General features: G+C 39.2%; 7 protein-coding genes, 1 long non-coding RNA gene and 1 pseudogene across 15 annotated transcripts; 4 read left to right on the top strand and 5 right to left on the bottom strand.

Annotated features, from left to right (window-relative positions):
• Positions 1–3: 3 nt before the first annotated feature.
• On the bottom strand, positions 4–10,966 carry LOC144656000 (uncharacterized). The gene is made up of 4 exons (XM_078516211.1): positions 10,522–10,966; positions 2,302–3,812; positions 1,606–1,708; positions 4–1,012 (listed from the first exon to the last, which is right to left on the bottom strand). The coding sequence occupies exons 1-4, from the start codon at positions 10,844–10,846 to the stop codon at positions 585–587; spliced, it is 2,367 nt and encodes a 788-aa protein (XP_078372337.1). The 5' UTR covers positions 10,847–10,966; the 3' UTR covers positions 4–584.
• A 3,290-nt stretch (positions 10,967–14,256) lies between these two features.
• Positions 14,257–32,175, bottom strand: LOC144655634 (uncharacterized). Of its 2 annotated transcripts, none has more exons than XM_078515931.1 (12): positions 31,804–32,175; positions 28,932–30,460; positions 28,568–28,670; positions 25,490–25,949; positions 24,705–24,739; positions 22,777–23,214; positions 21,949–21,983; positions 18,521–20,007; positions 17,532–17,781; positions 17,126–17,159; positions 15,239–15,913; positions 14,257–14,531 (listed from the first exon to the last, which is right to left on the bottom strand). In XM_078515931.1, the coding sequence occupies exons 1-12, from the start codon at positions 32,126–32,128 to the stop codon at positions 14,338–14,340; spliced, it is 5,565 nt and encodes a 1,854-aa protein (XP_078372057.1). In that variant the 5' UTR covers positions 32,129–32,175; the 3' UTR covers positions 14,257–14,337. The 2 variants fall into 2 exon arrangements, with proteins under 2 accessions (XP_078372057.1, XP_078372048.1); XM_078515922.1 differs by having other exon boundaries at positions 18,521–20,040.
• Positions 32,176–34,507: 2,332 nt separating this feature from the next.
• LOC144636491 (uncharacterized) lies at positions 34,508–42,416 on the top strand. Its single transcript, XM_078495714.1, is given in 5 exon segments — positions 34,508–36,472; positions 37,074–37,275; positions 37,278–39,692; positions 39,812–41,154; positions 42,219–42,416. Coding segments are annotated over 5 exon segments (5,982 nt in total). The 5' UTR covers positions 34,508–34,648.
• Positions 42,417–43,204: 788 nt separating this feature from the next.
• Positions 43,205–43,776, bottom strand: LOC144656695 (uncharacterized). The gene is made up of 2 exons (XR_013571359.1): positions 43,365–43,776; positions 43,205–43,334 (listed from the first exon to the last, which is right to left on the bottom strand). It is a non-coding gene; the product is annotated as an uncharacterized LOC144656695 (long non-coding RNA).
• A 12-nt stretch (positions 43,777–43,788) lies between these two features.
• Positions 43,789–52,111, bottom strand: LOC144656009 (uncharacterized). Its single transcript, XM_078516220.1, has 4 exons — positions 51,785–52,111; positions 48,136–49,749; positions 47,133–47,383; positions 43,789–46,008 (listed from the first exon to the last, which is right to left on the bottom strand). The coding sequence occupies exons 1-4, from the start codon at positions 52,044–52,046 to the stop codon at positions 45,787–45,789; spliced, it is 2,349 nt and encodes a 782-aa protein (XP_078372346.1). The 5' UTR covers positions 52,047–52,111; the 3' UTR covers positions 43,789–45,786.
• An 85-nt stretch (positions 52,112–52,196) lies between these two features.
• Positions 52,197–65,619, top strand: LOC144656644 (uncharacterized; annotated as a pseudogene). Its single transcript, XR_013571342.1, has 8 exons — positions 52,197–52,923; positions 54,665–54,912; positions 55,531–55,765; positions 58,655–58,839; positions 59,401–59,524; positions 60,407–60,528; positions 61,029–62,279; positions 63,293–65,619. The product of XR_013571342.1 is annotated as an uncharacterized LOC144656644 (transcript).
• A 152-nt stretch (positions 65,620–65,771) lies between these two features.
• On the bottom strand, positions 65,772–73,152 carry LOC144656275 (dapdiamide synthesis protein DdaC-like). Its single transcript, XM_078516511.1, has 5 exons — positions 73,023–73,152; positions 71,660–71,710; positions 70,328–70,891; positions 69,223–69,429; positions 65,772–68,268 (listed from the first exon to the last, which is right to left on the bottom strand). Exons 3-5 carry the CDS (start codon positions 70,886–70,888, stop codon positions 67,864–67,866), a joined length of 1,173 nt encoding a protein of 390 aa, XP_078372637.1. The 5' UTR covers positions 70,889–70,891; positions 71,660–71,710; positions 73,023–73,152; the 3' UTR covers positions 65,772–67,863.
• A 13,044-nt stretch (positions 73,153–86,196) lies between these two features.
• LOC144655309 (sodium/potassium/calcium exchanger 4-like) lies at positions 86,197–104,891 on the top strand. 4 transcript variants are annotated; one of them, XM_078515556.1, is made up of 8 exons: positions 86,197–86,284; positions 96,628–96,774; positions 97,999–98,304; positions 99,430–99,533; positions 100,271–100,371; positions 100,797–101,152; positions 101,667–102,044; positions 102,883–104,891. In XM_078515556.1, exons 2-8 carry the CDS (start codon positions 96,630–96,632, stop codon positions 103,212–103,214), a joined length of 1,722 nt encoding a protein of 573 aa, XP_078371682.1. In that variant the 5' UTR covers positions 86,197–86,284; positions 96,628–96,629; the 3' UTR covers positions 103,215–104,891. The 4 variants fall into 4 exon arrangements, with proteins under 4 accessions (XP_078371682.1, XP_078371667.1, XP_078371676.1 ...); XM_078515541.1 differs by lacking the exon at positions 86,197–86,284 and adding an exon at positions 90,078–90,340; XM_078515550.1 differs by lacking the exon at positions 86,197–86,284 and adding an exon at positions 93,641–93,737.
• A 1,643-nt stretch (positions 104,892–106,534) lies between these two features.
• Positions 106,535–111,317, top strand: LOC144655334 (uncharacterized). 3 transcript variants are annotated; one of them, XM_078515577.1, is made up of 3 exons: positions 106,535–106,609; positions 108,725–109,369; positions 110,521–111,317. In XM_078515577.1, the coding sequence occupies exons 2-3, from the start codon at positions 108,932–108,934 to the stop codon at positions 110,665–110,667; spliced, it is 585 nt and encodes a 194-aa protein (XP_078371703.1). In that variant the 5' UTR covers positions 106,535–106,609; positions 108,725–108,931; the 3' UTR covers positions 110,668–111,317. The 3 variants fall into 3 exon arrangements, with proteins under 3 accessions (XP_078371703.1, XP_078371693.1, XP_078371711.1); XM_078515567.1 differs by lacking the exon at positions 106,535–106,609 and adding an exon at positions 107,917–108,037; XM_078515585.1 differs by lacking the exon at positions 106,535–106,609 and adding an exon at positions 108,015–108,041.
• The last annotated feature ends 14,007 nt before the right edge of the window (positions 111,318–125,324 follow it).

Below are 125,324 nucleotides of genomic sequence, written 5' to 3' on the forward strand. Positions count from 1 at the left end.
TGCTGTCATTAATTCATTTTATTATTTCTCTCCGAAATTATTATAATAAGAATCGTTAATATGTTTTTGTCCTTCTCAGAGCTCATTTTAGCCCTCCAGTCGCTTGCGTCTCGGACCTAAATGAGCCTGAGTCGGGCCAAAAACATTTTCACGTCTAAGAACATCAACTCTATTGTTATAATATACGAGCACCGAAATAAAGTGATCAATTCTTGTCGCTAGTGATCGTTTTTTTTTTTTCACTTTCCAAATGATGAGGCAATCGCTACCTTCTTAAAGCTATCTTTGTCATTCTCGTCCCTCTTAGCCTGCAGAGCCTGGGGCACGACGAACGAGTGGCTCTGGGGACACATGATTTGATCAGTTGGCTACGGCTTCAACAAAGAAAATTTAATTTAACAAATTAAAATCATTTTGCTGTAAGGGATTTTAATACGGTTAATATGATTGGCGAGATTTAAATTCTCTTTGTTAAAAATTTAGTTAATGAAATCATGTGTCTCCAGAGCCACTTGTTTATCGTGCCCCAGGTTCTGCCGGCTAAGAGAGACAAGCGCCTCTTGGGACAAGTATGCTATCTTTGTCTAATCTTTGTAACTCAGTCTCGCAACCACATCTGTTATTTTGTTCAGTGTGTCGGTGGTGATCTTATGCTGAGGGCCTAAAAGATCTTTCTGGATCTCCAGCGCTCTTTCAAGCTGCTCCAAAGCCGATTGGAATTCTCCACGAATGACTAAAACGTCGCCAAGAAAGACGTGCGAGCGAGCAGTATCCTGATGGAATCCTAACAGTCTCTTTCTTAACTCAAGAGCTTCTCGGAAATACATTTCAGCCTGGTCAGCGTACCCTTGTTCTGAGCTTCCAGTCGCGAGGGCCTTGTACGAGTCAGCGATGTAGTGCACGATGGACGCAGTCCAGGGGTGGTCGCCAAGCTCCTCTTTGTAAACTGGCAGAGTGTTCATTTTCCAGATTTCGATTGCTGTCTTATGGTCGCCACAAAGCCGATAGCTGTCTGATGGAATTGTAAAGAAGTTAGTTATAAAATAGTAGTACGCAACGTAACAAAGCCCACACAAAGAAGAAGGGAGTTTTTAGTCATATTTTTTATGAAAATTTAGTGAGACCCTGGCGGAATTATTAAAATTGTAGGCAAAATCTTTGATCAACCTTTTTTGACTTCACACTATCTGCAGTTCACGAACACATGAATTTCTCGTCAAGTGCATGACTCGACAATGATTTTTCGAAGATAATCTAATTTCCCGCAAAGATTTTTGAAAATTGTGAACGTTTCCAATCAGGCTTTTCTGAAAAATTCTAAAGATCATCGAGAAATTGCAGAAGATTGCCAAAAGAGATACGAACATGTTTCAATTTTATACCAACAACGTTTTTTTAGTTTCAGCCAGTGAGCAATAGTGACCTTGCCGATAACTTCACAAGTAAAAATATGGTCATTTTTTTTAAATTTTATTAATACCTTATTTCTCAGTGGTGAAAACCCTTCAAAGGCTATGCATGCCAGGTACAGGTTTAAATTTATACCGTGCACCTCTTTAAAAACTATCCGACAAAAATCAGTTACCAAGTGATATCTACACTTACTTCCAAGATCACAGTAACCAGCGGCGACATACAATGGAACTCTCAGATCTTCTCTCATAGCGATCCCCTGTTTGATAAACGCACGTCCCTTCTCTTCTTTTCCCTACAAAACAAAGAATTATTAAGTATTAGATTCTCAACAATGATCCATTTTCCGAATAGTTGATGGCATGTGTTTGTTTCCTTTTACTGTTGACGAAAGAAGCATAGCAAAAGCGCCCATTTGTAGGCAGACCAAGTGTGGATTAATGATGTATTTAAAATGTTTATTTTTTTGAAACCAGAGTGAAGCTTTACACAGAAACAACAAGGTGATGCTCTCTCTACCGTTTTAAGAATAGACTACATTCAGTACGAGATGCAACTATTCTCGCCACAAATAAAATAAATCTGTATAAGTAGCAGGCCCTGACAAAAGCAACTTTCTTTGAATTACCCCCTCCCCCCCCCCCCCCCTCCCCGGTACTGCACCCAGTTCTCGGTCTTAGATGTGCAAATTCGCTGGTCTCCGCTCTATTGTTTCCCCTAGCCCCTGTCATATGCAACGCCCCCCACCCCCTCCCGAACGTTCCAATTGCCAGCTCTTGTACTAATCTGATGGAAGAAATGCTTACCAAGATTTTGGGTTTTAAAATTTTCGTTCTCAATAGTCTACTTTATTTCCTAACACACAAAAGAAAAAAATACAATGGTTACCTGAAGGACGTAACACAAGCCAAGTTTGCTGATGGTGTGCGCATGCGTCTGACACTTTTGCTCCTCCTCTGGTAATGTCTTGCGGATATCATGAGCTTCCTGAAACACCTCCAGCGTTACCCGGCTGCCCTCTGGGTCGTCCTTGCTGTGAGACACGTCACAGAGCCGACGGAACCCAAGAGAGTTTAAACTCTCCGCATGTCTCTTCTTATCACCGGAAGTCATCGCAATGTCACAGCACTTCTGGTACAGTTTAGCACACTCTTCGGGTGGCGTTAAAACTTTCGCCAAGAAATCCAGCACTTCAGTGCTGTTAGCAACATCTATGGCTAATTCTTTCTGGTCTACATCGCTTGCGTCTTTCAAGCAGCACTTTAGTGCTTCCATTATATTCGGTTTTTGTTCTCGAAATGTTTGGATGGCACTCAAAGCTGAATTCTTGCTGATGAACTTTTTGCTTAGACTCTTTACCAGCTCCAGGTAATGGCCGTTGAACTTGCGCTGAGCGTCGCGTCCTACATCAACCATGTTTAAAAAGTCTCTTTCTGCTCTGCAGTAGGCTTGGACCAAGGGATGTATGTTGAACTTCTGATCGTTCGCCATTTGGAGAAGACCGCACTTGATCAGTTTTGTCTTTACCGTCTCAAGTTGGTGCTGGTCTTCAAAAAGAAATTCAATGTCCTTGGGAGAGAAAAACGCTGGGAAAACAGAGAGAACGACGAGATGTCTTATCAAGTCTTCTGAAAACTTTCTGATGAACCTTCCCAGTGCATTGTAAACCTCTGTTGCATTGGACTTGAGGAGTCTTATGGGGTTCTCTCTGAGTTCTTGGATTAAAACTTCGGGGTTAAAATAATTATTAATCAGACAAGCACAGTTGATGAGAAGCAGGGGTATACCACCACAAAGCTCACCAAGTTCTTTAACATGCTCGTCGCTGCAACTTGCAACCAATTGCCAAAGTAATTTAGTAGATGAGTCCACGCGTAAAGGCTTTAGATGAACTTTGTGTATGTCTGGTGAATCAAAGCCTACATCTTCCCGAGTAGTGATTATTAACTGAACTTTTGGTGCGTACTTCACCAGCCATTCAGCAAAGTCATCAAAGTTCTTTCCTTGTACGTCTTCTGTGTTGTCGAGTACAATAACAGTGTCTTCTTGGAGTTCCGATAGTTTGCGCTTCGCCTGCGATACCAGATCGACGCTTACGGACCAGCGCCGACTACTTAAATGATCTAAGATTTCACCACAGATATCGATCAGCCTGTCCTGCCTTTCGACGTATATAACGTTCAGGCAATCTTCTCTCTGCAACAACTGGCTTGCACGAATTGTAACTTGCGTCTTGCCCATTCCCGGCGGAGAAACGACGACCACCATGCGAGATGAATCTGTCCGCAGTTTCTTTATGACGTCATCCACGTCTGCATCCCTTCCTATGAAGTGTTTTGTTAGACAGGGAAGTATTCCAAGTTTACCCACTCCGGGTGAACATGGTGAGCCTGGCAGGACTGAAATGAAAACACGAGCAAAACGCAGATTTATTAAAGGGCTGAATGTTGAAGGACCTGGTAGTAAGTAGGCCCCTATAGCGTAAAAAATGAGTTTGTTATAACCCGGGCAGAACTGTAGGTCGAATAGATGAGTGGGTGAAGGGGTGGTAAAGGATTGGGCGTTGGAATATTTTATAAAACTTCGTAGTCCCGGCATATTTTGGTGATTTTTGAAATATTACTCCCGGCGTTTATCCCAAATACCCCCTGCACCTAACTTTTCTGTCTTTTTCTGTACACAGGCTACAGTTAACCCCTCTCCCCTACTTCTGGTGAAAAGTCAACCCATCTCCCTCTACCTCCCATTCTTTCACTCCCTCCCTGCCAAATTAAAAAAAATGCAACTGGCCCAGTTGTGGGATACGACTGGCTCGAGCTGCGACGCTGAAGATATTAGATATTAGATATTAGTAATCAGAGATTAGGGGAAGTGCGTTCGACCTACAGATAAAATAGACCCAAGGTAGGCAGGCTATGGCAAAAAAAAAAGAGATGGTCGGCCTACTAGTAGTATGCCTTATACCAAAGTTAGTTACTATGCTTAAGAGTGTGCCCGTGAGAGAACAGGGCAGAACCAGGTAACAGGTGATACAGCTCATATCACCGATTTCGCCCAAACTTAGCATAAATGTTGGGTATGGTGAGCTATTTACTGTGACAAAACATCAGCTCAAAATATTTTATTCCCTTCAAGATATGGCACCTTTTGCAAAAATGGCCATTTTTCACTAATTTATGCATATTTAATTAGATGACTTTGATTGACCAGTTCCACAAGAAAAAAAGACTTCTGAAAATAAAATTCACTGCACTATATTCTGTGGTTATTAGGCTTTAAGTACAATAATTCACTTCAACCGTCTGATTTGATTTCTTCTCCTCAAACGGTCTTTTGGAAGGTACAAATTTCGTACTATTGGAAATAGCCTTTAACTAGTGCCCAATATCTCCCATGAGCAACAACTTATATACATTATTCTTACATGGGTAATGAAATCCATCTCTAAACTTCACAAAAATGCCACAAAATGTCTGGGGACTTCAATATTTTATTAGTATTGAGGAACTAAACACACGTAACTTAACGATTTCTTGCTATTTCATCAAAATTCACCGAAACACAGAAGCCATTTATTTGCCTCAATTTGACATAAAATCGGTACAAAATAGCTAATCAAGCATAAATCTATAGATAACAATCAAAATATTGGCGAAGAAAAGGCAGTTAGGACATTTTTCGGAGTGTTTTCAGAGCCGATATAATTCAGCAATGTTGTGATAGCAAATGTAAAAATAGCAGCGAAAGATTTTCTTCAAAAGCTCGCTCAATTCAACATTTAGGCACATCAAAGTTAAGAAACAAGAAAGTAATACTACATACATGCCACTTATCGACACACAGATGCTTTCTTTTGAAGAATTTGTTCTTCCTCGCTGCACTTCGATCCTTCGATCGATCTCAATTGACATGTACTGTTGCTTTGAGGCGCTATGAACTTAGCCAATACATCGTGGTTCATTCTTCGTGAAAGGTGTGAACAGGTTGTCAATAAAGTCATTCAAAGAGCTGTTCAAAGTTCACGGAAGGACACTTTTCTCAGCCAGTTCGCATGAAATAAATTTAACTGGAAAATAAACAGCCGCCATGTTGAATTTCTACCTTTGAGCCTGCGGTTTCAGTCAGCGGTACGGTCGTTCACTGGGCATCACGCGTCCATCACGCGTGACCACAGGCGCGATCATTTGCTTTTCCTCTGCGAGTGTTCGTTGGATGCGTTTGTGATGAAAATGAGAATATTTTCAAATTGTCGTAGGGAAAACTATTTCCTCCGCTACAGCTTGACGTGTTTACCGCAATGTGACGCTGAACAAACTCTAGGGTGCTTACCATTTGTTGGAGAGAACCGGTTGGAATTGAAAGGCTTCTTTCCAAAATTAGCAAACTAACCGAAATAGATGTCGCTTACCATTTGTAGCTCAGTTTCCTGTTATTTCTTTCCGAAGGATGGGAGACTAGAACTGGGAAACCTTACAAGTGGTAAGAAAATTTCTGACGTTCCGTCAATTTCCGAAGAGATTTTCCAGAAAAAATGCTGTTCCATTTGACTTTCACCGAAACAGAGTTCTTGATTTTTATGTTCAACGGTCGGCATGCACGGCAAACAAATCAAAATAATTGTTAATGTTCCAAAATGACGCTAAATGGCGGTATAAAACTGCTCCGACGTCTCGGCAATACTGCCTTTTTTGGGGTGGCACCCTGAAGAAGGCAGTATTGCCGAAACGTCGGAGCAGTTTTATACCGCCATTTAGCGTCATTTTGGAACATAAACAATTATTTTTAGCATAAAAGACGCTACACAGTTAAACAAATCAAAATGTCAACGTCTCCCAGTTACTTTCCAGACATTTGTATTTTTTATTGCTTGCTCAAATTCCCCTCCCCTGGCGGAAATAGTGATTAATACCGCGCATAACGATTACATTTTTTGACCAAATTCCCCTACCCCCGGGGCATAAATGGGAAAAAATGAATAACTCAGCAAAATTGGAGAATAACGTTTACCACGGGATAAATCACTATCCGGTGGATAGCGAGGTAGGTTTTGTAATCGTAGCAGGTGGTCTTTCTTGCGCAAGTGCTTTAGTTGGGGGAGCGTCTGTGCTGAACTGAACAAAGTATTCACGTACGAAATGCCTTTAGCGACGCAGTCTATATGGCGCAGCAAATATATACATATATCTATAAAGGTGTGAATGTAGAGAGAGAAAACAACAAAAAATAAAACGGGTTTCCCTCGCGTTGACCTCGAATAAGACAGAAGACTACCTGTGCTGGTTGAAACATTAGCTAAAATTTAAGTTTTGCCGTCTTGCGTAGTCCTAGTCTTGCAATAAATTTGTTTAGTGTTAATGCGGGGTTTAAGCTCTTTACAAAAGTCTGCATTCGCGTCTTTGTAACTCACATAGCCACTTAAATTGAGTCGGTGATGAAGAAAATTATCATTTGAAGCCGCAATTCGTCACTTGCAATGTGCGCATTCAGGAGGAAAAATTTGTCCCCATAAAAGCCCTTTTCTAAAACAAAACTGCAGTAATGACGTTTATCGGTAAATGGACAGATGGAGAACTTTGTGGGATCCCGAAAAAGAGAGTGGGTACAAATTCAGTCTCCTAGCTGCCAAAGTGTAATATAATATAGACGATTTGAACAGAAGGAATAGATGTCGTACACAGGCCAGGCTGACAACCCGACCGCCATTTCTTCGAATTTCCATATTCACCCCCTCCCCCACCTCCCAAAAAGACAGAAACAACAAAAAAACAATAAACATACTAGTTTTAACCTGATATAAGATGGAAAAAACTTTCTCTGATTATTTAATGGTTTCCGACATTTCAGAGCTCAATTTCAGAGCATCAAAACCGATTGCATCGCATACATTACACTGCATCCAGTGTATTTCTCATCAACTATTTATCAAAAAAATTCAATGGAGAAGTTGAAAAAAATTCTCACTTTTACAAGAAACGCAGACTACTTATAAGGCTAAGATCAAGCCCCGGTTGTTCAGAAGGTAGAAACGCATCCGCTACTTATTCCAACGAAAACAAACATTTGCGGAGGAAAAGCAAATGAACACGCGTGTGTATAGCTATGTATAGCTGTGTTAAGCTATGTATAGGTGTGTATAGCTGTGTAGGGCTAGGCTATGTATCCCCTCTATGAATATCCCTATATAGGATTTAGTCAAACAACTATATGATGACTACACTACGTACTTGCCCCAGTGAACGGCCGTACCGCTGACTGAAACGGAAATGCAACATGGCGGCTGTTTATTTTCCAGTTAAATTTATTTCATTCAAACTGGCTGAGAGAAGTGTCCTTCCGTGAACTTTGAACAGCTCTTTGAATGACTTTATTGACAACCCGTTTACACCTTTCACGAAGAATGAACCACGATGTATTGGCTAAGTTCATAGCGCCTCAAAGCAACAGTACATGTCAATTGAGATCGATCGAAGGATCGAAGTGCAGCGAGGAAGAACAAATTCTTCAAAAGAAAGCATCTGTGTGTCGATAAGTGGCATGTATGTAGTATTACTTTCTTGTTTCTTAACTTTGATGTGCCTAAATGTTGAATTGAGCGAGCTTTTGAAGAAAATCTTTCGCTGCTATTTTTACATTTGCTATCACAACATTGCTGAATTATATCGGCTCTGAAAACGCTCCGAAAAATGTCCTAACTGCCTTTTCTTCGCCAATATTTTGATTGTTATCTATAGATTTATGCTTGATTAGCTATTTTGTACCGATTTTATGCCAAATTGAGGCAAATAAATGGCTTCTGTGTTTCGGTGAATTTTGATGCAATAGCAAGAAATCGTTAAGTCACGTGTGTTTAGTTCCTCAATACTAATAAAATATTGAAGTCCCCAGACATTTTGTGGCATTTTTGTGAAGTTTAGAGATGGATTTCATTACCCATGTAAGAATAATGTATATAAGTTGTTGCTCATGGGAGATATTGGCCACTAGTTAAAGGCTATTTCCAACAGTACGAAATTTGTACCTTCCAAAAGACCGTTTGAGGAGAAGAAATCAAATCAGACTGTTGAAGTGAATTATTGTACTTAAAGCCTAATAACCACAGAATATAATGCAGTGAATTTTATTTTCAGAAAACTTTTTTTCTTGTGGAACTGGTCAATCAAAGTCAGCTAATTAAATATGCATAAATTAGTGAAAAATGGCCATTTTTGCAAAAGGTGCCATAACTTGAAGGGAATAAAATATTTTAAGCTGATGTTTTGTCACAGTAAATAGCTCACCATACCCAGCATTTATGCTAAGTCTGGGCGAAATCGGTGATATGAGCTGTATCACGTGTTGCCTGGTCCTCGTATGGACACACTCTTAAACCTCACTAAACGCGAGGAGGATACGTGTGAGAAAGTTTGTGTGACGAGCCAAAAAAAAAAAACATAGAATGATTGAAATATTATGTACACAAAACTAATTATTTATTTCACTTGACTTGTTATCGTTTGGCACTAAACGAGATTAAAACTTCCACAAACTTCTGGAAACAGTTTCATTTCGATTTGAAATTCCACAAAGTACTTAAAAATACAGACATAATCCATACAGTGATCCATTACACGCATGCTGAACATTCAATATACAACGATTTTCTCGTCAAAACGTCTCAGTGTTTCTAGGAATGACGATTTATCACAAATTAAATTCAAAGAAATGATAAAACAATTTTGATCCGCATTTTACCCACTCTCGATGCATGTAATTCTAACAATTTGTTGTTTTGGGCAAGATATAATTGCAGGAAAACCTACGAACGAACTCTGTACGAAACTACGCATCGACTTACTCGATTTCCACTCTTTTTATGACGTTCGGTGACTGAAGACAACCCTGCTACCTTGGATGATAACCTTATAATGTTTCAATGACATTTTCGGCAAAACTACAATTTTGGCCACACGTTTTTAGCCCTTTTTTCAAGCAAAATAATGTTTTTAAGCTCAGTTTGGGGCGCCATCTTGTTCCCGGCCGAGATTTGCCCCTGCAAAATTCAAATGGGGGGCCCAATCTGGTGTCCTTACATCTGCGAGCGCAAGCGGCTCGATCCATTAACAGTACACAGGCATACCAACTCAAAAGACAGGACGCAAAAACAAAATTAGGCTTGCGCTCTCCTTCGTCGAATGCACTTAGTCAATAATTACAAAAATAAAATAGTGACACCTAAAAAGCTCGTGTTCGGTGTTCTTGATGTGATCATTTTTTTATTAACATGAGATAAAAAAACAAAATATTTACAGTGTGTCTTACAGTGAGCATTATTTAAAATAATCAACCCTTGAATTTATCGCCTTTTTGATGTAAAAAATAAAATAATCGATAATATAGTGATTTTATTTTGTTTTTGTTTTTGTTTGTTTTTGTTTTGTTTTTTATGTGGATTTTATAGTGGGAAACTAAATTGGTTCACCAGATTATAAGTCTCTTACAACCCTAAAGTCTGTCGAATCTACATCAGAACTTCATTCTCCCATTTTGCATGACACATAAATGATGGGAAAATAAATGGCGTGACTTAGCGTGACATCACAGACTGGATACAGACACACGCTAGACGGCAATTAATTATTTTAATGCACACAAACATGCACTACTGAATCAAACAATGCGAATTGAAGCCAATTTTTAAGCTTCTTCGCTCTGATTATTTTAGCCTTTGCGTTGGATGTAACTTTCTCTGTTTAAATACGTTCTAAAGTGTCTTAAATTCTAGGAAAAACCACACGAAGCGCTTTCGATTTTCGATTGAGCCTGGCACAAACATCGTGGCGTTTAGTACCGCGAAATCTACTATTGCAATAAATTTATTTCACTGGCAGTATTTACCTCGAAAAGCCGGGTTTTTTTACCAGTTCGACTTTACATAACAGATGTAAAATGTGAAATAAAACTGACTGGTGACTGTGGGTTGTAAATAACACAGGACAGTCGGGGTCTTCTGATCGCGCGCCCGATCAATGACAAACTGAGTTCACGATTACGCGAGTAACAGTATTCACAATAATTTGGTCACCTAAAAGGTTGTATTCACAATAGATATCAAACATGGTAAATTCTTACCTCTGTCCCTGATCATATCGGCCAGTTGTTTTTTCCCGACAGTGTCCAAAAGCCATACCAAGTACGAGACATCTTCCGGCCAAATTTTTCCACTTTCTCGGAGGAAATGTACAAACCGCCGTGGTTCGCTGATTCGATCAAGCCGTCCTCTCGGTAAATTGTTGTTTGGTTCCAAGCACAGAAATTTCATGTCTTTAAGTTCTTCTTCCGTTATTTCGTCAGCAATGGTGACCAAGAAAGCGTTGAATTCTTCGTAAGTTGAAACAGTTTGTAATCGATTCAACGCCATGCTTGCCGATCGATCAACCAGAACGCGTTTTCGCATCCTTTATGTATGTTTTCGGGAACAATGGGTACTCAATATTCATAAGTATCTCTCAGAATTGAATTCGAAGCAATGCACGCTTTGCATTGTATCTCGCGTCGTTGTCAATAAAACTACACGTAGTCTGTCTATTGCTCAGCGTATTAAATTGCAAGTTGGCATTATTAGGAGTGCCAATTAATAACATGTATGATATTTCATTCAGTCACGCAAAGTGCTAATACTTTCGTTTCCAGATCCCTTTTTTCGAGAAGCCCGCGTGTTGCCGAAACCAATCCCCTCCCGAGCGGAAGAGAACAGGAGACGAGAACACTCTCGTTTTTACCTCATGGTGTGCTATGAGGTATACGGATGGAAGTCAATTGCGCTCACTCACTCCATTTTAAGTAATTTATGCATTAAATGTAAATGCAACACGTTTTCCCCTACCACCCGTACTGCGTTGTTTCGCGTCACGTAATCTCATGTATATTCGCATCCCGGGGGGGGGGGGGGTACTTGACCTAAGTTTAGGTATAGGGGTGCCGCTGGAGGTTTGAAACCCTGACCCTGTTTAGGACAATAAAAACTTAAAATGCCTACCCTGTGTAGGACAACACCCCCTATTCTAAGACCCTATTTAGGACAAAGGACAACATCAACAATCATTTACGCTTTATGGTGATTGCGTCCCATACGCGATGTTTGAAGCATTGAAATGCAAAAACGCCTATCCGGCCGAATAAAATAATGCTTTTTATTGAAGCGAAAGCGAAAACAATGTAAATACATGGACGACAGTCTTGCAGCCATACCCTGTCTAGGACAGCTTCAGGCCCTGTTTAGGACAGAGGAGCTTGAAATTATATACCCTGTTCAGGACCGGAGGAGTCAAAAACCATACCCTATCCAGCGGCACGTCCCCGTATAGGCCATATAGGGGAGTGCCCCCCCGGGATTCGCATTTCATCTTTTTCAGGCGAGTATAAACACAAAGTGGTCGGACGCATCTTTCTCTCAATTTTTTTTTTCTGCTGCTCAAAATTAACGCTTGTTGTTGCCACAGGGCGCAGAGGATGTCAAGTTTGTCCGCACTTCAAAATTTTACCGTGCAAAGCGATCTTCTTAGCGATCTTGTAAGCGTACGTGATCTAGCGCCGTCATGCGATCTTCACAAATCTTACCCGCATGACCTCCTCTGACAGCTTTTTCACCAGACACCACAGGCAGACCACCCTATGTGTTCGTGGTTAATAATTGTTGACATAAGGTCATGTTGAAATCAATGGCGCATATAGAAGATATATAGAGAAACATTACGTCGGCTTCGATTTACTACAAAATATAAAATTTACTCTAAATGATTCAATAAAAGTTAAGATGAAATGCTGAATGTGTCTTGTGTCGTGTTTTTTTGCCGCCCCGAGCCCTTTAAGACGTTTATTTTGCAAGATCATTTAGCGACCGTTAGAAGAGAGAGAGTGTGTAACCGGAAGTTATTTCACACGGAGTAGAGAGCCAATTTGGAGCTTTGAGCTTTAAAATGTTTAATCTATACACATGGGACAAAGGGAGAAAGAAGAGCCAAATTTGAACTTTGTGTATATTGAAATATTTGATTGAAATCGTGGCGCTTGTCAAACGTTATCCGATCTTTTTGTTCAGGCGACGGTCAGAGTGCTGGTATCCTGTTGCGCTTGGCCTTGCCGCAGGCAAAAAGACACAGCTTTGCATGAATTCGAATGAACCTTCTTTGCTAAACTCGGTTCTGTCGGAAAGCTTCGCTCTCCGTCCGTTGCCCTTCGGGCAACAAACGAACGGAAACCCGCTGCGATTACGAAACAGACTATTAAATGAGTTTCCCGCTCGCTTAACCGTCGCGTAAACAAAAAGATCGGATAACGTATGACAAGCACTACAAAATAGATCAAACATTTTAATATTTACAATGGTGGAATTTGGCTCCTCTGCTCCCTGTGTCCGGCATAGTCAATCGAACACGGTAAAAAATTTTGAAGTGCGGACAAATTTTTCTCCTCTGAGCCACTCAGAAGCATATTAACTATGCTTCTGCGCAACTCCAATGAAAAAAAAAATTCAAAGGCGAATGAAGTGAGATTGTTATATTATTGAATGTTTATTTGGGAAAAATTTACTAAGGTCAGCGGTACTTCATCGAATTACCATGAGGTTGCTCGAAGAGATTTAATTTCTCGGGGTAGGTACTCCCCGCTATAAGCTATATGATAAGAAATTTGAATTAGAAGCGCTGAAACTCTAAGTTTTTTTTTTTTTTTAGAAAAAATCAGTCTTATTCAACTGGGGAATAAATATTTTCCCAACAAAGAATATTTAGTTTTTAATTTTGGGTAACACGAATAGACGAGGCAAGTGCCTCATGTTGGCTCTTGCTAGTTGCGGCCTGGGTATTAATAGTTTTTGTTGTAGTTGTTTCACGATGTTTTTACAGTTTCAAAACGACCGAGGCTCCACCCGCAGGGCAAGTCAGGCTGGAGACAGAGGTATACAGATTTCACGAGCTGGAGTAAAGAAAAGAGAACGTAGGAAAACTGTCATTTAGTTATTTTTAAAGGCCTTTCAGACTATCTTAAACAGACGCACCTAATGGTTGATTGATGTGGCTATGGAAGGGTTACCGTGAAGGGGGTAACTATATCTTTCTTTTTCTGGCGTCTTTTTTTAACCTTTTCCCCGGTTTTCTTGCGGAGCCGGTGTAAAGGATTGTTGTGGACCCTGACAAAAAGCCCCCTCCCCCCTCCCATTATTCTCGCCGTTTTTCATCAGGGACATTTATCTCCAAACAAGTACAAGGCCAGGTCATATGGAGGGAAGAGAATTGAGAGGTATTTTGGAGCACCCACCGAGTGGGATGGGGGAGCGGGGGACAATATATCACTTCCCTTTACTAGTTCCTAAACTAAGTAAAGTCTGTGTCCGAGCCATGAGACTCATACAGCCGGAGCTTATCCCGGTTTCCGTAGCATTAAGCGACTAGGAGTATTGTTACTCCCCCCTGGATGGGATGCTAGTCCATCGCAGGGTTACCCCCCAGCAGTAAATTCGCCGGTACCCATTTATACACCTGGGTGGAGAGAGGCACTGTGAGAGTAAAGTGTCTTGCCCAAAAACACAACGCACCGCCCCGGCCAGGCCTCGAACCCGGGCCGTTCGCCTCGGAGTCGAGCGCGCTAACCATTAGGCCACCTCGCCTCTCAGTTCCTATACTAGGCCTCTATTTTGGCCACGGTCAACTTGTTTCGGGTCACATGGTCCGAGCAAAAAACCGGATACGTCACCGAAGCGGGTAGTGACGTCAGTAATACCGTGAAGGTCTCTAGGATAAAACAGGCGTACAGGAACTAGGCAATTACTTCCCCAAAGTTTACGAACATAACTTTTTCTAACACCTCAACGTTTCGATACAACTTTATTGCTGAAACGAAATTACAATGAATGTGTTCTACTTGCTTGAAAAATGCATTATTTTTTTTTTAAATTTGATTGCAATGGGACCATTCTGCAAATACGATAGGATCACTCAAAATATTGGCCACAACTGACGCCGCCATGACACTAGCAAAAACTCTCCACTCTTCACTGGCAGGTTGACTGCCATCTGCAAAGTCTTTGATGCCCTTTATAAGAACCCATTCTGTCTTCAGGTCATGGGCTGCTGCAAAAATCCCTGAAATAGAAAAACAATGTGCTTACGTTGGTAAACGATTAGTATCTAATAGCTTGTCTATTTGGATTTTAAACGTGAACTAATGTAACCCTTAACTTTTTGGCAGGGCTCAAGAAGGGTGCATCTTGCCTAACAAAAGAAGTTTTGTGGATTCTAACCACACGTTTCTTCCTCTTTGAATTTAGCGAAATAAACTAATGCGTAAAATACATTCTGTGGAATTTGCTCCAATCTATCATTATTGAGTGTCAAAAAGCGCGGAGGCGTGAACATCGGGGAGCGTGGCTTCAGAGCCGAAAGTACTTATGGTTTTTTAAAGATCTTCAAATGTAATTTGTGGTTTTGTTTCCTGGTTGGTTGATAAAGAGCGCTTAACATGGCAAGATGTATGTCTTGAACGTAAGTTATCTTTTGCTTTTGCTTCTTAAACAAAAACTAAGTGTTACGCCCAAGTAAAACACTATCCATGATCGAGAAATTCAACAAAACATAGCCAATTGTTCTTTTCAGTCAATGCTTCTTTCAATACAGAATATCTCGGACATTGTTTACAATCAGAGGACTCGGTAGTATTATTGTTTAACAACTATAGCTAATGCAAAGAGAACAAAACGAAAAACCATTTGCCTAATCTTTGTAACGAGCGAATTTTTATCTGGTCACAAATCACTTACAGCAAACGTCTAACACATTATTTACACTCTAACCTTCGCCTTCCCTCTCAATTGCAATTGCATCAGGATATTGTTGGATCGTGTCTTCACTGATCACCTCTGGACTACTCAGAAATTCACCGTCACAGTGTACTCTCACTTCTAGAGCATCCGGTTTTGCTAAAGGTGCTTTCCAGCCATCAGCTGCATGTCTGATGAGGGTGCCAATATCTCTGCTTGCAGGGGTTTTGTGGGTTGGTGTCATTAACCTTGAAGACACGACTACATCTCCTAGTTTGACTTTTCCACGATTCAATCCACTGCAGGCACCAACAGAAAAGACAGACTTAGGTCTCAGTATCCTAACTGCATTTTTGACAACAGTTAAAGAACCACCAGGAACTGCAGAACCTTTGCAGCACTTCATTAATGCAATCTTCATCTTCCTCGTACTACCAATGGTGCTGCCCATGGAGCCGAACAACACATAACCAATGTCTTTGCGGTAACTCTTAACGGGTTCTTCCAGGTAGCGAAAAAATCCTAAGAACTCACAATCTTCCACTGTCAACAACAGAAAGTCAACTGGAAGTTCAACATCATTCCAACTTTTATTGCATGCCTTTGGAAGTTCGCTTAACTTTGGGACCTCAAAATTCAGACGGGGTGGGTTGCCATTGTAGTCCTGTGAGCCATCGATATCTCCCTTGCTGGTTTCATTTTTTGTGGCTAAAAGGAAGACAAACATGGTTTTAAAAAGCCTACAGATCATTTAACCATAATCAAACGACAACAATTTGCCTGAAAAAGCAAGAAAAGTACTTTGAAGATAGTACAGCAATTGTGAATTTGGCTGGGGAATAAAAAAAAATTACCTCTTCTTGCCGTTTTTTCCGGTTAGGTACTTGTGTGTATTATAGTACGTTACTCATTAATATAGTAGTGTGTGTATACTGAGGGAGTTAAACTCCACCCTAACCTTACAAACCCTACCCTACCCTAGGGTATATTAACGTATAACTGCACGGTAACTTTTTATCTTTGATTGCTGTCAGAAGTTTTTAGCTCACAACTCTTTTTTTAACGCTTGCCATTTCGTCTACTAGCATGTTGTGGAAGTAGAAGGCTCTTTCCCCCAAAACGTAAGAGGCTGTGTCTGTAAAACCGGTCTGGTCGATCTGGCTTTAAAAATCGATTTCGCTTATTTCTTGTGTGTTGCAAGACGTCTTTCATGAACTTTTACTAAAATCACAATTCGCTTGTTCGGATCATTCATGTTTTTGGAGGGGATTTTTAAGTGTTTTTATTATTATTTTTTTTATTTTTTTTTATTTTTATTATAATTTTTCTTTTTATTTGTAATATATTTACTCAATGATTTTGTAAATTATTATTTTTAGAAGTAGGGCCAGTGAGCAGCACATGTAAGGGAAGTACTTATTCTCTCCTACGCGTTTCGTATGGCTGGCGCAAACTATATTAGGTAGCCTTATTACGCAACCAAGTATGTCTGCACATATACCTTAAAACAAACTGATTTCTATTTCGTAAAAACATCAAATGGGACTAGCGATGTGCGTTTAAAAACCACGTGGATATGTGTTTAGGAAACAGACGGGCCTACAATTTTCAATGAAACAGGCTGTGGGCGTTTTAAAAACCATTTTTGAAAAATAAAAATGTTTTTTTTTTCATCGTTAAAAGTTTTTTGTGCGATAAAGACTGCTAACTGCCACTTGTCTACCACTGAAATGGGCAATCTTCAAATCTTTCCAGGCTTTACATGTTTAACCATCATAACCCAAACAGGCTTGGACATACATAGTGGATAGAACATTTTCTGTTTATCAACTCCTTACCCAAAGCCCGCGAACTCCATTTCCCTTTATAAGGTTATGAACGTACAAAACGTACATGTATAGAAAACTACAGAAAACTCACCAGGCTGTTCTTGAGAGGTTTTGTACTTCAAGACCTGAAAAAGAACTAGGTATTTAACCTTCCCAGTATAAAATAAGTCTGACAACAGTATTACATTAAGACTGCCAACAGACCATTTCGGCACGGCGAATAAAAGATCTGAAATTACAAAAAGTGCGAGTGCGAGAGAGACGAAAAACTCTTTTCCTGCCCAAGGGGTCCCTGGGAACTGGTCAGCGATCCCCTGTATTTCTGTCTGCTAACATTGTGCTTGGTAGGTGTCTGCGGTACACATGGTGCAACAAAGGAGGTTAAAGCCCAACTAGTACATTTATAAAGGGCAAGTTGCAAGTTGCTCTGTAAGACAATTGGCGTTTAAACCACATGCCATCATCAAAGCTTGATTTACTGGATTTATTGCACTGACCTGAATCCACGTCAGAGGTAGGCGCAGGTCAGGGCCTTTGGCATCTGTACAGCAGAAGGGTGAGTCACCCACTGAAACGTAGTGAGCGCAGTCGTCATCGTTACAATCACGTTTCTGATGCCGAAAACACTTTTTAGTTTTGGGGCCCACTTTACCAAGGCATAATCTGCATTGGCCACAGAACTTCCAAGACACCAAACGCAGCCAGTGACACTCTCTTTTCAGTCTACTTAGGCTCTCCTCGAGAAATCTATAGAAGTCGGTGAAACAACCAATTACAAACACTATTATATAAGCGAGAAGGTGTGACCAGCGACGTGAACCACTCAGTAAGATTTATCATGATCGGGATTAACCAATATTTCAATTGGTTTTTTTTTAAATTTTACTACAAGAATAAATGAGGCTCCTTCGGGAGATGATGAAGACTTCCTAATAATTATAATCGAAACAGATGCGGAGACCACTTAATGCTTGTGACTTCAAGGTCGGTGGTTTTTCACGTAATTTAAGGAACATATTCAAGAAAATAAATTTCTTGAGGTGATAGCAGAGGGGGTACTACCTGGTTCACGACCAATGCTCAAGCTAAGGTATGGTGAGATTATAAATTTTCAGGGCTGACATCAACGGAAGATCATGTATCGCAGGGCCAAACATAGGTAGCAGTGGGATGCATTTACTTCTAAATAGAACCATAAAACGTGATCTCCCCATTTGGAATGAGAAGCTTTGATAGTTTTAGATTATAAACTTAGTTACTAAGCAATCAGATTATTTTTCTTATGCAATTGAGAATAAATAATACACATTTTGTGTTTTTTTTTTTCAAAGCTACAAATTGTACTCGTTGCGCTCGTGGTATTTTGCCAGCCTGTTAAAACTTTACTCGTGCTATTTATTTTAAATAATTTTGCACTTGAAATGTTGTCAGTGATGCACATACAACTTTGTCAATATCTTAAAAAATCAACCTCAATCATATTCACCTGAACACTTCAGCGCAAATCGTTGGCGTCGTATGTACTGGGTCTGAGTCTTGGTCCATCGCCCAAATGTGAACCTTGATGACACTTTTGTAGCAGACGAGACCCAGACACGTCGATTCTCCAACAACAAACCGAGCTGCATTAGCAAAAAGTCGTTGCTGTTTACAGCTGGTTCTTGATGCAGCCCACTCACCAAAAAGAACAAGTAGTCTGGAAAACAGCCCTGATGGAACGTAGTTGGAGTCGAATGTGATGTACACAGGTTGGGAACTGTTAATTGCTGGGAGGGGTATCAGATTTTCTTCTGGCTCTGCTGTCAGCATGCAAGGGACCAAGTAAACAGTCTCGTCGTCCTCTCCCTTACATTGACAAAGAAGATTAAATTTCTTCATAATGAAGAGAAGAGAATCTTTGATGTTACAAAGCTTCAGGTTACTGCATGCATAATCAAGAAGCTCAGGATCAAGAATGCCTTTCTCTCCAAGGTCTTTGCGAAGCAAACAAATGGCCAGTCCCTCGTCTTTTTTCTTTTTGACTGACACGATCGTACAGAGTACACTGATAAGCCATTGTGGGTCCAGTACAACCAGTCCATCCAGATTATCAGCACGGTCATGGTTGACTATTGTTCCACGATCTTGTAAAAAATCTAAAAGGTGTCCAAAGTCATCTTCCTCTTTCAGTTGGCAGATTTTATCAACGATTTCCAGCTTGAATCGTCTTCTTGTCATATACTTTGCTCCTTTCTTGGCTTGTTGGTAGACCTCGTTTTCAACCTGAAGCCATTTTAAAGGAAATTTGACTTTCGTTTGGGGCATGGCGTCTGCCACTTCTATTATCTTCTTACGCAAGCTAATGATACGTGGATCTTCTTGGCCATGGGGTTGACCAGCTTTGGTGTTATCTACATTTGAGGTTGCGACAACGCATCGGCTTAAAAGTCTTGCATTGTGGCAAAGGGTGTCTTTGAAAATTTGAATCGTTTCATCGGGATCGTTATCTACACAGTCAGAATGTGTTCCAACGAGGATCACAGGGGGTAATTCTTCACTCCCAGAAAGCCTCAAGGAGTTTACCAAGTCCAGCCACCTCATAATGTGATCTAAGTTGGTGTCATTACGGTCTGGAGCTTGAATCACAACCTCTTCCTGACAATCCTCTTTAACCTGACACGGGGCTATGGCAGATAGATTTTTTGTAAGGTCGACAACCAAGAGATGAACTGATTCAGGCGACATGAAGATAGGATGAATGGCACGATAAACAGCTTGACCAGCAAAATCCCAAATAACTGGCCAAATTCCTTCTTGGTTAGTAGTGTCTTTTTTATCGAGATTTTCTGCCACAATACCGGATATTTCATCTGGGACCTTCTCTTCCTGTGCTGCTTTTTCATCCTTTTCCTTTTCTTCGAGTTTTTCTGCCACGATACCGGAAATTTCATCTGAGGGAAGGACGATTTTGTCACCTAGAATGTTGCCGTTCTTCTGCACAGGGAAAGCGTTGTGGTGTGTTGAAATTTAAAGAAAACAGATATACATTTACATTAGAGGCGACGGAAAACATTCAATCTAGTTTCATTCACATTAAGTATATTTCCTTTCATTACGGTATATCCATTTCCCTAAGGCAAAGCTCAAATTTACGGACTTAGATTTGCACAAGTAAGGCAGTTTTCGTTACGGTACGTTTATGTCATTTATAAAAAGCAGGCGATGGGTGCAGAAGCAATGGTGGAATGTTTGGATTGTTTTCACATGACGTCATCAAGCACAAAAAGTCCAAAACTAAAGAGACCCTTAAGCTTTTATCCATATCAGGGATAAGATGCACAAAACTTTCAGCTCAAAAGCGGCCTTAGATCGGAAACCAGCGCATTTTGAATTTCAGGATAATGACAGTGCGTGACATGAGGTTACGATTGTGTTTGTCAAAAATATGTTTAAATCTTGTGAATTTTAGCCATTCGAGAAGTAAAAGTAGCATTAAAATGTTCATGTAAGTGTTTGTTAGTCAAGAACAGATAACTAGTGGTCAGGATAGCCAATTTGAGCCTCTCTATGGGTACCCACGGTTTTCGTTTTCTTCGCAATTGTTTTTGCAAATCTTCGTTTTTAGGACTGAATTTTGAATTCAGGAAGTTTAGTAGCCAGCCCAGCTTCTCTCACACGGTTGGTTGGTTGGTTGGTTAGTCCATCAGCTGTAAACTTTTTGATTTTGATAATAGAAGTAAAAGTGTAGCAAGGCGGCCTTTTAAGGATTTACAAGGAAGACAAAAAACAAAGAAACAAAATGCAGCTGACAACTATGTGTGGAAAGTACTCGACCGCCGAAAAAGTGGAAGTGGACACTGAGAGCCACAAAAGTGATGTACCGATCGATCTCTTTCGTTTATATATGTTATTATCATTATTAGGCTAGCGTCGTACATGGAGGATCGCGGAGCATTCGAAAAATAAATCTGGTTTTACACAAGCTTTATCAAAAGATCTATCTAGAAACCAGAGCGATGGCTTAAATCGAGTACGTCGCTGCTTGTTCGCAAGAAAATAAAAAGGTTTCAGATGTAAAAGCACAAGTACATTTTTACCTGAATCAGTCTATATATATGTTCTGATATATTTATTTATAGCGTTATTACTTTACGGCTTACATGTAAATGCTTTTATTCTGCAATACATACCTACGGAGCGATGTAATAAACAAACCGTTTTAGTGCTACGGGTAAAAAAAAAAAAAAAGAAAACATCCTAACACCTCTAAGATTTGAACTCACAACATTTGGCTCCCAATCCTGATACCTACACGAGTGTGCTAATCAGACATGCTAAGTCAGATGAGACGAATATATTTTCTATCTTCTATCTTATATCAATATATTTTATATAAATGTAATCGGCGGAATGCAATGGACGTACATTCCGCCGATTATCTCTTATCATCTTTCCTTATTTCTTCTTTTTTAATTGCATCAAAAATATTGGTGTACCGCCGAAGTACACCAATATGGCGATTCCACACTAGGCTCTGTAAATTTGTGCAAAACGTTTGACGAATATCTGAAGTTTGGAATAACACACAAACCTGAAAGTTAGAGAATATGACGTTTTCTTGAGTTCACTCACTAAATAGTTTTCTAATTTGTACTTTTGTTGCGTGACAGTGAAAACGATCTATTGGGGGCACAACTGCATTTTTAAATTTTCGTAATATTTGAGACAATATCTGTGGTCACACTACGCACTTTAACCATAGAAAACAAAAATTTTGAAGTGTGACCGATTTTGCCCGAGTTACATTACCTAACGAAAATTTTATCTTACGGAGCGGTATGTCAAGAGGACAATAGCCAGCTAAGGGACGCTTGACAGTGTCTTTCTTTATCTTATACAGCTATTATGACTAGTCCGATGCAGTTATGTGCTTACCTCCGTCTCCTGGTTTATATCCAGTGCTGAGTGTTCTAAAAAAAAACAAATATAAATTTCATTATGTACTGCACGTCTTACAATAAAATGTACTGTACATGTCCAAACCACGGTCACGGTTCTTATTTCTGTTAAAAGAATGCGAGCGAAATTGACGAAGTGGAATCCCCTTTTTTCGAAATTCTTGTAACTTGAGCCAAAAACACTTTCCTTTAGATTTGCTTCACTCAGTCGAACACTGCAGTTTAACATTCTGTTTTTATCGAACTCATGGTTTCTCATATCAGTTTTTGTTTCCTTATCAGATACAATGTAAAACGCGCGCGCATGCTCATCTCACAACGATTAATCCGGAAGCTGAAAAAAACTCGAAAGGAACAAGAGGAGAACCCAGACACGAAGCAAAAAGCTTTCAATATCCTTGAGTGTACTTCCCAGTGACTTCCTCAATGTTTTAGTTCTTTCCACTACCGCCTCGAGGCCATGATTGAATGATTGAATTGTTAAAATTCTAAATTAAAACGAATATATATAAAAGTTAAAGAAACTCGTTATAGATGTTCGTTAGATAGTTCATACCAGGAAGTCAATCATAAAAAGTTGATGTCATCAGTGTCGAAATGCTGTACAGTCGGGAGAGAGAGAGACCCTGGGAACGAGGTTGCAGTCGTTTCACAAATGAAACGTCGAAAGAGGCATTTAGCAATAATGAATGGCGCTGTATAAATACGATGGGAAATACGGTAAGCTGCGTCGCATACGTTACACTGCAAAGGTAGAACAAACAAGTAATTTACTTTAAGTAGTTTTATAGGAATTATTGCAAACCTGTTTCAGTGGCCGTTGTGATGTCAGGTTCACCATTTATTGGCCGAGCGGATGGTCCGTTTTCAGGTTTGTTAATTGAATCCTGTGGCTCATGTGTTTGTTGCAGTCGCATTGATTCTGTAATCAACTCCCGGCTAATGTACTCAGCACATTTGTGATGGTATGTAGTCGTTTCTTCTTGCATGATGGAATTCTTCCACGGCTGAAGACCAGCATATTTCAGGGGCTTGTGCATCTGTACGCCATCTGTACTTTCCTCATTGGCACTGAACTGCTCACCTCTTAGAGCTTTTCCGAGACTTGTCTTTCCAACGCGGTCCCGACCGATCAATGAAACTTTCACGCGCTTGTCAAATGTCTCGCCAGTTTCTAGAGCTCTTTGAAAAGCTGCCACGGCATTTTTTCCTCTAGCTATGACATAACTAGGGTGAATTGATTCTGATAAAAGAGAACGCAGTTGGAGTGAGTAACGTCTTTAAAATAACATTTGCTAGAAAAGTCGCATGCTATATAAATTAATATATACTGAGAATGTCGTCATCAAACTTGGGAAGCGAACAAAAAACAAAACACAAACAAAAGACAAAAATCCAACCTTGACGGGAAATAACAAAATTATTATGACGTCACCGTCGATGACGCCATGCCAAACCCGTAATATTTGTAGTTAATGAGACGTTAAGAGTAGTTAGAAGTTAGAAGTTTAAAACGGTCTGTCTGTCAAATATTTAAATATATGGCATTTTAAAATTTAAAGAATGCTTACCACAGAAATACACGTATTAACCCCCACGCCAACCCCCCAGATAAATATTTCCAAATTAATTTTTTTTTTATGTAAGCAATTTTACTTATGTTGCAGATTTGTTGCCCTACATCATAACAACAAGATAATAAAAAAAAATCCGAGTCCAGGTTTGTCCTGCACTTTTGGCACAAGGAAATGGATTTTGTGACGTCATAACAAGTGACGTCTGCGATATTATAATCGCTAAAATAATCGTTTTATAAGGAGACACCCAACATAGAATACATTTTTAGCGACGCCAAGCAATTTATTTTACCAAATTCTAAGTACTATTCTAAGTTCTTTAAATTGTTATAACTCTAGAACAATTTGTCATCGTGGGAAACGCATTTCGGTATAGTAACCTCTTACCCTTGCTCTTAGCCATATTTGGTGGTATGAAATGTATATGTGTGTATTATTCGTTTTGTGACGTCATTGATTGCCATTGATTGATTAACCTCTTACCCTTGCTCTTAGCCATATTTGGTGGTATGAAATGTATATGTGTGTATTATTCGTTTTGTGACGTCATTGATTGCCATTGATTGATTAACCTCTTACCCTTGCTCTTAGCCATATTTGGTGGTATGAAATGTATATGTGTGTATTATTCGTTTTGTGACGTCATTGATTGCCATTGATTGATTGTGACGTAATATTTGGACGTCATGAAACGGAATGCATTTTTGCAAAATAAAGAATTATAATTAAATATTTTATATTTTTTAATATTCTACAGCTTTACCCGTATCAACTGAGTGCACTAAACGAAACACTATGACGGGCATTTTGACCAATCTCGCCATTTTGGACTACAGAGCGAAAACATCTATTTTGTAGGCATGTTTTATGAATACAAGTCGAAATGTCAACATTGCTCTGGTACATCGTTTATATATAATACATAAAGCTTATAACTAAAATCATACCCAGAGGTGGCATTGACAAATTTTCAATCCATTACTATTAATTTCTATTGTTGCTCTTGGTATCTCTATCTCCGAGAATCGGACTAAACAGCCCTTCGCCTCAGGGACAGTAAACATTAGTGAATATTTACTTTATCCACCAAACGAAAACTGACCAAAGTGAAAAAAGAGCTCTTATCAAAAACTCAGTTTTTTTATAGAATACTCACCAGAATGTGGTTCTTCACAGGCACCATCCAAAGGTCTAAAAAAGAGAAAGGACCCCAGCAGAAACAAATCTTTTATGTTATAATAAGGTCATTTAACTGTTGATTTACGAACAACATAGCGTAAGTGATACGTTAATATTCACAATGTAGAGGCCACATGCACAATATTGGATAGCGGATCGGGATGCGCTGACGACTTCTTGTAACATGTCAACAGGCAGCCACCCTCCATTCGTTTCACCATGGAGACCAATAATGGCAGCACGATCGCTTTCCTGGACACTACCGTCGTAGGAAAGTCAGGCGCCTTGTCGCAAACGTTTACCGCAAGCACACAAACGAGAGTTAGCGTATGATTTATCAAAGTAGGTATAAACTCGAAAAGTTGATAAGAAAACAAGAACCAAAAACCGCAAACTTTGACAAATAGAGATTTGCTAGAACAAATCATATTAATTAAACTTTTCACAACTCAGCACTTCACCCAGTTCAATACGAGCCTGCAAACACAGCCGCCTCTCCGCGCTCCGATAGCGAATCTCTCTTCTCAAAAAAGCTCTGTACCGGGACGCTCCGACCCAACCCCTAACCCTTTTATATTCCATCCTGACAGAAAAGGCATCCCTTTTAGCCCTTGCCTGAGGCTCGGATTAAAATGAGTCTGAGTCGGGCCAAAAACGTTTTTACCCCCGCGAACATCAACTCTCTGTGTTATATTATCAGAATATTATTTTCGCGGTCAAACCAATTTATAGTTTTTAACAATATCAGTATGATCAACTTACTGTTGATTGGTCATTCCTTTCTTTTTTGGTTTTGCCTCTTTGCAACTCAGTCTCTCAAGCACTTCTGTTATTTTGTTCTGTGTGTCGGTGGTGATCTTATGCTGAGGGCCTAAAAGATCTGTTTGTATCTCCAGCGCTCTTTCAAGCTGCTCCAAAGCCGATGGGTATTCTCCTCGAATGACTAAAACATCGCTAAGAGAGACATGTGAGCGAGCAGTATCCTGATGGAATCCTAACAGCCTCTGTCTCAACTCAAGAGCTTCGCGGAAATACATTTCAGCCTGTTCAGCGTAGCCATCTTCCAGGTTTTCAGTCGCGAGGGTCTTGTACGAGTCAGCGATGTAGTGCACGATGGACGCAGTCCAGGGGTGGTCGCCAAGCTCTTTTTTGTACACTGGCAGAGTGTTCATTTTCCACAGTTCGATCGCTGTTTGTTGGTCACCACAAAGTTGATAGACATCTACGAGAATGGTTAACATGTTTATTATCAAAACAACCTGTAACACAAACGGCCAGAACACGAAGAGACTGAGTTTCAAGTCACATGATAAGATGAACCAGGCTTTTTTTGTTGTTGTTTTTAGTGAAATTTAACCAAAGTATTCTCGAGCGTTTTTCATTTGATAACAGGGCCGGGTTGTTCAAAGCACGATTAAGCTAATCCTCGATTAGCGTGATTTTTGATTTCAGTTTTTTAGCTTTTCAGTGAAGTTTTCTGTTTATATTTTCTGTCCTCCAGTTTTGACGTGAACTGAACTCAAACTCCACGAAACATAAGCAATAGAAACAATTGTGTACTAGAGGAATTCAATCCTCGGTCGACGTTTAATCCTGGGTTAGTGGTAATCGGCTTTTGAACAACCCGCCCCAGGTCGAAAACGTAAAGTACATCAGATTGGGTTTTGTTAAAGGTGACCGCCAAATACCGTTTTGGCAGTTTAATAACGAGTAAGGAAAAATGCTCTGCCATCTGCGATCGGGTGGATTATATGAAAACCAACCTTTAGTGAACATTGGTGTAACGTTTATTTCTTTAGTCGAGGAAAGCACTCAACTATATGCTTTTTCACTTCTTCGAGATGGCTCATTCTGCAATTCTCATCATAGTAAATTATTTAACCTTATCAGTCACTTTCCCACCAACAATATGCATTAATGCGGTGTTACACAGGACAATTTGCAACAACGATTTTTTGCGCATCCATTTGCGCAACGCAAGATGAAGAATATTTAGAAAGTTGGCTCGTGTAATAGGGTGTTCGATTTTTTCGCGCAACATTCTTTGGGTAGCAAGTGAGAAGACTGTAATCCATGGTTACGCTCCGACAAATGATGCTGATCCTTAGCAAAAAGACATCTTCTATGAAACTCTTCAAGCTGAATGGAAATACTCCATCACAAGACCTCCTGATTGTTATGGGTGATTTAAACGCTATGGTTGGAACAGTCAACACAGGCAATGAGAGAGTCATGGGAAGGCATGGCTATGGTAATTTGTGAAAGGTTGGTGGAGCTGTGCGGTATAAATAATCCTAAAATTGGAGACACCTTTTGTCCGTACAAGGACATACACAAGATCTCTTGGAACTCTCCAAACAGGCGCGACAAGTCCCAAATTGACCATCTTCTCATCAATGGAAAATGGAGACGATCTCTGCAAGATGTACGTGTGAGAAGGGGCGCTGACGTTGGGAGTTATCATCATCTTGTTACTGCTATGGTTCAATTGAAGCTACTGCGCTCTAGAAAACCACATGTCACCAGAGGCGCTTTGATGTATCCAAGCTCAAGAATTATGACACAAGGAACCAGTTCTGTATAGAATTACGTAACAGGTTTGAGACTCCTGAAGAAAAAAACGCCGGTACAGCTAATGAAGGCTCACTCACACCAGAATGGGACAAGATCGTCAAGATTTATCATACTGCTGACACGTCTACCCTTGGTTATAAGCAGAAATCCAACAAAGAATGGTTGAGTACGGAAACCTGGGATTCTTTTGCAGAGAGGAATAGAGCAAAGCGCAAAATTATGGGGGCCAGGTCTACTCGCCTAAAAGAGAACTTACAAGCTCAGTACAGTAAACTCAATGCCAAAGTGAAGCCATCAGCTAGAGGAGACAAAAGAGGATTTGTTGAGAACCTCGAAACAGAAGCAGAGGCTGCTGCTCAGAATCAGGAGCAAGGCACAGTTTACAGAATCACCAAGCAAATCTGTGGAGGTCAACGGACAGGGAAGGCACCGATCTGCAGCAAGCAAGGGGCATTACTAACAACTGAGAAGGAACAGGAGGAACGATGGGCGGAACACTTTCAGGAAGTACTTAACAAGGAGGTCCTAGAGAAGCCAGCTACTGCTCAGGATGCTGAGGAAGTATTGAAGCACCCACTAAAGAAGAGATCGTGGAATCCATTAGAAATCTTAAGAATGGTAAAGCACCTGGTAAGGACCAGCTTAATGCTGAGCTCTTTAAATGTCATCCAGAGCTTGCAGATATTACTCCCAGTCTTTGCTAAGGTGTGGAATGGTGAGGGGATACAAAGTGACTGGAGCAAAGGGGACATCATGCCAATTCCTAATATAGGCACACTGTCTGACTGTAATAATTGGCGGGGTATCACTCTTTTATCCTTACCAAGTAAAATCTTCTGTTAAGGTTATTGTGAAACGTCGAACAAGTCCGGCATTAAAAAAGACCGAGGCTGTTCAGAACACATTTTCTATTTGAGAAATATCATTGAACAGTGTCATGAAATTCTATCGATTTCCAGAATGCTTTTGATAGCGTCATTATTTGTTAGGTGGCATTTTTATTTTGCCAGTATGAATGTTAGTGCCAATAGGAAACGGAATTGTCTAAATTAACGTGACTTATATTGGCTCGAACCTTCAAACTCGCACAGAATAACAGTCTTTTACTGAGAAAATCAATGCCACATAACAAATAAGAATGTTTTCACTCAGTGCATTGATTTTCCTAGTAAAAGACTGTTATTCTGCCAGTTGCAAGGTTAAAGCCAACAGGAAACGGAATTCTAAATTACAGTGGCCTTGCCCTAGTAGACGCCATTTACTCACTTCCAAGATCACAGTAACCAGCAGCGACATACAGTGGAACTCCTAGATCTTTCCTCATTGCGATACCATGTTTGACTAACGAACGGCCCTTTTCTTCTTCTCCCTACAAAAGAACGACCTCTCGCTAGTTAGCATCTCAGTGTTTCTACAAAAACCTCCCTTACTACTCTTCAAAAGTATTCAAAACCAACAAAAAAAAGGAAACCGAAAAGATCCTGCAAGGGGCACGGGTTACGGCTAACCGCCGTTATTTCCCGCAGAGAACTGTTAGTGGTACTGCACTTCAAGCTAGTTCTAGTTGAGCTGCAAATATAGTAAAAATCAACCATTCTAGTTGCGCTGTTAATAAAACAAATCGTCTTACCCGCAACAAATAACACAAGCCGAGTTTGCTGATTGTGTGCGCATTCGTCTCACACTTCTGTTCTTCCTCTGGTAATGTCTTGCGGATATCATGCGCCTCCTGAAACACCTCAAGCGTTTCCCGGTTGCCCTCTGGGTCGTCCTTGATTTGGCCCAGGTTACAGAGACGAAGAAAACCAAGAGAATTTAAACTGTCCGCTTGTCTCTTCTTATCGCCAAAAAACATGGCAATGCTGCAACACTTTCGATACAGTGTAGTACACTGATTTGGCGGCGATAAAACGTTAGCCAAAAAACTCAGTACTTCAGGACTGTTAGCGGTGTCTAAGGCTAATGAGGTTATTCCTTTTTGATATGCATCACTAGTGTCCTTTAAACAGTTTTTCAATGCTTCCATAATATTCACTTTTTGTTCCCTAAATATTTTGACGGCAGCAAATGCTGAATTCTTGCTGATGAAGTTTTTACTTAATCTTTTCAACAGCTCTAGGTAATGGCAGTTGAACTTGTGCTGAGCAGCGCAACCTACATCCGCCATGTTTAATGATTCTCTCTCCGCTCTGCAGAAAGCATGAACTGGAGGAAAAAGGCTGATCTTCCCATCGTTTTCTCCTACAAGAAGACCTTTTGTGACCAACTGAATTTTCATAGCGCTTAGTCTCTGCTGGTTTTCAACATTTTCAAAAAGAAACTGAATGTCTGCGGCGGAGAAAGATGATGGAAAAACAGAAAGAAAGACGATGTACTTTTTTAAGTCCGCAGTCAATTTTTTAATAAACCTGCCTAGTTCATGGTAAACGTCTTTTGCATAGAACTTGAGGAATTCTATGGGGTTGTCTCTTAGGTCTCTGATTAAGATTTCGGAATTGAAACCTTCGGTTAGTAAGACAGCACAGTTGATGAGAAGCAACGGTACGCCACCGCAAAGCTCGCAAATTTCTTTAACATGCCCTTCAGGGCAACTTGCAACCAACTTTTGAAGTAATTTAGTGGATGAGTCGACGTCCAAAGGCTTAAGATGAACTTTGTGTATGTCTGCTGAAACAAATCCTACATCTTCTCGAGTAGTGATCATTAGCTGAACTTTTGGTGCGTACTTCACCAGCCATTCAGCAAAGTCATCAAAGTTCTTTCCTTGTATATCTTCTGTGTTGTCGAGTACAATAACAGTGTCTTCTTGGAGCTCCGATAGTTTGCGCTTCGCCTGCGATACCAGATCGACGCTTACGGACCAGCGCCAACTACTTAAACGATCTAAGATTACACCACAGATATCAATCAGCCTGTCCTGCCTTTCGACGTATATAACGTTCAGGCAATCTTCTCTCTGCAACAACTGGCTTGCACGAATCGCAACTTGCGTCTTGCCCATTCCCGGCGGAGAAACTACGACCACCATGCGAGATGAATCTGTCCGCAGCTTCTTTATGATGTTTTCTACGTCTGCATCCCTCCCTATAAAGTGTTTTGTTAGACAGGGAAGAATTCCAGGTCTACCCACTCCGGGTGAAGATGGTGACCCTGGGAGAACTGAAATGAAAACATGAGCGAAATGCGGATATATTAAAGAGCTGAATGTTGAGGGACCTGTAAGTAGGCCGCTATAGCGAAAGTAATAAGATTGTTATGACCCGGGCAGAACTGTAGGTCGGATAGTGAGGGGGTGAGGGGGTGGTAAGGGTTTGGGCCTTGGAATATTTTATAAAACTTCGTAGTCCCGGCATATTTTGGTGAATTTTAAAATATCACTCCCGGCATTTAACCCAAATACCCGTTGACACCTAACTTTTCTGTATTTTTCTGTACACAGGCTACAGTTAACCCCGGCCCTCTTTCCTATTTCTGCTGAAAAGTTAACCCATCTCCCTCTACCTCCCTTTCTTTCACTCCCTTCCTGTCAAGTTAAAAATTTGCAACTGGCCTAGTTGTTGGATACGACTGGCTCGAGCTCCGACACAACGAAGTTATTAGTAAATTAATCAATAACTACAAAACTAAAATAGGGACACCTAGAAAGCTCGTGTTCGGTGTTCTTGATGTGATTATGTTTTTGTTTAATATGAGATAATAAAACGTAAAAAGGTGTAAAAAATAAAATATTCGCCCAAAATACTATTCAAGAAAATATGGTGATTTGATTTTTTTGTGTGTGTGTTATTTAATTAATTTGGTTTTTATAGTGGGAAACTATAAGAAAAGTACCAAATTGGTTCACAGATTATACGTCTCTTACAACCCTAAAGTCTGTCGGATCTACATCAGAACTTCATTCCCCTCATCTCCCATTTTGCATGACACATAAATGATGGGAAAATAAATGGCGTGACTTTAACAGCGTGACAATCACAAACTGGATACAGACACACGCCAGACGACAATTAATTATTATGCACATAAACATGAAGTAAATCAAACAATAATGCGAACTGAAGCCATTTTTTAAAACTTCTCCACTCTGATCATTTTGGCTTTTGTGTTGGTGATTTTTAGAGTATTCAGCGATTCACAAAGGCAAGAGGATGTAACTTTCTCTGTTTAAACAAGTTCTAAAGTTTCTTAAATTCTCGCAAAACCCGAAAGACTGCTTTCGAGAATTGAGCCTAGTACCGAAAAATCTACTGTTGTAATAAATTTATGTCACTAACAGTATTTACTTCGAAAAGCCGGGATATATGCCAGTTTGACATACATTACTGAGTCATTAATGATGTAAAATGCAAAATACAACAACAAAGGACATGGCACGGTGTCTTTTGATCGCGCGCGCGATCAATAACAAACAGCTCACGGTCATGTGAGCAACAGCATTCAGGATAATTTGGTCACCTAAAAGGTCTTATTCACAACAGATAACAAACTTATTACATTCTTACCTCTGTCCCTGATCATATCGGCCAGCCTGATATTCCCAATATTGTCCAGAAGCCATACCAAGTACGAGACATTTTCCGGCCATATTTTACCCTTTTCTCGGAGGAAGTTAACAAAGTGCAGTGGTTCCTTGATTCGATCAAGCCGTCCTCTCGGTAAATTGTTGTTTGGTTCCTGGCACAGAAATTTCATTTCTTTAAGTTCTTCTTCCGTTATTTCGTCAGCAATGGTGACCAAGAAAGCGTTGAATTCTTCGTAATTTGAAACAGTTCGTAATGAATTCAACGCCATGCTTGCCGATCGATCAACCAGAACGCGTTTTTGCATCCTTGATGTATGTTTTCAGGAACAATGGGTACTCAATATCCATAGGTATCACTATGCCTCAGCGTATTAAATTGCAAGTTTTCTTTTGGAGTGCCAATTGATAACATTTCATATTTCATTCAGTCACGCAAAGTGCTTATAGTCTCGCTTCCAGATCTCTTTTTTCGTGAGAGGCCAGCTTAAACTGAAGCCTGCGTGTTGCCGAAACCAATCCCCTCCCGAGCGGAAGAGAAATAGGACACGAGAACACTTCCGTTTTTTCTCGGGGTAAGTACGACCCGGGACAAACCGGGACGGTACTCCCCGATATAAGCTAAACAGGTTTGTGGCAAATAGTATTAATAGTTTTTTGGTGCCGCTTTTGTCGTAGCTAGATTTTGTCACGAAGATGTATTTACAGTTTCAAAACGACCGAGGCTCCGCCCTAAACGGGTACCTTTTTCAGGTTGGAAGTGTTAAAAGGGATAGGGGTTTATCGAGCTGAAGTATAGAAAAGAGTTGGGAGAACTGTCATTCTAAATATCTCAAGTAGACGCACCTAATAGTTGATTGAAGTACTTTTATAGATGTCATTGTAGTGTAAATTATATATGTGGAAGGGGTACCGTTACCAGTTGAAGGTATTTGAGGGGGTAACTTAATCTTTCTTTTTTCTAGACTGTTCACAGCCCTCTATTTTTTGTATTTTTCGATCGATGAGCGCGGGGAAAGAACGGTGAAAGAACTGGACGACAGCGCTAAACGTAACTTGAGGCGTTGAAAAATTGAGAGGCTGTGAACAGTCTATTTTTCTGGCGTCTTTCTTGTTTTAACATTTGCCCCGGCTTTCTTGCGGAGGGTGTAAAAGGGTTGTTATGGACCCTGATGCGGATCGTACCCGAATGACATTTTGTTGACTCCCCCACCCTTCCCCCAATTCTCTGGGACATAAATTAGTTTACCGTTTTTTATCGGACCATTTATCTCCAAACAGGAACAAGGCCAGATCATATAGAGGGAAGATAGGGGAGGATAGGGGAGTGGGGTGCAACATACTACTTCCTCAAAGTTTACAAACAGCACTTTTTTAGGCGAGGACGTTAGTCTCGAGCCTTATGTTATGAAGCGATAAATCGGTTGGGTTTACAACGGGCGATGGGCAATGGGCGATGGGCGATGGGCGATGGGCGATGGGCGATGGGCGATGGGCGATGGGCGATGTGATGAATCGAACCGAAGGGGATTGGTAACTAAGGACACTTGAGATTTGTTCGCCGTCCGCCATCTTGGATGTTGTTGGTTGTTCGGTCGTGCATCTGAGGATTTTCCGCAGGCAGAAACCGTGACTTATAGTAAGATTTGTAAAGGATATTTTTGCGCTCACTTACAAACACATTTAGATATCATCGTACACACATACCTAATCGACACACTCGCAAACACGATAGGTCGAGGGTCTACACTAAATTGTTGTTTACGCGTTGGTGAGTGCTGTTTTTCGGCTGGACCCTTGCCTGTCCGGAGTATAACTGAAGGATAACTGAAGGATAACTGAAGCATAACTGAATATAACATTGAAACCACAAAAGCATAACCAGAATTGAAATATTTGTGATCTCAACTGCTGGAGACATTTTGACTTGAGCTTTGACTGAAGAACTGCTGACATTGCAAAAGTTTAAAAGGTGAGCTATCTAAGTTTATATTTGCTTGTACTTCATTGAATACCGTAGATTATGGTGTCTTTAATGCAATATAGAGCGGCAGTCGGGCTACATAATGTTCATTTGAAGGCCAAAGAATACTGGGATCGTATGAGAGGGAAATTCTGGTCTATGCTGTTATTCATGTTTTACATGGAAGCGATATATCTGCCAACATTAAAAAGAGTAATCCGCTCATGGCAAATGGCTTATTACGCGAGGCTTTGGTTTACACAAATGTGTCTTTATCGTTTCTATGTTCCCCTGTTGATTCGACTAGCCAATGATGTGGAGGTGAATCCTGACCCTTTCTTCATTTTGAATTCGTCAAAAACTGTCATGGCTGATTATCATCAAGGGAAATGTTGCACTATTCGGAAAGAATGCAGGAAACCAATGCGTAGCGATGTGCCTAACTGCAGTTGTTTACAATTGTAAAAGTAATGCATCGTGGTCAAAAGATCAGCTGAATGAAGTATTGATTCAAGGCAATGTGCTTTATTCTCATATTAGTAGGTCAGTAGGGAAAGACAGACTGTTGCTATCTGAAATTCCTTCGGCATTGTCCATAAATGATGAAAACTTTTCTATTAATTTTAGTGGCAGTTTTGCTGGTGACTTGCACATGTCTAGTGTAAGAGACTGTTATTTACCATTGCAATGTGTACTCCAAATGTTAATAAAAGACTATGATGCCTTTCTGTTGACTGTTGAAATCAATACCGTTGCTATTATTATTGACAACAAAGGTCATTATAGAATTTTTGATTCTCATTCAAGAGATATCCATGGTAATGTTGCTGCAAATGGAACAGCAGTACTCTTAGAATTTTCTAGTATGGAAGAAATGGTTCAGTATCTACAAAACTTTTACAGAGAAATGAATGTAGTCCCTTTTGAAGTGTTGGGTATCAAAGTTGAAAATTTAAGGTGTACAAGTTCTAATACACTTCATGTGCCATTTACTACAGCAGACAATAGATATACTGTAGGTTGCAAGGAGTTGTGCAGTCAAAGTCAATGTCACTTAGAAAAATTGGACATAGAAAATTGCTCAGAGGAAAATGTAGTTAACAACAGCAGGAAAAGAAAACAAGCCCAATCAAAAGAACACAAGAAAAGCTTGTTCATATTGAGTGAAAAGAAAATTGCAGGAAAAGGAGCTGAAACAGAAGGTGAAAGGGTCAGTTTGTCACAGAAGCACTGTGAAAAAAATGAAAAAAGAATAGCAATTGAAACGAAGGCAGAGGAAGAAAATATGTTAAAAAAGAGCAAGGAACAAAAAATTACAAAAAAGGAAATTGAGAGCAGGGAACAAAGAGAGAATAGATTAAAGAAGCATCGGGACCTAATGAGAAAAAGACGAAAAGCTGAAACTGATCAGCAGAGAGAAAACAGGGTAAGAAAGTGTAGGGAACAAAGGATGAATAAAAAAGAAATTGAGAGCAAAGAACAGAGAGAGAATAGATTAAAGAAGCCTCGAGAACAAAGACAGGAAAAGGAAACTAAGCAGCAGAGAGAAACCAGGATAAGGAAGTGTAGGGAACAAAGGATAAATAAAAAGAAAATCGAGAGCAAAGAACAGAGAGAGAATAGATTAAAGAAGCGTCGAGAAGTAATGAGAAAAAGACAAGGAACCGAAACTGAACAGAAAAAAGAAAACAGGATAAGAAAGTGTAGGGAACAAAGGATAAATAAAGAAATTGAGAGCAAAGAACAGAGGGAGAATAGATTAAGGAAGTATCGAGAACTAATGAGAAAGAGACAAGAAACTGAAACTGAACAGCAGAGAGAAAATAGGTTGAAAGAGAGAAGAGAACGATACAGGAAAAACAAGGAAACTGAAAGCAAAGAGAAACGTGAAGAAAGATTGAAGAAGCAGAGGGAATCGAGGCAAAGAGTAAAAGAAACTAAAAATAAACAACAGAAAAAGGAGCAGTTGAATCAGGAAGGTCACCTAAAGCAAACATCTTGTGATGAATTGGTTGTTAGTTTTCGTGAACTGGTTGCTACAGGGCCAACATTTGTTTGCGCGTGCTGTGATCAATTATGGTACAAACATAGTCTTGTCAGAACTGAAACTGTACATAAACTAAATAATGAATCTGTGCAAAGGTGCATAAGAACAAATGAGCAGTGTTGTACAGCTCAGTGGGTTTGTCGTACATGTTATAACCACCTGAAGCAGAATAAAGTTCCTCCATGTGCAGTTCAAAATAAAATGAGTTTTCCACATAAACCTGACCATTTAGACTTAACAGAGCTAGAATGGAGACTTGTATCACCACGATTGATCTTTCAAAAGATACATGAAGCAGCTAGAGGGAAGCAGTTTAAAATTCGTGGCAACATAGTGAATGTTCCTGCTGATGTCATTAATACCGTGAATTTTTTACCAAGACTGTCGACTGAAACAGACACCATCAAAGTCCAGCTTAAGAGAAAACTAAAATACAAAAACTATGTCCTATCACAAAACATAAGACCATTGAAAGTTTTTGAAGCAGCGAAGTGGCTGACTGAAAATGGCACACTATACAAAAAAGAGAGCATCAAATTGAACCCAGATTGGAATGGATTGCTTACAGGGTTTGATGAAAGTGACAAGTCTAATGATAGTGGTTGCAGCAGTTCAAGCAACATTACAGATATCAACACACCTGTAGCTTCAATAAAGTCACTCAATACTACGGTACAATCTTTGTCAGAACATGGTCGATTGTTTTCATTTCAATTTGATAAAAGTTTTTGTTTGCCTTGGTTGTGAACAAGTTTTAATAGACTTGGTGAATTTAGAAAACCATCTTTTGTATAATCATGGAGTAGAAACTGATAGTGAATGTTGTGAGGAGAGTAATTACATGCCAATGTTTCATCAAAATGACTGTAATAGTAATGAAGTGGTATATTTTTGTTCTTAGTGTAGTGCCTGGGAAAAAGAGCAATCACTTTTTAGTGAGCACATGGCCATTGTACATGATCTACCACCAATGGAAGATGACTCCTCCCAATTTAGTGAAGTTGCAGGTAATGTAAGTTCTTCTTCTGTGGTCAGACTGTTCAGATATAAAATTCTTGATCCAGAAAATGTTGTTCTTGTGGAAATGTGTTCAAAAGGGTATGGATTAGCAAACACCATTTCTCTTAAAGCATTAGTAGGTGTTCCAGTAACTTTGAATGAATCAAGATGCCCATCTAGTGGAACAGATGTGCATTTTTCTAGTGGAGATCTTTCAAAGGATTACTGTCCAACTGAAAGAGAGATAGAAGATCCTTGGAATGAAATTGATGAATCTGAAATATATACTGGTACTTTGGACACAATGTTAACATCTCCAGACTTTGTAGAAGATTGTGAACGTGAAAAGGTTTTGAACTTTGCTCCAGGTGAAAGCAATCATCCAATTAGTATTTTCAAAGACCAATATTGTGAAGAGCTAGCATATCCTGGCATATTCTGTGGTCAAGCGCAGATAATAAGGAAAGGAATGTACCTGTGTATTATAGTGACATTTGCAAATCAGAGTTAAGGCGTTCTGATCGTCGAGTTGCTCAGTGTATCGAAAATATCTTTTTTAAACTGAAAAAGCTGCAAATGAAAATTATCTTGGGCAACTGCCAGATTGCATTGCAAAAGCATAAAACAAACGGAAAGAGACTAACAGCAGGCGAGTTAAAAAAAGAAGGTGCTTTAGACAAATTAGTTCATTTAGATGAAGGGTATCGATTTCTAAGAGCTCTTCGTGGTTCCCCACCATACTTTGAGAAGTCAAAGAAAGATCTATTCGCCATGATAAGGCAACTTGGATCTGCGACCCTTTTTTGTAGCTTTTCTGCAGCTGAAACAAAGTGGAATCATCTGTTAAGGATGTTAGGTGAATTAATTGATCACCAAATATACAGTGATGATGAATTAAATGCCTTGTCATGGGAGGAAAAATCAAGGTTAATTCAAAGTGATCCCGTCACATGTGCAAGACATTTTGATTTCCAAGTTCAGCAATTGATTGGAAAATTTTTGCAAAGTGATTGTGCACCACTGGGAAAAATAGAAGATTGGTTTTATCGAGTTGAATTTCAACAACGTGGCTCACCACATATTCATATGCTGTTATGGATTGAAGGTGCACCAAAGTTTGGTGAAGACTCTGATGAAAAAGTTTGTAATTTTGTCGATAAAATCATTTCTTGTTCAAAACCTGCTAGTGGCTGTGAGTTATATGAATTAGTTTCTCGTCAAGAACACAAACATTCATTCACCTGTAAAAAGAAGTTTCAAAAACAGTGCAGATTTAATTTCCCTCAGCCACCAATGAAAAGCACTCAAATATTGTATCCTTTACATGTAAGCGATATTAAGGAAACTGGTCATTTGAACCAGCACAAAGCTACTTGGAAAGAAATCAATGAGAAACTTAATACTATGAGGGAAGGAGAGAACATTTCATTTGAAGAACTTCTTAATAAGCTTGGTGTGACTGAAGAGGAATATGTTCTTGCTATTCGCTCTTCCTTAAGTAGGGCAACAATTTTTTTGAAACGAAAGCCAAACGAACTTCGAATAAATAATTATAACAAGCACTGCTTGCTTGCATGGAGAGCAAACATGGATGTTCAGTTTATCCTAGATATCTACTCTTGTGCAACATATGTTGTTTCTTACATATCAAAGGCACAGAGAGGTATGAGTGAACTTTTGAGAAAAGCATGTCAGGAAGCAAGAGAAGGAAATTTGGGTATTAAACAGCAAGTGCGTGACATTGGTAACAAGTTCTTGAACAATGTCGAAATAAGTGCACAAGAAGCGGTATATATTGTACTTCAGTTACCAATGCGACGTTCCTCCCGTGAAGTGGTGTTTATTAATACAGCTTTACCGGATGAAAGAGTTCGTCTTCTGAAATCAATTGATGACATTCAGCAGCTAGAAGATGAGTCTGAAGATATTGAATCAGGTGGCTTGATAAAAAGGTACACTAAAAGGCCATCTTGTCTAGAGAACGTAACATTAGCTGATTGGGCCGCTTGGTATGACAATAGGAAATCAAACCTTAAATATTTACAAAAATCCAAAAATACTGATGTCGATGGTTTGCCATTAGAAATATTTGATGATGACAACAATGAAGATGATGTTGGTTTAGATATTACTGGTACATGTGACAATGACCTGACTTTAAAGGAGAGAAAAAAAGAAATTCAGAAGCGGTCAAAGGCTAGGGTAATAAGAAGTGTCTGGTTTAATAGAGAAAGTCATCCTGAAAAGCACCATCGAGAGCTGCTAATGTTATTTACTGCTTGGAGAGATGAGAGTACGGATTTGCTTGGAGACTGTGAGAGTTACATGGAGAGGTGTCAGATATTAAAAGAACAGATAAATGACCAAATGGCTCAGTATGCACCGTGTAGTAGACAACTAGACAAAGCATTAGATGATGTACAAACTATAGAAAGCAGTGATGATATGTGGGATTGTGTAGCTCCAAATACTCAACATGTAGAACTGAGTCACCTTGCTGAAACTAAATGTGAACTTTTGTGCAACACAGAAAGAGTGAGCAACTATGATCTTTCTCAAGACCTGGGGATCCCTGCCAGTACAAATAGTAATTACGAGCATAATATCTCATTTGATGAATTGCCAGATGAAGAGTATAGGGAAGCTGTTCGTTCTCTAAATGTTGAGCAGTTAAATTTTTTCTACCATGTTTTACACCTTATGAAGACAACTTGTGAACCCTTCTATTTGTTTCTTTCTGGTGGTGCTGGAGTTGGAAAATCTCACTTAACTAAAGTACTATTTCAAGCAGTTTACAAATATTTGAACACAAGAGCTGGTGATGATTTTCATCAAACTAAGGCTATTCTTCTTGCTCCAACTGGTACAATTCCATGTTTAATATTCAAATTAATAAAAGACTCCAAGATATCATAGGTACAACTCATGATTTTGGAGGAGTGAGTATTATAGCAATTGGAGATTTGTTTCAACTTCAACCAGTATTTGATGGGTATGTTTTTGAAGATTTGGATAATGATTATGCTCCTTTAGCAGCTAATCTGTGGCAGAAACATTTTCAAATGTTTGAATTGCATGAAATCATGCGTCAAAGAGAAAGTCGCCAGTTTGCAGAAATTCTCAATCGGCTACGTGAGGGTATTCACACTGAGAATGACTTAAATATACTGAGAGCAAGAGTCATTGAAGATCGTGATCTGAACTATCCCAGACATGTTCCACACCTATTCATTCAAAATGACAGAGTTGATGAGTTTAACACAGCAATTTATAATTCTGCAACTGGCAGAAAATTTGTCGTGAAGGCAGTCGATAACGTCATTGGTGCTCACTCTGAGGAATTTAAGGCGCGACTATTGAAACAGGTTCCAGATGATCCACGAAAAACTATGCAATTAGCAGCTTGTCTTGCAATTGCAGAAAATGAAAGGATTGAGGTCTGTCAAAACATCAGATTAGATGATGGGCTTACAAATGGTAGTGCAGGGTTAGTGAGATTTATTAGTCTGCTAAGTTCTGAACGTCCTGATGGAATTGTTTGGGTTGAATTTGATCATGCTAAAGTTGGACAGAAAACTCGGAATGAAAATAGAAACCTTTACAGCGATAATATCCAGCAGAGTTGGACACCAATAAAACCTGTCTGTGTAACATTTTTTGTAGGGAGAGGTAAAGCTGCTCAGATCGTTCGAAAACAATTTCCTTTACGGCCCTCTGCAGGAAAAACTATTCATCGTTCTCAGGGTGACACTGAAACCGAGGTTGTAGTTGATCTTAATTCAAGAAGAGCTATTCCCCACATTCACTATGTTGCATTGAGCAGGGTCACTACAATTGATGGACTGCATATAAAGAATCTCAATGAAAAAAAGATAACTGTGAGTAACAAAGTTAAGCATGAGATGCAGAGATTGCGAACAGTAGCTTATCTTCAGCCATCTTTGATATCCCTCACAGACATTGGTGAGAATTTTGTCAAGATAGTCTTTCTCAATGCACGTTCACTACACAAGCATATTTCAGATGTGAAAAATGATTTTAATGTCAAGGCAGCAGATGTAAATATCTTTGTTGAAACTAGATTGTGGGTGTTCGACCAAAATGAAGAATTTGAAATTAATGACTTCTCCTTGTTTAGAAATGATGCTTGGTTTGATAGACAGTTGCATACACAAAGACCATTCTATGGAACTGCAGTTTATACAAGAGCTCAATGTAATGATGAATATCCTCAATGTCAAAATATGCATGGAGTTGAAATAACAATTATTAGAGTTAAATGTCTGCCAGATGTTGTTATTGCTGGAATTTATAGATCACCAAAAGTGTCAATGAGGCATTTGCTTCAAGCATTGAGAGAACTTCATTCCATTATGTCAACAGAACGTTTTCATATAATACTTGGTGATTTTAACATTGATTTTAATGATGGTGTACAAAACAGCAGTATACATAATCAAATGATTGTAACATATGGATATAAACAACTTATTTCAAGCTTTACCACTGATAACAGAACTACAATTGATCACATTTATACAAATCTAAATGAATCAAGAGTCCAAACTGGTGTTCTCGAGACATACTTTAGTGACCATAAAGCTGTGTGGATAGCAACCAAAAAAGAGTAGAAACATGTACATTTTTGTAGGCTACAATGACTAGTAAATGATTAACCTTTTATGCCCCATCATCCACATACAAATTCTCCTGACTGATCTCCATACATTTTCTTATAGCGTTGTTTGGAGAATTTGTTAAAAGTTCAAAGCAATTTCCCTTTGGTGACCATTTTATTACAGTGTAATTCTCCTAACCTCTTCTCTTAATTTAGTATTGACATTGTGAGGAGAAATTTGTAATGATCACTATAAGATCTTAAGGAAGCATAAATTACGTGTAAGGTATGTGTTTCAGAAAGAAAGAAAATTGAAATGAATTTAGTATCTACTTGTGTTACATTTTAAAGTGTTGTAGTTCATCAGCCTTGGCTTCTAAACAAATTTGTGTAACGGCTTCTTTGAGTCCCTTGTGACCATTTGGGTCACAAACCCCTCCTTGTGACCCTTTGGGTCACAAACCCACCATATTGCAACTGTACATATTAGGTAAGTATACGAACAGTACACAATGTAGTTATTTGTTGTCCTGGTCCATGTAATTACACATGTATGTTAATAATGATTGATGTGACATCTAACAGGGATGTTGCTAAGAAAACACTAAGCTGGCAGTTAGCGACATCCCTGCATCTACATGTACATGTAGTCGTGATATGTAAGTTATAAATATGTTACCTCACAATATTTACATGTGCATGTGTATTAGTTATTGTTAAAAAAATATTAATATTTTTAATTATTGTTTTTTTCTTTTTTTATGTTTACAGAACAGAAATGTAAAACAACAAGACAGTGCACAAGATACAGTCTTCAGAGAATCCACTGACTGCCGTGTTATGTCCAACACTTTCAATCTACATTTTGTCAAGAGACACTATGTATGTGTGATAGTGTCCATTGCATTGGAACTGGCTAGAACTTATTGGTCTCTGTACAATAGTAAAAAGGCCCAATCCTCACTATGAGTGACTGCTATATTCAAACAACACACAGCAAAAACCATGTAGCAGTAACATTCAAGTCGAAAAGAAACTGTGTTAAACATCTCCAGATTCACCAATGAAAAGACCCTTCAATCAGAGGTCTCCACTGGCTCACCACTGTATCAACTTTACTTCCTGGACTCCACTTGTACTGTATGTGTGTATCACCTCCAAATGATAACATATCTTATTGGACATATCTTGCATCACGGATTGTACAGTCAGTGTAGACAACTACATTGTATCAGCCGCATTTAAACAAGAGTACATCAAGATACTGTATCAACCTTACTTGCTGGACTTCACTTGTAGTGTGGTATTACCTCTAAAATGTAATAACAATATTTTGGACTTATTGGGGGAATGGTCTTATCCTGCATCACAGATTGTATAGTCAGTGAAGACAACTATCAGCTGCATTTACACAAGAGTTACATGTAATCAAGATACATTATTTCAAGACAGTATTTTTCTGCCAAACTTGTAACAGCTTCCTGGCTTTCCTGGCTTTAAAGTTGCTTTCCACTTTATAAAGTGACAACAAAAGACATTTAGTTAGCATGGTACAATTTTGTGATTAAAGCAGTTCAATGTTGCATTCCATTGTCAAAAGTTGTGATAAAAGACATCTTATTAGAATTGTACAAATTAAATTGCCAATTTTGTGATCAAAGCAGCTTATAATTTGCCTTTTATTAATTAAAAAAACATTGGTTAGAAACTAACCTTACCTTGAAATCCACAACTAAAAACACCACCAGAAAACCATGTACTGTATTTTAGAATTTTATTTACCTAACAAACCCATTTTTTCCCCTGAATAGCAAATGACTCAGTGTCTCAAATTTCGACTTACATTGAGGAGCCCCAAAGGGTTACCACTTTAAATGTATTTGCATTCTTCTTTGCAGATTTTATCCAATCAGAAACTTTTCACAGCTTTTGATTTGAAAACGACTGCATGAAAGAATGTGAATTAATTAAAAGTGGTTTCACATTTGGGCTCCTTGGTGTAAATTACACTGAAATCGACGATATCAATTTTGGTGTTCAATTACTTGGGTATCATTTTCACTCAATTGACATTTTTGGCTTTGTCAGTGAAAATTTCCCATTTCAAAATCACATGATGCTCCCCAGAGAACTTGTTTTTAACTATCTGAATACCAAGAGAATTTTTCTGAATTTGAAAGAAGTGATTCTCAAGAGTGATGTCACAGTCTGAAATAGGAAAACAAACAAACAAAGCCCCATAGGTCTATTCTCAGTTCTTTGTATGGAATTTTTAACATACTGACTTGCTTTACTGGAACGTCCTCGCCTTAGTATGCATTGCATACCGGTTATTCTAACACCTCAGCGTTTCGAGACAACTTTATTGCTGAAACGAAATTACAGTGAATGTATTCTGCTCGCTTGCAAAATGCTTTAATTTCCAGTCATGACAATAGGCCTTATTCGTATCCTCGGTATTGGACTGGAACTATGTTGCAATGGAGGCTAATGCGGGTAATCTTTTCGAATACAAATGACATGAAGCTGTTTTTAATGCTATTCCCCCGCATGAGCCTCCATTGCAAGCTAGTTCCAGTCCAATACCTAGAATACGAATATGGTCTATTGTTATGCAATTCTGGTTGGCCCAGCACGTAATCATCTGCATCTGCCATTACATTGTACGTTATTTTAATCCACTACAAAACTTCACTGTCGTTACACGATTGAATAAACTACTTACTAAATTTAAGGTCCACTGGTATGCAAGGATGATGTATTTCATGCAATTTTTTTTATTAATTTATTTATTTTCATTGTTTTCCTAGAAACAAAATAATTAAGTGGTACATTTTAACTACACTGACCAGTTTAAAACTGTTTTGTGCAGTGAACATAACTTGTTTATTGGCTAAAGGTTATTGACTTCCAAAAAGAAGCCATGGCTTTTTTTTTGTTTTGTTTTTTCTTAGAACTACAGTTTAAATGGTTTGGTTATTAAAAGATCCGGGTATTATTTTAGGTGGTACTTTGGATATGTATATAGTTTTTCAATTTTAAGGGTTTTTTTTTTTTCAATCAAAAAAGGGTTTACTTTAAAACTTTTTCTGCGCTCTTTTACTAGAAAGATGTGATTGCTATAAGGAGTCTATCAGCTTATAATAAATTAAATTCATGTTAAAAGTATAAATACCTTGTACAAATAATAAATTAATGGAAAGAAAAATTAAAAATACCTATAATACTTTTAAAGAGGATTCCTTTGCTAGCTGCGAATTAACAAAATACAATTTCGCCCTGAAGATTTTGGGAGTGTTAATAACTAATGAGGGCATAATGATTTTGTTTCCAGTTAAAAACCTAACATAGACAACTACTTTATTCTGCGTTTCAGAAAAAATATTTTTCAACACTGCTCTATCTAATGATATTAATGTACATAACGATATGTTACTAAATTGAATTGTTTTAGTAAACATGTGACTTTTGGTGCCTTGTACCAGCAAATAAATTCTTGCCTTTTCACACTCCCAAGAAACTTCTCTATCTATGTCAAAATTTAAGTAAATTTTTTCATTGGTAATTATTTAACTTTATATTATGATATCATTTCAACGTACACATGGAATGTCTGGATTGAAGGCTACAGCTCTATACACCATTGGACTTGTTGTAGTCCAGCGGTACTCTGCTATAGCTGGGTCAGGGTGGAAGGGGAACCTGACTATCACAATAAAAAAGAACTACATGTACTCAAGGTTGTTATATTCTAGGATTAGTATCCTAGGCTAATTGAAACTTTGTTTCTCAGGAAGTTATTTGTATTTTGTACACTGGCCATGACAAAGCCTGGGGTACCATGCAACATATTTTTACCAATGACAATCATGTCTGCACAGGGACCGTGGAGACCATTTCAATGTGTTAGGGCTAGACATGTTTTGTTCCTTTTAAGAGGTAAAACTCATATATTACTCATGTATTCTGGAGCCCTAAAAAGCAACCCAAACCCAAAAGTGGTAGGGCTTTAGCCCTACCGGACCTTCCCCCTCCGCAGTCCCCGCTGTAATAAATTATTTTTAAATTAAAATATGCTGCATTTAAATTAAGGATAATTTTTTACCGACATGATTATCATTGATCAAGATAAGTAGCATGGTAGAGCATAATTATCAGTATTTACCAGTAATAAAATAATTATTAATTGCCTAAAATCAAACAAAAAAAAAACACACTACACTATACATGAAGGTCTAAAAGCTTGACACTAAGGTATAGTTGTAAGTCGAGAGGTTACAAGTCACCTCAGACTAAGCCATGCTTTTGTTGGGACTAAGTTAAATGCAAACAGATTTATTTATTTCTCTGGCTGTGGCTCATCAATGGATAAGGACCTTTTATTGGCTAATAGTTCCTCTTGCTTTGCTTCATCATCTCGTCCAAGCTTTTCAAGGACATGGACTATCTCAAGGTGGGAACGAACAGTCTCCTGGTGATTTCCTAGAACCTTGTCCTGAATGGTAAGCGCACTCTTCAGGGCGTCCAGAGCATCATTCAATTGCCCTTGGATGGCTAAAGCCTGTCGAAAGGAGAGAGAGAAAATGTTTATGTTATAGCAGTTCTTTGCAAGGAGGCCTGAGGGTACTGTACATGTAAAATGCAGGGATCTTTTGCAATGTACATGTAACTTGAATCAATCTCAAGGGGGGTACTCACTGTAGGTGCAACTAAAGCTTAGATGTAAATGCACCGCAGCAAAAATACAATTTGCACATGATAAGGGTACAGTGAATAACTTCGCAAAAATACTTTTTAAAAAATATTCCACTGACCACATAAAAGATCATGGAACCTGGAGTAACTCGCCTCCCACCCCACTCAGTGAAGGGGGACAGGGGGCGGGACCCCAGGAGAAAAGCCTGGGCGGGAAGCCGGAGGAGAGAGGGCGGGAAGCGGGATTCTTAAGGTGGCCAACTGGGAGAAAATGAGTGAAATTTCATAACATTTCATTATATTTCGCAATAGACATGAAACAAACAGGAGAGAACAGCTACGGAAAGGGGCGGGAGGCCGGAGTAAAAGGTACGGGTGGTGGGAGGTTCAGACCCCACTGTCCAACCCCCACCACTCATACTTCATTCCCACGTCCACTAAAAAGTGACAAATAAAAAAATCTTAATGGCAAAAATTAATACACATGTTGTTTCAGAAAACTAATATCTATACATGTACCTTGAACTCCTCCCCCCACCAACCCTTTGGAATCTCCAATGACCTACCATGGGGTACATGTAGGTATGGATATTTTCTGGAACCACACCATATAATCTCATCATGGCTGCCACAGACATCAGTTTTCAAAATTCCCCAGACTTTTCCCTGATTAAAATAAAATTTCCCTGACCAATAAAAAGTCAGATGTAGCAACAGCCTCCAGCCTCCACTTCCAACTAAAAAGGAAACATCACTGAGATCACGTTGACCTGAAACATTTCTTCCAGCCTCCATTGTATGAAATCAGTTGCATTATTTCCCAATTTTCCCTGATTTTTCTTCAAAATGTCAATCTAAAGTTCCTGACTCAAAATAAAACTCCTTGACTTTTCCTCGACCTTGAAGAATTTTATTTTTTCCTGACCATTTCGTGTCCTGTGGCAACCCTGACTTATGTCATCCAAAAAAATAATAAATTCATACATATACCTTTCCAAGGCCGTGGAAAGAGCGTGCTGTTTCTTGGTGATCACCCAGTGAATGTTTTCTCATGCGCAATGCTTCACGTAAAAACTTAATTGCATTTTTATAGTCTCCAAGAGCCTGGTACGACATTCCCATGTCATCCATCAGAGTGGCAGTAAAAGGATGGTCTCCTAGCAACTCGAGATACACTGGAAGTGAACACTCTTCTCTGACTCTATTGGCTTCGTGGTGTGCTTCATTGAATGCATAGGCAGCTGTGTACGAGAAGAACATCACATGTACAATTTTTACAACTTAGCTATAGTTACGTGTCAGTGTACTAACAAACTGTGAAGTGTACTACAGCTGTAAGTACACTTCACAAATCTTTTGTTTGACTTGACTTTAGTATTGGATTTCAGTAAGTTACTATTTCCATCCAAATTCTGCTTTCAGACATACAGTCTGTACAGTCACAAATGTTTCACTTACAGTAGAGCAGTTTGTAAGGTATCGGAATATTACAGTAACATGTACATTAATGTTACAGCCCTTTCTGAAGGTCACATTTCACTTCTACATACATGTACTTTTTTATGGTCATGGAATCCAATCTTTGAGATTTTAAACCAGACAGCAGGGTAAATTTGGGGAGGGGGAAGGGTATGGGTTTTATGGCACCCAGGGATAATGCTTAGGTACATGCACATGTAAAGTCTGTGTCCAAGCCTAGTGGCCCACATGGTGGCATGAAGAGACTCGAAGTATTTCTACTCCCCCCTGGATGGGATGCTAGTCCATTGCAGGGTTACCCACAGCATTTTTTTCGATTGTACTCATTTATAAACCTGGGTGGAGAGAGGCACTAATACGGTAGTATAAGAGTAAAGCATCTTGCCCAAGAACACAACACAGTGCCCTGGCCCCGGCTCGAACCCGGACCGCTTGATCTGGAGTCCAGCACACCAACCATTAGGCCGCTGCGCACACATACATGTAAATCAGGGCAACACAGACAAAGACTTACCTCCAAGATCTTTATAAGCAACTGCAGTAAAAATCTTATCCTCGTAAATCCTTTTTCTGATGTCAATGGCCTTTTCAATAAGTGGAATGGCTTTTTCCAACTCTTTCGACTGTCCAAAGCAACGGCCAAGTTTACTCAAACAAAATGCACGAACAAGAGATGAGTCGTCACCAAGCTCTCTTTGTATGATGTCCGCCTCTTTGAACTTGGCGACGGCAGATGGACAGGGAAGATGGCATGCACAGTGGGAAAGGATGCAGTATGCCTCTGACGTCAAGCAGTCGCTGTATCTTTTCTTGTTCCCACTTCTTTTGCAGGCAGCTGTGAATTCGCCAAAAACTGAAAGAAACTTTTCTTTCCTGAACACTTTAGCCAAGAAAGGAGTAACCTCAACTGCCGTGTCGATGCACATTTCGTCTAAGTCGGGGTCATTTAACGAGTCTTGCAAGGCCTGCCTTATGTTGCGCCTATTGATCAGGAACTTGGACGTCGCAACACAGCATTCTTTGGACAGGAAGGTTGCATACAGTTCTTTTAACATGTCTAAATAGTGCATGTTGAACAATTTCTTGGCTGACTGGTAGGTTGGGTACAAGTCTGACTCCTGATGTGCTTGATCAATGCAAAATGACTGGATAATATTATGGACGTAATACTGTTTCAACAAATAATCAAACTGAAGCATGGAGTTATCCACCAGGTTTTGAAGCAACATTCCCAGTTTATATTCAGACAGGTCTTTAAGTAAAAACTGGGCGTCGGCAACAGTAAAAGACATAGGGAACACCGCTAAGGATATAAGCGCAACTTGCTGGTCTGGTTCAAGGCGGCTGAAACAGATTCCAAGACAGTTGAAGAGCTGATGGTTGTGGGACAGTGAATTAAGACTGAATGACTTAAGGGTTGAAACGGGGCTATTCTGAAACTCATTTATCAGAGCACCAGCGTCAACTCCCTTTGCCAGGAGAGCTGCAGTTGTGCGAAGAACCAGTGGGACCCCACCACAGTGATGTGCCAACTGTTCTGCATTTTCCTCAGACACTCTAGATTCCAGTGTCAGAAGCAACTCCTTCGCATGATCAGGACAGAGAGAATCCAGCCGAAGCTCAAACATTTCCACAGAAAAAAATGTGATGGATTGACGTGATGTGATCAGGATTTTCACACGAAGAGCAGTTTCTGCGACAGCTTCAATGAAATGGCAAAATTCATCTTTTACTTGGGGAAGTAACATGTCTTCTGCATTGTCTAGAATAATGACAGAATGTTTTGTTAATGTGCGCAGACAGTGCTTGGCCTGCTGTATGGGCTCTCTGCCAGCGACAATTTGAAGAGCGCCAAGGAGGGAGTTCACCATGCCATTCAGTGACGTCAAACTCCTCAGTGAGATGTAGTAAACATTTGTTTTTCCTTGTGCTATCAGTTCATGTCCCACTTGGATGGCCACTGCAGATTTGCCAAAACCTGGAGGACCAGTGATGGAAACTATCTGACAGGAATCATTTGCAGCAAGCTTCTCCATTATTGTAGCACATTGTCCTTTGCGCCCCACAAAATTTGGCACTTTGCATGGTATTCCACCCAAGTACTTAAAAGCTTTTGTAACAGCACCTCCTAATAAATGCAGGGCAAAAGAAAAATAGCATTAAACAAAAAGTTCACCAAGAGATGTGGAGGGATAAAGGGGGGTAAGAGGCTGGAAGAAAGTGGTGGGAAGTGGGAGAAGGGAAGGTGGGAAGGTGGGAAGCGAGATTCCTTAGGTGGCGGAAACCGGGAGAAAATGAATAAAATTTTGCAACATTTTGCTATATTTTTAAATAGATATGAAACAAATAGGAGGGAACCACTAGGGAAAGGGGCGGGAAATGAGAGTAAAAGGTATGGAAAGTGGGAGAAAAAGGTACGGGAGGTGGGAGGTTCAGACCCCCCTGTCCACACCCACACAGATTAACACACCAATCGGCCACCTCAGTCAGTGAAAGTTTGATACATGTGTTATTATAACTTTATTTGACAAATAGAAAAAAAAAACCTGTATTATTTATTTTATAATATATCAAGTTATAAAAATTTGGATGTTTGGGAGAATGAGAAGTGTCGTGAGAACATGAACCATAGGCAAGCGTTTGAACCAAAAAATAATAAATAATAGAAAACACTTACCAGGTGTATGTGAAGTTTAGGGGAACTCAAAAATGTAATTATAAAAATATACAATGTATATACATGTACTACAGTGGAATCTGATTTCGAAATCTCTAAGGGAACAAAAATTGATTCGGAAAATCAGGTTGGTTCTAGCTGAGTTTTCTAGCTGAGTTTTCCTTGAGAAAAAGGCCAAAAAGGTTCAGCAGAGTTGTCAATCACTCAGAAAATTTGTGTGAGTGGTCTAATTGTTTTAGCATTGGATTGCAGTCCAAACCTACTTATTTTGCATACCAAAAATCAAGAATAATTTACATTTCTCTAAGAGCAATGCATATATGTGATTGCGTTTTATTAGAAAGTAAAAAAAAAAAAATGGGAGAACCAATTTTCACTAAAACACAGTTGAGAACATGTTTTATATTCCATTTAGAAAATACTGCAGGAAGTAGAACAAAAAGGCACTCGTTTATTGTGATTATCAAAATAAAAATTTTCTTTGCTCACAGCAATCAATACATGTACCTTAACAGCAAGCATCTCATACTTAATTGCTGTCACTTTGCTGAATTTAAAGAAAGTGAAACTTACATGAATGTTAACAGACCTGTCAAGTCTCATAATTTTGCCGTGAGTCTCACAGTTTTCACTTCAATCTCACTACATGTAGTATAAATCACTATCCTTCACAGAAGCCACTTTGTCTTTTACTTTAATGCATGTTTTAGAAAAGGACAACAATCATAAAAAGATTCCAGGAAATTTCCAGTACAGCTAAACCCCCACTCCCCCGCCCCCCAACTAACCTACGTGTAGCCATACCCACCCCCACCAAGGAAAATCATTTTTCCTCAGGCCGGGGTGGGTACAGCTACACGTAGGCTTCCCCACCAACCAACTCCCTGGTATTCTTAGGACATTAATTTTTGTTGTTTAATGTTTTAATTGAGATCTCAGTTTATTGAAATATCAAGTTTGTACAGGACGGTCTTTAGTAGGGTTTAATCGACCGCACATACAATGTACATGTATATCGCATGAGATAACATCGGTATCATGCATGAGCAGATTATAACGGTAGATCAGGTCATTGAAGAGTTCATTAGCAAAGACTCACATTAATTTGAAAACGTTTTACAGAAAAGGTCACTGATCACGAGGATAAACATCTCAGGTCCAGCGCACCAGAAACCTTTTTACAGAGCTAGTACAGGAATCGAAAAGAAAAGAAAAACAAAAAATGTTTTCTCTTGCACAATTCGTCTCCACCCCTATGCAAGGTTGTACAGCCTGAACACCTTAAACAATACTAAAATTATCGAAACTATAAGTAAAGATTACTATTGCAAATGATGGTGCAATTAATTTCCCAGGCGGGGGTAGTGATCGATAAAAATATCCGCTGATTGTTTGTCAAAATCAAAATATTTTGAGCGAGCAGCATTCGAATTCATCGCATCGATCAGTTTCGTAATATTTACAAGGTGCTTCTGGGGTACCTTACCTTCTACTCCAAGAAGGCGATTTTTGAGATCGTGTCGCCCAATGTGAAACAGTAAAGAAGACAGTGGATCCTTATTCTCATCGCTCAGATCGCAGCAGTGAATTAGTTCGAGGAAAAGCTCTCGCGGTCTTTTGACGTCTTCTAGATGACTGGCTGGAACCGTCCCCTCGCATAAAAACTTCAAGTTCTCGAAGTCTTCGTCTGTTAGATCCCGGCCAATCGAGAGCAGCAAAGAGAGGAAAGCTGGGTCTCCTGAATCCATGGGGAATTAAAACGATAAAGATGAGAATAAAATGAGGTGAACACCTTAAAATGCTCACATATTAGAGTTGAAAAATATGGCGAAATATTTTTCCACCTGGAAATTAGTTACCAGTCTTCAGCATCGAGGAGATGATTGACATTTGATGCAAAATGGCGGACGGCTTGAACTGAATCTGTTTTGTGTTGAGGAAATGTTTTGCTCGTAAAATCTTCGTTTTTGTTTCATTTCTGTCTGTTTGGCTTTTCTGTGTACACCAATTATCGATCAAGGAAGAATAGAAGCCAATTGACTTCAAACAAGAGCGGACGGACCGGAGCTGAATTAAGATGGCATCTTCGTGTAGTTCCGCATCGATGCTCAAACTGGAGTCTTCAAATCGCAAATCACTTTGAAAATAACGCATTATGCTACCCTCTACGAGTCTACCAGATGATGGAACTATTAGTTCTCAAAAGACCGTGTTCAAACCCTGCAAGCTTAAACTTGTTTATGTTTTTGTTGTTGATAAGCTTAGATTGTAATCTTTGACAACCTAATCGGCCAACGACAGGGAGAGAAATGCTTCAGAATAATTCAGTTCTGGAGAATGAAAGTCAGCGCCCAGAAGAAACACAGACTGATGACTTAATTAGTAACAATGAAGAACTTCCAGATGAAACAATAATTATTGAGCAACCCCTTGATCTAGAGTCAAAGAGGACCTTTGATGGAGGGCCTCTGATAGTGTGGGGCTGTGGAGAATTTGGTCAGCATGGTCATGGACATTCTGAAGATGTACCCTGTGGTGATGCTGTAGGAAGTCCCCTGTGGCTGGGTCAAGACAGGATGGTCGTCGATGTAGCTTGTGGATCAAGTCACACCCTGGTCCTTACAGGTTTGAAATCACAGCATCTAGTGGAGGGACTCCTCATTACTGAAAAAAGTAGTGTTAAACCAAAGGTCTTAAATCCGGCCCTCTCCCCTACTTGATGGCAAGGAACTAAGAGAGAAAGGTCTTAAAATCAATCTCATACCTCAAGCCTTCATTCCTTACTGTGCAGTCACTTGTTTCTCAACCATTGGTCAAAGGGAACGAAAACTCCATGTTCAAGGTTGTCTGAAAATTTTTCAGACTCCCTTCCTCGTCCCCCCCCCCCCCCAGTGTATCTGCCACTGCTTCTTTCCAATTATAGTAAACAATGACAATGTATACATAATATACAAATTGAAACTTTGCATCCCTGCATGACTTTTTTCAGCCTCCACAGAATACTTGAAATATGTTCACGTACCTTAGGCTTGTTTCAGTGTGGCAAAAAGAGCAAGGAGAAAATGCTGCAATTGACCATTTAAACAAAAATAATTGATTGTGCAAATTAATTTTCTTTCAACTTTTCAAATTATCAGAAAAATTTTCATCACACCTTCTACAAACTATAAACCCTGACTTATTAATTCAGTTAAACTTTGAATTTTGGATAGAGTGTTATAATAACACTAATGATTTTAAATAAGAACTTTTTTTTGCAAAATGGGATGAATGGCGCTCTAGTGGGGTGGTGGACAAAACACTGACCCCCAGTCCATGGACTACCCCCATGGACTACTCAAATGGACTACCTAAAATGGACTACCCCTAAAAAATGGGCTACCCCTTAAAGTACTATTCCGAGTGTGTACTACTTACTGAGTTGTTGTTATACGCACATAATTTGCACTTACTTCGGTTACTTTCGACAACTCTAGCCGCCATTTTGAATGAATTACACTATACATCTGCTGACCTCAAAAAGCGAAGACTCATGCCCAGACTCAGCACTATTTTTTCCTTAGGATCTGTCTGCCTACCGGTTCTGTTCTCCTCGCTGCGCTGCCAAAGTTATTCATTCAAAAATTTTCTCTGGCCACCAAATGTTTAAGATGCGTCTCAAGCAACTATCTGATACTATTTATAAAAGTTTGGATCTTCTGTAGTGCAGTGCAGTGCCTGTTTTGTCTGTCTCTAAGAGTCCAAAGATTGATTGCTTGATTTGAGTCTACACTTTCGTGATCAGCGGATGTTCATTTAGTATAATATATTCAAAATGGCGGCGAGAGGGATACGTACGGCTTGAAAATAAACAAGGTAAGACGTAAGTGCAAATTATGTGCGTATAACAACAGCTCAGTAAGTGGTACACACTCGGAATAGTACTTTAAGGGTAGTCCATTTTTTAGGGGTAGTCCATTTTAGGTAGTCCATTTGGGTAGTCCATGGGGGTAGTCCATGGACTGGGGGTCAGTGTTTTGTCCACCACCCTCTAGTGGCTAGCATGCTGGACTCTGGATTGCACAGTCTGGGTCAGATCAGCCCTGGTTGTCACTACATTGTGTTCTTGGGCAAGACACTTCACTCTCATAGTGCCTCTCTCCACCCAGGTGTATAAATGAGTACCAGCAAAATAATGCTGGGGGATAACCCTGTGATGGACTCGCATCTCATCCAGGGGGGGAGTACAATACTACACAAACTATAACTTACAAACAGGGCTAAGCTCGGGCAGTATGGGCTACTTGCCTCAATGTAGACTTAACCTTACCTGACACCTTTGCACAAGGTTTGCCAACAAGCCATTATATTTGTTTGTAACACTCAGATGATAACAAGGTTTACAGCTGGGGAAACAGTAACAGTGGCCAGTTAGGAGTGGGTACCACAGAAACCAGCCCTCATCCCCGCCTGCTACACCTGGGAGTGTCGTCAGGTACTAAGCTGAGAGGGATCACCTGCGGAACAAGACACAGCTTGGTATGGACACAAGATGGAGACTGCTTCAGTTTTGGGAATAACTACAGTGCTCAGTTAGGTTATGATTTCAGGAAACCTGATTTCAAGGAAAACCAGGTAGGCATTTATATTTTAATTTCTTTAATTTTGTACCTTTTTTAGATAGGTTGTTTCAGTTGCCCTTTTTTATTGGTCTGAAAGTCACATGCAAGTTTAGTGTTATTATAGTACAGTGCAGCTGCCTGGGTGCTGAATGCCTGCAAGGCAACAGTATCTTGAATATTTGAGGGGTGTTCTGGGCTTTGCTTTGCACATTAGTGCTGTTTAAGCACTGTTGTTGAGCAAAGTCAGATTGATCCAGGTGAAAAACACTTCCAATTCCCGCAAAATCAGCCATTTTTACTGATCGTTTTTCAGCGAAATTTTGCCAAAAAAATTCCCACAAAATTTGACTTTTTCCTGCGACCTACATGTACTGTATATGTATCAAATGCCCTGTAGTATTTTCTCTGCAAGTGTCTCAGTAGGTGTAACTACTGCATAGGTGTAAACATGTACATGTATGTGTGGACCTGGATAGCTATGAATAATTGAAAATGAGGGATGAATGTCAATATTTTAGGGTTACACTATATACTCACTATACACCTGAAAATCAACATTATTTAATTTAAAGTTGTAGTTCTTCATGACATTGTAATTTTGTACTATTAATTGTACTATCTGTATATTTAGTCACAGCCAATATTTGTGGACACTCTTTTACATCGCTCAGTTTCTCAAGTGGCCTGTGGAGCGCGTCATTCTGTATTTTTGTTTACAAATGGGCAAGTCGCTGTTGTTGGTGTGAACAACAGAGGTCAGATTGGATGTGGTGATACAGTAGATGTTATCTGTCCTAAGACCATCCCCGATTTACCTGCAATCTCAATTATTGCATGTGGCAATAGTCACAGCATAGCTGCTGATGGTATGTACTGTGATTGTATTTATTTAATTCATAACAACATGAACAATGTAGATATAAAAAAAAACCTGTTAGTTATTAGTTTTATTAATACACTGCATGCATGTACACTAGAATTGTAGACTGGTATTTTCTGAATCATATTGTATGTACGCAGGTATATCAGGGCTATGAAAACGGTGGTGGCTTATTTATACGTTGCAATTTTTTTGGTGATTTTGTACCAAGAGAGCTCCCATAAAACTGATTCAATCATAGCATGTTCCGGGCATTCAGTTAGTTGGGGAACAGTGTGAAAAACAGGATAAGAGTAAAAAAACGGTGGTTGGAAAATTGGTGAGGGGCTTGGGGCAAGGCACCCCTCCCCTTATTTTTTGTTTACCATTTTGCATACTGGTAAGGGTCCAAAATTAGAAATAAGGGAACCAGGCAGTTAATCTAGTAAATGTAATTTACAATTGAAGGGGCAAGAGCAAGAAACGCACATCGAGTTTTGGCCAAATTGAAAATTGTCAAAAACAACTCCAAATTTCACACGCAAGTTCGTTTACGTGTGCTCAACACTGCCCTGTATTTAATTTTGCTGGTCTTTCCTTCGTTTTCGAAAAATAACACATGCAAAAAGACAAGGTTTTTGCTGGCGGCATATTAAGGAATTTTCTTTGACAAACGTTAAACAAAGGAACCCTTTTGTTCCTTAAAACAATGAAACCAGCAAACGTTTTAAGGATCAAACTATAACTCAAACAACTCTAACCCTAAGGTTAGGGTTAACGTTCCAAATTAGGGTTTAAGCGCTTAACCCTAAGGCAAAAGCGAACCCCGAGGCTCAGGGTTGGGGTTAGCGTTTTAAGTTAGGGTTTCAAAATCAAGTTAAGGTTAGCGTTTCAAGTTAGGGTTAAGATCCGAGTCGGCCTTAACCCTAAGATCGCGCTTTTCTTGCCGTAAGCTTTCACTCCAGTTTGCTTGCGGTTAGCTTTCACTGCAGCCTGCTTGCGGTTAGCTGTTTTTTGTTGTTTGGGGCAACACTATTTTGATAATTTTTCTCGATAAAGCGCCTGCACAACAGTCAACTTCTGTGACACGCGCGCCGTTGATCCGATTTAAGGAAGGCCAAGTAAATGGCATGGCGAGCGTGCTCAGCAAAATCACATTCTGCTGGTTTTCCAATTACATCTTGCTTTTGCTTTCAGTAAAGCACTGTTTGCTCTCCCATCTCCTATCCTTACATTATTACATCACACAATCTAGATCTACAAGACCCTGCGCGCGTAATCAAGACAAGATCGCACGCACTTTTTGACCGATCCATACGTGCATATTTAATGAGGTAGCGAAAACAAATTTGCGACGGGAGGTAGCGCTCCGGGCACACACAAATATCTTATAAGTCTAAAACCAGGTCACTTCTCGGCAACTTTGTCGCGCAGCATCCAAGCGGACACTGCAAAACTCGCCTTGACAAAGTTCCCGGCAAGCAACTCTCGTTTTAGGCTTTTATTCTGCCAGGCTCAAAACTACCTTGGTTTGTGCAACGTTGTTCTGGAGCGCTAAACAGCGCTGTTGTACACAACAAAGGCAGGAACATCCCTCAGTTCTTCGAGCGATGCTTTTAACTTACGTATTTAATGATGTCTTTCAACCACCTGGCAGCCGCACTTACGCTAAAACTAACCAAAGGCTTTGATTTTCAGGAACAAACGGCCATTTTTTTCTCTTTCCTCTCACATGACACCTATCAGGTGACATCGCGTCACAATGTGTTATCCAGTCCTTTTCTTAAAGCGAATCCTCAATCTGGCGGCTAGAAACTAAAAGCATGGCTCTGACACGTTTTTCAACCTCCCCGGACAGTTAAATAACGCTAGAAGGAAAGATTTACACGCGATGTGTCGAAAAACTCATACTGCTAGCTGACTGTGGAGAACGTAAGCTTTGCAAAACGCCTTTGTTCTTTGCATACGTAATTTCTGAATAACGAAGCTAGATCCAGCCAATTTGAATGCAGATCAATGTTTAGCACACTAAAATGAACTTGGGTGCGAAATTTGGAGTTGTTTGTGACAATTTTCAATTTGGCCAAAACTCGATGTGCGTTTCTTGCCCTTGCTCCTTCAATTTATCTCTCTTCACATACTCTACTTGTTTGCCACTAAAGAGATGGCTGAGTTTTAATGTGGAGCGAGATCTTCACTGATGACTTACAGACAGCGTTTAGTATTGCTGTTGGTTATCTCTGATTAGTTGTTGCTCAGTTAACTTTTTAATTTTTGCACAAAGGTTATAAACCAATCCTGACCAAGTTATTAATTCAAGACAGAACATTGTAGACAACTGGTAGTGTTTTTGGGCTAAATCTCAAAAATTTGCTGAACAAGGATAGAATCTAAAGCTATGTTTACATGGGACTGAACCAGAACCATTCTGAACCAAACCGGACCAGATTATCTTTTGATTACCTGCAATCGTTTGGAGCCAATCCAGAGCTGTTCCAAACAGTTCCATCTAAACATGGTCTGGTACTTTGTTGGTTGTTTCCGGAACTGTTATGGTATGGATCCAAAACTGACCTGCATTTTACACCAGTTTTGAATCCATTTGGCAACCTTGTTCCCAGGTTCTCTCTCTCCCCGCGTCCATTTGGATCTTTTCCAAACCAGCTTCTGAATGGCCCCTTGTAAACAGAAGGCCTATTTCAGAACGCTTCCATTGGGATCCATTTGGAACTGGTCCTGTGTAAACATAGCCTAGAGCACTGAGCGACATGTCTGACTGTTTACCCACACTGAATTTACAGGAAATTATAAAATAGCCATACAATTAAACATGTACATGTATTGGTAGCAGAAGATTAGTGTGACATAATGTCTTTGTGTGTGTTAATATATGTAGTTCATGGCAGTGTGTATGTCTGGGGATACAGCAAAGCCTGTGGCTTCAAAACAGATGTTTTGTCGCCCTCCTGTGTCTACTCATGCAGTGAAGAAAACAGCATAGTGGATATGGCTGGTGGTGACTCACACTCCATGATTCTTACATCAAGTGGCAATGTATATTCATGGGGTAACAATTTTGAGGTAAGAAAAAATGTAATCAAGGTTGTGATATTTTATCTGTTTTATTTTTTTTTTCTGTAATAGCACATCATCCTTATCGTGTCTCCAAAGTTATTCCACATACACTGTAAACAAACTCTGCACAAAGGAATTAACAAAATAATTATTATAATTTTTGTCATAATAAAATTATTGGACGTTATTAATTAATTAGGGAGTTACTGTATTATTCAGCCATTTTTAATTTATTCGGGCATTATTATTATTGCTATAAGTTATCGCAGGAATAACAGATAATCAGTTTAGATTTAGAGATAAGAAAACAATATTCAGTAAGGGTCACAATCTTGGTAATTTTAGAGATTAGCGATAAGGGATGCTGTCATCAAACTACATTGTAATAATAGGGATAAGGCAACACCCCCTCCCCTCCCTCCACAAGCGTAAGAAAATCTCCTACAGTGTAAACAGGCACTTTTGTGTTGCAAAGCCAGGGTGTCAAATTTACTGGAGGTCCCACTGTATTTGCATTTAGCGTATAAATGCCACAGTTCTGTGTAATATATGTATGATAAATTTTAGGGTCAACTGGGGCATGGAAAATCTGTGAAGTTTCTCAGCAAACCAAAAGAATTGAATTCAAGTCTTCTTCCAGGAAAAGTGCTCAATGTGTCTGTTGGTGAAAACACTTCTGCTGCAGTTACTGGTATGTTACAGTGGCGAACATGTTGACTTGAGATAATGTCTGATAATTGACCTCTTTTATTCTTTATGGCAGTTAGTCATACAGCAAGTTGATACGGCAGACTGTGGTCAACTGTGATAAATAGTACCATGCACAGTCATGTACTTTAACTTAGACACAACTTAGTCAACTTACTGCGGCAAGTGTATGCAGTTCGGGCTCGCGCGCATCATGCATCACGTGTTCATGAGCTTTTAAACAGCTTGCGAGGAGATAAAGTCCCTTCAGTCAAGTCGTTGTGTTTCTTGATGATATCCCACTAGCCTGTTCAGGCGTTCGATTAGTTGCTCCCTAACTAACCGAACGCCTGAACAGGCTAATATTCCACGTCAGAAACAAGATTGGTCATCGCAGGCTACTCAAGCGAGTAATGAAACGTTTCACGAGAATCGTATCGAGACAAAACGAGACATTTCCAAAGAAACAAAGCGCGTCTCGAGTGAAAATAGACTTGTCTCGAGAGAAGCACCTCTCGAGACATTGTCTCGAGGGAAACGAGACGCGGCTCAGAGAGAAACCAGACGCGTCTCGTTTTCAAGAAGCGTCTCGAGAGAAACGAGACGCGTCTCGAGCGAAAATAGACTTGCCTCGAGAGAATAGAGACGCGACTTGAGAGAAACGAGACGCGTCTGTATGTACAGTGTATATCTCGAGAGAAATGAGAAATGTCCAGCATAATCCAGGCGTTCAGCAGCGCGAAGAACGAACGGCGAATATTAATTAGTCGCCCCAAACTCCTTGCCTTTTTTCTTACTCTCCGTTTTACGCACTAACCGAACGCTTCGAGCAGACTAAATCACTTCATATGAAAAGTTACAAACTTTTGTGTTATTGTTTCTGTAGAGGATGGCGAGTTATATCTGTGGGGCAAAAATGCAAGTCAGGTTATCCGTGATGACGAAAGCAGCAGGTTTTTCCAGTTTGAGCCATACCATGTTCCTCTGGGAGTGTGGAAAGCCTTGAAGGTTAGTTACTGTGACAGTGTGAAGATTTACAATTTAAAATTGTAATACCAGTAGTAGTTTTACTACCATAATTTTATGGCCCAAACGCCTCAAAACGCATGAAATAAGATACGTTCCAAAGAGCTTTGCACTTTCTTGCGTTGTGTCATATACCTAACAGAGCCTTGCATCCCGCCAAGTAAACGATAGGTTTCCTTCTGTCCCTATTTCAAAAGAAGGCCCGGACTGGTGCTTCGTTTTGAAACAGAGGCAAAATGCAACTTGAAATTCATTGGCCTATCACTATCAAGTCCAACGTGCATCACATTTGATCGCAAAGTGAAGCAAGTGAACTTAATGAGTATATTTTTTCCGAGTATATAAATCGGACACTTACATGTACGTCTAGTAACTTGTCGCCTTGATTATGTCATAAACGACTGAGTAAGAAGAAGGAGACATTTCGAAAAATAAAAGCTTGCACGTACACAAAGATTTTATGTGTTTAACTTGTTTTGCAGGTTTCTTGCGGTTCCTGGCACGTGGCATGTGTGGTTAAAGCCGATCAGAGAAGTAAGATAAAGGAAATACACGAGGAAAAACCTGAAATAACCACAAGTAGTGCTGCGATTGCAGTTGAGGGAAGCATTTCTGATAGTGTGAAAATTCCCATGCACAATGAGCAGGAGATTGAAATACATGTAATCAAGGAAAACAAAGCTGTTGTTAGTGAGAGGTCCTCTGAAGACAATCTGGCGCCTGTTATTAGCCCCATTGATAACGAACAACCGTTCAACTATCACAGAGAGACTAGCGATGTAATCATCGATGAAAATCAGGCAAGAAGCGAATCAAACCAGACAGTCGTGAATGCTGAAGAAAAAAACTCAGTGAAACACAACAATGAGCAGGTTAATTCTATGGCGACAAAAATGGTGATGGTGAAGATTACCACGATGAAGAAGAAGACGAAAATAATGGTTGTGACAGTAGGGCTGTGGGTGACACGAAATGTTTCGATCCAGTGGTAGAAAATGGTTTAGAAGAGAAACCTGCAGTGATTGAGAATAGTAAAACTGAAGAGGAAACTAACCATGTGATTAAAGTAATGAATGAAGAAAAACCAGCTGTCAGTTCAAACCTACGAACATCACGTGAAGATACTAAAGCAGGAAAGACTAATGAGGATTTTGGCAATAAATTAGCCCCTGTTACTATCAATAAACATTTTGACATAAGCCACGAAACTTCAAGGATAAGTGATGTTTTAACAAGGGATCACGAAGTATCAACTGTTAGCGATCTTTTACGTGAGGTTTCACTTAAAGAACCGACAACATCAGCATCTACTGAAATCTTGGAATCGAAACAACTAACTGAGAAAACTAACCTGGACCACCCGTCCAAAGAAAATGATGACATTGATAATGGTTTTGCAGCGTTGAACGGCAAAAGCGAAACTTTAACGACAGCTTGCGTAACGGAAGAGAAGCCGGTTATTAAGAGCATGGATAGTCTTGTAACAAGAACAAGAGCTTGCTCTGAACAGCATAGCAGTACAGAAAGTGCTCTTGTCTCGCAAGACATCGCATCTGCTCTTAGAAGTGGATCTCTTGAAAGTTTAAGGCTTCATCATCAACACGAGGATGCGAAGGGTTCAAGACCCAGTCGGCTTACCTACAGCCCCCCTGCTAACTCACGGAAGCTCGGTGGGACATTTGAGAAGAGAGAAAAGACCAGCCAGAATGTTACGTCATACATCCTTCGATGTGGTGGGTGATATGTTTGACTTGTGCGTCATGTATATATCATTGAATTGTACCTTGGAGGTGCAGTACAGCAGTCGTGTGCGTATGACGGAAATGGACTGTAAGTTATATCGAAATGGTGTCCCCAGATTAGATTGAAGTAATACCGTAAAATTCCGGTTATATGCCCCCCCCCCCCCCCCCCGCGCTTATAAGCCCCCCTGGTTATAGAACCATCTTCCTAGAAACAAAAAAAAACACATCCGGTTATATGCCCCCCCCCCCCCCCTGGATATAAGCCTCCCTCTACTTTATGACAGTACTGAACATGGCTAGATGTTGTTTTATTATGACTTCGTAAAAATCTATGCTAATTAAGACCGGGAATCCAAACCTCCTCCACCGTTATAATTTTCTTTGTTTTAACTTGGTGAATCAATAATGAGTTTGAGAATTTTTAATGACAAATTCCCATCAGAGACATTATCACATATATATTTTACCTGATTTTTATCTTCTTTTTGTTTACTTTGGTTACCGCTTGACCAACACAGCATTTCATTTCTAGCTTTCGTAGCTAGGGATTATTAAAATAATAATAACCCACCTAGGAAATTTCAAATAGGAAATTTGAATATCGTTCATTCAAGAATTATAATAAGAAGGCGTTTGTCGATGATCTTAATCAAGTGCCGTGGTCAGTTGTTAGTTGCATGGAAAATATTGAGGATGCTGTTGTCCTATGGGAACGTCTATTCTCTGAAATAGCAGACAAACACGCACCTTTGAAGCTCAATCGTGTCAAGGAAAAAAAAACTTCATGGGTAACCCCAAAACTTGCAGAAATGAAATGAGATAGAGACTATCACCTTGGAAAGGCACGCGCTAACAAAATAATTATCACTGGAGCATGTACAGAAAATTTCGGAATAACACCAATCGCGAAGAAAGGAACCTGAAATCGAAGTACTTATTTTGGCTTTTCCACCTCTACTCGACTGTTCTTGACAATATTTTTTTTTTCATTTCTTCCACAGGAATACCACTTGCCTAACCAGCCTGTGCACACGGTGGATATCAGTATGACACCTTACCATCTCCGTCCCCACCCTCCCATGAATCGCACTCAATCTAGCCCCAGTCTCTACTCGTCAAACCTAATCAGGAGTCCACTGGGTGCGAGAAGGAAAAGTTCCGCGTCTGCAAAAGCTCCCAGACCTCCCACGTCCGGTGTTAACAGTGATGAGAGTCTCCCACCCAGGCCCCCAGCTCGCGGCGTCAGACGTCCTGAACTGAATCCCGTGTTTTCATCCGGGACATCCTGGCGGAAGCGGAAGTGAATGTAGTGAATCGGTTTACGTGGACCTCATTGTTCCGTCCACACTTATGCCTTTTTGCAAATGCGTTTTTGCCTATCGTCCACCCTGCTACGTGTTTCGTTGATCGAAAACACTCATCATTTTCATCGAAAACGTATACATTTGGAAACGCCGTTCATAGTGCGAAGCATTTGTATCAGTGTAGCCGGCAATCTCGTTCCCAGAGCCTGTGTTCCCCTTCACCAGCGGTCGGGAAACTCAACAGCTCTGGACGAATCAAAACCGAAACCAGGAAATCCTGGTTCCGGTTTGATTATGCGCGTGCGCCGGAGATTGTGGTGAAACGAACAAGTTTTCAACAGCCAATCAGATTCAGACGCCTTTGCGGCGGGCTTTCAGAATAGCCCAGAGGTCCCGATCCCTGACGCAGACCAGAAGGATCGCGGCCTCTGGGGACGAGATTGTGTAGACAGCTAAAACGGAGGCATTTGAGAACGCCGTGTTTCGATTGTATCGGTGTTGACAATAAAAACGCATCGACAAAAGTACATCAGTGAAAACGCGTTACAGCGGAACCTCGATATAACAAAGGGCTAAGGGACTGGCAAAATAAGTTCGCTATAACGAGATTTCGTTATATCGGGGTTCTTTATCATATATTTTACTACTACTGAGGCGAAGAATATCGTTCGTTATACCGAGGACTTCGTTCGTTATATGGAGCTTCGTTAAATCGAGGTTCTACTGTAGTGTGCGAAAATGTGATTGGGTAACAAAAGAAAAAAAAAAGAAGCAAAGCTAGTTTTTTAGAGAAGACTTAAGGCTCGCGTTTTCAGATTTCTGGCCCAGATAAAATGTGAAATTGAACAATATTCTTCTAGCGTGGAGTTCTAAATTTGGTAATCGGAGAAATATTTTATGCATATGTTCTACTTGTAAAGAAGACCCCGTTATCTCAAAACAACGCTTATTTTTCAGTGATGTACAGTTGCCTAAAATGAAACTTATTAACTAGCTGATATTTTTACCACTACCGTAATGGTACAACTTAATCTTATTGACTAAATATGTAGGGCGCTATATATTTAAAGTTTGAGAATGTTAAGTATACAATGTCACATCGATGTTATTTAATTAATTGTAAAAGAAGATAGAGTGTATTTATTACACATTAGAATTTGGTAACAAGTAAAAGTAACTATTTAAACTAGGTATCTTCTTACAGTGTTTTTACGAAAAACAACTATTTAGTTTAGTCCAAAAATAGACGTTCTTTTTTTTCTGAGTTTTACAAAAAGTAAATCACCCGTTTTGGCCATGATGTGGCTGCCAAAATTTCTAAAAGATGAGCTTATTTGATCATTTGTTCTCACATTAACAATTTAAGCTTTTGGCTGAAGAGAGTTTTTTATATATATTTTGAGTTCAGCATTTTCAATGCAATTCATTCCTTTTTTTAATATAATAACTTTATTTGAGGGCAGAGGCTAAACGTTCTTAACTTTCAGACAGTTTTGAACCTGAAATATTCATAACATGTTCGTATTTTCCTAATTTGAAAACAGTGACATTGCAGTAAATCGCTCTGAAATGTATCCGAATTGTACACGCACACGTGCATGTCACTGTCACGTGATGACATTGGTTCCAAAGTGGGATTTGTACAAATGTTAATTGTCTTGTTTTATACTGTAGACTCATTTGATGCATCCTTTAAACTGATTTACCATTTTCTTGGTCTCGTTCTTAGTATGTTCGTAAATTTTTGTCCTCTCTTAGCCTCGACAACCTTATCAAAAAAAAAAAAAAAAACTTTTAAAAATAGAGTGTAGAGTGACCTTACGGAAAACCGTGAAACAAATACCAGGCAATAAGATTCTATAAGATAAATTCCACTGTTTTAATTTGTTTCATTTTGCTTTTTTAACAGCTATACCACCGATGTAAAATTTGCTTTTTTGTTTGTTATTTTGTTCTCCAGCTACATAGATGTATATTATCAAGTTTAATTTTTATTTGTAGAAATATAAAGTATATTTATTGGGTATTAGAGTTTTGCGATATGCCATATTAAACTATGAACAGTAAGATTTGTATTTAAGTGGCCACATCAGGGACCCGGGGGGGGGGGGGGACTCCCATATTAAAGTGACGGGGATGCTCGTCGGAAATTTTGAAAAGAACCCCTAAAAGAGACCAATCTGGGCGTGGCTCAAGCTATTTTAGACCCCTAAAAGATACCAAAATTCTGAGAAAAAGAACTTATATTTGTATATTTCTTCGTGTGCAACCCTAAACGAGACCCTGACGGCTAAAAATATTGTCATTTTCGTGCATTTTCCCCAGAACACCCTAAGCGAGACCCAAAGTCCGAAATTTATACCCCTAAGCGAGACGACGAGCATCCCCGTCACTCTCATATGGGAGTCCCCCCCCCCCCCCCCGGGATCAGGGAACGTTTCATCATTTTGTTACTCTAGACTTGCCAATTAAAACGGGATTTTAGAAACAGACGGTGTTTGTCACTGTGTGCTTATTCAACGCGTGAACGAGCGCGAGTCTAGTCGGTATTTTCTCTTGTTTCGCTGCCACAACAAGAAACGTGAAGCCTGGAGACGAACAATATATGATTTCAACAACTACTACAGCTAGAAACATCTAGCTATACACATTTAATTTTCTTTTCTACAACTACCCCCCACGCACGCTATAACGGTATAAAGTTAAGGCCGGACACTGCAAACTCTTTCAACATCGCACTACAGTTAGGTTTATCGCTCAAAACCAGAATGCAGGCGTGTACATCCGTTTCGCCCTTGCTGGGGATACCTGTTCCATATGTATGCTTCTAATCATTCTAGAAGAGAGCTTATAGCAGTGATTGCAATTGGTCATCAGTCAGGCCACACATTGTGTGAGGCAAGTGACCAAACAGCAACCTCTTGCCAACAAAACATGCTACTAGTACTGTGGCAACAGTACCAGTACCATCCTTTCACAACGACCTCATTACTACTGGTATAAAATAATATACTCAATAATTTTCTTTATAATATATTTATATAGTTATGACAACTTCATGGTATATAGTGTACGGTTGTCCGGTCATATAAAAATACTTATCAATTTCAACCACTATAATACATGTACTAGAAGATCAATTGCATAAATCAAAATAACTTTACTGAAGGGACGTCTTAAATGGAGATATCTAACCTCCAACTGCTCCATGAACTACCCTAAAATGAACCACCTACTCTTACTAACTCTAACCCTAAAGCTAGGCGTTTGGTAAAATTCATTTAAAGGATTCGTGTCCATGTTGTATTAGAATTACAAACCCTCGTCTTCAACGGGAATCTCTAAACCCAATGTTCAAGACCGGGCCGGTTGTGGTCAAAGAACTTATCCCCGAGTCCATGGACGGATCGACTACCCTAAAATGGACTACCCCTAAAATTAATACTACTAACCCTAACCTTTAGAAGAAGAAAATGGTTATGAAGCCCTGTAAAATTCTTTGTAATTTGTTTGTCTTCGTTTTTGTTGCCTTAAGGGTGCACAAAATACGATAGGTTTTAGCAACTAGCCAATGGAAACGTTACGGTAACGTAAGTGTGTAGACCTTTCAACATAAATCTTATCCTTTTTTCTTCAGGTTCCTTTAACGATTACTGGGATTTATAACTCTCTCCTCCGCAGAAGCTCCTTCAGTGGGGTAAGGCGAAAGACACCAAAAATGAAAAATAGGGGGAGCGCGGGGGACGACAGTGTGACCCGCGAGCTTTCGTTTCGATTCTCTCCAGGCTGCGCGCGCTTACTTTTCACCTCTCCCCATTTCGCAGCCCGTACGAAAAATAAGAGGCCTCTGCGGAGGAGAGAGGATTCATAACGACTTGTCTCTATTAACGTTTCCTGAACAGAATAATGTTTTGTTTGCATGTTTGTTTGTTTGTTTGTTTGTTTGTTTGTTTTTCAGTTATATGTTTTCGATATTTTAGAGATACGAATGACTTCGGCAGAGAAAATCGAACCACAATCTTGTGCAAATTCGGACGAAATCAGCTTAGTTCCTTTGTTTTCCGTTAGTGAATTATTGATGACTTTCAAAATTTGATCTACTAAAAACTCATTAAAACGCTTAGCGTTTATTTAAACCTACAAAATGATCCCACGATGTGTCTTGTCCATTAAGTCCACCATTTTCGTCTCTAGGAGCCGCTTGTTTGGACTACCACTGAGGCACTGACCTACGAAACAAAGTCTCATGGGACGAGAGTGAGGGACGTTCAGAATGTCAGATATGCAAGTATTTTTCTCTCCCCAGTCCACCCAATTCGTCCATGTTGAACGGCCAAGTTATCCAGCGCCAACAAATCTCCAGGTCGCCACTGAAAGCCAACTGCGCATGCCCAAAAAGTTGCCCGGATGTGTTGTATCACTTCCGGTTCAATCGCACTTCCGTCTCCATAACACGTGGTGGAGGGGCATTTATCATCGGGGATCCCTTTGCCGATAAAAGTTGGCATCGCCTGGTAGTAGGAGCTGTGCATTGCTGTGGCTTGATTGAACCAGATTTTACTTCCGGTCAGCGGATGACGTATGCAGACCGATCTGTTTTGCCACAAAAATAAATCCTGGGTTGAATTCCAGGTGACATGGTACCCTTTCTCTAAAGCTTTTTTCTCCGCTTCCTGTAAAATCAAACAACACAGAAATCTTTAACTTCGAGACGATGCAACCTTATCCCCAGGTCCCCACCTAACCGGTCTAGGCCCTGGGGACTAAACTAACAAAATTGGATATATTTAAACGATGGCCATTCTCTATTTTCACCCGAAGATAATAAAATTCTCTGAAAATTAAGCCGACTCGTCCCCATTCGTTCCCGGCGACGTCCCCCCTAAGCTTGTCGGGAGAGTTCGCCCCGACCGCGGTCAAACGACAGAAATATGCAAAAAATTGGGAAAGTACTTCAAAGATAAGGTTTTAATTTTTACAGTTCAAAGTTCGATGCATTAACACGAACCTAGTGACTCCTCGACTCCCTCGTGTGTTAGCTTCTGGGAAACAATGCGTGATTTAGGCGATGGAATTGGAGGAATAATGCGTGACGCGTGACTTACGTAAAATGAGCACGCGTAACATGCGAAACGAAATGGAGGGGTACGGGTCTAAATAGCAAGTTACTTGTATAAATAAATGCTTGAAATGAAAGTAAAGTAAATGGGCTATGCATGATGCATATATTTGCGAGACATCAGTATGTGATATGTTTTGCCAGCTCAGGGCCGTAACTAGGCAGAGGCAAGACGAGGCACTTGCCTCGTCTAAATTTTTACCCAAAATTTAAAACAAAATATGTTTTGTTGAGAAAATTATCCCCAGTTGAACAGGATTGATTTTTCTCAAGAAATACCTCGTGAAAAATGTCTTAAAAAGATATTCGTAGCTTCCAGATTTCAAACTTTTCTAATCACCAAGGGAAAAGCCCTGGGAAGGAGGTTGGGAACCCACTAGCAAGATCTTGCCTCGTCTATGGCAAACGTCTGAGTTACGGCCCTGCAGCTAGGAGTAAATCAAGCATTCATCTTTTTAAGAATCAAGGTACTAGCAAGGGCAAATTTTCGTCAAGTAAAAAAAAGTACCTCTTTACTCTCGGTGGTGAAAAGGTGCTGCCAATTCATATAATCGTCGTGTGACTTGTCAGGCATATAGCGAACATATCGCACTTGTTTCTCTTCGAACTTCCTCACGACTTCAGGATCCAGTTTGGATAGAAGTTCGCTGTTCTTGACCAACGGTGTTTCGCCACCGCAACCATCATCAGCCTCTTTCAAGCAGTAAAAGAAAAGCTAAGAAAGAACAACTATTAATTAGTAGCTATTTCATTGAGGTTAGGGACTACAATCCCATTTAGGCGACTAACAGTATATCCAGTATGCTTCGAAACTGATTGGCTTTGACAGAGGACGGGGATGGCTTTAAAAACCTTCCTAAATGACACGGCCAAAAACTGAATGTTTTTTTTTTCTTGTTAGTGAAGTAATTACTATAACAATTTAGTTGCTAAACAACTAGAGAAATAAAAGTCGAATACATATTCGACTTAAAAGCATTCGAGTTTCTATCTGACAAAGGCTATATTCTAAAGTAATTTTAGATTGAGTGTTGAAAGTAATCCGGAATTGGTTTTGCACCACCTCTGTGATTGGTTTAAAAATCTTGCGCCATCTACTCAACCAATCAGAGGTAAAACCAAATGAACCAATCGCGACGCGCTCACACACGTCTTCCCGCGCTTCGTGTCAGCTACATGTGCTTGCTTCGAGTTTTAATTGGTTCACTGGATTGTCTGTGTAGTGTTTACTCCTATTTTGGATAAATACCTTAGCTATGAGATAATCTGTAATCATTGGTTGGCACACCTTAACCGCAGCCACGTGATTATGCCATTATATCATTGTACATAGATTAGTTGATTCAGTTCTAATAAAGCAGTTGTGTAAGCACCTTGGCCTGTTTCACAGCGTACTCTAAAGTGGTACCTCGAACCCTAATACACAACAGTTTGTGTCCTATGTGATTGGCAAAAGTGGTTACGGTAGTTTGGTTTCGATTTTACGACACTCATAAGAAATTCGCTCTAATCAGTAAAAACACAAGACTAGTATTAGCCCTTTCCATAACCTCACGACCCTTCCTCGCTGTCTGATAACATTTCGTAAAAAAAGTGTACGATTACACACGTACCTTTTTGGGGTAACTACCAAGATAAGACATCTCGTTGTGCATATCAATAGTAACTTCCATGGGATCTTCGCTGGCGGTATAAGTTTTAGCATTTTTGTCAACTTGAGTGCGAAACGCTGACCCACCCTCATACACCAAAGGCTTCCATGGAATTTCGTTGGCGATGGTTGAGAAGTCATCGGCTGTTTTAGCCGGCAGACCACGGAACAAAATTGCTGGGGTTTTTGGGTGATTTTCCTCGACGAATTCCATACATCTTGCAGTCAGTTCAGCAAGGGAGGCATGGTTAGGGTTTTGGACGCGTACACCGAGCGGGAACGAGTCTCTTGGCTCCGCTAGAAATTCTGGAAAGCCACCTTCTGAGGAGCCTGGGGTGAACTCTCTGTCTCGTAACTTCGTCTTGAATTTGGTCACCAGCTCCTCTTTTGGTATTGGTTCAAAGATATTAGTGGTACTTTGCATTTTGTAATTTGAAACAAAGCGAATTATATGAGCCAATGGGACCTTTCTGGTACATATAGTGCTTCCTCTATGAAGTCGAAGGGCTTGACACAGCACCATGATCTGTTAACGAGGACATCACAAACGACTTTAAATTAAATAACGTTACGAGCTATGTTTTGTTTAAATTGATAGGAGGGCGCTAAGAATTGTTAGGGGCCTGAAGGGTAAAACTGGGAACTGGCATTTGGGCAAATTTTCACTGGGTAAATTGGATTTGGGTCACTGGGACTGGGAATCACAAGCAAAAAAACAAACAAAAAACAATAGAACTAGGAATGGAGTTTGGAAACTTCAGGAAAACAATAGGCTGGGAATTGGATTGGGAAAAATTTGGGCTGGGTAATGGGATTTTTATTCCCCCCCCCCCCCCCTCCCCTTTCAGGACCCTCAATTGGGGCGTCGTCGTCGTCGTTGTTGTTGTTATTGTTTGCGCGGGCATGAGGAGGCACAAAGTCGGCAAATTTGATACTTGGATAATCTGGTAGGTTCTCCTGGGTTCTAACCTCGTACCACCAGGAGACTATTTCACGAAAAATTAAAACTCAAACTTGTCATGGACGAAATCGAGAACTTCAAAACCCAGTTAAAACATGGCAACTTGATTTTAATTTGCAAGTTGTTCGAGTTTACTGCTCTGTCAAACGTTATTATTGCTAAGATGCGCTGGAGAGATCGAGAACATTCGAAAAAGAAAAGCGTCCAAATTGCGTGACTTCATTTTTGCGCGTGACTTACTGTTAGCACTCGTACCCTGGCGAAAATCAGTCACGAAATTCATGCAAATCTTAAGTATAAATGTAACATTGAAAACAATGGCTATACACTTACTGTGTTCAGTTTCTCGATCCAAAAGGGCAAAGGCGATAACCTGAAATAAAACTGAAGAAACTTCCCAGTAAGACAAGAGCCAGACGAACACGGATACAAATTGGGTAAACTGGGGCAAAGCTCCAGGAACCAGGGAGAAACATTTCAGCTAAAATGTGTTCCATCCTTTACTTACTCCATTCTTTGTTAATTACGGACTAGATAATCTAGTATAGTTTTCAAGGTCATTCCCATTTTGTTGTTGACTTATTATTATCCAGTTATTTACAGCTTCCTATGATAGAGAGACCGAAATATAAAAGCTAACAGGTTTGATCATATTGCGTAATAGAGGTCACGGTGAAAATATTAAAGAGTTTGCATATTTTTGGAAAATTTACAGTTTGATTTAGGAGACAGTAAATTATACTAGAAAATCGTTAATAAAAATGCCTTATGCTACTTCCACTGTCTATTAGTTGCTGTCTGTGCACTTCATTTGTTTATTTGAAATTCGTATTTCCTGCTCTCTCATGTTAGCTCATATTCGCCGTGACCGCTATCTGCAATTACGCAATAGCAAAGATATTGTTGACGTCACCTATTGTTATTAATGTGCCAACCAGAAAACTATTGGCTGGCGAAACAGAAAGTTCTTCTGTTCAAATTGTTGGACATTTATATAACAAAGACAATGTTTGTAAACAAATATCTTCCCTATATGCTCTTGCCTGACTGCCTGACTGCCTGACTTAAATCACAGCTTAAAATTTGGGCCGCCTATGTCTGAGGCAGCCGTACAATACAAATCAATGAAATCAATGTGACTTGCTCGAAACCTCAGCCAAACGAGTTTCAAGCCAGTAAAATACATTTTACACATGTAACAAATATAATCTAACAGAAACGTGACAACAGCATCGCCTCTCGTGTCACGAAATCCACTTCTGGTACCGGTTAGCTACAGCTACCATAAAAGCATACTACTAAAGAGATGACTTAAGCTAGGACTCTTTAGAAATTCTGCCTTATGATTGTTATCCTAATGCCTAACTAATCTCAGTTATTCAAGTCTTCAGGGAGAAAAACAAACACCGGCGAAAGGAAATGACGAAACCCATATTTCCTCGTATTTTAATACGGTGAAATATGGGTTTCGAAAAGCGCTTATTTCCATAAGCGGCCACGAACACTTTCAAGGGGCACAATTTAGACTTCTCTTTTGTTTCTTATCTCCCATAAGCGGACACCCCAAAGGAAAAACCCAATAATATTAGCCTCGATCGTATTTGAATCGGTAATTTTGTGTTCGCTTACGGAAACAATTAGCCGGACACAGGATCTCAAATCCCTGCATCAAATTGAAAACTTTAACGAGACCTACCTGTAAAGTGAAGTTTGATTTAGATTCTACCGAATCACAAACTGGTAACGAGGTAGAATTCGCCAATTTACATCGATATTTTCAACATATCATATCGAGACCCCGGATCGAGACCAAAATTATGATAATCACTTTGCCCTTAAATTAGGTTAATCGGTATCGTGGGTCGATCTCGACCCAGAGTCTTCGGTTTCTTTACCGCGCGGTCAAGTAAGATGGCGGACGCAGGCGACGGTAAAGACGTAACAGTGTATTGATTCGCCCGTTGGGCATAAACTGTGGTTTCCTGGAAAACATAAAACGACGATCGAGGATTGACGATCAGGGATTCGGGCTCAGGACTCCGGGCTTGGGAATTCGGGTTCGGGAATTCGATCGAATTCGAGATCTGGAATTCGGGACGGGCGGGCGGGGGGGCGGGGGGACGGGGGGGACGGACGGGGGGAAGGGCGGGATCGGGCTCGGGAATCCGGGATCGGGAATTCGGGCTCAGGAATCCGGGATCGGGAATTCGTGCTCGGGAATCCGGGCTAAGGGCTAGGGAACCGGGAATGCGGGAATGGGGGATCACTAATTCGGGATTGGGCATTCGGGATCAGAAATCGGTCGGGGATCGAGGATCGACGAGAAAAAAATGTTATTTTTTTCAGTAAGTTTATTTTTTGGCCGTTAAATTTCAAATGGCTAGGCCACGTTCATTTATGTAACTGCCGTTTTTATTCAAATACATCACCCTCCCCGAGGGATAAGTTGGAGTCCTTCAGGCAAATATAAATTAATGAAAATTTGATTTATTTTGATACAATGTTTTAAAACAACAACGTGATGCGTCATGACTTACATGACGTATGTCCTTATCCCCCGGCCCCGACCTAGGTGAAGGAAGGGACTATGAGAATACAGAGCCCCCCCCCCCTTATCCCCCCGGCCCCGACCTAGGTGAAGTCAGGACTACGAGAATACAGCCCCCCCCCCCCCCCCAAAGCTCGAACCGGAATTTAAAAATCTCATAAAAGTGTTAATATAAATTGTAAATCCACTCATAGAGGTCTGGCCTTATTAAAACCTGGAGAGAGAAAAAGACAGTGGCCAGATAAATGAAAGCTGCTCGAGATGGCGCTGTTGAGCAGATCCTGTAAAAATTCCCCTTTTGGGGGACAATGCGTTAAGTTCATTGGAAAGCCTCTCGACTCTCATAGTCTCTTTCTTCACCCAGGTGTAAAAATGATTACCAGTCAATCTTTTGCTCTTCGGGAAGGGAGGTAACCCTGCGATGGACTAGCATCCCATCCGGGAGGAGTAAAAATACTCGTAGTCGCTTCACGTTGTGGAAACGGGAATAAGCTCCGGCCTGATGGGCCACTAGGCTCGTAACCTACCTATTGAGAGACCTGGCGGAGAACTACATAAATGGGGGGGGCATAGTTTTTTTGTGTGAGGCGGGGCGCTCCCACATTAAGGGGGTGGCATGGCATGACGAAGAGTACCGTAATGATTCGATTTAGCGCCCCCTTCAAATAAGCGCCCCCTTCCGAATAAACGCCCCCCTTCGAATGTGTTTTGTAAATAAGCGCCCCTATTCCAATAAGCGCCCCCATTCTAAAGCGCCCCCGTTCATAGCACCCCATCTATAAGTGCCCCTATTGTGGATACTGCCCACGAAGCTGACGTCAGAACTCCTCACCGTTCGCCGACAGTTCATGAAATACTGCAAATGAACAATAGTACTGAACTACAATCACTGTACAGTCTGATGAGATACATGGTGCCAAGAAATAAATAAGCGCCCGTCCCGAATAAGCGCCCTGTCCGAATAAGCGCCCCCCTCGAGGGCCAAAAGTAAAAAGCGCCCCGGGCGCTAAATCGAATCATTACGGTAATTGATAACCCATTCCCCAAACTGGAGGAATTGGTTATTGTTTTATCAATAACTAACGTTACATTAATTTATATTTGACCGATGTACTTCAACTTATCCGCAGGGGGTTAAATTGTAAAGTAAGCATTCAATTGGAAATATAGTTGAACCTCTCTAACACGGACACAGAAGGGACAGAGCAAAGTGTCCGTATTAGAGAGGTGTTCGTATTATAGAGGTCGCCACTTTGACGTCCAGTTGACTTTATCGACAGCTGAAAGTATTTAGTTACTCGAAATGTTCTGCAACGTAATGCTGCAGGTAAAAAAAAATAACACTAAGCAAAAATCCGAAATGGTCTAAGATGAATAAAGCGTTACGTTGTTGATTTTGAAATCATAGTAGGAAATTGCATTACGAACACAAAATGTTTTCACCTGATCACCGAAGTGTCCGTAATAAAGAGGTTAAGTTATATGAATTTGTTCCCTGAGGCCGAGATTTAGTGTCCATTGTCCGAATAAGAGGGGTTCCGTATTATGGAGATTCTTTTAAAGAAAATAAATGAGAATTTTGTCGGGGCATTGGAGGTTGTCCGTAATAGAGGTGGCGGTATTAGGGAGGTGTCCTTATGGAGAGGTTCGACTGTAATAAAAAGTCCGAGATAACAAAAACAGCCAATTGCTCTCCCGCTCTCTTTTTGCAAAACTCTGGACGAAAAATATTTGTTTCTTTTAACTTTTCCTAAAAAGAATTGATTTGACATTCATTTTAATTCAATGAGGAAAATGTGTTAGCTTCACTGTTATTACGCTCTTTTTGCCGCGACTAAGCCACGCCTTCCTCGAACGCTATAATTACTGTTGACACAAACGTAAAGCCATGTTTATTTCGCAATCAGCTCGTATTATGCTTATTAACAGATGAGCTCTTTTGTTCCAAATTCAGGCCACTGTGTCAGAGAAGAAAAGAGGATACGAAGGCACCCCGCCCCCAACAACATCACCATCAAGCAGCTATTTCAAAAAGAAATAGTGCTTCGTTTCCAGATTGCGGAAGGGTGTAAATTGCGTAATGTTTAAGGAGAGGTGGGTTTGGGGTTTATTTTAATTTGGAGGTCCTAGTTCGATCCTAGTGTATGTTAAATTTGCTGAATTTATGCGCGAATGAAGAATAAAAAAACTTCATATTCAGTAGTAACTTCCCATTTAACGCCTACTGTCCATTTTATGTGAAGGGGGCATAAACTCAGACCTGCTACAGTTTGGCAGAGTTCAAGTAACACATTATTATTTCTCCTTATAGAAATAGTATGTGTCTTTCTCTCCAAATAAAGTTAAATTAAAGGGAGCTTGCCTTCACCAACACTTTTTTTTTATTAATGAGAAAATAACTACAAAAAATAATATGTTTCTATCAATATAATCGTAGATGAAATTATTACCTTTTGACAAAAATCTTGATTTATATACATCTCTAAATTGATGTCTAAATTGATCACATGCTCAAGGCACATGCTCAAATCAAATAAATGCCAACTGAAACTCTAGACAAACCAAAACCCTAGTCGACAAGAACAGAGATAAGCACAAATACACTGTTTCGAAGCCATTTCTTCCAAAAAATGCGTGTGGTCACTTAACTTCGACACGTAAACAACAAGGGCAAATTAGTGTAAAAAAGCTACCGTACACAGATCTTCAACCGGGATTTGAATATATCCAGAAGTATTTAGTCAAAACTGGATTTCTTTTTGCTCGTTCGTCTCGATCCGCGCTGGAAGCGCTCTTCTGGCAAATATGAAATTATTTCCACAGAATAAGACACAGCCAAGTTGCTTCTGTTGTCAGTGTAACAGCCTTGATAATTACGATTTGCATTTTTGGCGATGCCGTGGAGTATCGATCAGACCGCGATGGCTTTGAGTAATGCAAAAAAAGGTTTATATTGCTAATTTCATCTCAGAAAACTTATCCAGCAGTCGCGGTAGTTAATCTTGAGCTTTACATCAAGGTGATAAATGTTGTTCGACATGGCAGTTGCACAGCTTGCTATACGAAACTATCCATACGAAATTTGATGTTTTAACAGAACTTGACTGTCTTCTTTTTCGTTCTGAACTTTTCGTGCCGACTCGAATGTTTTCGTGATTCACGTGACACTGATCACGCAACTCCGGATACGTCCACGCGAGAGCCCACGCAATTTTGCGTGTATTCGCGCGGCTTGTGACGTCGAAGATGCCGTGAATTTTCCCATACACATTTATACATTAATCCGTTACATGAAGTAAAAAAACTTTGTAGCTCTCCTGCACATATGCCCTTCTCTTCAATCAACTTGCCCGTTTTCGGGGCACGGTAGCCCTTCCGTGCGAGCAAACACGGCGGATATGCCATGTCATCAAGCTTTTGTTTGCGTTGCAAACACTCTGATTGGTAGAAGTTTTCTTCCGTTTAAGAAAATCGCTAGAATGTTTACTTTTCAATTAAACGCTAAAAGAGCTTACTCTAATTTCTTTTCCAATACATCGCTTTAATCATACCTTAAACCATTGCAGTCGTCGGATATTTGTATTTGTAAGGCTGCATTCATTATGTATGCTTCAGGGGGGGGGGGGGGGGGGTGCAGAGGATTTTTTTTTCAGCGGCTCGTTTTTTTATATCCCCCCAAGGTCCATACAAATTTTCATAATCCCCCCATGCAATCAGCCGAAAAATGAATACCCCCTCCCCCCCCCCCTTCCTCCCTCACAAGAAATATCAAAATAAATATCTGTATAATAGTACACTCTCTTATTATAGGAATATAACGAAGCATTTTAACAACGCGAACAAAATTTACGCGTAATAAAATTAACGCGAATTCAAGAAAGGTTCTGGTTCAATCCTTATAATAAAAAAGTTACCATCAATAACATTAACGCGAATTTTTGAAATTTGCGTTAATAACATGTATCGTTAATTTCCTATAATATTAACAATTATTCGCCGAAGGCGAAGTGATTATTGTTGAATAATCCCCGAGACGAAGTCGAGGGGATTATTCAACAATAATCACTGAGCCTGAGGCGAATAATTGTTTTAGTATAATTTTCAGAGGTGAATATCAAAAACTGCAAAATAACAATAGAAAACACGAAAACAACAAACAGAAAAGCTTGACAGGAACCTCCGTTTCACTGTCACTCTTGACGACAAAAGCAACACCCTTATTATCATCATCACTCTCACTATCACACTCATCCACGGATTCATCTCCGCTGTTGCCATCCTCTTCACCCTAATTTTCCTGCCGTTCAGCATCATTTCTCTCAAGTGCGACATGTGCCATTATTCTCCTTATCTTATCATTTTTCATCCCAAGGAGAGAAAGTTTATGACGGTCTAAATATTTGTTAAGTTCTTTGACGTATAGCTTGTTCATAATTTCAAACGTGGACGCGATAGTTTTTCCAGTCATATTGTTCGTATCCTTTCATTGAACATTTAAGTGCACATTTGTTGTTCAATTTCATAAAACTGTGCACTGAATTACATTGTTTTCTTTTGCATTCATTGATTCAATAAAGTTGCACTGCTTAGACTGAGGTTGCATTTAATGTTTCCATTTTAGATGTTTTACTTTCTATGCTGTATCGAAACATTACATCTACAGGCCAGGCACACTACTTGAAAACTTCAAATAGCTACTGTAGTCTCTCAGAATAATAGAGGTACCCTTGTTGCTTACAATCCTTGAAAGAAGCTGCTGTACTTATCATTTCTTTTTTGACTTTTTTAAAACTATTACAAAAGCTAGACAGAATCTTACAAAAACTAAGCATCCCCCCAGTAGATATTTAACAATTTTCATATCCCCCTTTTTTTGCTCTAAAAATTTGAGAACCCCCCTAAAATACTCTGCCCCCCCCCCCCTGTAGGATACATAATGAATGCAGCCTAAGGAATCTCAACATTTTTTGGTCATGCTGAGGATTATCTTTCCGATATTTGAAGAACATGCTTTTACGAAATTAATTGCCTTCGGCCAACCCTTTTTACTTTGTGGTTGCGAGCGTTCTCCTGATTGGATAAAAGCCTTCACTGTGTAAATAGTTCACCTCGAATCCAAAATAATACCGTATCGTTTCTGAGGAAACGAAACAAAAAAAACACCACAAACTCCCAACTGCTGGAAGCCGAGTATTTTTTAACCACGTCAACAGTCAATAATAAACCGGTATTTCTATGCATAAATGCTTCTGAAACAAATTTCCGTGTCTCTCGTGCTTAGCAATGGACTTCGTGGATTATTCATTGCTTTTAATCTGATCGCCAAATGAATTAATTATATAACTTAATTAAAGGGCACAATCTATAAATAGGCGTTCTTTTAACTTGTCCTAAAAAGAATTGATTTGACATTCATTTCAATTCAATGAGGAAAACGTGTTAGCTCCACTGTTATTACGCTCTTCATGCTGCGACTAAGTCACGCCTTCTTCGAACGCTATTCTGAATTACTGTTGACACAAACGTAAAGCCATGTTTATTTCGAAATCAGCTCGCATTATGCTTATTAACAGATGAGCTCTTTTGTTCCAAATTCAGGCCACTGTGTCAGAGAAGAAAAGAGGATACGAAGGCACCCCGCCCCCCCCAACAACATCACCAAAAAACACCCCAAACTCCCAGCTATTATAAATGCAGATTTACCGCTGGAATTGGAAGCCGGGTATTTTGCAACCGCGTCAACAGTTAATAATAAACCGGTATTTCTATGCATAAATGCTACTGAAACAAATTTCCGTGTCTCTCGTGCTTAGCAATAGACTTCATAGATGATGGATCATTCATCGATTTTTATCTGATCGCCAAATGAATAAACTTAATTAAAGGGCACAATCTATAAATAGGCGTCAAGCTCAAACGATGTTCATTTCACAGCAGTTTTAATTTTACTCGAGCTTCTGTATCTCTTCAACTTTCATTGCTGATAACGCGCATTCTGCCTGGAGACACAGAACTTCGTTTGGCCAAAAGGTAGGCGAAAAGATTTAGGGGAATTTTTAAGCGTGAAATAGTTAATGATAAGAATTCTTAATTTGCATATTTGTGAAAACAGCCGGATAACACGAACAGTTGAAGTTATGTCTGACAGGTATTTCCCCTTTTATAAAACCGTTCTATGACATTCTTGCATTCCTAGTAATTTTTTAAGAAAAGTTAAGAATGACTGTTACGGAAGTTCTTGTGAAACGAATATTGAATTACAACAGCGTATAATCTCGACAACAAAGTCGCCGATATAAAATTTGGAAAAACAATCGTACGCTCAAAAATCGCCATATCTTTGGCAAAGATCATGTATTTGTTTAAGATAAGCGAAGAATACATGAAAACTGCTTATTTTAAACCTTTCATGTTTCTCCCGATCATGTGCTGTTAAATGAGCTGTTCCGCTGAAATGGCGATGAATTGGCCAATTTACTAGAGGTTCTATAATTTTTTATTCTTAACTGTAATATTTCCTCGTCTGCCAAGACGAATTATGAAGATAGTCGGTCTGGACCGATAATCCGTCTGTTTGCCCGTATTTATACACAGACCAATTATCGCACGAACTAAAAAATGCTCGCCTAATTAAAATGCAAGTTCGTCCAGACTGATCATCCGTCTCTAGTCATAAATCGGGCCAATTAACATACCTTCGAACTTCTTGGCCGTTGATCATTCAAACTCAGCATTTGGCGAATGTATGTTGATAAATTGAAAGAATAAAGATAGTTCTTTGACTGTACCAAGTATGATCGAGAAACTTTGACGGCAGGTTCAGTGTCGAAGTAACAAGAACACCTTCGACGCTTCACGGACGCTTCAAATCGGCCTTCTTGATATTTTCCAAAATAAAAACAATTAAAACTTTTTAATATCCATTTGGTAGTTAGGACCCTAAAGCAAGACTGCATGCCAAATTTCAGCGAAATCGGTGAGGTAGGGTGGCCGCGAACTTTTATCAAAGATCTCTTTGAGATATCGACTTTTTTGCATGAAGTTAGTATGAGTAGAAGGTTTATCCTGGGCATTGTTGTTCGAACATATCATGGAAGAATTCAAACGTCTTTCAGTTCAAGCATTTTTTTTATTTTCGCGGAGGAAATGCTGTATTTGTCAGTCGCGACGGCTGGGTGCTTTGCGACTCATATACTTTGGCTTGGTTAATAACCGGTATGCAATGCATACTAAGGCGAGGACGTTCCAGTAAAGCAAGACAGTATGTTAAAAATTCCAGACAACGAACTGAGAAGAGACCTTTCGGGCTTCGTTTTTTTGTTGTCCTATTTCAGACTGTGACATCACTCTTGAGAATCACTACTTTCAAATTCAGAAAAATTCTCTTGGTATTCAGATAGTTAAAAACAAGTTCTCTGGGGAGCATCATGTGATTTTGAAATGGGCTATTTACACTGACAAAGCCAAAAATGTATATTGAGTGAAAATGCGAGTTCAAAAGATGTGTGATTTACAGCAAGGAGCCCAAATGTGTGACCACTTTTTAATTAATTCACATTAATTCGTGCAAGGCAAAAATTGTTAGTACATTAAAAATGGTCACCCTTTTGGGCTCCTCGCTGTAAGTCGAAAGTTGAGACACTGAGACATTTGCTATAAAAGGGGGGAAAATGGGTTTGTCAGGTAAATAAAAATTTTAAAATAGTACAGTACTTTGGGGCTGAAAGTTGTTTGCACTTTCTGTACAATTTGTGATGCAAGTAAGTCCAATAAGTCCAACATCTTGATACAGTACATGTGGAGTCTAGGAAGTAGAGTTGATATAGTGGTTTGCCAGTAATGAATTTGAATTGAGGATCTTTCAGTAGCAAATCCAGAGATGTTTTACACAGTTTATTTTTTTAACTTAGGTGTTATTGCTACATGGTTTTCGTTGTGTTTTGTTTAAATATATCTGCCATTCATAGTGAGGATTGGGCTTTCTATATATTGCATAGAGGCAGAATAGAGGCCAATAACCAGTTCCAGTCAAAGCAGTTCCAAATGAAATAGCCACATTCACACATTCATGCTGCTTCTTGACAAAGTGCAGATTAAACATATTGAAGCAATTAGGACAAAACACAGCTGTCAGTGGATTCTTTGAAAACTGTATTTTGGATGTTTTCTGTTGTTTTTTAATTCTGTTCTGTAAACATAATAAAATAAAGAATCAATTGTTAAAATTGATTGCAACATTGCAACAATTTATTGCAACATAAGTAGTTACTTAAAAATTTCTTTTTTCTGAAACACATCTTTCTACATGTACACTATGCTTCTTAAATCATTTACTAGTTATTATGATCTACAAAAATGTATATACTCTTTTTTGGTTGCTATTAAACCACCCAGCTTTAAGGTCACTTTAGTGTGTCTTGAGAACACCAGTTTGGACTCTTGATTTATCAGTATTTATTTAGATTTGTATAAATGTGATCAATTGTAGTTCTTTTATCAGTGGTAAAGCCTGAAATAAGTTTGTTTGTATCCATATTTTACAATCACTTGTTTATATTTACTGCTGCTTTGCACACCATTATTAAAATCAATGTTGAAATCTGACCTAGTAGTATACGAAAACGTTCTGTTGACAGAAGGGATCGCGAATGAAGCTCTCTCAATGCTTAGTAATCTATGAATTCCAGCAAATTAAATATAATAACATCTAGCAGATATTTAGCCTTTTAAAATCGTTATTTCGAATCCATAAATACTTTGTCCATTATGTTATTCAATAAAGTACATGTACAAGCAAACTGATATAAATTTTTGATAGCTCACCTCAGCAGTTGTGGCAATATATTCTTCTGCACTTCTCCTCTTCAGTTAAAGCTCAGGTTACAATGTCGCCAGTAGTTCAGATCACAAATATATCAATCCTGATGTTTAATTAGCCGTGTTTATATTGCTTTCAATGCTTTATATCCAGTTCAACTTCAGTCTTGAAAGGCAAAGGTCTGCCGAAACAGCACTCGCCAGCTGACTCCCAGCTCGTAAACCACAATTTAGTTCGGTGTGTCGATAAGGTTTTTGTGTACTATGATATCTCAATATGTTTGTAAGTGAGCGCAAAAAAATATCAGCTACTAATCTTACTTCGAGTCAAGGCTTCTGGCTGCGAAAAAGTCTCGAATAACCAAGATGGCGGAGGAAAACAATCTCAAGCCACATTCTTAGTTACCAACCCCCCTCGGTTCGAATCATCACATCGCCCATCGCCCGTTGTAAACCCAACCAATTTATCGCTTCATAACATAAGGCTCGAGACTAACGTCCTCGCCTAAAAATGGTAAACTTTGACGTTTGCCTTTAATCGAAATAGTTGTTTCCTTTCAAGTTAGAAAGATTTCTACTCGGCTTAATGCAGCGTTCCCGATAAAGGTTACGCACGACAAGAGTTACCTTTTGTCTCGTCACGCAGTCTTAACCCCACATTGAGAAGTAAATTTTCGTTTGGATATTTCCAAAAGCCGCTTCTCCTCGCGTTATTCTTTACCTTACGGCTACACATGCCATTTCTAACGACTACATTTCCAGTAAAACAGTTGCTGTTTATTTTTCTAATGGCGATGCATTAACTTCTGAACAGAAGCAAAAAGGTTTAGCGTTTACTGCTTCCACCGGAAGTAATTTCACAACAGGCTACAAAAACACTTGTAAATATCACTTAACACATTTAATGATGTTGCAATTCTAAATTGTGCAACTCAGCAGAAATAATCAATTGTCACGAAATGAGTTCCCTTTGGTTAACTATTAGCAACGTTTTAGTGTGTGAAAGACTTGTACCAGTACAAATTTGCGTTGTTAATCGTTTTAGGTTAAATTAATATTAGCGCCTAAAGACTTGTACCAGGACAAATTGCGTTCTTAATCGTTTTAAACTTCGTTGCCTTCGATCGCTGATCCCCTTACATTCTTAATTGGTTATGTCACGTAAGATTTGTGCTACTCACGTTTTTAATTGTTGTATAACGTTTGTAAATTTGACAAGTCACGTTTTTTCTACAAGAACGGAAGTGTTGAAGCACAACTATAGAGTGACACTTTGATACAGGTCACACGCTTTGATCACCCACAGCGGAAAGTATTACCTTGAGAAATTAAAGTTTTAGTGTGTGAAAGACTTGTACCAGATTTGGGCTACTCACGTTTTAAATTGTTATATAACGTTTGTAAATTTGACAAAAGACTTGTACCAGTACAAATTGCGTTCTTAATCGTTTTAAACTTCGCTGCCTTCGAGCGCTGAACCCCTTACATTCTTAATTAGTTATGTGACGTAAGATTTGGGCTACTCACGTTTTTGATTGTTATATTACGTTTGTACATTTGACAAGTCACGTTTTTACTACAAGAACGGAAGTGCTGAAGCACAACTATAGAGTGACACTTTACAAGTCACGCGCTTTGATCACCCACAGCGGAAAGTATTCCCTTGAGAAATTAAAACAGTCCCTTGAGAGTTAACAAGAATGTGGTTCCTTCCGGTTCCAGATTACCCCACTTAACCGCTATTCTCCTTCATTTTGCTTGTAAACAAGCAAAAAAGTCGAAAAAATAGCTCGAAAATTATGGAATATTACACTTAATTCCTTGAATTAAGTACATGAAAAGATCGGCGTCTGAATCAAATTAGAATGGCCATTTCAATTTGGAACGGCTCACCCGTTCTTTTTTTTTTTTAATTTATTTATTGCAACACAAAGAACACTACTTACAACACAAATACATACACTACTTACAATGCTACTTACAATACATTACTTATTACATTGTTTCTTCACTACTTTTATAAACATTTCTTTTTAAATAGTAATATCACGCATTACAATGCCTACTTTAACAAATAACATTCTTACAAAGGTTAAGGTTACAGTGTACTTACAAAATTCAGTTCTTACTAATACAATTAGATCTTAATACTAACTGTGTATATTTTAATTTCTATTATTTATTCTTCTAGTAGTACTATATAAATATTATGCTTAATAATACAGTTCTAATTATCTAAAAGCTCACGGATGCTCGAACGCCGGACGGTTCCGTAGACAATTTGTTCTTTAGCTCACCCGTTCTTCCCGCATAGCTTGGCCGAGAATTTCGCCTGTGGAACGCCTTTTGGAACGACTTTGATTCAGACGCCGTACTTTTCATGTGCCGATCCTAATTTATAAATTATTATAGTGTATTTTGACTGGTTTTATTGGAACTGTATTAGGAACGGCCTCGGAACGGCCAAAAAGTACGGCGTCTGAATCAAGAGGCGTACTATTGTCAATTTGGGTCGGTCCAAATTCGAATTGAATTCGAATTTGAATTGAGTTTAGGCTCTTACCGAAAGTGCTAGCACTTTTTTTGGCATTATTTCTCGCGAGCATTTTTTTTTACATTTTATCCCAAAAAAGCACTGCTAGCATTATTTTGGATTTTCGACTGACTATTTGTCTAATTTTGTGTTAAAAAGCACAATCTGACTTTATTTATGGCGTCCAGGGGTCCAAAGATGCATTATCCCTCATTTTAGTCAAAGGAGCCGTGGAGGCCTGGGGAATAGGTTTGATACGTCAGTGGTTGCCTTCTAGAAACCCAGTACATCACTGAGTCCATCACACTCGTTCCAAGATGACGTCATCCACGTTTCCGAGGAAAATGGAAGTCAGCCGCAAGGCAGAGATTGCTCGAGAGCGTACTCTGACATCAAACATTGATCGTTACATTTTATTGTTGAAAAATGTAACTAAAAATCTGAAAAATGTAATATTCTTGTTTAAAATCGGAAAAAAGTGAGATTTTTATGTTACCCACGAGCACTTTTTAAAAAAAATAGCATTATTTTGGCACTTTTTTTGGCAAAAAACGAGCACTTCTTTTAGCATTTAATGCTTTTTTTACGAGCACTTTCGGTAAGAGCCTAATTGAGTTCGGCTCATGAAAAGTACGGCGTCTGAACCGGGCCTTATTTCTGCTTACGAACGCCAAACGACACGCGGCAGAAGTTGAATTTTTGCCGTTCGCGGAAAAAATAAGCGTCAAGCTGAACCTCTCTTATCGTGAAATTTAAAATATTCTAAAGAGGAGACCATAATCTCTTGTTCTATAGTTACGGGCGTATTCTCCGGGGCGGCATTAAGTTCTATGGAAAACTGCGACTTTAAAATTATGCATTCACATGCAGGTGCATGTGAATGCATAGTTTTAAAGTACGACAAATTTGACACGTCCAGCAGTAGACTCGCAGTAACATCGTCATTTGTTTTGAAATGGGTTAACAGACGCGAAACAAGCGACTGCAAGCACTATTGAACGATAGGAAGTCTTTCTACTTAAAGGAACTATCTGCCCATCATTGTGAGGTTATAATTGAGGTAAGGTACTTCTACTTGATGGAAATTTAATTAATGATAGGGTGGTTGATGCGGTCATCAGGCCATAGTTAATATGATCAGGCAAAGTAACAAGCCACCATTGTTATTTACATGAGCTGAAAGGTTCTTAATTTTTCAGCGTGTTTAAGAGTGACTTTTACGAACGGCCGAGCAAGAATTTGATTTCCTGGCAGAAATTGGAAAATCGATTTTTCTTCGTTTTTGGCTCATTATTAGCTGTAAGGTAGATAAGAAACCTGATGTAGTTTGTTTCCCCTAGAGGTCTTCTAATTTTAAGAAAACGAAGAAAATCGATTTCGGTGGTCGAAGTCACAAATTTCCTAACTTTTAAACACGAAATTAGTAATTTTCAACGGCAGTATTTAGCATGTGGTATAACATTAATTTTTTTCAATTCTTGCTCAAACGTGCATACAGATATTCTTATTAAACATACCTGAGAATTGGCTCGGGTTATTGGAAAAATTCTCACTTAGAGGGCATCAAACTTCGGCAAATTTTCACAGCATGACCGTAAACTGTGTAAATACTTCTAATTGCCAAACGCCACGAGAATGAATGTTTTAACCCCAAATGCTCGTCTTTCCTTCTTCTTGCCGAATGTTCCATTGCAAAATTCCCTTTTCAACGAAAGAGTGAGATAAAAAAGCCAACCTGGGTCAATTAAGGTCCATTTTGATCGCAAAACCTCTTCGCCATTTTGCTACCAGATTAGATTTGTGACTTACGTGACATAATACACGTGACATGAAACACGATATTGTGACGTAAGTGAGTCTGCGCAGTAAGAGCTCTGGTGTCGAGAATGTCACGGAGTTAAAATAACGCAAAACAATTCTCCAGCACCGCCAACGCAGTTCGAGGAAGCAAATTAATCGTTCTGGAGTTCTGTACACACTTTCGTCAAGAGAAAAGAACCACGATAAAGGAAAATTGCTAAGGATGAAGATGCAAAAGGAATTTCGCGCTTAACAGTTGCTTTGTTGTATTTTGGAGCCAAGAAATGTTTAGCTGTCAGTTAGGCTATTTTGATTGATATCACAACATTTTGTGGGACTACGATGCATTGGTAAATATGCTGTCTTCAACAACCCGAGCCAATTCTCAGGTATGTCTTAGATAAACATTTACATGTGTGTTTAAACGACAATTGAGAAAATTTGGAGTTATACCACATATTAAATAATTCCGTTGAAAACTGCCGTTTAATTCGACTTTCTAGTATCGTGAAAAGTATTCCCCACCTTTTTAATTATTTCAGTTCGAAGAGTTTTGCTTAAGCCCTGAAATTATATTTTAGCGAATGGAAAAGAGTGTCTCTGTTGATAGAAAGCATCCAAAGTTCTCAATGTGGCTTTGTTTGTGAACGCGACGAGAGTTAACGATAGCGAATTTCGGGTTGAAAATTGTGTCACTTTGAGGCTCCGATCACGAAAACTGACTTTGTTTTTTTTCTCGAAATTAGAAGACTTCTGGGGGGAACAAAATACATCAGGTTTCTTATCTACCTAAAAGCTATTAATGAGCAAAAAAATGAAGGAATTTGATTTTTCAATTTTCTGTCAGTGCAAGCGCGGTTTTTATTTAAAGTCCTTCTTAATTCTTTTGAAAAGCGAAGGATTCTGCAAAAGTAAGGCGCGATGTTTTTTTGTTACTTTTTTTAAAGGATGGTTAACGGATGAAAGTGTCTTACAATTACAACGAGTCATCTTTTTAAAAGGACTTGCTTTTTCTGTAGCTCTATATATTTTGCCTTTACAGAGAAATTTCTATATAATATAACTGTAACCAATGGTAGCAAGCCTTTCAAAGAAAAAATGCGTCCCAGTGGATCAAACTACACCGTTTCAAGACACCGTACTGAATATCAGCTACTTTTCAACCAAACAAGTTAGAATTTTGTTCCTCTTACTTCAATATCAGATACGAGAATTGCTCAAGCATTTGTTTTCTTGGTATATTTTGCTGGGTACAGCAAAATACATCTTTTCGGCTTCACTCAAAGGAGGGGAGTGAATGTAAATTTTACTCAGTGGGCGATCAGAGTGTCAGTGGGTGAACATCTCCTCTTCTGAATAAAACGGTTCTCCGCCTATCCTCCTTTCTCCAATTAAAAATCCCTACCATATTAAAAAAGGTCAGTACTTTCCGACTAATCTATTCCAATATTTGTGCTTGCTGTAGCAATAGCTGCTCCTATCTTCTATCTTCGGCTAAAGTTCAAAGAATGCGTGTCAATTTCATTTAAAAAAATAATAAATCGTCATTCGTTATACTGTTCTGAGAAACCGACTAGGCGGCGCGGCTGCAAGGAACACGTGCACCAGCACTGTAATTCAGGAACGACAATGTGCATTCAAAAAAAAGGTTTTTGTGACGGTATTTAAAACCGACCTATTCGTCACTGGAAAAAAAAATTGGGATAACCTGACAACTATTATTCATTTATTCGTCACTAGAATTTTATTTTGAGTGCTTGCATAGGTTGTGAATAATTGTTGGTCTCTAATAGCAACAGTCAACCAATAACAGCTCGTTCTAGTGGCCTAAACAATCCCAAAAATCTTAGGGTTGAAAGCTACCTTTTGATCTTCTTCCATTTTCGATGTGGCACCAGTCACCTTGAAGGAGCTTTAAATTGAACGGAGGAAATTCATTCTACGGTGAAGATCTCCGCTACCCTACGACCATCGACTGCACTGTAAAGCACAAGAGGTAAGGCAACTGGTGTCAAAGCCTGACGTGAGAATTTTAACACATCGGATCTTGAATTTTGTTGATCAAAGTAACAAACTTGAAAAGGTGCGATGTTCAACTGTTTCGAAAATGATGTTAAATCAAGGAGAGGGCCTTAATTGCAACCAAATCTGTCTTTTTAACCACGCAGAATGGCTATTCTTTCTCTAGTTCTATATTTTATTTCTAACAAAGACATTCATTTAACTGTTACCAATGGAAACACAAACCTTTCAAAGTAAAACGCACATCTCTAATCAGAGGGGGGTTTCAATGGGATTGGATTTTACGGTTAACGGTTAAAGTTTTGGCTTTTTTATGGCTAACGGTTAATTTATTTCCATTATGGTTAACAGGAGTTAAAAATAAATTTCCGTTTTTCATTATTGAAAAACCTATTTTCGGTCTTAGGACCATTCTGGGGAAGAAGAAGAGATCTAGTCTATTTTATTTATAATTACTGACCAAGTTCTTACGGTTAGCATATGTTACGGCTAACAGTTAAAATTTTCCACTTTTTTGGCCGTTTTATGGCTAGCAGTTAACCCCATTGAGCTCTAATAGACGAACCAAACATTCAAAGTGCCATACTGCAAAGAGCGTTTTATTTCTTTACTTACTATCAAGTAAGATTTATTTCGTCGGTGGCCGTCAAAGAAGAGGCGTGTGTGTACAAATTTTCTGCCAGTGAACGATCAAAGTCATCGCCGGCGCACCCTTAAGCTATCGGCTTTATTGATAAAGGGCCAGCTACTTCCAATTGATCTATTCCGACATTCGAGCTTGCTTTAGCGATAGCCGCTTGTATATATGTGTTTTCGTGAGTTTGCTCAAAGCATTTAATGTCATATTTCTGTAATAAGTAAAGAAAGCGTTTAAAATAAAACTAGCAAACACAAGGCCCCCTATCGCTTGAATAAACATTTTCATTCGTCACACTGTTCTTCATCGTTTCTAAGCAACCAAGGAAGCCGCCACCGGGAGCATGGGCACCAGTGCTCTGATTAATAGACGGCTGTGTACATCAACGTGACAGTTTTCAAAAACGTCCTTTTCATCTTCAAAACTGCAATGTTTGTATGGTCATTTGATGATCTATCATCAAGTCTCTAGCATTTATTATTACTGTCTTTGGACCTTGTCTGCGTTCGAATGCTGCAAATAACAAAGGAGTTAATACCATAAATTTTCGATCGCACAGTCTTTCAATGAATGAGTCGAACCAGGGAGCCTATATGCCGCAGACAAATTAAGTTCTACTCTATTCTGAACGGGTACAGGAGGTGTGAAACAGAGCAGGTAAGATGTTATTCTGTTCAATTAATAGAAATAATTGCGATGTAGTCATGATCAAGAAAAAATAGCGTATATTTTGAATCCGGTGAACCCTGAAGGAAAAGATAACCTGACATTATTGATCAAAATAACGGGTGCCTATGCGTGTTCATGACAGAGCTAAAACATGATTCGTAACTTCATTTGACGCTCGTTTGCTTCAGTTAAACAAAGAGCAAAGTGGAAAAAAGTTCTTTTACAATGGTTTCCCAGTGGAACCTCGATATATGATAACGAAGGGCCAAGGGACTGGCAAAATATTTTCGCTAAAACGAGGTTTCGGTATATTGGGGTTCTTTTCTGTCTATTTTTGAGGCGAAGAATATCGTTCGTTATACCGAAGAATTCGGTATAGAGCCCGGTTAAATCGAAAGTGTCGCTGTAACTTCGTCTCAGTATTGCAATATGTAAGCTAAGGAACGTAGTTACGTGAGATAAATTAACCGATGGATAAAATTGCGCACAAATATTCAGAATTTGGCAAGCTTTTCAATTAAAATCCCCTTTCTTATTTACCGTTCCTTTAAATAAAAGTATTTGGATAAATAAGCTAGTTCATGACGACGTTTTGCCGCCGCAAAGAACAAAATTGCAAATTCAAACTAGAACTCATATGTTAATTACAGCTCGCTACAGTTTAATAAACAAGACTTGCTTTTCTAGAGAGTAAACATGCACAATTGATTTTGTTTTTAAACGCCATTTTCCATTCTTCTTTCTAGCTTTTTTTAAAAACTGAAAAATATTATATTCAAAAAGTATATCAAATGAAACGAATATTTAATTGAAGCAATACCCCCAAACAAAGAACAGTGCAATTTTTAAAATCCATTTCCAAGACAACGCTTCTTTAAGACAACCATTTTCACAAACGTATTCTAGCCGGTGAGTTCAATAAATTAACAACATGAAACTTTCAGTGTAGAATTTTGCAGAATTTTACGTAGAGCTACACGATACAGTTGTAACAAATCTGACAGACCGGTTTTGTTATCGATTATTTGCCGAATAAAATATAAGTACAGCGAAAAACTAGGCGTCGGTAGATGTCAAGCCGAGAGAAGTGCGTGCACACCCACAATTCCTTCGCGGGGCGATCAAAGTTAACTAAGAGGGCATACGGCAGTTTTTGTTTAGCTTTAACTGAACTGCAAATAAAGGTTTGATCATATTAGCGCAAGAAACAACCGCAGACAACGTCAGCAAGGAAGGGAAAATGAAGGTTGGTAAAAGATAGGGTCAGTAATTAACCAGACGTGGGTCCAAATCCGGCATGGCAGAAAGGATGTTATACGCTTTGCATTTTCATTGAACAAATTCAGGGCTAAAACAACTAGAAACGTGTATAGCTAGTAAATTATAAAGATGGTAAATTTTAAGCTCGGTGATAAATAATAAAGATAACAATGACACGAGCATGGGACAGAGAAAAATTCTGAGTCCCCGACGGGAATTGAACCCATGGCCTCCCAGATACCGGTAGGGCGCTCTAACCAACTGAGCTATGAGAGACTCGTGGTGAGGTGGGCCATTTACTAGGTTGATATGTGACACGCGTCCTGCATACTGCTAGGGTCAGCAATGTCGAAATCATCAAGTGTGTAGTAAATAATAAAAATGGTAAATTTTAAGCTCGGTGATAAATAATAAAGATGAATTTTTTCAACAATGACACAAGCATGGGACAAAGAAAAATTTTGAGTCCCCGACGGGAAACGAACCCATGGCCTTCCCAGATACCGGCTGGGCGCTCTAACCAACTGAGCTACGAGAGACTCGTGGTGAGCTGGGCCATTTCCTAGGTTGATATGTGACACGCGTCCTGCATACTGCTGGGATCAGCAATGTCGAAATCATCAAGTGTGTAGTAAATAATAAAGATGGTAAATTTTAAGCTCGGTGATGAATAATAAAGATGAATTTTTTCAACAATGACACAAGCATGGGACAAAGAAAAATTCTGAGTCCCCGACGAGAAACAAACTCATGGCTTCCCAGATACCGGCTGGGCGCTCTAACCAAATGAGCTACGAGAGACTCGTGGTGAGCTGGGCCATTTCCTTGGTTAATATGTAACACGCGTCCTGCATACTGTTAAGATCAGCAATGTTGAAATCATCAAGTGTGTAGTAAATAATAAAGATGGTAAATTTTAAGCTCGGTGATGAATAATAAAGATGAATTTTTCAACAATGACACAAGCATGGGACAAAGAAAAATTCTGAGTCCCCGACGAGAAACAAACTCATGGCTTCCCAGATACCGGCTGGGCGCTCTAACCAACTGAGCTACGAGACTCGTGGTGAGCTGGGCCATTTACTAGGTTGATATGTGACACGCTCTTGGGCGCTCTAACCAACTGAGCTAGAAAAGTTTAGCCTAAACGATTTTTTAAATTGCAATCCACATACTATCCACAGTTTAAGTGCTCATTTTTTCAGCTGTATATATCATTTTTAGGTTTTTTACAGCACAAATATAAATTTTGGCTGTTCAAAAATCTGGTAAATCTAAGAGAGTCTTGGACTACCCATTCCGCACCGTGTATGTTCCAAACTCTGGGAAATTCCGGATTATGGACCTTTTTCGCTCTCTTTTTTATTATACGTATTTCATAGGAGACGTGATGGCTTTATAATCCTTTTCATGAATGAATTTTTGAACGCACTTTAAAATGAATACAGAAAGTTTATGCCTTGCCTTTAACAAGTTTGGTCGAACAAGGAATCGAGAAACAGAGAATTTTACAATTACTTGATTCGTCTTTTCATCGACTCTGACCCTCGACCCTTGGGTCGAGCAATGTGTAAACATGTTTAGTTGACCGAAAAAAAAAATACAAAAAAATATGTTTAGTTCAATGACCCGCCTACCTCACACAATACCAGACGAGCGAACAATTGCAATATAAATCCCGTCTGTTGTGTTGGCGGCGTTTTCGGTTTTGTAGTAGAAGAATAAAAAGAACAAAACGTAATAGCGTGTGTTCGTGGCGGCCATATTGGAAGAGTGAAACAAAAGAATGATTTCCCTTTGGGCCGGGAATAAAATCATTTTTATACAAATACATTTCATTGTTTGACTCCTGCAACATGTCTGCCATGAAAACACTCGATATCCGGCAATTTTCTTTGAAAAAGAAGTAAGAAAGAAGAGCTTTGTTCGCAAACACATCAACTTCACACATTTAGCTCATTATACCTGCCACGAATTGGTACATCATTGTTGGTATTTTCAAAACATTATTCGTAAATATTCTTTTCTAATTAGCATAGTGTACAGTGCATCTAGTCCGCCTTTTTTAAGACATTGAGTTGATAAGTTCGCTTCAGCTTGTATGGTGACTCCGATTTCCTTAAAGGTAAGTCCATCCTGTTAGTTTACTTAAACATCGTATGTGTCAATAGCCAAACGCGCGAGTGACGTCGTGACTCAGACAAACAAACCAGGATGGCGGACGATTTTCCTAAAACATTTTCTAAACCGAGCTCAATAATTCTCAATAAGACACAGCAAGTTAACCACAGCTACCGTTTCCAAAATTATTAAATGACCTTTCCGGTTCAATATTATATTTTCCTGCGTTTACCGTATTGAATAACAGCGTGGAATAGTTCAAGCAGCAGTTGAAATAGATCAAAGAATTCCACAACACTGACACTACTATAACTCGATTTTTTCGATCGCTTCTCAGAGAGAGAAGTTCAAATAGTGTAGGTCAGCAGAATAACGTTTATTTGCATTGGGGGGCAATAATGGGCAATAATTTACAGAAAGTGGGAAATCATGAAAAATGGGCGGGAGTTTTTGGTAAGTAGAATAAAATTAGAATTTAAAAAAATGCGGGAATCTTTAATTTTATTTATGCAGCATAATTTATGTCTAGACTTCACGACACGAGCCAAGTCGCTTCTTTTTCATATGTTAATGATTGGTCTTCCGAGGTCGTTTTGCTTACAATGAAAAAATAATTAAAAAAAAAGAAAACAATAGCGTGATCGCGCTTCAGTGATTTTAAAAGTAAATAGCGCCACAAAACAAACATTTGTAATAATTAGACAGTCAACACAGATTTAAAGTCAGCAAAACTTTTTCTACGGTCGTTCTCTGCACACATTACAACAATGAAATTTAATAATCGTCTTCTTGTAATTTGGAATATTTGTCTATCTGTCAATATTTGTCAATCTTTCATCTATCGGTCAATCAAGTAGACGTCAAGACATTAATTATGCTGCATAAATTTTAAAAAGATTACCGCCATTTTTTCTATTCTATTTTTTTTCTCCTCACCAAAAATTTCCCCTCATTTTTCATGATTGCCCACTTTCTGTAAATTAAGGTCTAATTCTCATATAATCCAAGTTTTACTTATTTATCGTTGCTATAGAAGTATCAATTTCCTTAAAAGATATATTCCGTCAAACTTCAATCTAAGACCAATATCTGGTGTAATTTTCATATCAGTCCTAGTCAGAGAAGACTGCGTAACAGCCAATTAAAAAGTGTTACATATGGTCCAAAAAAACTGTATAGAAAACAGAAGGGTCAAAAAGGAAACATGACGAAAATAAGGCACGCTCCCCGTCAGGAGACACAAAGAGGAGTATCGAATGGTCTTTGCGAGCATTTGCGAGCATGCGAGCACAGCGTTTTTCTTTGCGAGCACAAGCACTGACAAAAACCAGCCTTTCGAGCAACGAGCACTTGTCAAAAAGCTACCTCCACTAGAAACCGAGCATGCGAGCACTTGTAAAAATATGCGACCACGTGCAAACGAACACCCACAAAAATTTTGCGAGCATTCCGAGCACAAGCCTAATTTTGCGAGCACTACAGAATTTTGATACACCATTCATTACCCCTACGGAGACCACTGACCGCCATGTTGAAATTTCATGACTTTTTGCATAACAATCCTTCCAAGTCAGATATCAGGGATTTTTGGTGTTGGTATAGTAGTGAGAGAGGCGTACGGGAATGAGTAAGCCTTTGTCGCTTTTGTAGTACTCCGATACTAGATTTTAGATTCCAGTGGAGGGTGGATACTGGATTCCATAGACCTGGAGTCCGGGTTTCAAAGATCGACCTGGATTCCGGATTCCAAGGGCGAAAATGCTGCCGGATTCCGGATTCCCTCACATGAGGCGATAGCAGTATAATTTTTTTAGTAGAAACTTTACTTTTTTATGAAACTTTTCTACACATGTACAATAAATGATGCTTTTCAAGCGCGCGATCGCTGACTTTTGTTGTTCTAGCGATGATAGCGAGAAATTCCTTTACACTTCCTTCCACGTTTTCCGACACTTTGCAACCTCCACTAAGCGCGCTTGATAACAAAACAAAGCACAGTTATGGCTGGTTATTATTTAATAATTTGTCTATTGAATGACCATCATACTTTCTAGAATTAGTGTATATTTTCATTTTACATTGACAGCGCCATTTTATGTCGGGAGTGAAACATGCCAATTGAAGGCTAATAATTCAACAAAATTGTGAATTGACAAATCAATTGGGTGTTGCCTTGACAACCACATTTAAACAGCTGTGCATGGATTGTCATGTTTACAAAATAGCAAGTTCATCCGGTGTCTTGTTTTCGTATCGTCTCGTTTCGTTTTAGTCTCCAAAACTTTCAAACTTTACTACAAAATCTAGGGGGTTTCTAGATGAAAGGATTGGAAATTCACATTGAATTGAAATAACTAGCTAGTATAGTTGAAACATTATCAAAACACAACTTAAGTTAACATTGATTGTTTAAGGTTTACTACAGCCAATCATATTGATACTTATAAACTAATCTATTAATTTCATTCATCCATTACTTTAAGACCATTTACGTCGAGCTGTTTGTTTTATTAGCGACACAAAACTTTGTTTCCAAATGACAATATTTAACGTGGCTTTGATGCAGAAATTTAGCATAAATTCCGATGAATTTGCTAAAGCTTAAAATGTTCTTATGTTGAATTTTCAGAACGTTTTTATTTGAGAAGAATTGTGAAAGCCAACTTTCGGAATTTCGGCTGTTTTCCCGCTTTTTTTGTCTTGATCCACCGGTCGCCAATGACAGGTCTATTACTCTCTCTGCAGGTCCTTGTATAAATAACCAATAGCTTACCGCATAGATACCATATTGTGTAAGCAAATGAAGAAAACTACGGCGCTCTGATCTTTGATTTAGAAAGGTTTTTTCCAGCAGCGAATTTAATCTTACAGACATGTTGATTCGTCCTTTGTAGCTATGAGGCGAAGGAGAAGATTTAAAGTTCAATTGGCATTTGGAGGAGTCGCAACGTTCTTGTTCATCTTCTACGCTTGGAATTACCATGATCTAATCAAAGATGCTACGAGGGAAGAAGATACACCGCTTATAAGACAAGTTTCAGGTATCGTTTAACTATTGAACGTAACTGTAACAAAACAAAAGCTACAAAATCCCTTTTGTTTTGCCAAAACAAAACATTTTGTTTAGTTTTTAGTTTGACGGCCACCCTGCAAAACAAACAATTGTTTCATAAGGTAGTGTACCAGGTAGGGTTTGTTTGGGAATTTGTGCCACTTTATATTTACCTGCTCACATAAAGCAATAAAGACATACCTAGACTGCTCATTCTCGAGAAATAAGACTGGAAATATCTAAAATACTGTAGACCGATTGCAATCTTATGGAAATTCAGACTTGTTGCAGAAACATATTAAATAGTCAAGCAAAAATCTTGCCTCAGCTTGGCTCTTGCAGTTAATGTTGTGCTTTCTAGGTTTCAAAACGTGCAAAGGGGCGAATAAGTCTTATTTGAAGATAAAGTTTCGCAGAATATTTTCATAGCCCTTCTCAAAGAAGAAACTGCTTCTAATCGTGTAGCATTTAAACTACCTGTATCACTTATGAAGTTTGATTTTAAAGATCATTACACCTACTGCAATGAAATTCCCCAAGGCAATACGGCTAGTTTTGAAACGAAAAAAACAATAGGCTTATTCTATTTCCAACTGTTCTCTTGCAAAATAAATAAAGAAGTGGCAAAAAAGATAAATTAAAAAAATGTTAGTTGATTCTTAATTACGAAAATTCAGAGGCGTAAACTACCTGTTTTTTCAAGTGCTAACTAAGTGTCAATCGACAGGAATCGTACAAAAAAATCACGGAAATTGCCGCAAGAAAAAAGATGATTTCAAACTCTTTTTTATCATGATTTAACCAAGGGCTCGATTTTGGTACTTCTCATCTAGTCTGCTCAAGGGTAGTTTGGATTAGATGCCAATGATTTTCCCAACCCATTGCCAAACCTGATGGTACATTAAATACTTGTTGGCAAGTTTCTTAATTCTCCTTGCCTGTGTGTTGATGTAGTAAGAAGAAGTTAGATGTAGAACACTTCGGGTATTACAACTATCGGCAAATCTTATTTAAATTTATTGTTTGCCATGTCTGGCCTAATGCGATGTCCTTCACACGACAAACTAAAGTTGGCAAACTTTTGTTGGCAAAATCAAGTTGGTGTGTGTGAATGACACAATAACAGTTGGAAAACAAGTTGGCAAACTCAGCCTTGATGTTTATGGCAACAATTCCGTGTCATCAAATTCATCTCACCCGTTTCCTTTTTCAGATGAGTTTTTCACAGCAAGACATCTCCTCGCTCACAAGACCCACCACCTAAAAAACTGCACACCCCCATCAATAGAAGAATTCCCGAATGACCCTTTCACTCAGAAGCAAAGACAACACGGCGCTGTCATTGTTAACTTCGCTGCAGCGTTTTACATGTTTTGGGCCATAGCCATCGTTTGCGATGATTATTTTGTACCATGCCTAGAGATCATCTGTGATAAAATGGGACTTCAAAGTGATGTAGCTGGAGCCACCTTTATGGCCTTAGGGAGTTCCGCACCAGAACTGTTCGCTTCTGTGATTGGTGAGTTACTGAGTTCAAACACTAAAGAAATTTTACTTTAAAAGGGATGGTACCTCCACATTTCCAATTTTTCGGGCGCAAAATGTAAAGTTGTACTTTTGCATTCATGATATGCTGCAGGTTCTCGCATCCTGCAAAACTAAACACGCTTTAAAATCTCACAAAGCCAAAAGATATACTATTGACAAAAACAAGATATAACTTGTTAACGTTGTAACGAAATATTAAGTAACTGTCGTAGAGAAAGCACGGGCTACAGCAAAAACCTGTGAGTAAGAACCTAATTTTTAAGAACCTGTTAGGCTAGACCCCCACAATGTAAGAACCTCTTTAGCCTAAAATTTGGAAACAGGTTCTTATTTTCTTAAATCGATTAAAAATGCACTTTCAGGAAAATAAGATAAGTCAACATTCTGGATCCTCTTCACTCCAGTTGCAATGTAAATACCAATGTTGAAAATCATAAAAACACTTATTCGGTATTCAAATTTCATACAAGGAAAAGGCTGAATACCACTAAAAATTCAATTAGAAAGAATGTATTTTTTTTTCTTCTGAAACTAAGAACCTAAATAGCCCAAATTTGTGCTTATTACCATTTATGAAAGAACCTGTTTAGGCTAACTTGGGAAAATGCAGGTTCTTACTCGCGGGTTTTTACTGTTTTTGTCAGCTGTTCACGCTTTGATGGTTGACAACTGGGCTTTAGAATGGCCAGGTCATGGGCCGTCCATGTTAGAGTCTGTAAGTAACGAGTTTGAACTGAAAAGCTGTGACCCAGTCTCAACATTCTTACTGATAAATGACAAAAAGAAAACTGATAAAAGTTAATCATAATAAAGATCTTGCATAGCGCCTTCATTTGTAGAGTAACTTTAAGTTAAACTGGTGTTTTGCAATGAATGTCAATTATCGACCTTCCGACAATTCTACCTTTGTCAGGATTACAAGACAAAGCCGCGAGAATCTGCGAACTGACGAAACAACTTGAAATTTCACATTGGCTAAATAAATCAGTGCATAAATTCACATTTTAATTGACCTCGTCCTACCAGTCGTGCTTGAGGAAAACACATTATAAAGAACTTTACACTTCAACTACTGTTATTTTTTTTTTTCATTTAGGTGTCTTCGTCACAAAAGGCGACATTGGAGTCGGCACTATCCTAGGGTCAGCTGTTTTTAACGTGCTATTCGTTATTGGAGTATGTGGCATTGGGGCAGGCACGGTAAGCTTACTCATTTTCATCAGTTCATCATGATGCACTACAAATGATGACCGCCGCCTTTCCCAGGCAAGAAAATTTAATAAATGTCGGAAAAAGTTAGAAATTTTGTCAAAGTGAAGTGAGTGGTAGAGGCATGGTGATGATGGCATCGATTAACATGTATAGTACTCGTGTTACAAAAAGTCCCTGCCTTTATCTTCCTGGGGGCATTTGAATGGTCTTTGCGAGCATGCTAGCGTAATGTTTTCTTTGCGAGCACGAGCATTGACAAAAGTTAGGCTTGCAGGCTACGAGCACTTTTCAAAAAAAATACCTCCACTTAAAACCGAGAATACGAGCACTTGTAAAAGTATGCGAACACAAGCAAACAAGCACCCACTAAAATTTTGCGAGCATTCAGAGAAGAAGCTTAATTTTGCGAGCACTGCCAAATTTTGAGGGACCATTCATGACCCCTCAAAGGGGCATATCGCAGTGGCATGTGGCAGGGACAAAATCACAACTTGTGAACACACAAAAAAATGTAGCAGAGACATCTTGCAGCGACAGTTCCCCTCGTGTGATACTTTCCAGGTGATTTGTCGTGGCTACATCTCCCTGCCACATATTCATGTGTGTGTGCGTGTCCCCGCTACATGTCCCTCAAACATGTCCCCGCAACCCTGTCTCTACGTGTGTTGGCGGCAGCTTTAAGTGTATGGTGTTTTTTAACGAGTAAAACATTTTTTTTCTGACAGGTTTTGTACTTGGCCTGGTGGCCTCTAGTAAGGGATAGCTTGTTTTACCTCTTCAGTCTGGTCATCCTTATGTTGGTACTCATGGACAACGTCGTTATCTGGTGAGATTTAAACGAATGGTTCCAATTTTGTAATGAAAATTGACCATTGAAAAACTTTTTTTATACATTGCCAACCAGAAACAAGTAAAAATTACGAGAACAGTAAGTTTTTTTCTTTAACTTGATGATACCTCTCAATCCTTCCTAGTTTTAACCATCAATCTTCCTTTTTGGATTATTTTAGCTCAATAGCTTTCTTTCGATTTTATACCAATTTTAAGGTTGAATCCAAATTCGTTTAAGAATAATGAATTCTAGTAAAAAAACATTTTTATAATAATCAAAACCCCATCGTTTAAACGTCTTTGCTCTTTTGAATAAACGCCAAAGGTCCCCCTACCCTTCTCCCGCCATCGCGACCCCCCTCCCCAACACTATTTAGCATTAGCACGACATCTGAATTATTAAACGTTATAACCTTACAGGTCAGAAGCAACGGCTATGGTTTGCTTCTATTCAATATACCTTCTTATAATGTTCTTCAATCCTCGCATCGAGGCCTGGCTCTACAAAGTGACGAATACAACAAGCCCGGAGTACAAGTCCGAGCTACATGCCACAAACGGCAAGAAAAACGGATATTCGCAAGTTCCTACCGATGATGCCGAAGATTCCGAATCCAAAGAACCAGCAGAGGAGGGTGAGGAGAAAAGTGACGTCGAGAAAAAAGCGCCCGAGGAAAAAACTGACGTTGAGAAAGGCACGCCCGAGAAAGAAAAGGAGGACCAAGGGAAAAGTAAACAGGAGAAAGAAGGGTCCAAGGATCGCAAAGGATTTAATGGTAAACAATTTCCTTGTCACGCAGGAGCTATGTTGTTGTACAGAATGTTACTAGAGTAGAACGCCACCTAACGAAACCCTCGTCAATACCGCCATTGTGTCTATTACAGCCACTTGCATTGACCCGAACCACATTTTTTTATTAAAAAATAATGATAAATAAATATTTAAAGAGAAAAAAGCTCTAGCTGTTTTCATGCGGGTTCTATATCCCAGTCGAATTAGAATTTAAAAAATTATTGGTTTTTCAGGGGGGGGGGGGAGGAAAACCGGAGAACCCGGAGAAAAACCCTTAGAGCGAGGACGAGGACCAACAACAAACTTATCCCACATATGACACCGGGTCTGGGGAATCGAACCCGAGTCACACTGGTGGGAGGCGAACGCCCCCCCCCCCCCCCCTCCCTGAAGCTAGAAGTTTTTCTGGTTTCCTTCTTTCCAATTTCTTTAATTGCAATTCACTGCGAGGATCATTTCTTCACTTTAAAACTAACTTTTTCTTCTCGTTTTTCCAGAAAGTGGCGAACATCTTGCTCATCATCATGAATATGATCAACATAGACCTCATGAAGTCCCAGACCTCACGTTAGGAACGCCGTTGAGTCCTCCAGAGGGGATCTGGGCCCGCATCTGTTGGACCCTGGGGCTTCCAATCAATATTTTGTTTTATTTCACAATCCCGGATGTAAAGAAGGAATCCTGTCGCAAGTTCGCGGGATTCTCGTTCGTGATGTGTATAGTGTGGATCGGAATCACTTCGTACATTCTTGTATGGATGGTCACCATTATTGGATACACATTCATGATTCCTGATACAGTAATGGGCCTTTCACTTGTTGCGTTTGGCAGTAGCGTGCCGGATTGCTTATCAAGTCTCTTCGTTGCACAAAAAGGTAAGGTTGAATCATCAAGTTAATTGTACTGCGCGTAATGCCATTGCCATTTTTAGTTTTATGTTTTATTTTTTACCTATTTTTATGCATTCGCGCCTTCGCGCTAGGAGTCAATAAAGTTGGTACACAAGTTGGTAAAGCAAAACGCTTAGAATTTTTCACGCTTGAGCCGTTTTTTCGCTTTGCGGTCATCAGCATAACAGGAAAATGCAAGTTTAAAAAAAGTAAAAAGGAGATGGGGAAGGGAAGGGAAAGGAAGGAAGGAAGGAAGAAAGGAAGGAAGAATAACCAAGCAGACAGTTGACAGTGAAATGTTAGTTTTGTAGCTTACTCTTCAAGGTGAAAAAACTTTTGCTGGCTTTTTGTTGGCTGTGACGTCATATTACGTCACGTGACGTCATTAGAGCCGCCATCTTGGATTTCACCATTTTCTTAGGAAGTCAGAAAATAACGGAAATTGATGCAAAAACAAGCCAGAATGCTTATGGAATATAAAAATAAACAAATCGTTCAATTTTCTTTCAAAACAACTGGAAAAAATAAAGAAAATGTTGAAAATGTCGATTTCTGGACAGACTTGCTTGTAATTATGACGTTACCATGGCAACGTCAAATATCATGGACAAATGGTTGACATATCAAACTTTTTGCAAGGGGTGAATGAACAGCTACTGAAAGTTTCAGCACTGTAGAGTAAATCCTCTTTTCAAAATTTCGAAAATTCCTTACCGGGGGTGGCACCCCCCCCCCCCCCCCCCCCGCCTTGTACATCCGAGGGTTAAGTTTTGTTTTCGTATATATGTAAACAATTAATTTTGAAATAAATTTTCTTTCCTAGGTGACGGAGACATGGCCGTATCGCATACAGTTGGCAGCAATGTGTTTGATATTCTCCTGTGTCTGGGCATCCCTTGGCTTGTTAAGACCACTGTATGGGACTATGATTCGACCGTGGTTATCAACAGTCACGGACTTTTCATATCTTGTTTCTTCATCCTCGGTTCCATAGCCGTCACACTGTTGATTATTTACTACTACAAATGGGTTTTAGACAAAAAAGTGGGCTGCATATATTTGGTATTTTACTTTATATTCATGGGTATATCGATCTACGTAGAAATGAAAGCGTTTGGAAAATATAACCCACCCATGTGTATCGTGGACACTTAATTCGAAGTCATCATAAAAATTCTCCTCGTTAGACTCCACACATATCTTGTAGGATTAGTTGGGAGATTTTGGTAATTGAACAAAAGCGCCAGACTGTTGGTCTTAAGGTAACATTCTACGAATGTGTGTAAGATGATATTTTAGTATCAAGTAACACTGGACAAGCCTTCGGGCTTAAATAATGGGTTTTAAAAAGACATTAGCCTGGGACAAATAAGTGTTACTTTTTTGAAGACTTTATAAACTGGCATGTACAGGATTTAAACAAATCTTTGTCAACAAGCCGTCTGTCAGTTAGAATAAAGTATAGCTCAATTATCTTCGAATTAATCTTATCGACTTTTTTTCTGATGCTTTCATTTATTGGAAGAGTTGATAGCTTTTTTGTGGCTAAGTAAGAATAGTCAAAAATCGTAACGTTATGTCAACAATTAGACTATTTATTCTAGTTTCCTTCAAAGGATAGTCAATTTGGTATAAACTTTTACTGTAGAATCGAATCTTTTCTTTGCTCTAGCCAGCAAAAAATGATATTTTATGTATTTTTCAACATGGCTGAAAAGCCATGATGCTTTTTAAATCCATGCGAGCGTTGAGTATCGGCGAATATAACAGTCAACGATATCGTAGCCAATCAAATTCACAGATGCGAGTTAGACCATGCATGGCAACTTAAATGTTAGTCAATGCCAGGATTCAAGATAAACCTTGAATATAGATAGTCCAGATACCACTTCTAGCATGGTACTTAAGAAGTGATTAAAGGTCTTAAGTTACTTTACTAGCAAGGAAGAAAAATATATAGGCCAAGGGTTACTGAAGAAGAATTGGGGTCATTTGCATCAAATCGCGTTCTTCCGACTCACCCAATATTAGATAATATTAGGTAGTAAAAGTGTGAAATTACGGTTACCTGGTACAGATTACGGGTTTATTTTTCTATAAATGATTTTACTCCACTTTTGTATGGATTTGGTATAGACAGTGTACAGTCCGTCCGCTATTTTTCACTGCTCAAATTCAAACGTCCAGCCCGCCATCTTGACTACCAAACTCAAACCCCGCCACCCTTACCCTAAGTAGTTTTGGCTTCAGAAATCCCCGACGACCCCAGGTTTCGCTCGGCGATCCAGCGGCGAAACGTAGCGAGACTACTGAATTACACTCTACGATTTGGATGAACCGGTCTTTATTACTTCACATAGGAGTTATTATAGAGTTTCATTGCATTCTCGCCTTTTAGATCCTATCTACCGCAAGTCTAGATCTGCTTTATTCAAACCTTATGCATAAATGACTACCACGCTTTTCAAGTTTTCCTTTTCCTTTGGTTGCTATGGCTTCGTTGTCAAAGCAACTAAGTAAGTAACCTTATTTTTGTGACAAACAAGAAAAATACTAGCCGAAGGAAAGGATCCTTTTACTAATAGGGATCCTTACAAAGCAATGCCTCTTTTAAAAACTTATATGCTTTGGCCAAATTAAAGTACAAGAGGAGTAATCTTTGTGGAATAATAATCTTTTAAATATGAGCCTCGAAAAACAGTGGTGGCCATTTATGAATAGTATTATGGTGTGTGTAAGTATATAGCTTTTAGCCTGAGACAAGGCGATCGATGCAAGTGATCAATTTGCGACCGGCGCATACAACTGGTAAAATAAATTTGCCAACAAGAATCGTATACAAGTGATCACTCTCCCGAGTCCCCTCTCTTATTGTTAATTCCGAATCTTAACAGTCGTCCCTTAGCTTTTGCATTCGCGTCTAAAGGTGGATTTCCACTAACGCGTAATTTTTTACGTGCGTTTACGTGCGTGAAAAAATTTAGAGACAATGTATGAACGACTTGCGTAAACGTCCTTTAGGGCCTTTTAACATGATTCCGGAATGACTTTCATTTCGGAACAAGTTCATTCCATCCCCATATATTTCTCTGTATTCGTTTATATGATAACGAGACGAAAGTCAAGTTATTCCGGAGTGAGTTCATTCCGGTTTTCATTCCGGAATGAAATTTTCGTTCTGGAATAACATTTCATTATGATTTCATGTAAACACTATAAACGAATTTCGTTCCGAGATGAAACATCCTCTTATGAAACAGCATAAGGAGGTCACAGGTTGAACTCAGTTTAGCCCAAAGAAACAGCCCTATGGTCAATTGCTCGTTAAATTTGCAGATATGGACATTTTAAATAGGCGCAATAACATGTTTGCGCGAAATATATGCCCCATGTTGTTTTGATCTCGCGCGAGAACTGCGTACGTGAAAACGCATTAGGTTGAGCCGGTCGATTCTGTCATGTGAATGCAGAACGTGCTTCATTCCGGAACGAGTTTCGTTTCGGGATGAAAGTCATTCCGGAATCATGTAAACAGGCTCTTACTGTTTTCACTTGTCAAGTCATTTGTTACTGTACTGATAACTGCTGCCCCTGAAGACCGGCTTCCTCAGTTGTTTCTCGGTGTTGAAAAAATGCAGGAACAAATTTACTGTCTAGTTAACAAAATGCTGTACATCAATCAATTAAGACCTCGCTTGAACGTAAGGCGTTCTACAAGTTGCTCGGTAACTTTTTGCAACTGTTTATATTTCGAGCAACTTTTTCCCCTATTTAGCGTCATTTTACTTTTACTAAACTCCCTATATAAGACGAACACCTGTCTACAGACAGTTGGAGCTGGTCCAAACGATGTCCGTTTCAGAGAGAATTGACTGTAATACTCATCATCACTAAACTTACCATTAGAGGGGTTTTCAACTGAGTTTCGTGCAACGCAAACCAAATTTATCACTCTGGCCAATCGTAAAGAGCACAGACAATCCAGTAAACTAATTAAAACTCGAAGCAAACGCATGTAACTGGCGCGGAGCGGGAGAAAACGTGTCCTAGAAACGATTGGTTTGTTTTTTATACACATCTGATTGGTGAAGGAAATGGCGAGCGTTTTTTTTTTTTAACTGGCCCAATCAATAAGCGTAGTAATGCAAAATGACCTAAGATTGAGTCCTATAGTTTTTCTTGACAGCATGTACAAGCATATTGTCTGTAAAAGTTTCGGCGGCTACAGTATGAAATGTAACATTAATTTACTAAAAAAATATATAAAATATTTTATTTTACTGTCTCTTGACCCTGCCAGAAAGACTGCTTTTGTCAAATTGAGTACTTGGTCTAGAAAATATTACACGTAGCATGTTTGTACCTCTCAGGATGTCTTTGCGGTTGTCCCATAAACACCCGCACGACGGAGTTTCAGGAGAGTAGAGTATTTTAATATGCATGAAGTTCGAATTTAAATATTTTAAAATCATTAACTGCTTGTGTTAACCGTTAACGGACTGGATTATTTTTAAAAGATTTATGTTCAGCTGTAGCAAGGTACAGTTAAGGTAGGATAAAATGACACCATATTTTTAGTTCATTCGCGATTACTGAGTACTTTAGCAGAGAAAATATGCTATTTATATTACATGCGTGACTAGTAATGTGTAAACAGGGTTTTAAGTCTTGTACATTTGTAATATTGATGGACATACTTTGCTGAGTGAAACGACATGCGATACCGAAATTGCTTTATGCTTTATCCTACACGCGCTTTTTAGGGTTTAAAAAAGAAGTTGAAAGCAAACTATAAGAGCATATTTTTTCTCGTTTTTGTTTTTAATATTATTAATAATATATTGACCAAAGATACATTTTAATACGTATTCACATAAAGCAATCTCTTACTGAACATTTTTCAATTTTATGTAAAAGCAAAGTTTTGTAGACATTCAACGAAATGTTATTTGCTGAAAGATATTCTATTTTTTCAGTTTTCTCCCAAACTTAATTCAGTAAAACATTATTTTGGTTGCATCATCTTTTCTAGTTTATGTATATTCATTATTTAACTCATTTTGATAAAAAGACAAATGAACAGATTCTGGGCTTTTGCCCCGTTCATAAAAAAACATGTGTTATTCGGATACGGTTTGTGGCGTTTATTTTACGCTGATATTATTTATTTGACTATACCACGACTGTTCAAGATCATTTTAAACTGGTATTACATAGACGGGCGGTTTTGTAACATGAAACGAGGGAAATTATATTAGTTTATGTTAATATGATTGGTGATTAATTACATCGTGAAATAAATAAAACGACCAGTATTTGCATGCTATAGATACATAATCACATACGTGACGACACTAAAAACGGCTGCGAGGGAGCCGGACTGCTAGAATTTTGGCCGTTTGTCGATTGCAAGACCTTTAAGGTTTGACCATTTGTTACTTACCTTACTTTGAATGGTTTCGTCAGTTTTTGGTTAACGCTTCTACGAACAGCCGTCATAATCTCCTTTCTGCCATTAAAAAAGAAAAAATAATAATTTTCATAATGGCCAATAAATATTTTATAGTCAACTATTTTTTGCAATTGGTTACTCGGTTACATTATATCTGTTGTATCACGTCTGCACTGACGTCAAAACATTACCACAAGAGCACGTTTTCGGTTCAAGTCAACACAGATGCATCGAGCAAGAAATGTTTTGACAGCTACATGACATTCCATTTTGACGTTTGGTTTGTTTAGACAATGTCTTTTTCAGACCTTTGTCGAAATACATTTAGCTTATTAATGTTTATATCTTGGCCCGACATTAAGGGAGCTCTGCTGTTTCAGTCCGGCTTTGCATTTGTTGGCAAGATAGCAATGTTTTACTCACAAAAAATGTTTACTTTTATAAAACGAACTTCTTGCTTTTTCGCTTCACTTTGAATATATGGCATCGGGGAAATTTTAAAGATCCTGCTTCACTTTACTAACAGGCAAGTAAGAAGAGCCGTTTTGTAATATTCATTTTTTTTTAATCAACTTTGAGTTAGAATTAATTTATGCGCTAACTGGCAGAAACATCCATCAACCAAGAAAGGTCTTATCTATTCATATTATCTTTCTTTCTATAGCTACAACTGACATTTATTTCGAACAGTCCCAGCCCTTTATTTAAATACACTGGGAGATGAATGTATACCATTTTATGTGCAGATTTGCCAAATTTCCCACTCCTTACAATTATGTAGAAGTTGAACATTTCGTCGTCGCATACTGAATACATCTACACGACGGCATCATGGAATCATTGTCATATACACGTAACTTTTGTCCCAAACTATTAAGTATTATGTCTGCCCATATCATTTTTTAATGCAACGATATAGCTTGTTAATCTTTTAATCATGAGATATAAGAAGTTTTAACCTTAAAAACGTCTTTGGTATAGCTACTTACAGTGTAAACATAGCCTAAACTATGCTTTATTCAAACAGAACTAATGTTCCTGAGAGCAGTACAAAGGAATTAATCCACTAATCAATTCTAATTCTAGTTTTTGCGTATTGTAATTAAGTCCGAAGGGTGTCAACTTTGAAGGCATTTGCTTGAATTGATTGTAATCCTTGGCATTGTTTCGTCACAACACGGTTTCAAACGGTATATTTTATTTCTTTTCGCAGAAGGACTGTTTTGAAAGCAACTAAAGTTTGACTTATGATCGTCTGTTGGCCCTAAGGTTTTGAGAAAGCAGCTTTAACTACTCATTTCCCTTCAGTGAACCGTAACATATCCATGTATTGTTTGGCGTATCGTTTTAACAGATAATTACTAAACGCCAGCTTAAAATATTGTCAGCAACAACAAGTCGACACGTTCAGAGCCGAGGAATGCCTTCGCTGAAAACATCTGTGCTTCATAGAGCTTTGACATACGGAGTTTGTCATTGGTTTCTGTTGCCCAATGGTCTACTTATGTTTTCGGCCTTTCTTCAGGTGTACACGTATGGCATTGCTACGGCAGTAAACCAAACTTCTGCGGCTTCTGTGCAATTATCTGTGCAACCCACACCATCTTCGAAATCACCTACAAGAAGAACAAGACCTGTTACCGAAACAACATCATTGCGGGTAGTAAATTCTATTTCTACAAACCCCCAGGACTTCAAAACCTCTGAAGTTTTAATTTTAAGCAAACAAACAACATGGATTGTTCAACCATCTCGAGGAAATAACACTCCCACGGACCTAATGGGAAATAACGATTCGAGCGTTATCGGAAATAAGGACAGGATAGATGAAGACAAAAGTGTTGTGTTTTACAGAAAGGTAAGTTCAGTTTTTGAAGCGTTATTTTTGTAGTTTTTGCACCTACAAATAACATTTTAACTGAGGGAAAATGTCAACAATTTACTGACGTTTTTATCAGGAGAAATGGGAGAGAGAATCCGAGTGTGTTGCGTTGAGTTACGTTGACGTCCAACGAACGTCACGTTCAAGTAAACAACGCGACATGTCTTAAGTAAAAAGGTCATTTTCTTTATTTTCTTTGGGATTTTGCTTAGCCTTTAAGTGATTAATCCCTGACATAAAAACACTTGGGCTTAAGATCTTGATATAAAGCAATACAAAAAGAAACATCACCAAAAATAACTTGTCATAAAACATGGAAATTCGTTGTCTTTTATCAGACGAGTCTTCGGGCCAACTGACCTTTCGTTTTCTGGGTTTCAATATTCGGGTAGTAAACGCGATTTTGAAAACTATTTTCTGATTCTATGTCTTGCTGCAAAAGCTATTTGAGTTACGCTGCTTCAGAGGTAGTTTTATTATTAAAAATAATAACCAACTTGTCAGTGCCAATTTTTCGTAGGTCAAACTTTTGATCAATTACACAATCGCTGGAAAAAAAGGCAGGATTTTCAGTTGGAGGTTTTCACTCAAAAATGGTTTTAAAAGCTTGCCAGAGCTCAGTTTTAATTAAGTAAGAAAGCAGTGAAAACACGTTTAATGTGGACTGTTATATGGTGAACGGTTCTTAGTTTGCGTTGACAGAAAATGTGTTCATGACAACTTTCATAATGTGGTTTGTCAAGCGACATTTTTCGAGCTTCAAGCGATTTTCACATGTCACGCACAATTTGCATGACATTGATAAAAATAAGCATGTAAAATATATTCTCCTCTCCCCCTATGAGCAAATATTTATAAATCACTGTGTTGGCGAGCGACGCACCGCTAAATTCACTCTGAAGTGAGAACAAGCTGGTCTCGTTTCCAGTCCCTTGGCCCATCTCTTTCACTCGCCCCAACACTCCTCGACTCTGCATGACACAGAAACGCTTGACTGTAACTGCTAAAGAAAATCATATCGTAGCCTTTGAATAACTTCAAAATGCTTGAACTGACCAGTAATTCGCACAAAATGTTTTTCCAGGAATCACCAAAACTGATAAAGTAAGCTTTTTTTTTCATTTCAGATTGGCGGCTGGATAACACTCGGCGTTGTAGTCACAGCACTTGTGTTTTTAACTGTAACTCATTTAAGCTCCATACATTACGCTAATAAGAGAGGACAGATAAAGGAGCCATTCTGTTCCATTTCCCAAAGGTCGAAGTTTGTATGAACAGAGAAGTTGTTATATTGTTTCTATAGCAACTGCAACATACAGATGGAGGAGATGCTGTCAGGCAGACTCCTCCTCGATGATGAAGACCAGTTTGGATGTGCCACTGTGTATCCTGACGGCTATTCTGCTGTCATACCGGCCTGGTCTGGGACATCATCTCGGATGATACAATACCGCCGGCGGACGACAACTGTATGCAGGAAAGGAAAAGTCACAGAAGCAGCGGCTGCAAACATGACATCCGGTAGAGACATTTCAAGACGGTGGTATGGGCAACCTGGAAGATCCTGGAAGGATCTCACCAAAAACAGCGCTTGCTGAAAATAAACTGTAAAGGAGAACATGGTACTTTAGAACGCGAATGGAACAACTAAGGAAACTTTTGTATCGTTTAATACCAATGTCAATGCGTTAAAAGAGACATCATTCCTGCTAATCCATGCTCTAATCACTCCTGTTATCTGTGTGTGTGCAATCTTAAAAGAAGGGTACGTATTCGCTTTGAGAGCTGACATAAACCTGTGACCAGCCTACTACAATGTGCTTATCTTTACAACATATCCATTAGTAACGAAAATAAGCCACTGACAATATATTATTTAAGGAGCAATCATTTCCAGTTTAAAAGTTGTTTTGAAATTTTGTTCTTCAAGCTGCATTTTCAGCTGCAAGGAATAAAAAGTACTTATATAATATTCTCTTGTGTTTTGTGATGAATTATTTTACAACATTTTAAAATGTTTTAAAATAAACTAAATTAAAATAACTAATTAAAATAACTAAATTTAGACGTTATGTTTGATCTAAAGGGAGAAAACAATTTTATAGAATATTTTGTTCCGCCGAGATGTCTTTAAAACACAACTCAATGAATTCGCGTTTGCGTCAAGGAAAACATGCATTCAGCAGAACTTTAGGATCTCTGCTAGATACAAGCTTACTTAAATCTAGCGGAGATAAGTTTGCCTTTACAAAAAAAACTAGACAGGTCAATAGAATGAAAGAATTTACTGAAACAAAACACTTTACTGGGTTATTAAATAAAAAGTACATAATTTAGGGGAATCAAAAGTTCTGCTGATCTCAAAGAACTAGCTTGAACGCTTGCGTTGGTGATGCCATTCGTCTGCGGGCATCACCTACATGTAGCAGGAAGACCGGCCGGCTATATGGTCTAAAGCTCTGTTGCGCTGCATTATGACCTGTCAAACGTTTAATTATAGAACTTCATAACCTTTAATTACAAACTAGAGCAGCTCGAAGCGTTGACGGAATCCTTAACATCCAAAACTACAAACGTTTTGTTTGAAGATTGTGACATACAGTTCAAAAGTTGACGGCTATATTTGGCGATAAAAATTCAACTGAGTTTTCAATCGTTTTTTCTGCAGCCATGCAAAATACCTCTGAAACACACTCAGACTGTGTCAAACAATCGAAAAATCGCAGATTGCAATTAGAATTCAGTTATTATTATATCCGTATCGTTTACCAATACACTCCTTGTGTGCATGGTTGTTCCATAACGTTCGAAACATTCCTGATCCCAGGAAAGCGTATGCCAAGCATAAAACTCTTCAAAAATTATTACTAATTCGCATTGGGATATAACATTGTTCAAGCACTTCTTATCGATGACTTGAAATATCCGGCTTATATATTTATAGACGAGACAGGCAATAAAATGTCACTGTATATACTTGACTTCTTTCGGTCACATTAATGGCGATGCTAATGTCTCGGGTAATGTCAGTTTCTACAAGCATTTAATGATGCCTTGTTTACGGATGAAAGGTTTCTTTTCTTTGCTTCTTTCCAGTTCTGCATGATAAGTCAATGGTTGATATAGAAGATGTAAAGGCAACATTTCTTCTATATTAAGGTTATTATAATAAATCTATGGATATATCTTCCCGCCTAAAACACTTTTTAAGTTGTATGTGTCCATCATTGCAAGAAGACAATAAATTATGTATGTTTGTATATTCAACGCTTGAGAATATCACGTAGGTCTTTCAAGCTATTCCGCGAAGCCAATATAGCTCAAAGTTTCACCGAATATGAGCTTTTATCGCTGGTTAAATCATCCAGTTTACTCGATTTCCACATTTTCCACTGTCTTGAGTTTGTTTCGGCAAAAGCAGTGACCATTATATGGCCTTTGTGTTTCATTTGTTTAGGTCCTTGTATCAGCTACGCAAACAAAACGGACTTTATGATAATTGCTACGAAGACGAGGATTAGAGTCATATATGCTGCGAAAAGCTCCAGGTCGAATTCGTCGTCTTCAGGACTGGAAGCCGTTGAGTTCATGGCATTACGGAGTCACAAATCTTGCATCCTTGAATAAAAAGTCCAGTTTTTCTCTTTCAAGACTGCGTCGTACTGCTGGAATGCTTCTGTGCCCAATTCATGAGTGGTAATATTTCTACGTTAAGCCAGTGAAGAGATAAGCAAAGTGTGCATATCATATCTAAGTCCAAATAGAATTCGTCCTTTTTGCTACTGGGCAGTAAAGACAAACTGCGCCAACGTATCGGTGAAGTTTTTCACATTTAAAGTTGTTGTAAAGGACATTAGCTGCAGTGTTTCATTCAGGTTCGTTTAATAAGTCTCAAGATCGTGACGTCACAGCTCTCTTAATCGCTTTCTCTTTTCAACAATGCACTAATGTAAATGACAATTAATTTGGACTCTTTTTAAGTCTTTTATTCACCTTGTCTCATGGGAGAGAGGTGTACAATTGAGAACGATAGAGTTGTGGTCTGAGTAAAGCGGTTTGTTCACGAACTTTACAATGTATTCTTAAGAAAAAATAGGTGAACATAGAATAAATGTTTCGTTTGCTAGATCCAAAAGAAAACATTTCAACTAACCGAGAAAATACATAAATGCAGGGGGGGGGGGGGGGGAAGAAACGAGGTCTGGGACCGAGTAGCGATGCTCTCACAACTTGCAAAGCGATCAATTCACGATGTAGTCAGCGGTTTTTGGACGATGATGCAACAGGCAATCTTTTCCCGCGAAGTGGAAGCTGCTATGCCGTGGAATCACTTATTATAAAGGGGTTCAATTCTCTTAACTAAAAATCTAAAAGCAGCGTGTTAATCCGAAAATTTCGTCATCGTCGTGTAGTTTTAAGAACGCAGAATTTTGTGATGCCGTGCTACTTTTCAGTGCTGAAATGCAAATGTTTGTACCACGATTTTCAACTGGCCCACATGGGGATTGTAAATGAAGTAAAACAAAGAAAGACCAAGTCAACAAACAACCTCGAAACAATAGAGCAAGAACAATAGCTCCGACCAGCGCGGGAATATTCGATCGCCACGTTTTCATTACCATTCCCGTGATGGTTTTATTTCATAACAAACACCACATATTGACACCAAAAACCTTTCCGGGGAAATTTTCGCTGCTTTAAAGACAAAACTTAGAAAGTCTTTTTTATTACTACATATATAAAAAAATCGAACTCTCTCACTGGTCCCATGTTGTTATTGTTTTGGCAAGTTCACAAAGAAAGGAGCTGCTCATGCGCCTTAGAGACATCCGCTGACTACCACCCCGATGATTGCTTTGCAAGTTGTGAGAGCATCGCTCAGATTTCATATAAGAGAATGTATGGGAAGTTGCTTTCCCCCCCCCTGACATAAATGTATTCATGCAAATTGTTTCATTAACCTGACTGAAAAGTGAATAAGGTGTTAGTGCCGTTTTTGATTTGATTTGATTTGATTTTGTATATTATTCAATTAAGCTAGCGAAATGGAGCTTTTGGGCCCAACAGAGGTAAATTTTTTAACAGTGAGTAGCTTCGTTTTTTTTTAAATAAAAAAAAATCAGTTCTTTTCTCATTTAGACCGGAAATTAAAACTCAAGTGCGGTAATTTAAGTACAGCGGTTTCACGAAGGTTGTCCAACAAGAAAAGCGAACAGGGCAAAGGATATTGTGGGTCGTGGTAGATCACCGTTGCTTGATAGACGTTCGTGGTGCTTTAGCGCGATTGAAGGAAAGATTATGAATCCTGATGAATATAGCCCTGTGTTCATTGCATGATCTCCTTCCATCGCGCAGCCGGAGAACATTAACAACGGTACTTGAACTAGTATCACTACCCGTCAGGAATATTGCTGTGTGCAATTTATATTAAAACTATCCACTGGATAGCGATTCGTCCGATGCATAGCGTTATTTCACCCTTTGAACAACTTTGGCCCTGCGTACAGTATATAAGCTGTTGATCACCCGTCAAACCATTTGAGTAATAGAGTGAAAACCCGTCTTACGGCCACTTTGTTTCTACGTCAATGTCATAATTTTTTCATTTTTGGCACGTCCAAATCGGACTTACTTCTTGTATAAAATGTCCTTTATCGCCACCACGTTACACGGCAAACGGGCAGATTTTGTGATCCCCGTGCGCCTGTTTTCTTTGTAATTTCACCGTGCATTACCGCCACTAAATCTGCACTGGATCAAATTAAAAATCATTGACACGATCTGAACCCAGAACTGAGTTACCCTACTATGCACACTTTCGTCGCACATAGACTGCAAGCAGTTGGTTTCTGTTAATAATAATAATAATAATAATAATAATAATAATAATAATAATAATAATAATAATAATAATAAAACTTTATTTAAACTCGAATTTAGAGTAGCTTGACAAGCTAATATTTCCGAGAACGAAAAATAGATAACAAAAAATAAAAATAAAAATTACTATTTACATATTTAAAATTGACTTATATTAAGGTGGTAGACTAGAGTTTAACAGGTCCGTTTTGGATGGAAATTTCTTAAAATTAAGAGACGTGGCTGAAGTAAAAACACAACAGGCCAAGACAACTTAAGTTAAGCTTCAGAAAAATTGATGTTTGAGGTGACAATTTTCACACCTCAGGTGACAAACCTCATTTGAATTGCGGGCTCAAAATTACGAAATTTTCGTTTTGCGGCTTTATTTTTGAAAGCTGGTCAAAATGAAATGTAGGACTCTATTCCCATATACAAAAGGAAAAATCATGCGGGAGCCCGGAGTGGAAAGCCACTTCTTTCCTCAGATATCGAGCTTTAAAGTCAAAAACACGTGCTGATTCTTCACGCGGCACTCACATCTCGAAGAAAACTTCTTTCGCTCCGGGCTCCCGTGAAAAGTATCTTTTACACTATAATAACAAACCACGCGAATTTCATCCAGATACGATAAATCTACAACTTTATTCTTAAAGTACCTTTCAGTGCGGTCTGTGTAGGTCCTTAAATTGTGGTAGTTTCTCGCCGATATCTCATCACAAGATCGTGTTTATCGGGCGCCATTTTGAAATCTTCTTAGAAGACCGCTGTTCGAAGTGTTTGTGGTAACACATGGCCGATTATAGCGCGAAGAATGCCGAAAATCTACGATCTTGTCCGTCCTTTGACGAAGTTCAAGATGGCGGCGTAAACAATTACGTAATGCATAGCAACGATGTGAACTTGAGACCTCGGCTAATGGGCACAGCGGATAATAGGCGTACTGAGTTACTGCGCAAGTCTCCCGTGAAGAATATCATGCTGTGTGGCATTCTCGTTCCCAGAGCCTCCGTTTCTTTTGGTCACGTGGTCGGCGAAACGAAGGGCTCTGGTAACACTGACTACCGGATGTCGTAAAATCCACGACATCCGGTAGCGTATGCCCTCTGCATAAATGTTCGTCTGCGCCTGCTCAGTAAAAGAAAGGGGAAGGCTGGGGCTGACTGAGACGAGAAGAAAGCGAATTTTGAAAGCTGGTTTTGGCAATTCAAGTCGTTGATATTTTAACTTACACAATTCGATTCGTTTGGAACTCATTGAATTGCATGGCTGATAGATGTGTTGATGATGTTGTGTCGTCTCTACACGCAATATTATCTGACGGCAGATAGAAAAGTTAGAATCCAGAGGAATTGGAGTTATAGTGTACATGGAGTCGTGGATATCATCAGCTGATAACATTCCGACGGTTGATGATACTGTAAAATTTATTTATGGCCATGCGGAGGTATTGTAGAAAATTCAGAACCAAAAAAGCCGCTGATCGACGAGGTATCATTCTATTGAGCAGCGGTAAGAAATATCACATTGAATTTCAAAGTCTTCATGTATTTATGAACTCCATTTAGTGTGTATATCTTGTGTAAGCTAAGTTGATGGTGCAAATGTTAGCAATATTTTTAATGCAATAAAAAGTACAACCGAGTTACACCTTGCAAGAGATGTACTTGTCATTCGTTCATAAACGAAGGTCTGCTTCGTGAATACGTTATTCCAACAAACTCCCAGTGTTATTCGGTCTTTTTCCGGTAACATTTTCAAACTTTCCGCTGCATCTTCAATTGTTTCGATGACCGGAAGTATAACCAAAATTGCGTAGAAGCGTTTCGTTTTTTTACCTAATTACGCATGCAGTTTTTATCAGCCAATCAAAAAAATCATATTTTTTACCGCTACCAGGGCCACTACGTCATGTCATTTTAAAAAAATACGCGTGGCCCTGGGGAAGAGGATGGCTGTGTGGCAAATTCTTGTTGTGTTTAAGTGACTGTATTATCAAAATTAAGTATTTGCCCACGAAAGTATATAAATGATGAAGTATCTTTTACATGTTACTTTTCTCGTCCTTAACAGGCCTGTAGAAGGATTTGGAACGACGGTTCGTCAGAGCGACACTTAAGATGCAACTCTCAAAATCCCCCCGGAATGCTTTCCCGGGATATTTTGAAAGATTAGATTGTGTGAGACCGCATTTTGTGCGTTTTAAAGACAGTTTCAAATTATACCAGTCAGCCAAAAGCAAATATAAGGTATACTGCGTGTTCAAGTTTTGCATTGAATAATTTAGAGATGAAAGTAGGTGCGAGACCACGTTTTACCTTATACATCAACAAGGCTATATCCTGTATATGTATTTTTGAGGTCACCCAAATACAACTAGGAACAGCAAAGGTGACAATAGACAATTCTGAATGATGCCCATTGTCATTTTGAATGGTTCAATAAAGCCTCGGCTAAACGATCAAACATTTTCGTCCAACATCGTGTTTGTCACACATAACATGAGTGGCTAAAACGAGCAAACAATGTTTGATCAAACATCGAACAAAGTGAGCCCACATAACGCTTTGTGCGTATTACCGCTGAAATTATGGCGCGACGTCACATATATTCGGTTTCTAATTGGTTGCTTTTTCCTGCTTTGGCTTGCTTTGTTTGCAGAGGTGGCTAAACGATCAAACATAATTTGCGCGTGAAGCAAAATGTTGGATGAAAATGTTTGATCTAGATTAAACAAGGGAAACCATTTAAATCCAATGTTGAGAGAGGTGGCTAAACGGTCAAACATGAAAATACTCCTAGCCGCTTAATGCTACAGAAAGCGTGATATGCTCCGGCCTGATACTGCCACTTGGCTCGAGAGCAGGCCTTTTTCTTTTAATAAGTGTACTAAATAGATGAGAAACCAGCTTCCACCACAACAATCCGAATCCTGACTGAAACGGTTCTGGCAAAGACAGAACGCTAAGAAAAAGAATGAGCCTGGGAGAGGGCTGGGGCGACTTTGACAGCGCCTGATCCATCTCTTCTCCAGCTTTTGTTTCTCATCCCCAGTGCTCTCCCTTTCTCAAAACGCTTCCCGTGAAGAAGTACCAGATTATTTGCAAACACATACCGTATTTCCTCGAATAAAAGCCGTCCTTCGATTAATCACCCCCTCCCTCGAAACTGCACCCCCACCCACCTCATGACCTTCACCCCTTCTATCTCTCTATCTCCCTTTCTTTTACCCCCTTCTTTTCAATGTAAAAATTTATAACTGCAATAGGAATGACTCGCGCTCTGACGCCATCGTTATTGCCACTGAAAATAAGTCAATGGAAATAAATTAAATGGGATAATAGAGGACAAATTCCAGCGGGCGATATTTGAAATAACCTCGATTAATCGCCGCCTCGATTAATATTTAAAACAACCCATTTTGGGGGAAATAATATAAAATATATAATAGCCCTCCCGGCTATTGTTCACGGAAATACGGTATATGTATCACCTTTTTTGTCCAAAAAAATTTAACAAGACCATCCACAAGCAATCGATAAATGCTGTTCAATTTACACATTTAGACTGGCTATGCCACGCCCTTTCATCATTTAGTGTAAACACAACCTCGTTCCCAGGGCTTTTCCCTTGGTAATTTGGAACGGGCGGGAAAAGCCCTGGGAACGAGGTTGGTGAAAACAGAAAAAATTGGTAACCACGCTAACTACTGTGTGGTGCAAAATATTTGAGGGAGTTAATTTTTGCGAATTGGTAATGCTTTTGTGTTTTGTGGGACCTTTTTGGAACCGCAAAAATCTTTGGGTGCACTGTATTTTTGTTTTAGTTTTTTAAAAACTCTATAGGTGTTCGACACCGCTATCCTCAAATTAACCGTAGCATTGGGTGTGCCCTCACCGACATTTGTGTCGGGGCCGCTCATATTGTATAATGCTATTATACAGAAGTTGTATTTTAAACGATGAGAAAAAGCGCAATATTTTGTTCACTGATCTTAAAATTTACATCAATTAACAGTTAACGCCTTCTTTTGTATATAACTGCAGCTGCCTCCTCCACAGGCTTTTCCAAGGCCGCGCGGGTTTTGGCCTTGGAGAGAGGCAGGGATTTTGAGCGAGCGCGAAGCGCGAGTAGGGAGATTGGAAGCGAGCGCGAAGCGCGAGCGGTGGGTGATGGGAAGGGGAAAAATAAAAAGGGAAAAGCCTGCTAAATCCTGTGTCGAAGATATAGGCTTTTCCAAGGCCGCGCGGGTTTTGGCCTTGGAGAGAGGCAGGGATTTTGAGCGAGCGCGAAGCGCGAGTAGGGAGATTGGGAGCGAGCGCGAAGCGCGAGCGGTGGGTGATGGGAAGGGGAAAAATAAAAAGGGAAAAGCCTGCTAAATCCTGTGTCGAAGATCTGCGAATGTGATCGAAAATGTGCAAATCGTTAAAATACTGAAAATGACGGACTTTTCTGACGATAAAGCGCCTCTACCAGTATTGGGAGACTTTTTAAATGATACCGTGGACGAATTAGAAGTTTCCATCGGAGAATTATCGATCGACGGTATGGTAAATAAACTATAGGTGACAGGCCTTCCGTGATATTTGTACCTTTGTTGTTCTATGTTAAATTCGGTCTTTCGGCCTTATTTGCTTCTGATTTCTTTCTGAGGGGCACTGTTTTATTTGGAGGCATTATGTATTGAATAGAGCCGTGAGATTGTGGCCTAGGAAGTACAGTGTCTAGAGGTCATTAGTCTTCGCTGCGTCGTTTCCGTTTGTAGAGTTCAATGTCATGACACCTCTAAATCTGTACTCTGCCACATGTTGTGCTAGTTCAGTTTGTTTTGGCTCAATTCTATTTGAGCTCTATTTAAGCTCTCAAAATGTTCGTCCTGGACGGACAAGATGTGATATGTTCCGTGAATATGTAAACTACTTGCATTTTATTATGCCGGCAAGCATTTTAATAAATACTGTTGCAAAATGTATTGTGTTATCACGGATTTATTTTGGTCAGGCTTCGCCAGAGACTGTTCCAGCTTTACTATGAAGGAGCTGAAAGTTGGTTTCAGAGAGACATTCTGTGTTGTTAAGGTTATGCTTTTTGCATTATTTTGATCGAGCGCTCTGTATTTTATGCTCGATGTTTATAGGATTTTCGGATTTTCGATGCTTAGGATTTTCTCCTTTGTTCGTTGCGTTACGCTGGCACAACATGATTCAAATATAGATTTGAAATATTTTACGCGCAAGTCTGTTGATTGTTTTGCGTTTTGTATATGCCTATATGGGAGAAATATACTGTAAGGTTTCTTGTCCGTAAAAATCCTGTGTCTTGAGTCGTGCCCTCGCGAAAACCTTAGCATCTGCTTCTTTTGTATGAAAATTATGGAGCGAAAATGTTGCCCCAATTCATTTCTTCTCAGGAGAGGCGATTTTATTTCCTCTGAAGGCCTCCTGGACCGGTCTAGGAAAATCGGGGAAAATCCGCCATTAATCGATCCGCCATCTTGAATGCAGGATTTGCCAGTCGCTTCGCCTTTTCTTTCCTTCCCGTGTATCCCTTCGCCCTCGCTTTCCTCAATGATTAACTAACATTTCTCCCAACGATCGCGAGCGACTGGGGACGAGGCAGTAACTGCAGCATTGATACGTGCGATGACGTAAATTTTGGCTGAGAAATGCTGAGATTGGTGTCGAAACCACAAAATTCACCGCCTGGCGATGGGCGTGTAGCCCGCGGAAGTAGACGGGTTTCCTGTCGGTTGATTCACGCCGCTGGTCACGTGACTCAGTCGTTTACGTGGAAGGATCTAAATCTCTACGCTAGAGCACGTAGAGGGCCTCGGCTTCCAAAACTGAACGCTTAACTGACTGGACAAAACATTTTCCCGTGTACTGATTTTGCGTCCCTCGCTGAACTTAACAAGAGTAATACATTTGTATTTAGATAATTTACTTTTTTAGACTTTTCTACGAAATGTTATAATTTGAACAAAACGTTAAGTATCACGAAATATTGGTTTGCCGAGTAGGTCCTTTAAAGCACCCTATTAAACTTGTGGCGTTAAAGTTAAAGTACTTCGCTGATAGTCAGTCTTGGAGCGCTAATTTTGTTTGTAACATATTCAGCGGAGCCACGCGATCAAAACCAGAATACGTAAGCGTGCACAATGGTCCATTATAGCACAACTAAGGTAAAGCGCGCTCTCTGATTGGTTAATTTACCGTCTACTATTTGCCCATGGGTGTACGCTGACGTATGTCTTCAACCTGAGCGCGCGCGCTGATCTGATGCGACATGGCACAAACAAGTGCTGCTACTTCACGAGTTTATACATATTTTCTCGATTTTCCTGTGAATTTGAAAAGCTAAACAAAAGAACATCCATTTCTCCATAATGCTGAAAGGGTTTTAGGCATAAGGCACGCCTGAAATCAAAAATTCAAAAACTTTATTTGTTTTTTCTTTTAAGCCCGGGCCAAACGAGGATGAGAGTTGATGAGAGTTCAAACTCTCCCTCTCGTTTGGCATGGAACTCTTATGCACTCTCATCGACTCTCATGCGCTCTCATCGACTTAGAACGTGCTCAAATATTTCATGAGAGTCAGTGAGAGTTCGACGGACTCTCGTCTTTGTTTGGCCCGAGTTGATGATAGTCGACGAGAGTTGACGAAAACTCTCATGAGAGTCAACTCTCACCAACTCTCATCCTCGTTTGGCCCGGGCTTTAGGTTTTAATTCGTCAGCGTTTACGCGAGCACCGTACACGCATATAAGTGCGCGCACTTTTACTTAAAAAAAACTAATAAATCGCCTAAACGTTGTGCTATAAAACAAATGGTAAACGCCATAGCGTACACTATTAAGTTATGAATGTACTTGGGAGGCTTGCTAAGCACTCAAGAAGCTAGAGTCGCACTCGGCTATCGCCACGTGCGACTCTTACGCTTTTTTCTTAAGTAGTGCTTGCTATAAAATAGCGTTAGCAGATCGCTTCGCCAGAATTTTTTTCTCGCGTGGCGGGTTTCGATGTATATTACATCGGTAATGTTATAAAACCATGCAATTAATTCTTGCTTTTAGCCGTGCACTGTTGAGTTATGGTGCACACGGGAAGCTTGGAGAGCATTCAAGAAGCTAGAGTTGCTTACGCTTCTTTCGTGCTCTCCAAACTTCCCGTGTACACCATAACTCGATAGTGCACGCTAAAGCATGAACAAATTGGCTGGTTGGCTGGGTTTCTTTTGCCTCCACCCCCGATAATACTTGGAATAAACTATAATCTTTGTGCGCTTCACAGTGTTGGCACACATATCTAAGACAGAAAGAGGACAATGGCCTGCCGATTTCAATGCGATGTTATGGTTATCGCGTGGATCGGAATACGCTCTGCTCAGTTACCCCCGCTTTGCTAATCCGCCTACGGCTAAAACGAAAGTGCACACTGCTGTTTTCCACAGAGATATGTTTTGTAACACTAAAATTTATTGTATCACTTAAAAATTCCCAGGAATGTTTCCAACAAGGTGCGCTTAACACTACAATCGACTTTGGGTAATCTCGTGGCAAAGAAAAAATCGCTCGATTAACGACAGCTAATTAAATAAGAGAGGTCTTTTCAGAGTAGAACATCAAAGACGTCGGCATGGCAACTGACCGTGGTAAAAACTATAAACTTTTCAGAACTTGAACTCCGCAAACTTCTGCTTGACTGGTGACCTTAGCTAAAGCACCTGGATATTCCAAAGATTTTTAAAATCCTTTGGTCGCTCTCAAGAAATTATAAGCTACGCTAAAATTAAAAACGCACAATTTGCTGACTGAAATTTATTTCAAAGGCAAAAGACCATGAAAATTCTTTAAATACTTTAACAACTAGGGTAGCCTGCGTTGTTAGCATAACTTGGCACGTGTCATAGCTTGTTTAACTGAGCATGTTGCGAAATAATGCAAGTTCTTTTCTAATTCTTTTACGTAAATCAATTTTTCAGATGGTGTTTAACACTTGGAGCGCATTCCACTCATACACCCGTTCTAATGATATAAACACCATTGTTGTAATTTATAAACAGTGCATATTTGCACTTGACCGTCATCACGTTTGAGTAGTCATGTGTGATAACCCCAATATCAACTGATATCAAACGACATGTCTGGGCGCGTGACAATACATGAGATTATACCAAAAGACACGCGACTAAAAACGTGATCACAATTTCTTCGAGTACATAATTAACTAGCTACACAGTTCATTTTTTTCCGGGTTCTCGTATAAAACTCTACACTCAGTAATTTTAGGAAGACGTGAGATAACTTCAGTTTTTCTCAGGAAGGGATTCACGCCCACCGTTAAATTACTGCATTTAGCTTTTTTTTTCCGGCGCGGGCGGCAGTAATCAGCGTTTTAATAATTTGTTACGCGTTTCCTACACTTCTACTCCGTCAAAACCACTTCCGCAGAACTGAAGCACGTACGAAGCTGCCGAAACGTTAAGTCGTTGTAATAACTTCAATGAAAGCTGTAGTCTAAAGATAAATCTTTGGTTCTCTTGCAACAGACATTTCCTTTTTACCTAAGGTTTTCTTCTCTAATTTGAAAGTCTCGAAACATTGAGTAGTTTTAGGTCTGCTTGTTTAATTTTGTTGTATCTTTCCGTGTGTGGTCAGCCATTTTTTACACTCACACTTAATCTGATAATCTGCTTTTATTATTGCTCTTCTGTGGCGCCCTCTCTCAAAAAATTGCAACTTCTGCCAAGAACTTTGTGTGTCCTTATGTTGCTAGTAGTACAAGAATCGCAATCACTTCCTTAGCTAGATAGTTATTTTCTTGCGGTTGAGCTAAATCTTATCTCAAAATTCAGGTGCTCTTATGAGGTTTGAACTTATGACATTAAAATTTTCTTGCTACGGACATCAATCACTTGGGACAATACAATCTGCCACTTTGGTCCATTTTTAGTTCAATTATTTCCCTCAATTATACTCAGTGACAATTTATAGAATTGCCGCAAAAAATATAGAAAAGAAAAAATGGCAGTCTCAGACCTCACGGGGGCTATCTTTTAATTTGGGCGCTGGTAATGTTTTATAGTCCATGCAATGGAGCGAGAAATTACTAACAAGGGCAAAACATTGTAATTTCCTCTGATCTCTCATTGTCAGATTAAAGAAAAGAAGCCGACCAAAGATCACAGTGTGTTGCTGAAAGCAAGCTTGAACCTATATATAATCAACTCAATATTTGTATAGTTCTGCACAAAACAATATTTCTAGCTTGTTAGCAGATCGTTTTCTTGCTGAGTATTGTATTTATTTTCAGTTGTTAGAGGAATTTGTATAAGTTTCTCTTTGGATATTTTAAATTAAAAACTTTGCTAATTTTTATCTATTTTAGTGGCATTGGCCTGTGAATTAGCTGGTGCATTCCATGAGATACACCGTCTCTGTAGCCAAGTGTGTGATCTACTTTAAATAGGGCTATGCTTATGCTTTCTAGGCAAGGTGCGGGAAGAAGTGAAAACGGTTGCCTTAGCAGCATTATCCCTGAGAGCACAAACTTTAAACCCCCGGGGTACTGAGAAGGTTTTAGCTTAACTCTGCACTGAATGTCTTGTATATTAGAGATGTTTAGTGATTTTAACATAATCTTTTTGGTTTCATTTACATTTCGTTATAGAATGTTTAGTGCCACTTTATTTTAAACTCAATATGGAATTGCATAGCCTAGATAAGAGATCCTCATCTAATTTCCATCATGAGATTATGCCCGTGCATGTATAGAAGATATATACATTAAGGCGGAGGTACACCTGAAAGCCGTTTATCGAACAGCCTTACGTGGATTTGAAGTTAAAAATTGGTAGACGGACACCAGACAGTCCCCCTGACAACCTGGAGTGCTCTTGCGTGGGCCGGGGGTCAACTGTCTGGTGGTGTTTCAATTTTTTTTTCTTACTTCAACCTTTCTCTAAATCTCCTAAAATTTTATTCAAATTCGGGCATACCTCCGCGTTAAAGACCTTAAACATCAAGGATGTCAAATTTGGAACAATCTTATAGACCTTGCAAATCTTAGAATAT

Source organism: Oculina patagonica, chromosome 1 (genome assembly GCF_052425735.1).
Source record: "Oculina patagonica isolate OP01 chromosome 1, crgOcupat, whole genome shotgun sequence".
In the NCBI taxonomy this organism is placed as follows: Eukaryota; Metazoa; Cnidaria; class Anthozoa; order Scleractinia; family Oculinidae; genus Oculina; species Oculina patagonica.

What these genes read in the sequence shown, in the direction of transcription:
- LOC144656000 (XM_078516211.1), bottom strand. Translation starts at nt 10,846, where the DNA reads ATGCGAAAACGCGTTCTGGTTGATCGATCGGCAAGCATGGCGTTGAAT. An exon ending in CGATATGATCAGGGACAGAG is followed by an intron (nt 3,813 to 10,521) that starts GTAAGAATTTAC and finishes TTTTCATTTCAG; the next exon opens with TCCTGCCAGGCTCACCATGT. An exon ending in GCTTGTGTTACGTCCTTCAG is followed by an intron (nt 1,709 to 2,301) that starts GTAACCATTGTA and finishes TTTGTTTTGTAG; the next exon opens with GGAAAAGAAGAGAAGGGACG.
- LOC144655634 (XM_078515922.1), bottom strand. Translation starts at nt 32,128, where the DNA reads ATGCAAAAACGCGTTCTGGTTGATCGATCGGCAAGCATGGCGTTGAAT. An exon ending in CGATATGATCAGGGACAGAG is followed by an intron (nt 30,461 to 31,803) that starts GTAAGAATGTAA and finishes TTTTCATTTCAG; the next exon opens with TTCTCCCAGGGTCACCATCT. An exon ending in TGGTTACTGTGATCTTGGAA is followed by an intron (nt 25,950 to 28,567) that starts GTGAGTAAATGG and finishes CCATTCTCGTAG; the next exon opens with ATGTCTATCAACTTTGTGGT.
- LOC144656009 (XM_078516220.1), bottom strand. Translation starts at nt 52,046, where the DNA reads ATGGATTCAGGAGACCCAGCTTTCCTCTCTTTGCTGCTCTCGATTGGC. An exon ending in TGCTTATAAAGATCTTGGAG is followed by an intron (nt 47,384 to 48,135) that starts GTAAGTCTTTGT and finishes TCTCGTACACAG; the next exon opens with CTGCCTATGCATTCAATGAA. An exon ending in CTTTCCACGGCCTTGGAAAG is followed by an intron (nt 46,009 to 47,132) that starts GTATATGTATGA and finishes TCCTTTCGACAG; the next exon opens with GCTTTAGCCATCCAAGGGCA.
- LOC144656275 (XM_078516511.1), bottom strand. Translation starts at nt 70,888, where the DNA reads ATGGTGCTGTGTCAAGCCCTTCGACTTCATAGAGGAAGCACTATATGT. An exon ending in TTGGTAGTTACCCCAAAAAG is followed by an intron (nt 69,430 to 70,327) that starts GTACGTGTGTAA and finishes GTTCTTTCTTAG; the next exon opens with CTTTTCTTTTACTGCTTGAA. An exon ending in TCACCACCGAGAGTAAAGAG is followed by an intron (nt 68,269 to 69,222) that starts GTACTTTTTTTT and finishes TTGATTTTACAG; the next exon opens with GAAGCGGAGAAAAAAGCTTT.
- LOC144655309 (XM_078515556.1), top strand. Translation starts at nt 96,630, where the DNA reads ATGAGGCGAAGGAGAAGATTTAAAGTTCAATTGGCATTTGGAGGAGTC. An exon ending in ACTGTTCGCTTCTGTGATTG is followed by an intron (nt 98,305 to 99,429) that starts GTGAGTTACTGA and finishes TTTTTCATTTAG; the next exon opens with GTGTCTTCGTCACAAAAGGC. An exon ending in GGATCGCAAAGGATTTAATG is followed by an intron (nt 101,153 to 101,666) that starts GTAAACAATTTC and finishes TCGTTTTTCCAG; the next exon opens with AAAGTGGCGAACATCTTGCT.
- LOC144655334 (XM_078515577.1), top strand. Translation starts at nt 108,932, where the DNA reads ATGCCTTCGCTGAAAACATCTGTGCTTCATAGAGCTTTGACATACGGA. An exon ending in GTGTTGTGTTTTACAGAAAG is followed by an intron (nt 109,370 to 110,520) that starts GTAAGTTCAGTT and finishes TTTTCATTTCAG; the next exon opens with ATTGGCGGCTGGATAACACT.